Source organism: Camellia sinensis, chromosome 6 (genome assembly GCF_055761805.1).
Source record: "Camellia sinensis isolate YWXY chromosome 6, ASM5576180v1, whole genome shotgun sequence".
NCBI lineage: Eukaryota > Viridiplantae > Streptophyta > Magnoliopsida > Ericales > Theaceae > Camellia > Camellia sinensis.
This window is the reverse complement of record NC_138966.1, coordinates 172,916,781-173,060,959: the sequence shown is the minus strand read 5'-3', so window position 1 is coordinate 173,060,959 and position 144,179 is coordinate 172,916,781. Positions and strand designations below refer to the sequence as shown.

The window sequence follows — 144,179 nt, the reverse complement described above, 5'->3', positions numbered from 1 at the left end:
AATTACTTTGGTACTTGAATGAAGGTTATGTTGATGGATTCTTCTATGCTACAATGATATGATTATTTATGAAATAAAATGTTTTATTTTTATTTGGAATATGTTACAATATTAGCAATTAAAAAACCTACCATGGAAAATGTATTTATAGCATACAAAAAAATGCTATAAAACGTGTACACACTATATTGTAACATTCATTGATAACTTCGTCGGATTGTTATAGAAGATATATTATAGCATGCACAAACTGTAATAGTTATATTTTTTTAAAGAATATTCAACAATTTTGTAGCATTTTAGGAATGTTATAATATATTTTTTATAGCACTCATCCATAGCATTCTATAAATGCTATACAAAGTGATAGACTTTCAATAACATGGGCTAACATAGCATGCCAACAAATGCTATCTTTTACTTAAGATAGCATTCATTGCACGTTATAAAAAGTAATATTTGTTGTAGTGTCATCATCATCATTATCATCATTATGCAATGAATAATACTAAATGCTCCAATTGGTATACCAATTAGTGTAGATGATGTGACATAATTTTAGAGATTTGAATATTTGTCAGTTGTATAATGAGTGGGGTCAGTAATAATGTCATAACATATGTTGGTACACTAATTGGTATACCAATTGATATATGTAGCACCACCGTTATGTAATTCATATATGGTGTTGTTATGCCCAGTATTATCTTCCATCTGTGGTAAGTATAATAAAATTAATTAGATCAAACCAAATGGTAAGTGATATTACAATTAGTTAATGAGACTCCACTTATTATTTTATTAGATTTAACTTATTATTCAATTAAATTGTACTTACTATTTAATGAACTTCCACTTACTATTTCATTAGACTTTACTTACTAGTCAATAATCTTCCACTTAATATTTTATTACACTTCACTTACTATTAAATTAAACCTTATTTTCTATTATAATCAGACTCTACTTACTACTCATTGATACGTTACTTACTAAATGGTAAACTAGTAAGTGGTAAGTTGAGTCGCAAAATGTTGTAAAAATAACTTGGTAAATCATCAACTCAATGATTGGTCAATAATAAATAGAAAAATGAATTTCAAATTACTAACACAAGAAATATGAATTTTAAACAAAATGTGAAAATGTAAAAATTTATTAGACTGAACTTAGTTCTCAGCAAGACACAATTTAATTTGATTTGATTTACTACTCAATTAAATCTCACTACAACTTAATGATTGGGCGACTTACTTGTCATGACCCAAATCCGCTCTTATGGATATTAGAGTCATAACCGGCCAGTAATCACGAGATTACCTGTGGCCTTAGTCAGAAATTGAGTCATATTTAATAATAGGAAGCCAAATTTCAGAAGCAAAATTTACAAAGATTACCCAATGATTTTTTTATTTTTATTTTTTTTAATTAGATGAAATGTTGTTCCAACAAAACCTTAAAAATATCACATTAGTTAAAATAAAACATATAGATAGATTCTTTCATAGAGACTTTCTCGAATTTGTAAAATGGATGGTAAGTGGTAAATTTGTAGACTTCCGTTTATGTTTCAAAATATTGTAGATATTAAATTTGTAAAAACATATTCATAGCCAATTATAGCGATCCCGGTTGTCCCTTTACTGTTCTGTTGTATTCCGGACTCGGTTCCGTGAAATTGGTAGTAGTATCTATCTTGTTGCCATCCTTTAATCCCACTTGATTGAGTTTTAGGATGTTTTGAGCAGGGTTGTTACAGGTTGGTTAGGCCTTGGTTTCAATTCCTTGTTGTCCAATTTTTAGGCGATCCGCTCGAGCGGGTCTTCTTGCGCTCGAGCGGGGATTGCACACTTCCAGTATTTCGTGTTCCTGCAAAACTTCTGCAGATGTGATTTCTACGCTCGAGCGGGTTTGTTTACGCTTGAGCGGTAGCGCTCGAGCGGGTTTGTTGGCGCTCGAGCGGGTAGTACTTTCTGGGTATAAGTTTTGGGAGAGGGAAATCTACGCTCGAGCGGACTGGTTTTCACGCTCGAGCAGAAGTGCTTTATTCTTGTGTCTTGGAGCTCGAGCGGGCCTTATTGCGCTCGAGCGTGTCCAGATTTTTGTTCTTGGCGCTCGAGCGTTGTGTTCTCCGCTCGAGCGGGTCATGCGTATATGAGTTATCCGTTGGGCGATTTTAAATCACTTTTTACTTTCCTTTCTCTCTCCTACTTTTTCTAAAACCCATTTTGAGAGCTTCTCTCTCTAAAACCTTGACTTCTCTCTAGGTATTGATCTAATAGGAGTGATTTCCTCACCTTTGGCTTGTACAAAAAGGTTGTTGATCGTCGAGGGCTATCTTTTGATCCGAGAAACTTGTGGTTTGGAGCAACTTCGTTTTCACCATCTTCTTCTTTGGGTCTCATCTTTGAGGTAGGGGTTCCTACTCACTCTTATGGTCTTTAACCTAGATTTTTAGTTGTTTTGATAAAGTGTTGAATTTGAGAAATTTTGGGACTTAGGGTTTCAAAATGTGTTAAAGAGGGTTTTGTGATTTTGGGCTCATAATATGTATTTTGGGTTTCAAGTGGTGTTATTGATGTTGATTGTTGATATTTAGACCATTGGGTCAATATTGAGAAATGGGGTAGAAAACCCTAATTTGGTTGAATAAATTAATTGGTGTAATTAATTTGGAAAAATTGTGAATTTATGAAATTGAGTTGGAAATAATGAAATTGGCTCATTATGTTGTGAAATAATGGAGTTGGATTTATAAATCGCTCACTTTTGAAAACATTGATATTTTATCTGTTGGAGCTATTATTATCTGTTTAGAAATAATTGCTTAGGCTACCGGTGGAGGGTAGTTTTGATTGTTGTAGACAATGCATGATGATTAGGCAAACTAAAACTAATCAATTGGATATGTCATAGAGTATGACGGTTGACAGAATACATTAACGTTATGTATTGATTGATTGATTGTGTATATGACTTTTGTGTATATATGCATTGCGTGTGTGGGAGGAGATAGAGGATGTACTTCACGGTTTAAGGGAAGATAGTGGATGAACCTCTAAACCGGATGTTGCTTGGGAGGAGATAGGGGATGGACTCCATTGATACAGCTCATATGCTTGTCAGATAATGTGTTGATACAGCTCATATGCTTGTCATTGGAAGTGTTGATACAACTCATATGCTTGTCATTGGAAGTATTGATATAGCTAATATGCATATCTGTTGAAATGTGGGTACAGCTTGTATGCTTACCTGTTGAGATATTGATACAACTTGTATGTTTATCTATTGTGATAATGAGAAATGTTTAATATGAGTCACTGTCTCATATAAGTAGTTGGCCAGGTTCTGAGCCATTGATGTAAATTGTGAAATTGATAAGAAATGGAAACCAAATGAAACATGAACGCAATGGTCATGAGATGGAAATGAGTTATGAATTGGTTTATGAAAATTGAACATTTATCAATTGCTAATGTCTTAGTTATTGCTCATACTGTGTTTAGCATATCTCTACTGGGCGTTGGCTCACCCTTTATGGGACATTATTTTCAGGTACAGGTAGTATGCCACCTCCAAGGACATAGCTTGGGAGGCTAGAGGCGGACAGACTTTTGTTGTCTTATTTCCTTTTGATGTATTACATGTAAATCCAAGCCAAGGGCTTAATGTGAAATTGAGTTAGTACTCTTTTTTGTAACCAAGTGTTAACTTGGAAAACTGTAAGCCCGTAGGGCATTTGCTTTTGTTGTTAACATGTAATACTTTTGTAAAGAAATACTCTGATGAATTGAAGAATGTGGATCTTATATACATAAATGCATGTTTATATTGATGGGTTTAAGGTTATTATTTTGAGGGCGTTACAACTTGGTATCAGAGCGTACCGGGTTCGAATACTTTGGGTACGTGGGAAGTGATTAGGATCACAATGGGTTTGTCTCGCTTGATAGAGACTTAGATGTAGTGTCATATGCTATGTGCTTAATTGATAACATGCTTATGTGACTATGTGGGTATGGGATTTAGTTTCTAGGATGTTGATTGGATCCTTGGGTTTCTGTGAGTCTTGTTGGAAAGGCACTTGATCAATGCTGTTTCTAACCGGAACTCTAGTAACGCCTCGGGATTATCATTATCTGGAAATGAAATTCGTAAGTGCTTATGTGTTTATGTGCTTACGTGGAATGAATTACAGTTGTCCATGCATTAGGACGCGAATGTTATAGCTTCGGCACATTTGTGAATGTGCTAATAGTCTTGGTTACCTTTATTAGAATGTCAGGACGAGGGCGCGGTAGGCGTGGCAGGCATGGTAGGCAGGAGGTACCTCTACCGGATGACGTTCCGGTAGTGCAGGAGGGAGTTGGTCAGGCCAACGTGGCTGAGCCAGCGGGTCAGCAGGCTATGGGCGCCTTGGCCCGAGAGATAGTGGGAGCTTTGGGTATTCTCAGAGTTGAGAATCAGGTTGCTGAGGCAGGGCCTTCTTTCTTGAAGAGGGAATTCTTCTGGTCTAATTCGGACGAGTTTGTTGGGGATCCAAAGGAGCCACTTAAGGCTGACGAGTGGTTGGAACAGATGAAGAAGACGTTCGAGATACTTGGCATCGAGGACGGGGCTTTAAAGGTGACCTTGGCATCCTTCCAACTGAAGGGAGATGCGGGTCAATGGTGGAAGTACGAGAAGGGCAGTGTTGGTGGTGCATGGGAGACGTTTGTGAATGCTTTCCAGGAGAAGTTTTTATCTGCAGCTGCTAGGGAGAAGCTGAGAGAGCAGTTTTGCCAGCTTAGACAGCAGGGTTTGTCAGTGCCCGAGTTTGAGGCTACTTTTACTAGTCTGTCCAGGTTTGCACCTGAACTAGTGGCGTCCGAGGAACGCCGTTGCTTTGAGTTTGAGCGGAAGTTGAGGCGAGGCCTCAAGCTGAGGGTTGGTGGATCTTTCATCCGAGAGTACAGACATTTGGTGGATGCAGCTGCTCATATGGAGATTATGATGTAGGAGGAGGATGAGGGGCAGAGAGGCTCCAAGTGGAGCCATGATGGTTAGGGTGACGGCAGGAGACAGAGGGGTTCTAACCCTCAGCAGTCTCAGGGTGGTGTGGCTAGGTCGACCTTTCCAGTGCCGAGTACAGGCGTTGGGAGAGGTAGTCAGGGAGGTTTGACTTGTTTTGCGTGTGGCCAGCTGGGTCACAAGTCTTCGGTTTGCCCGCAGAAGGGAGGGGGTCAGCGAGCTGCTTCTTCTTTAGCTAGACCTCAGGGCCAGAGTCAGGGCAGGGGCCAGACTTTGTCTTGCTATCAGTGTGGTCAGCCTGGGCACCTGAAGAGGTATTGCCTACAGTTGAGTGCTACTTCAGGAGCGTCTGGTTCTAGGCAGACGCAGAGTTATCAGCCAGCTCAATCTGTGCAGGCCTCGAGGGCCAATCCGGGAGCTTCGTCATCCCAGTCAGTGCAACAGTCTTTTGCTCCTAGAGGTGAGCAGGTGGATCAGGGGCCTATAGGGCGCGTGTATGCTGTTACCGCGCAGGATCTAGTACCGGTTCCATCAGTAGTGAAAGGTACTTTTCTGTTTTGCAACTCGGTTGCTAGAGTGTTAATTGATACGGGTGCATCTCATTCTTTTGTATCTGCTGCATTTGCATCTGTTTTGGAATTGGAGTTAGCACAGTTAGCATTTCCTATACGTGTGGTATCGCCTATTGGTGGTGAGTTGATCTTGAAACACAATGTTAGGGGTTGTGATATAGAGGTCGCCGACCATAGGCTTCCTTTTCCGTTTGTGGTCATGCCCATAAAGGGTTTTGATGTTATTTTGGGGATGGACTGGCTATCGTCATACCGGACTGTTATCAATTGCTACCGCCAGAGGGTCACGTTATGTACCTTGAGCGGGGAGTGGTTCCATTTCTTGGGAGACCGGGTTGGTAGTGTTTTGCCACCGGGGTATGATTCGTGAGGGCGGAGTGAGCTTAGTGGTCTACTTGCTAGCTTTGAGAGTGGTGAATGTGGTGAGACCCAGATTGTTTTACCGAGGGTGGTTTGTGAGTATTCGGATGTTTTTCCCGAGGATCTCGTTAGTTTGCCACCTCACCGAGAGATAGAGTTCTCTATTGATTTAGTGCCCGGCACAGCGCCGATTTCTATGGCACCTTACCGTTTTGCTCCAACAGAGTTGGTTGAGTTGAAAGTTCAGCTCCAGGAATTGCTAGATAAGGGCTTTGTTCGCCCTAGTGTTTCACCGTGGGGAGCACCGGCCCTCTTTGCTAAAAAGAAAGATGGTGCCTTGAGATTGTGTATAGACTACCGGAAGTTGAATCGGGCTACGGTCAAGAATAAGTACCCTATGCCCCGTATAGATGATCTGTTTGACCAGTTGAAGGGTTCCCGTTGTTTCTCTAAGATAGACTTGAGATCGGGTTACCACCAGTTGAGGGTCAGGGAGGAGGATATTCCTAAGACGGCATTCCGTACGCGGTATGGCCATTATGAGTTTTTGGTGATGTCATTCGGGCTTACCAATGCACCGGCAGTCTTTATGGACTTGATGAACCGGATCTTCCGGGAATTCTTAGACCGTTTTGTAGTCGTTTTCGTGGACGACATCCTGATTTACTCATCTTCAGAGGAGGAGCACGAGAAACACTTGAGAGTGATGCTTGAGTTACTTAGAGCCCATAGGCTGTATGCCAAGTTTGGGAAGTGTGAGTTCTGGCAAAGGGAAGTCAAATTCTTAGGCCACGTGGTATCCGAGGAAGGGGTGTTCGTTGATACATCCAAGGTTGAGGCAGTGCAAGATTGGGCACAGCCTAAGAGTGTGTTTGAGATCTGCAGTTTTCTGGGATTAGCTGGGTACTACCGTCGGTTTGTGAAGGATTTCTCTAGGCTAGCTTCGCCGTTGACTAGATTGACGCGGAAAGGGGTCAAGTTCGTATGGAGTGAGACTTGTGAAAAGTCGTTCCAAGAGTTGAAGGTTAGATTGACCACCGCTCTGGTTTTGATTATTCCGGAGAGAGGGTCGGGTTACGCGGTCTATTGTGATGCCTCACAAGAGGGTTTGGGTTGTGTGTTGATGCAAGAAGGGAAAGTGGTAGCTTATGGCTCACGTCAGTTGAAAATTCACGAGAAGAATTACCCTACACACGACCTAGAGTTAGCGGCAGTGATCTTTGCCTTGAAGATTTGGAGGCACTACCTTTATGGTGAGAGGTTCAAGGTGTTCTCGAACCACAAGAGTTTAAAGTATCTGTTTACACAGAGAGATTTGAATTTGAGGCAGGGGAGATGGATGGAGTTTATTGAGGACTATGATTTTGAGTTGCACTATCACCCGGGGAAGGCCAATGTTGTGGCTGATGCCCTTATTAGGAAATCCATTAGTGATGTAGCCTGTATTGCCATCTGGGAATGGGAGATGTTGGGTGCACTTGGTGAGTTTGATTTGCATCTAGGCAAACCTGTTGAGGCTGCGGCCTTGTTTTCTGTTGTTGTGCAGCCTGCACTTGTGACTAGAGTGTTAGAGGCACAGAGAGGTGACCTTGAGATAGAGTCCTTCCGAGAGAAGATCTCCAGTGGGAAAGTTGAGAAGGGTTTGACGGTGTATCCCGACCAAGGTGTGAGATACCGAGACCGTTTGTTTGTGCCGGAGTCTTGCCAAGAGGAAGTACTCCGAGAGTTCCATCATTCATGCCTTGCGGTGCATCCTTGAGGCACTAAGATGTATCGGGATTTGGGTCACCAGTTTTTGTGGCGGGGTATGAAGAGAGATGTGGCAGCTTTCGTGTCTAAGTGCCTTACTTGCCAACAAGTGAAGGCCGAGCATCAGAGGCCAGCGGGTTTGTTGCAACCCTTGCCTATTGTCGAGTGGAAGTGGGAGCATGTCACTATGGACTTCGTTGTAGGTCTTCCGAGGACTCAGCGGGGTAGTGATGCTATTTGGGTGGTTGTAGACCGGTTGACTAAGTCGGCGCACTTCATTCCTATGCGCGTGAAAAATTCGGTAGATCATCTCGCCGACTTGTATATTCGGGACATAGTGAGATTGCACGGGGTCCTAGTGACGATCGTCTCAGATAGAGATCCTTGTTTTACTGCTAGGTTGTGGTAGAGTTTGCAGAGTGCCTTGGGCACTAAGTTGACCTTTAGTACGGCCTGTCTTCCTCAGATTGATGGGCAGTCCAAACGTACTATTCAGATCCTTGAGGATATGCTTCGAGGATGTGTCCTAGACTTCAGTGGGACGTGGGAAAGGCACTTGCCATTGGTAGAGTTTGCCTACAACATTAGCTTTCAGTCTAGTATCGGTATGGCACCGTTTGAGGCCTTGTATGGCCGACCGTGTAGGTCTCCAGTGTGTTGGGCCGAGGTGGGTGATGCACCTTTGTTGGGTCCGAAGTTGGTTAGGGAAACGGCGGAGAAAGTTGAGCTTATCCATAGGAGGCTTGTTACAGCCCAGAGTCGCAAAAAGAGTTATGCCGACTGTAGGAGGAGGCCTTTGGCGTTTGAGGTAGGTGATCATGTCTTCTTGAAAATATCACCTAGGCGAGGTTTGATGAGGTTTGGGAAGAGTGGGAAGTTATCCCCTCGGTTTATTGGTCCTTTTGAGACCCTTGAGAGGATTGGAGAGGTTGCCTATCGTTTAGCCTTGCCGCCGCAGTTGTCCGGAGTGTATGACGTGTTTCATGTGAGTATGCTTCGGAAGTATGAGCTGGATCTGTCCCACGTGTTAGATTGGACCGATTTAGAGGTAGATGAGGATGCCTCGCACGAGGAGAGACCGGTGCGGGTCTTGGATAGACGGGATCAAGTCCTGCGTGGCAAGACCATCCCTTTGGTAAAGGTTTTGTGGAAACATCACGGAGTGGAGGAAGCCACTTCGGAACGTGAGTTGGAGGTCCGCGAGAATTATCCGGACTTGTTTGTTGACGTGTAATCTTGTATTTGAATTTTGCAAGGTTGTTGGACTTAAGAGCTTTATATATGTCTTAAGTAATTGGTAATGTTTTGGTTTAATGGAAGTATGTTGTAAAACTTACCTTGATATGGGAGTTGATTATGATATTGCATATGTTGGCTATATTGTAGAATTGGAGTTGTATCATGTATATTGATTATGATATAAACTGTGAACCATGTATGTTGGAAATGGTTGGAAATGGAAGAAAATTGCATGTTGATAATGCACTTGTAATATATGTTGTGAAATGCCTCTTGAAAAGAGATGGAATTGATCGGTAATGGGTCAAAGTGTTTAATATTATGTCGTAATATTGTTGAGAATGGAGAAAACCTGTTTTTGAAAACTTGTGTTTAATTTCGGGGACGAAATTCTTTAAGGGGGGGAGGTTATAGCGATCCTGGTTGTCCCTTTACTGTTCTGTTGTATTTCGGACTCGATTCCGTGAAGTTGGTAGTAGTATCTATCTTGTTGCCGTCCTTTAATCCCACTTGATTGAGTTTTAGGATGTTTTGAGCAGGGTTGTTACAGGTTGGTTAGGCCTTGGTTTCAATTCCTTGTTGTCCAGTTTTTAGGCGATCCGCTCGAGCGGGTCTTCTTGCACTCGAGCGGGGATTGCACACCTCCAGTATTTCGTGTTCCTGCAAAACTTCTGCAGATGTGATTTCTACGCTCGAGCGGGTTTGTTTACGCTCGAGCGGTAGCGCTCGAGCGGGTTTGTTGGCGCTCGAGCGGGTAGTACTTTTTTGGTATAAGTTTTGGGAGAGGGAAATCTATGCTCGAGCAGACTGGTTTTCACGCTCGAGCGGAAGTGCTTTATTCTTGTGTCTTGGAGCTCGAGCGGGCCTTATTGCGCTCGAGCGTGTCCAGATTTTTGTTCTTGGCGCTCGAGCGTTGTGTTCTCCGCTCGAGCGGGTCATACATTTATGAGTTATTGTAGACACCCCATTTTTGACCGTCCTCAAGACTTGGACGTCACCGTTTGAACACTCGGTGATCATCCATGTTTGTGTTCGTTTGGAGTTCCCGAAGGCCTCGGCTCGCGTGCCTTGCCTCAGGATCCCCGAACTCGACCGTTTAGTGTCTGGTTTTGCACCAAACACTTGTGTTTTGCCTTGGAAGGGCAGGGTAGGGCTTGTGGACCATCCCCACCCACCACCGGCAGTGGCTAGAGGCCACCGGCTGGTTTTTGCTGCCACCGGCAATGTATATTGCCGGCCGGCACTATTTGTTGCCGGTCAGCACTATTTAGTGCCGGCCAGCACTCCTTTTGGCCAAGATGGCATTTTTGGCCGGCCGATTGCTGTTCATCTACTTTTGCAGATATTTTTAGACAGCTGTCTTGCTTTTGCATCCCTCCATACACGTGTATGGAGGGATCTCCCTCTTGTAAAGCTTGTCTTGTAAGCTTTACAAGACATATAGAGAGAGGCTCTCTCTTGAGGCAAAGAAGAGAGGACTTAGGTTAGAGAGTTTAGATATTTTGAGAGCAAAAACAGCCATTGTTGAGCTCTGGTTCTAGGGTTTGAGTTAGATACATTTTCTATCTCTCTTTCCCTCTCATTTTGTGCACTAGGTGTTTTGTGTCTTACTATTGCACACAAACACCTAGTGTTTCACCTTCCTCTTGGAACTGAGGTTCTAAGGGACTGATTTTGAAGTTTTGGCATTGGATTCAAGCTAAAGGAGGCCATTGGAGCACCATTTGCGAAAGGGGTCTTCAAGGGTGAGAACTTAGTCTCATTTTTCCCCATTTTTGCATTGATTTTCTACCTATCTTAGAGCTGTTTTTGTGCTTATTGTATAATACAAAAAAGTTCTGTTTTTAGGCCCTCTTTATTGTTTATTAAGAGTATTTTGTTGTTTGAGGGTGGTTGACCCCCCTTAGGCCTTGAAAGGCCTCATTTTGGGCCATTTTGTGCTAGCTCCGGGATTTTGGTGTTGGGGTCTCTTCACCACTGAAATCTTGAGGGATTTCAGTGGTGAAGATGATGCCTTGAAGTCCCAAGAAGGAGAGGGCCACCCCCTCTCCTTGTTGTCCTTGAAAAGGGCATATTTTGGCCTCTTGAGAGAGCATTATGCTTGAGTGTGTGTTGAGCATGTTTAGGTTGTTTTTCATGCTTATATATCCATAATATAACATGATTTTAAGTTGGTGTTGGTACTCCATGCATGCTTAGCATAGTTGCCTTGTAATGCCTTGTTATGCCTTAACATGTCTTAGGTTGTTAGCCTTTGTTGGAGCATGTTTTAGGCTTAGTCTTGTGAAGATTTTGTGCATGTTTTGCCATGTTCTAGGTCTGTCCTAGGTTGTTTGGGTTGATTTTGGCATGCTTGATATAGCTCCTTTGTATTTGGGCTTGTTGGCCTTGAGTATGTGCATGTGTAGCATGACATCTTTGCATCGATTTGGTGATTTGGGCTCACTTTATATGTTATTTCAGTCCCATTTCCATGCTTGTTTTATTGCCTTGCATGCCTCTTTAATGCTTTGGAAGCTTGTGTAGCAATTCTCCATGTTTTGGTGTTTATGCATGCCTTTGTTTTTGAGTCACTTAGATGCCATCTAAGTAGTCCTTTAGCTTTGTTTTAACATGCTAAACCTCTGATTTTGGTCATTCCTTTCATGCCATGTTTGGTCTTGTTAAGTGTAGTTCAATGCTCCTTTGATTTGCTTTGAACACTTGGACCATTTTGCATGTGAATGTTAGCTTATTTTGTTGCTTGGTTTGACACCGTCCTAACATGCATTTTCAATGCTTATGTTGCATGCTAATTAGTCCATGATTCCCCCTTTCAAGTGTGCTTGAGAGTTGTGCAATTTGTGCTTAAGTGTTGGCCTTTCAACATATGTATGTGTGCATGTGTATTTGGTCCCTCATTGTGGCATTTTGGCTACTGTTTTAGGCCTATTTAGAGCTGCCTAATTCATGCATAAGTCCATCTTTCCATCTATTTGCATTGCCATATGTATGCTTGTATGCTTGCATAAGCTTGCCCCCATGCCATGTTGCATCCTTAGCTTGTATGCTTAGGTTGCATTGCATTTTGCATGCATTCCTTGTCCCTTGATTTGGTGATAGGGATTAGGACTTTGGTTTGATTTGGTTTGCATTGCATTTGAAATCAAAGTTGCATACTTGGTTCTTTGGACCATCATGCATGGAAATGCGTGATTGGTGGTCCGAGAATCGGGGCACATCCTCCTTTGAGTCATTAACATGATAAGGAATGTGATAGGTGCATAAATTGCTTGAATTGCATTGCCATGCAAGATTTTTCCCTCTGCTGCTGTGAGTTGTAGGTTCTGCAGGAATTTATTGCCGGCCGGCAATATTTAGTGCCGACCGGCAGTCAATCGATGGCCGGTGGATCTATTTTGTGCCGGTGACTAAATGCTACTGCCGGTGGAAATTCTGCTCAGCCGATGATATCCCCCAGTGTCCTGAGAGGCATCCCTGAGACTTTGGCAGTTTTCAGAGGAGTAGAGCAGGGAAAACAGAGGCAAACTATGCATGGCAGTGCGATTCCGAGCCAGTCCCGAGCATGTGTTGCATCTGGCCCTCGCCCCGAGGCGGTTTACTGTTTTTCTTTAGTTTAGTTAATTTGTTAATTAAATTAATTAATCTGTAATTATTAATTAGCTCGCGTAGTTAATTAATCTGTAATATTTATTTGGTCCCTCCGAGCGAGGGCAAATCTGTAATAAGTGTGCGTGAGTGTGTGTATGTCTTGCAACCTCACGTCTTTCTTCCCTTTTATTTACCTGCTTATGATGGTAGATTAGGGCACGTTTAATTTAGCATACCTTATGCTATGCATGTGTGCATTCATGCATTTGTATTGCATACATTAGGCTCGGTACATCACGCTAATTGCATTTGTATTTCAAATTCTAAACTGAATATGTGATAGTTGTGCATTTTCACATGCAATGTTTAGGATAGCCGAGCCTATTCTAGCAACATTTTGCATGTGATGCATTAGCCATTTTTAACATGAACTAGGACATGCATGTTTGCTAACTAGTTTACTGTTTAGGCACGGAGTACGATGTAAGTATTTATGCTTTAACATCCTGCATGCGTGTAAGTGTTGCCATGACAGTATGTTTGCCATGTGGCTAGATGCTTATGTGATAAAATGTTTTGAATGCCTGTGGGTGAAGGTTGGATTGTTTGAGTTGGAAAAACTCATTGAAATCCGTGTTTTAGCCTACTTGCGAGTAGCAAATTTCAAAGCATTTTCAAAACGAACGGATATGCAATGTTTCTTTCCAAACCAGGCAATCTAGTCTATACTTGTTTGCTGCACGCATAACATAGTAATTCTAGGCTAATGAACGGGATAAGAACACATAAAGTTTTCAAAAACGGATATCACGGTTAGTAGAGGCCGGTCTTCGGACCGGGCGAAAGGGGGTGCTCATAGCTGACCTTCCCCGATCGTACCCAAGCTCCCGAGCCGAGACAACTCCGGTGATGACGGACATGTGGCCTTCGGCACCGAGTCAGGGTTTCCTAAATTTCCCCATTTTAAAAATATTTAGGTGGCGACTCTGTATCTGGCAAAGCAGTCCATGTTTGGCACTACTTTTTCAAAAATCTGTTTCTCAAAACGATTTGCCAGATTTGGACTCTTTGGTTCAGATTAAGAACCGCGACAAAAATTGAGTCCGAACTGTAGTAGCATGAGGCCCACGCACGGGCGCGCCTACAGTTTCTGGCGACTCTGCTGGGGATTTTAGAGAGCTTGACTCGAACTCATGATATCCTGTTTTGATTTTGCTTATGTGTTTCTTTGCATTGCATGTGCATTGGTGCGCCTAGGAACACAGTGTTTGCCATCTGCCATTCCTGAACGGTTTGCCGGAGGCTTGTCTTGTCAAGACATGTCCATAAGACCAACCGGTTATCGGCTCTGACAGCATGGGAACACAAACCCCGGTTTTATCGGGGCACCCTTTTTGACCATTCGACCTAGTGCATGTTCGGATCCATAGTGACCATTCCAAGAATAGGACAGGTTGCTTACCCGATGTTAGGTTGTTTGAAAAACCGCTGTGTGCGTAGTGAAACCCTAGCTCCTGACGAAATAGGACAGGGAAACCCTACCCCAACATAGGGGTGTTTTGGCTCTCTCTTACTTGCTATGTGCTTTTAGAGTGTATCTCTACAGGGACGCATATACCAGTTTGCGAATTTGAGTATCGGGCCCGAGGGCACCAGAATCAGTATTGTTGAGAATCAGTTATCAGGAATTAGTTATCCGCGGGTATCAGATTCAGTATTTTGGGAACAGAAATTTGGGAACAGTGATCAGCAGTAGGGTACAGTTGTTTGGCTACGCCCGTATTCGATCAGTTTGGACTGAAATGCTGCCTGTTTTTCCTTTCAGTTCAGAGAGTGGCAGAGTTGATACAGAATAGCCAGTGTCTCCCCTTGCTGAGGCAAGATTTATGGCGGCACAAAATTCAGAAGAAGTTGTGGTTATGACGGCTGCATTGGAGCAGGGGACCGCTCCGCAGAGTGAGGCCAGCATCAGTATGTCACACCCACCCAGGTCGCCCGTTGTGCACCCGGTTTGGGCTCCCCAGTTATACTAGGCTCGTGAGCCCACCACCTTTGAATTGATGGGAATGATAGGTGACCTCCAGAGGACCGTGGCCGATCTAGCCTATGAAATGTCGGCTTCACCGCCAGCGGCGCCGTATGCCGGGAATTTCGTACCACAGGAGCCCCCGCTACTGGGGCGGATTGTGATAGAGCTCAGCCAGCCAGAGGTGGCTTCCAGCTACAGCCGCGACATGCCAGCACCGACCCAGACCCTTGATCAGGCTGAGGCCAGAGGAAAAGACAAGGCAAAGGTGGATGCCGATCCTATTGAACAACTGCTGTGGGCAGTCGAGGCTCTGAAAGTCAGAGGGATGAACAAGCAACAAACATCCGCAATCGTGATCAAAGCTGTGGATGATGCTTTCCCCACTCCAATCAAAGGCAGTTCAAGCCAGGTAGAAAATCGGGATGGGCCCCGTCATGCCCAGACAATGCCTGTAGTTCCTAACCCTGCACCGGGAAAGGTTCAAAAAGCCAAGGCAGCGCCAGCCGACCCCTTCGCCAGCGCATCTGGCAAGAATCCTCAAACCTCAAAGTACCTGCCCCAAGGGCGCAGGGTCTTTCACGACCTCCACATGCCTTTGTCTAGGGCATTGCTAATATTGGCGAAGAATGGGCATCTTAAACCTTTGGAGCCCCGGCCACTCCCGAAGAATCTCCCCGCCACTCATGATGCTACCTTGTACTGCGCGTACCACCAACAGTCCGGTCACAGTACCGATGGATGTTCCCGCCTTCGTCATGAAGTGCAGGATTTGATCGACAATAAGGTTATCCTTCCACCCACCCCGGCCAAGTCCGTCACCACCCAGTTGTTGGATTTCGAGGGCTCAGATACCGCGAGTATGTGAAGTGGACCGCCTGCGGGCAACATTTGGTGTATTTTTGAAGCGTCTGGCACGCATTTTTGAGCATCGGTGAAACCGAGTTTTGTAAATCCTGGCTTGGATATCGAGTCAGTCTTTTGTTTTGAGTCTGTCTCTTTGTCTTGAGTCAGTCTTTTTTGCTTAAGGGTCTGTCTGGTTGTATCGAGTCAGTCCCCGTTGTATATAATACCAGGTGATTCTGGGGTCGTTGTCCCGAACGCCATTTTGTTATTATCTGTTTTTGTTTTGAGTCTGTTTCTACCAAGGAGCCAGTTGCACCAACAAAGCCGATTGAAACAGCTGTTGTTATCTCAAACTTCATGCTTGCTTTCAGCATAAATGCCAGAGAATTTGATCGGGCTGACAGTACATCTTGCCTGCTCCCCTGCGTGCCAAACTCATTGCATTAACCTAAGTTTTCCAAAAAACAAACTCTTTTGAACACTGCGGTGATAAAAACGAAGATGAAGGAATTCCTCGGGTTTTGCAAAATTTTGATCATTTTGAGAGAAAGAGAGGCGTGCTAAGCCTTTTAATGAGTGAGATCATGCTTGTCGGCGTGAGTACTGAGAAGGATCCTAGCCTGATCCAGATTGGTTCCACACTATCTTCGGCGCGAGCGATTTGTCGCTTTCTTAAAAACTTTCAAAAGCAAATGTTTTACGCGGCCCTGTGAAGACTTGTGTGGAATCCCTCTTGAGGTCGCGCAGCCTAGGATCGCTCTCAGCCTCAAGATTCAACCTATTTGTTTTCCGACTTTGAACCCGTTCAGAACGTTCAGAAAGTTCAACGGACAAACGCCATGAAAGGCCCGTGTGGCCAGTTTTGAAGTAGCCCTCGAGCAAGAGGCACCAAAAGCCAAATCAGAAGGAGTGGATCTCGCCGGAAGAAGCTCGTGGAGCAACCGTGATGGATTCTTCTGCAAATCAGTGCAATAGCCGTTCTCCTAGACACAGAGAGGCTTCAATTTCAAAAACCATTTGGCATGGACTTGTTACACTTTTACCCTTTGAGAGGCTCGCTGGGCCGAAAACCCGGAAGGGCGGCCCAGGCAAAAGTTAGAGCAAGAAAAAAAAAAGAAAAAAGAAAAAAAAAGAAAAAAAAAAGCAGAAAAAAAGAAAAAGGAACGAAAAAGAAGAAATAGAAAATGAAAAGAAGCTCACAAGGTCGAAAACCCGCATCGGGCACCTTGGCAAAAGTGAGAGCCAAACAAAGTGAAGGTTAAAATACCCGAGTGTACCTTAACCGGAACTACGTAAGGCTTGATTTCCATGTTTGGGATACGTAGGAAACTTCATCATGAAGTCCAGCCCCCAACGCTTTCATAGCGTCTCAGTCCATGCAATGGTTTCGATTTCATCTCAAAGTCCAGTGGCCAACACCCTTCAAGGTGATTGTGTCCATATATGTGTTGTGACCGTCTTCGTCATCGCTGTGTCCAAGAGTTCGACCACCGCCAATGAAGACTGTTTGCAGACTACTGCGGCACCACCCAAACAAGGGGCAACTTTCCGTTGCCACGAGCCGCCGTGAGCCGCCATTCAAACTAGGGGCAACTTTCCGTTGCCTCCCACCCCCCTTCAAACCAGGGGCAATTTTCCATTGCCTCCGATCCAAGGTTGCGCATCTCGAAGAGTAAGTTCCATGCTTGTTGAGCATCAGCTGTTTGAAAAATAGTTTTTGAAAATTTTTCCTGAGGTTGACTATTTTCTCGAAAACTATTTCATTTTCCAAAACTGGACCTTTGTCTTGGACCCCAAAAGGAAAATTTTCAGTGCTTACAGCTTGACTTGCACGGTTTTCAAATCAAAAAATCGAACAAGTACGTTAATCCGACTCTCATTTTGATCAAACTTGTTTTAGAAGAAAACCAAAACGAAAAGAATGGTTAAAATGATGAACTAGGGGCACAGTTGAGCCAGGCGTTCTGTCTTTCCCCCGTCATCGACGTACTTGCCAGAAAAGCGCTCTGCCCGCAAGAAGAAATAGGTGTGAGCTAACGGCATCGGGCGTGAACCCGCAACTTCCTGTTCATTCATCAGTCACCTCGGGGAGGGATGGAAAATGAGAGAATGAAGAATAGAGAGGTGTAAGTTGAGAGAAAAGTGAGGAAAAGGGTTTTTGAGAAAAAAATCCGAGCTCGAGAGCCGAGTGATGTGAGAATCACAAATCAGAAAGGGTGGGAAACAATGCCTAGAGAAACTGGCTCCTCGTGGTCCGTGGTCCCCCGTCTTCGCTAACGCGTCTGTATGTCGTGTCTTTGGTTTTGTTCACCTCAACCTTTGTTTTAAGTCTTTTCCGAGCGTGTCTCGTTGTGTTAGGTCGTGTACCTTTATATTTGAGTCCTCCCCGCTGTGTTCAGTTGTAGGCTCGATATCCCGGTTTGAAAAACCCTCATTCAATTTCAAAAATCATTTATGCTCAGAATGCTGTGCCATTCTCTACATTTGAACGTGCTTCGACTCCAACCGGTTCCATCTTTGAGGGCCGTCTTGTCAGATTGGGCTGTTTTGTTTAGAATTTGCTGTGTGCAGGATGAACCGAATGTTGTGCTAAGGGCTGTATACAGATTAATCCCCAGTAGAGCAAGGGCTGTGTGTCCAGAATCAGGCAGTGGGCTGCTTGGGTTATTTTGCTGTTGGCTGTTTAAGTTATCTGATTATTGCAGTGCAAGTGTTCAATTTTCAGACAGCTAATCAATTTCATTTACATTGAGGTGTAACATGATGAGATGCAATGCAATACATGAGATATGTAAATGTAACACTTTTTAAGCAAAAATCTGTTCATTTCATAGTCTTTTTCAAGTACAAAGTTTCGAAGAAAACGAAATCTGCCTGCGGCAGTACAAGGTAATCTATCTACCAACAAAAAGAAAAGTACAAGAAAGAAGAAAGATAACAAAAATCCGCATCTCTGTCGAGCACTCCAAGGGCTGTCAGTCCGTCCTGGTCCTCTTCCTGGACGAGGGTCCAGGAGCATCATCAGCGTCGTCGTCAGAGCCCGAGCTAGAACCGTCTCCGGTCTCCTCTTCCAATGACTCGGACTCCGCCTCTGCCTCCGCCTCTGCCTCCGCCTTTGACTCCTCGTCGTCGTCATCATCCGGGACTGGAGTTCGCGAGCTGCTCCCGACATGAGTACGCCCTCCCCTGGTACGGGGAAATATCCTGCCCTCCTCATCTCTCCCTCGAACGGGGACAGAAGGTCCAGCCGGAGCACCTCCTGCCATGGGAATCTGGAAAGGAGGCTGAAAAAGTACATAAAAAGGGAAATGCATCAGTATACTGTGAACAGTTTAAAGGTGCAGAATGCAATGCCGAGTATAGTGTATGAATGCCGTGAGCAGTTTAACAGTGCAGAATGCAGTATATGAGCACAGTGTGAGAATGCCGTGAGCAGTTTATCAGTACAGAGTATGGTGCAGAATGCAGTGTTTACAGTGTGTCAGATACTGTGAGATCAGTGGATCAGGTGTCATGCCGTGCATCAGATTATGTGAAGCAGTATATGAATGGTTTGAGGCCAGTGTCAGAAGGACATACCGGTATGCTGTAGAGGGCTAGGAGATCAAATGTCCGCTGAAGCATCCCCATCATCGAGGCATTCATCGCCAACGACTGACGGGTGTACTCAGAAGAAGCCTGCAAAAGTATCAGATGCATCAATATTCTGTGGAATATCAAGTAAACTGAAATGAATAACTGTACAAAAATGCAGTAATACATACCGGAGGTAGATCGGGGACATCGATGAACTCGTGACCAGCCGGTGGAGGGGCGAAGGGGATCTGATAGGTCGACCCACCCTGCCCCTGGAAAGTCAGTACAGCGGGCAGGGCAGGCCAGCCAACTCCCCGACCTCCCTGCACTCCACCCCTGCCACGGACCCGGGCCCTCCTCGCAGCCCCTACTCCAACCCCCGCTCCGGCCCCAGCCGCCAATGCCACAGGCCTGGCCCCCTCTGCTCGACGGCCGCTCAGAGGTCGCATCAGGTACGTCCGCACGTACTCCTGATAGTCGCCGGTACCTCTGAAGCCGGCCTCCTCCCAGCCGATGGTGTAGTCGTCCATCTGCTCAGTCGTGAGCCCCTCGGTCTCCCTCATCTCTGCAGGGGGGTGAACCGGGACTATCTGCTCAGGTAACCCTAGGGTCTGGCGTAGGAAACGCTCCCCCAGGTACCAAGCCCGACAGACCGGGCCCTCAAGCAAGATCCGGAAACGCGAGGTCTCCTCCGTACCAGGGAACCGACCCCGCATCGCCGCCGGCAAGGAAGCCCATGGCCGCCAAGTGATCTGAAAGTGACAGACAGTTTGTTATCTACTGTTATTGAAATATGCAGTGGAAAAGCGAAGCTTAAATGAACCGAAAGTAAAACATACCTCCGCGGGGGTGATGGTGTCGAAGTATCGGCGGAAGAAGCCGAATGTCTCCCGCGGTCGCTGGGTGCACCTCCCGTCGAAGCGACTCGAAAAGGCGACGGCCAGAGGAGTCTCCGCAACTGGCACGGGGGCAAGCCTAGGAAAGTAGGCGTAAAATCACAACTGCAAAACAGATGTCAGTATGACCATCAAATAAAGCAGAATATACAGAATGAAGCAAAAATAGCAGAGCCGTGTGTTGTGCAGTGTATTGTTTGCAGTGTACAGTGTGAGCAGTGTACAGTCAGTGTAAAGCAGAATGTATGTGTGTGCCGTGTGTACAGTATACAGCAAGTGTAAAGCAGACTACAGTGTGTGCAGTGTACAGAGTACAGAAAGTACGAGACAGAAATGAAAAAAGCGGAGAAGAAATGTACCTCCCAAGCCCGCCAGTAACCTCCGAGTAGCTGGCCGCTGCCGCGCGAAGTCGAGCTCATATATCCATAAAGGGTGGCCAGAGCAGCGCCGCCCTAATCATAGTGCAGAATGTCCCGGACGTCCACCAGTGCGCTGAGAAGACAGAGAGGCACGGTGTTCGCCCGATCGGCGAAGATGGTAGTCCCAAACAGGAACATGAGGAAGCCGCGAGCATACCTCTCCACGTCCTCCGGGGTCATCTCCGCCTCCTCCTCCAACGCGGGCTGGACCCGAAACTGGACCTCAAACCAGGAATATCGAACGAAACCTGGGCGAGCTAGGGGTGGCGCCTCCCCCAGTAGATGGACCTGAGCTGCGGTCCACTCATCCATCGCGATGTCGAAAGGGATCGGATCACCCCCCACCCCGATGCCTGTGAGCATCGAGAAATCATGAGGGGTCATCGTCATATCCCCTGCAGCAGAGAAGTGAAAAGAACCGGTGGTGTCCCACCACCTCTCCGCCAGAGCGGCAAGGAGAGGCCTGCAAGTGGAGAGCCTAGAGAGTCCTCGGCAGAAGGCGCCGAAACCCGCTCGATCCACGATACGTCGGACCGCGCTAGGGAGCTCATCATACCACTCCCGAGCACCAGTATTCCCATACCCGCGAATGGTATGGGAACCCTCCTGTAAACAGAAAATAACAATTGCAAGACAACATTCAAAATGCAGTTTTGAAAGAACAGATATAGCATGCGTGCAGGTTTGACAGATTCAGACAAATACTGGTTGCCAGTGCGTATGCAGCGAAATACAGTGAGTGCAGTGTGCTTGAATGATTCAGGGTCAGTGCAGTGTGTGTGCATGTGTTAGTCTCAAGCAGATATCAGTTGTATGTATGTTTACAGTCAACTACAGTCTACAGCATATCAGTTTTCAGCAGTTAAAGAATACAACTAGCTATGACAGTTTTTGTATCCTACATTGCGGAAAGTAAAGCAGAAGACAAAAAGTTACCTCGGAAGTGCCGAATGAAAGGTGGGAGGTAGGCTCACGCAGTAGTAGCTCAGGCGCCACATGCCTCTCGAAGCTCCGGAACTGACACAGGCCGTCGGGGGACAGAACATGGATCGCCGGCCGGTAGGTCGCCGGGTCGAACGGGCGCTCGCTCAACGGTAAGAGCTCGACCCCGGGATCCATCTCGTGGTCCGGGGGAGTCCCGCCACGTGGAATGTCATCCGCCATATCAGAAATGATGAGAAAATGGCCGGAGGAAGGAAAACCGGGCCGGAATACGAAGAGTCAACCGAAAAGTCGACTCCTGAGAAGGTCGGGAATGGCCGGGAAGGCCGGAATGTGAAAAGGCACGGAAATGAAGAGGAAAACAAGGGGAACAAACCTCGAAAAGGCGGGAACGCCAAACGAGGCACCGAAACAAAAATGTGATCGGTTGAAAATGTCCGAAACGCAAAGGAAATCGCGAATCCGACGACGAAACGGGCGTAAAACGCGAAGAAATGGACGAAAAGTGAAAGAAAAACACTCTAGAGAGAGAGGGCAAGAGTTTTCGGCGGTGGAGAAGTGAGGAATAGGGTTTTGAAACCCTATTTTATAATGCCCAGAGTGAAAAGTCAAAACTGCCCCGATTCAGCAACTGTTTGCCGGTCGGCAATGTTTTGTGCCGACCGACACTTTTTTGTGCTGATGTAATTGTTTTTCAGCCGGTGGACAGCCGGTGGCCTCCCCTCCCGGCCGGTGATGTTCCCACAGCCTTGTTAAGGCCATGTGAGGAGTTTTTGGTCTTCATAGCTCAAGAAAGTGCAAGAAAGTGCATTCCTAACAGTCAACCGGCCTCCGTTCTGACTTCGGACTGCATCTGCCGTGCGTAGCACTCCAACCCATGCAAGGTGTATCCTTTTCGTATCCTTTTGACTTTTACAAAGGTCCAAAAGTTGCCCCATGTATATCGCATATCAATCGCACTATTTTGTGCAGTTTATTGCTCGCGCTGTTTTGCGCATCACACTGTTTTATGCATTTCAAATCATCGCACTGTTTTGTGCATTTCAAACAATCGCACTGTTTTGTGCATTTCAAATCGTCGCGCTGTTTTGTGCATTGTATTTCAATCGCGCTGTGTTGCGCATCGCACTGTTTTGTGCATTGTATTTCAGTCGCGCTGTTTTGCGCATCGCACTGTTTTGTGCATTGTATTTCAATCGCGCTGTTTTACGCATCGCACTGTTTTGTGCACGTCAATTGCATCTTGCATACATCCTATCGCGCTATTTTGCGCATCTCACTTGTACTTGTTAGTACATTGCATTGTTTTGAACACAAACCGGCTTCGTGTAGCGTATAAGTCCAATTGTCAAAATCTTCTCGCATATCATTTTTGCATCTTATGAGACGTGCGTGTCTCATTGGTATCACCTTACATTCCGTATGGCACGCGTGCCGCACTTGCATCATGTGCATCTCAAAAAAAAAAAAAAACAACAAAAAACAATCATAGTGCATTGTCATGCATTTCCATTGTAGCTTGCATGCATCCATTGCATTTTCCCCAGTAGGTCGCATTGTACTGCATTGTCATGCATATTTGTAAATATCCACTCCGTTGCATATTTGTAGATATTGCATTGTAGATTGCGTGCATTCATTGCATCACCTTCCGCCTATGGCTTGCGCCTTTCCAGGTTGAGCTTGGTCTGGTATGCGCCCTTACTTTTCATGTTAAAACACAGTTCTGCATGTGTATCGCGCCGATTCCACGCTGATATGTTGGTTGAGGGTTGCGGCACCTTTTCTGTGTTACACATGGCTTGTATGTGTACATGCCTTTCCTAGGCAAGATTTGGTTTGGCTTGCGTGCCATATCCATTGTATCCATATCCATTCCATTGCATATTTGTAGATATCGCATTGTAGATTGCGTGCATTCATTGCATCACCTTCCGCCTATGGCTTGCGCCTTTCCAGGTTGAGCTTGGTCTGGTATGCGCCCTTACTTTTCATGTTAAAACACAGTTCTGCATGTGTATCGCGCCGATTCCACGCTGATATGTTGGTTGAGGGTTGCGGCACCTTTTCTGTGTTACACATGACTCGTATGTGTACATGCCTTTCCTAGGCAAGATTTGGTTTGGCTTGCGTGCCATATCCATTGTATCCATATCCATTCCATTGCATATTTGTAGATATCGCATTGTAGATTGCGTGCATTCATTGCATCACCTTCCACCTATGGCTTGCGCCTTTCCATGTTGAGCTTGGTCTGGTATGTGCCCTTACTTTTCATGTTAAAACACAGTTCTGCATGTGTATCGTGCCGATTCCACGCTGATATGTTGGTTGAGGGTTGCGGCACCTTTTTTGTGTTACACATGGCCTGTATGCGTACATACTTTTCCTAGGCAAGATTTGGTTTGGCCTGCGTGCCATATCCATTGCCATCTTCCTAGCATATCCATACATATTACATTGTAGTGTAATTTTTGCATCCGGCATTAGGATCGTAGTCCTTTTTCCAGTGGGTCGTTTCCCCACTTATGTCGATTCCACCCAATACTTGATCTTGCGTCTGTCTACAATGCTCACAGTTCAGTTGACCGTTCTGTGGTAGACAGACTTGTTATCTCCATCAATCTATTTGACATAGGTGTGGTTTTGAACCGCTCATGATTGGATCATGATTCAAATGCTTTGCATGTAGCTTGCATTGTTTCAATTACATTGCATCTTCATTTGCATTGTTTATACATTGTTTTGTATATATTGCATATCGTTTTGCGTCCATTTTGCATTGTCATGCCTATTGCTAACAATATTGTACCTGTTAAGTTTGTTTTCTTTGCAGGCACGATATTGTATGTACGGTTCATTTGAAGCTGGTGCAACCAGACGAGCCGCACAGGTATTGTATCTCCCGAGTGAGACGTATTGAGAATTGCATAATTCTCTTACATCCTTTCTGCATTGTAGTGTAGTTCGGTGTATGCTAGCTTAAAACTATCGCTTGTATGCTTCATTACAGCTTTCTTTGCATGATCATAAGTTATGTCCGGCTTCGTGCATTGTTTTGCATTTTGCCCCTGCCTTCGGGCGCATATCTTGATTGTCTTGCATGTTTGTCTAAGTCTTCGGCCTTGTCAAAAATGGGTCGTCTCTGGGCTCTGACATTCACTCCCGTCATTGTTATGACTTTCGAGTTCTGTCAAAGAGGGGCAACTGTAGACACCCCATTTTTGACCGTCCTCAAGACTTGGACGTCACCGTTTGAACACTCGGTGATCATCCATGTTTGTGTTCGTTTGGAGTTCCCGGAGGCCTCGGCTCGCGTGCCTTGCCTCAGGATCTCCGAACTCGACCGTTTAGTGTCTGGTTTTGCACCAAACACTTGTGTTTTGCCTTGGAAGGGCAGGGTAGGGCTTGTGGACCATCCCCACCCACCACCGGCAGTGGCTAGAGGCCACCGGCTGGTTTTTGCTGCCACCGGCAATGTATATTGCCGGCCGGCACTCCTTTTGGCCAAGATGGCATTTTTGGCCGGCCGATTGCTGTTCATCTACTTTCGCAGATATTTTTAGACAGCTGTCTTGCTTTTGCATCCCTCCATACACGTGTATGGAGGGATCTCCCTCTTGTAAAGCTTGTCTTGTAAGCTTTACAAGACATATAGAGAGAGGCTCTCTCTTGAGGCAAAGAAGAGAGGACTTAGGTTAGAGAGTTTAGATATTTTGAGAGCAAAAACAGCCATTGTTGAGCTCTGGTTCTAGGGTTTGAGTTAGATACATTTTCTATCTCTCTTTCCCTCTCATTTTGTGCACTAGGTGTTTTGTGTCTTACTATTGCACACAAACACCTAGTGTTTCACCTTCCTCTTGGAACTGAGGTTCTAAGGGACTGATTTTGAAGTTTTGGCATTGGATTCAAGCTAAAGGAGGCCATTGGAGCACCATTTGCGAAAGGGGTCTTCAAGGGTGAGAACCTAGTCTCCTTTTTCCCCATTTTTGCATTGATTTTCTACCTATCTTAGAGCTGTTTTTGTGCTTATTGTATAATACAAAAAAGTTCTGTTTTTAGGCCCTCTTTATTGTTTATTAAGAGTATTTTGTTGTTTGAGGGTGGTTGACCCCCCTTAGGCCTTGAAAGGCCTCATTTTGGGCCATTTTGTGCTAGCTCCGGGATTTTGGTGTTGGGGTCTCTTCACCACTGAAATCTTGAGGGATTTCAGTGGTGAAGATGATGCCTTGAAGTCCCAAGAAGGGGAGGGCCACCCCCTCTCCTTGTTGTCCTTGAAAAGGGCATATTTTGGCCTCTTGAGAGAGCATTATGCTTGAGTGTGTGTTGAGCATGTTTAGGTTGTTTTTCATGCTTATATATCCATAATATAACATGATTTTAAGTTGGTGTTGGTACTCCATGCATGCTTAGCATAGTTGCCTTGTAATGCCTTGTTATGCCTTAACATGTCTTAGGTTGTTAGCCTTTGTTGGAGCATGTTTTAGGCTTAGTCTTGTGAAGATTTTGTGCATGTTTTGCCATGTTCTAGGTCTGTCCTAGGTTGTTTGGGTTGATTTTGGCATACTTGATATAGCTCCTTTGTATTTGGGCTTGTTGGCCTTGAGTATGTGCATGTGTAGCATGACATCTTTGCATCGATTTGGTGATTTGGGGTCACTTTATATGTTATTTCAGTCCCATTTCCATGCTTGTTTGATTGCCTTGCATGCCTCTTTAATGCTTTGGAAGCTTGTGTAGCAATGCTCCATGTTTTGGTGTTTATGCATGCCTTTGTTTTTGAGTCACTTAGATGCCATCTAAGTAGTCCTTTAGCTTTGTTTTAACATGCTAAACCTCTGATTTTGGTCCTTCCTTTCATGCCATGTTTGGTCTTGTTAAGTGTAGTTCAATGCTCCTTTGATTTGCTTTGAACACTTGGACCATTTTGCATGTGAATGTTAGCTTATTTTGTTGCTTGGTTTGACACCGTCCTAACATGCATTTTCAATGCTTATGTTGCATGCTAATTAGTCCATGATTCCCCCTTTCAAGTGTGCTTGAGAGTTGTGCAATTTGTGCTTAAGTGTTGGCCTTTCAACATATGTATGTGTGCATGTGTATTTGGTCCCTCATTGTGGCATTTTGGCTACTGTTTTAGGCCTATTTAGAGCTGTCTAATTCATGCATAAGTCCATCTTTCCATCTATTTGTATTGCCATATGTATGCTTGTATGCTTGCATAAGCTTGCCCCCATGCCATGTTGCATCCTTAGCTTGTATGCTTAGGTTGCATTGCATTTTGCATGCATTCCTTGTCCCTTGATTTGGTGATAGGGATTAGGACTTTGGTTTGATTTGGTTTGCATTGCATTTGAAATCAAAGTTGCATACTTGGTTCTTTGGACCATCATGCATGGAAATGCGTGATTGGTGGTCCGAGAATCGGGGCACATCCTCCTTTGAGTCATTAACATGATAAGGAATGTGATAGGTGCATAAATTGCTTGAATTGCATTGCCATGCAAGATTTTGCCCTCTGCTGCTGTGAGTTGCAGGTTCTGCAGGAATTTATTGCCGGCCGGCAATATTTAGTGCCGACCGGCAGTCAATCGATGGCCGGTGGATCTATTTTGTGCCGATGACTAAATGCTACTGCCGGTGGAAATTCTGCTCAGCCGATGATATCCCCCAGTGTCCTGAGAGGCATCCCTGAGACTTTGGCAGTTTTCAGAGGAGCAGAGCAGGGAAAACAGAGGCAAACTATGCATGGCAGTGCGATTCCGAGCCAGTCCCGAGCATGTGTTGCATCTGGCCCTCGCCCCGAGGCGGTTTACTGTTTTTCTTTAGTTTAGTTAATTTGTTAATTAAATTAATTAATCTGTAATTATTAATTAGCTCGCGTAATTAATTAATCTGTAATATTTATTTGGTCCCTCCGAGCGAGGGCAAATCTGTAATAAGTGTGCGTGAGTGTGTGTATGTCTTGCAACCTCACGTCTTTCTTCCCTTTTATTTACCTGCTTATGATGGTAGATTAGGGCACGTTTAATTTAGCATACCTTATGCTATGCATGTGTGCATTCATGCATTTGTATTGCATACATTAGGCTCGGTACATCACGCTAATTGCATTTGTATTTCAAATTCTAAACTGAATATGTGATAGTTGTGCATTTTCACATGCCATGTTTAGGATAGCCGAGCCTATTCTAGCAACATTTTGCATGTGATGCATTAGCCATTTTTAACATGAACTAGGACATGCATGTTTGCTAACTAGTTTACTGTTTAGGCACGGAGTACGATGTAAGTATTTATGCTTTAACATCCTGCATGCGTGTAAGTGTTGCCATGACAGTATGTTTGCCATGTGGCTAGATGCTTATGTGATAAAATGTTTTGAATGCCTGTGGGTGAAGGTTGGATTGTTTGAGTTGGAAAAACTCATTGAAATCCGTGTTTTAGCCTACTTGCGAGTAGCAAATTCCAAAGCATTTTCAAAACGAACGGATATGCAATGTTTCTTTCCAAACCAGGCAATCTAGTCTATACTTGTTTGCTGCGCGCATAACATAGTAATTCTAGGCTAATGAACGGGATAAGAACACATTAAGTTTTCAAAAACGGATATCACGGTTAGTAGAGGCCGGTCTTCGGACCGGGCGAAAGGGGGTGCTCATAGCTGACCTTCCCCGATCGTACCCAAGCTCCCGAGCCGAGACAACTCCGGTGATGACGGACATGTGGCCTTCGGCACCGAGTCAGGGTTTCCTAAATTTCCCCATTTTAAAAATATTTAGGTGGCGACTCTGTATCTGGCAAAGCAGTCCATGTTTGGCACTACTTTTTCAAAAATCTGTTTCTCAAAACGATTTGCCAAATTTGGACTCTTTGGTTCAGATTAAGAACCGCGAAAAAAATTGAGTCCGAACTGTAGTAGCATGAGGCCCACGCACGGGCGCGCCTACAGTTATCCGCTGGGCGATTTTAAATCACTTTTTACTTTCCTTTCTCTCTCCTACTTTTTCTAAAACCCATTTTGAGAGCTTCTCTCTCTAAAACCTTGACTTCTCTCTAGGTATTGATCTAGTAGGAGTGATTTCCTCACCTTTGGCCTTTACAAAAAGGTTGTTGATCGTCGAGGGCTATCTTTTGATCCGAGAAACTCGTGGTTTGGAGCAACTTCGTTTTCACCATCTTCTTCTTTGGGTCTCATCTTTGAGGTAGGGGTTCCTACTCACTCTTATGGTCTTTAACCTAGATTTTTAGTTGTTTTGATAAAGTGTTGAATTTGAGAGATTTTGGGACTTAGGGTTTCAAAATGTGTTAAAGAGGGTTTTGTGATTTTGGGCTCATAATATGTATTTTGGGTTTCAAGTGGTGTTATTGATGTTGGTTGTTGATATTTAGACCATTGGGTCAATATTGAGAAATGGGGTAGAAAACCCTAATTTGGTTGAATAAATTAATTGGTATAATTAATTTGGGAAAATTGTGAATTTATGAAATTGAGTTGGAAATAATGAAATTGGCTCATTATGTTGTGAAATGATGGAGTTGGATTTATAAATCGCTCACTTTTGAAAACATTGATATTTTATCTGTTGGAGCTATTATTATCTGTTTAGAAATAATTGCTTGGGCTACCGGTGGAGGGTAGTTTTGATTGTTGTAGACAATGCATGATGATTAGGCAAACTAAAACTAATCAATTGGATATGTCATAGAGTATGATGGTTGACAGAATACATTAACGTTATGTATTGATTGATTGATTGTGTATATGACCTTTGTGTATATATGCATTGTGTGTGTGGGAGGAGATATGGGATGTACTCCACGGTTTAGGGGAAGATAAGGGATGAACCTCTAAACCGGATGTTGCTTGGGAGGAGATAGGGGATGGACTCCACTGATACAGCTCATATGCTTGTAAGATAATGTGTTGATACAGCTCATATGCTTGTCATTGGAAGTGTTGATACAGCTCATATGCTTGTCATTGGAAGTATTGATATAGCTAATATGCATATCTGTTGAAATGTGGGTACAGCTTGTATGCTTACCTGTTGAGATGTTGATACAACTTGTATGTTTATCTATTGTGATAATGAGAAATGTTTAATATGAGTCACTGTCTCATATAAGTAGTTGGCCAGGTTCTGAGCCATTGATGTAAATTGTGAAATTGATAAGAAATGAAAACCAAATGAAACATGAACGTAATGGTCATGAGATGGAAATGGGTTATGAATTGGTTTATGAAAATTGAACATTTATCAATTGCTAATGTTTTAGTTATTACTCATACTGTGTTTAGCATATCTCTACTGGGCGTTGGCTCACCCTTTATGGGACATTATTTTCAGGTACAGGTAGTATGCCACCTCCAAGGACATAGCTTGGGAGGCTAGAGGCGGACAGACTTTTGTTGTCTTATTTCCTTTTGATGTATTACATGTAAATCCAAGCCAAGGGCTTAATGTGAAATTGAGTTAGTACTCTTTTTTGTAACCAAGTGTTAACTTGGAAAGCCGTAAGCCCGTAGGACATTTGTTTTTGTTGTTAACATGTAATACTTTTGTAAAGAAATACTCTGATGAATTGAAGAATGTGGATCTTATATATATAAATGCATGTTTATATTGATGGGTTAAGGTTATTATTTTGAGGGCGTTACACCAATCATATGAATTTGTGAAGAAGAAAAAAAAAATCATTTCACTGTGGATTTTAAACTTATGTAAACTACACTTACTGTTCAATAAGATTGTACTTATTACTTTATCAGACTTGACTTACCACTCATTTGAATCACACTTACTACTTAATGAGACTCTACTTACTAGGTGGTAAAATGGATGGTAAGTGGTCAGTTGAGTCACAAAGAGTTGGAAGTAGAATGAGAAGGAATGGAATCCTCAAATCAATTTGAAATTTTCCTATATTTTGTTAATTATATTTCTCATTAATTGCATTTATTGTGGTAGATGAAAAAGATACTAGGTTTCATTTATTGCCATTCATTGCCATTAAGTAGATAAATAAAAAAAATCATATTCCGTAAAATGTAAAAAATTATTATAAAATTTATAAATTTCATATTTATTTTGTACATTTTTTTTTTGTTTACATTCTATTTTATAAATTTTATATTTATTTTAGAGGTTAGGTGCATTTTATTAATGTTTGAATTATATTTATTTTAGAGGTTAAGTGCATTTTATTAATGTTTGAATGGTAAGTGTAGTTATGTGGAATAGTAAAGTACAACTATATCAAGTAGTAAGTGTGTTTAGTTGTTGTAGTAAGTTGGAAACCACTCATTTAAATCGTACTTACTATTTTATCAGACTTACTTACCACTCATTTAAACCACACTTACTACTCAATGTGACTCTATTTGTTGCTTTATCATACTTGACTTACCACTCATTTAAATAACACTTACTACTCAATGAGACTCGACTTACTACTTTATCAAACTTGACTCATCACTTAGACAATACTTACTACTCAGTGAGACTCTACTTATTATTTGAGTAGATTTGATTAATCAATCATTTAAACTAAACTTAAGACTGCATTTACTATTTCATCAAACTTTTTTTTTTCTTACCACTTAAATCTCATAATTTTTCTTTTAACTAGGTGAAATTGTTGTTCCAACAAAACATTAAAATTTATAAATTCAAGATATCATAGAAAGTTAAACTAAAAAATAGAGATAGAGACTATAGAGACATAGATTCTTACCTAAGGAGTTCCACATCAACAACAATCTTATCTTCAAATATTCAAAATTTTTAAAAATAAACATAAAAATTTTGTTCATGAAATCCTGAAATAAATTTTAAATTTTCCTATATTTTAATAATTATATTTCTTCATTAATTGCACTTATTATTTTCAAGTGTGGTAAATGAAAAGAAAACTAGATTTCATTTATTGCCATTAAGTACATAAATAAATAAAAAAATCATATTTCATAAAATGTAATAGATTATAATAAAATGTATAAAATTCACATTTATTTTGTATATTTTTTTCTTAAATTCTATTTTATAAATTTTATATTTATTTTAGAGGTTTTGAAAATTTATTATAACTTAATTTTTTAAGTTTACCTGTTACCTGAATAGCAGGTTAAGTGTATTTTATTAATAATTGAATGGTAAGTATAATTATTAAAAATAGTAAGTGTAATCATATCAAATAGTAAGTGTACTTAGTTATTGTGGTAAGTTGAAAACCACTTTTTGGTTTTAAAACCATTGAAAACTACCTTGTTTTTTTATGAAATTACCTAGATTTCTTAACCTGATTTTAATTATTACCAATCAATGGTTAGATTTATTTTACTTTTAGATCTAATGGTCCAAATTTATTTATGTATGGTACATGAAAACAATCTTCATGTATCATAGAAAAAACTGTTGGGGAATGATCAAATATATGAGATTTTATTTTTGGTTGTGGAGAAGTTTTTGCGACACTTAGTTTAAAATGAAGCAACTTTATTCATGCAGCTTGCATTATGACATTCTTCCACTAGAAGATATACACAACCAGATTATCCTAGAGAAAGGTGTCAAAATAGTTTAATATAGGCATATTTTTGAGTCCTAATTTGAGTGGGCCCAAACTATGTTTGGGGTAGGTCCGAAGAGGTGACGTGTTCCTTACCGCGTGGCAAGTCACACGGTGAAGACGGAACGTCAAAAACCATTTTTGAGTGAATGAGAAGTTGACGTCGTTTTTGGGTTTAACATTAATTTTTTAGATAAAATTCATTTGAATTTTTTAATAAAAAATTATTGTGGGAATTTATTTTAAATTCTAAATTTTGGGTTCCTAAGTGGTTTCCTAAAATTTGTACCTCTTACTTTATTTATTAAACTATTCAATTTGTTTAATATATATATATTCAATAGTTTGAGATATATATATATATATATATATATATATATATTCAAAATAGTTTATATATTAAAGTTGTAACAAGTTGGGACAGTTCCACCAACGGTAAACAATTTGAAAAATTGTTTTATCTATTCAAATAGTTTATTACATTATTTCCCTATAGTTGCTTTGACTTTGTCTCCAACGGATTCTTTTTTGAATAAATTCGAATCAGTTGAATTCAAAACATGTGGCACCTGTTGACCATTGTTTGTACCGATTCGGACTATTCAATCTGTCTCTTTGTTGCCTATATATAGATTATATTCCAGCAATTTTGTAAAGTAAGAGACATCCGAAAATTCAGTCTGTTTATTTTGCATTTGCTGTCCAGAATTTATAACATTTGCATTATTCTTCCTATTAGAGTTAGAATAAATTCAGAGAGTTAGAACACAGGTTTGATTCACCGATCAAATTGTTTGGAGTGCTACTACAATTTGTGAAGATCATTGTATCTTGGGAGATAGACGCTACTCAACTGTAAGCACCGTAGCGGGACGAATCTGTCTTAAGGACAGAGTGTTACACACTCGACTTGGTCTTAATTTTAATTCGGTTCGATAAATAAATCCGGTATGTTATTTATTTATTTTGTTTGAATTTATTTCAATTTATTTTATTTACATAGAAGATTGTTCCAACAATTTGCACATCACAAAAATTTTCAGATCATACCATTTTATCATGCGAATATTGACCTCTAAACAAAATTGTTATGAAGTTGATATTTGAATAATTAAATTTTATTTGAAAATAAATATCGAATAAGAAAATAATGTGAATTGAAAAAAATAAATAAAAATGAAGTGCAAATAGAAGCCCTTTTGAGAAAGCTCTCTTTTACTTTACATTTTGTCCTTCGGTGTCCAAGCATCCTTTCTTTGCTTCCATTTGTGTAGGTTAGTGAGGAGATTTTGTGTTAGGTTAGTGTGGAGATTTTGTTTAGTAAGTATATATGGATTTAAATAATTAAGCAATGAACCAATAGAGTGTTTGCTCACATATCAATCATCAAACCAACAACATTATGATGGTGATTTGGTTGTCGCCTAGAAGAGTGAAGACATGGGGAAGGGGAGAGGAGGAAGGAGACAGTAGAGAGAGGAGGCGGCGGGTGGAAGGGAGAATGGTGGTGGATGGTGGCTAAGTTTAGAATTAGGATTTGAAGGTTAAAAAAAATAGGAGTATTTTTTATGTGTATTGAACAAAATATTAAATTTTAAAATCATTTATCTTTTTAACCTTTCGTAGGTTGAGTTTTTAAAATTTATTTTCTAAAATAAATTTCAAAACTATTTTGGTGAAAAAATAGAAAAAAAAAATCATTATTTTCATATTTTTTATGGGGACAAATTTTTTTTTTTAAATTTTAAAATATTTTTTTAGTTTTATTTTTGTCAATAAATATTTTTTCCCACGTAAATATGAATTTAATTATTTTATAAGAAATTGTGTTTCTAGTAAAGTTATTATTTAAAATATTGGATGGAGAGACGTAACCTTCGCAAAAAGGCCATAACCACAACCACCCCCTCCCCTGGTCTAAAGCAGCTATATACGCCTCAATCATCCACAGAACTCCACTTTTCACTCTCCTCTATTCTTGAACTCTTTATATACAACATGTTCACAAGCTCATAAAGCATTCACTCAGGGTCAATTTTTTTCGCAAAACTAGTTGATACTATAACCAATATACAGTTTTAGAGTCCCATTTGTTATTTTACAAGAAAAGATGTCAAGTGCCCAGTGGAATGCAGGCCAAACCCATGGTCAGGCTCAGGTAATAATTTATCTCAAAATCTTTATATATATTTTTACAACCGTGCTGGGACCCCCAGCACCCCCACTCCACATGGGGCTCTGGTAGATAGAAAATAAAAAAAAAAAAAAAATTCCAGCCAATAAGAAAACACTGAGGGTCACTGGGGGTTTGAAAAACTGGGGGTGCAAATCATTTTTGATATTTTTAATCCGAAATCATGTACAATCATTTCAGATTATCACAAATTGAAATTTTCATATAATTCAATAGTTATAAATGATTTACGATAGAGGGTTAATTTTTTTTTTTTTTGAAATAGAGGATTCTTGACTGTAATGTTCAACATTTAGTGTATTTTACATTCTATTAGGACAGTTTTATCCTTAGGATATTGAAATTATTATAGAATATAAATTTATATGTATTGTGGGCAGGCCAAGACTGAGGAGTGGGTACAATCGGCCCAAGGTGCAGCAAACAAGGCTTGTGACAAGATGGCAGACTCCAAAGAGTCGGCCCAACAAGGGAAGGAGGAGACTGCCGGATTCCTCCAGCAGGTCTGTACCATACAACAATTCAAAATAATATTACAATTACTAGAGGATTAGTCCCTCACAATGGCAACTCCAATCATACCATCAATGACTAAAGCTCTAACATCTTCTGGTGGCTCCTCTAAGATTACTACATATTCATTACGTCCCTGTTTTCCAGCTTATCTGCAACTCTGTACCTAGCACGTTAACTCCAATCTTTCTAGTCAAATCTTTAAATTTATTCGAAGGCCCTATAAAAAAAAATTAATAAATAAAATTCATTTGAAGACTTATGTGACAATTTAGCATATTTAAAAATAGGAGCACCACTCAAAAAGCTAGGTTAATATTTTATTAGATTTGACACTCGCCTAACATATATATTTTAAAAAAAAGGGATTTACCTAATGAAAAAATTAATAAATTTTGACATATATACCAAACTTGATGCCAAGTTAGATTTTGACAATTCAATTTTAAGTGCTTTTGCACTTCAATTATCACTGTTTGAAGTACTATGTGGAATTTGACAATTCAATTAGAAATGTTTTTAGGCTCATTCACATCACAATGGACCAACAACACTAACTTCATCATCCCTTTTTTGGCAATATTGTGTTCATATGTTTGAGTCTATGTTATATTGATTATGCTTTGATTATAAGCTTTACAACACAAGTTGTATGTTTTTTGCAGACTGGTGAGAAAGTAGCCACCATGACTCAGGGTGCTATCGATGGTGTGAAGAACACACTTGGAATGAATGAAAAGAAGTGAAAAAGAAAGTCCATCTCTCTGTCTCTCTATCAACATGTGTGGGACTTAAGGTGTTATAGTAGTTATTTATTTATTTTTAGGTTTTGTTTAATGATTTGAGATTTTCTTTCAAGAAAAACTCTCATCTCAGATGTAATAAAAGCTGTAAATTCAGCAATGATGAAGAATCTTAGATTTGGTTTTTAGGATTTTTAGAGGTTGGATTTCCTTCTACCTAAGTGGTAGATAGTGGAAATTGCTCATTGATTTGGTTCCACATGGAGAGAGAGCACTTAAAATGTGTAATAAAAATGCTACATAATAATGCAAATGTAGTGCAATTCAACTATATGTGTTTCTCTTATATCTTGAATAATATCATATTTATTATCTTTTATTATCGCATTTTATTTATCATTTGATAGGACACATTTACAACTATTAATACAATAAATTTAACTTGAGTTACTAATATTCAACCGTTATGATTATTGCACATCAACTAATAAACAAAAGGATAAATTATATTTTTAACCATCAAAAGTTCATCCGAATTAAACTATGATATAATGAGTATAAATAATTAAAAAAATAAGCAATTCATGATAAGTATTAAATAATAATAAGTGAAAATAAATAGAAATAATTATAGAAAAAATAGAGGCGCAAGTGAGCTCACCTAGTCTATTAGTAGTATTACAATATTTACTTGCACAAGATAATATTTACTTGCACAAGAATGCAAAAATCATTTTCACTTTTATATTTTTACATTTATTTTTATTGATTTCCACTAATTGATATCATTTTTGCTAGTTATTAAAACCCGAGGAAAAAAAAAAAAGAGCTAAAATGGGCAAAGTTACTTCTGTACTCTAAAATAACATGATTAATTTTTTAAAATTAAATGTACATGATCATTATCTAAACACATATAAAAATTAATTTGGTAAAAAAAATAAATAAATGTCTAAAAGATTTATCAATTTTACATAATTTTATTTTTAATTGGTAGTAATAATTTTTAAAAATTCAAAAATATTTGTTTGACATTTATTTTTGTCAAATTGATTTATATTTTATCAAATTGACTATTTTACCCTTGAAAAATCTAATGATATCTTCAATTGTCCTTACTTGAAATAAGATTCAAAATTCAAGGGCAAATATGTCACAATTGAAAAATCAGGAACCAAAATGAAACAAATCTCAAACTATAGGGACTATTAGTATAATCCACCCGAAATAAAAAGAAAAAAAACCCCAAAAACAAAAAGAACAAATGTAGTGAAAATATGCAAATATTAAAAAAATAAAAAATAAAAATGTTAAAGATTTCAAAAATTTTATTAAAAATTCTATTAAATGTCTCACAGGATTATGGGACCACATAGAACTCACATTGTGTGAATCACACACTCATATAACACATTTGGTATAAATTTTAATAGAATTTTTGAATATCTAGCATTACTTAAAAAAAAAAACAAAAAAAAACCCTAATTTCAGACCGTTAAACACTCGGCAGTTCGACGGTTTTCTCGGAGTTTCGTCTTTCACTTACGTGTCCGCACACGATACGATAAGACCAAACCACCATTCATAAAACTCCCTTATCTTCCCCCTATATTTACGCAATCTGCCACTCTACTCTCTCACTCACTCTCATCCATGGCCTCTCTGCAAACTCACCCAAATTATCTTCAATTCTGTCGCTGTTCTAGCTCTGCCTCCAAAATTCCCTATCTTCCGAACCCCAATTCGATTCCACTTTCCCGGAATCTTTTATTTTCCGGGAAAACTAGGGTATTGAGTTCAAGTTTTGGAGGCAAAGATGGATTGTGCTCTGTCTGCTGCTTCTGCAAGAGGAACTCGGAGGTTGAGAATGTTTCAATTCAGGTTCAGGAGAAGACCGAGAGGCCTCCTTTCGACATCAATCTCGCCGTCATTCTTGCGGGTTTCGCTTTTGAAGCCTACACAACCCCACCAGTAAATTAATTTCTTCGATTTTTATTTTTTCCGATTTTATCTGTTTGTTTGGTTGCCTAGAAAATGGAAGGAAAGAAAAAGAAAAGGAAAAGGAGTATATTTGGAAGATATTTTACAAGCATGATACTTGAAATTTTTTTTCCCCCACTAAAATTTAGGGTGAGAGAATGATGTGGCTGCGATATTTTTGTTAATTGTGATGGACAGAATTGTTGTTTGCCTGAAATTCTAGAAAATTCCTGCAACTCCATCATTATATATGCGGATTTCTAGTTGAAAATTCTGTGTTTTTTTAAAAAAAAAAAAAAAATTGTGAAAATTCGAAGACCCAGATGCAAAACTTCTTTACTTTTCAACATTCTGTCGGCAATCAAAATTGTATGACTCTTGGTTTCTGTTATTGTATCCAGAATAAAGTAAAAGCTTATTAACTTCACAATTTTGATTTTTCAAATTTCCTGCATTTTCTTGGCAGCCAAAGAGGAGAGTGAATTCGAGTGTTCTATTCCATTTTGTATTATTCTGACTTTTATTTGGTTTCATTCTGATCAGAAAATCATAGGAAAGCGTGAGGTCGATGCAGCGAATTGCAAGACAGTGTTTCTTTCGCAGTATGTTGATATTTTCATGAGTAATGCCTCTACAGAATAATAAATTCGATAAAAATGATTTTTTTGGCAACAATAGTTATTAGTTTTTTTTGTATATTACATTTCTGTACTTCTTTGTTAAAAAATGGCAGATGTCAGCAACAGTTTGAAACTCTGTTTCCAGTGATTGAAATTAAGTACACAAATTTGAATAAAATATCCTAGTAAAATAACCAAAATTTGATTCACCTAGTAAAATTGCCATTAAGTGACAACAGTCATGATATGGTTCCCAGTATTACTTAAGATTCAGTTGCCCCACAAATCTTCCAGAGGGTGGACTGTATCAAGTGTTAATAATAGCACCAAAACAAACTCCGCGTCGACATCTATAATAACCGGAGAGAGCGAAAGGCAACTAAAATATAGGATCTGTTTGAAGGTCAAAAGTATGTATATGTTGCCATTGTTTTACTACAAGTTGTACATCTAATTTGCACATTGGGTTGTTTTTGCTGATTACACATTCAGTTTATATTAAAGCAATTAATCCACCTTTTATCAGTTAAAAAACTGTGGAATTGCTGCTATAAATTTAAATTCCAAGAAATGAATGAATTATTCCATCACTTGGTTTATATCTTCTAATGCACATGAAATCATGCAACCCATAGTCTTGATGTATTGGGTCATTCTTGAACAAGTTCATTTTCTCAAAAGCAATTTTTCTGTGGAATATACAACCTTCCTTGGAATTGCTGATTACACATTGGGTTTATTTTTGCTGATTACACATATTGGGGTAGTGTGAATACTGATAAGTACTGACTGATCACTAACCACTGGATTGCAGATCCAACTTTGTGGTAAGTTGATGAACAAGTATGTCTAAAATAAAGTTAATTAGTAAACTGGTTGATTTTACACATTCCCTTAGGTGAGTTGAATTAGTAATTTTCAGGTTTTCTAGAAATAGAATACCCCTATCACGCCCTAATATGAAGCATTTGTTGTGTAAGAATCTTCCTGGAGAACTCTTAAAGCTCAAGGAGTTTATAAACTTGTATTTGTCACTGTATGTACACAAATTAGCAAGGCATTCTAAAAGAAAATATTTCCATGTGATTGGGATGTATCTTCATTTAAACTTCAGTTTTCATTTCTGATTTCACATCTACAGGTCATTTCTGAGTGAGATCTATGATGGCCAGTTGTTCATAAAGCTGAAGAAAGGTCTTAATTTGCCTGCCATGGATCCATGGGTAGATTATCTTTCCTATAGTTGAATTTCTATTTGTGTTCCATTGGTAGTTGTAGAATTCTATTGTCCTCATTGCCTAGATTAAAAGTTTTAAAGAAATTTCTATTTCATTTATCAAGACTCAAAACCATTCAGTTTAGTTTAATTATTTGCCTGCTATTTTGACCTTTTGTGTCCTTTCAGGGAACAAGTGATCCTTATGTGGTCTTCCAACTGGATAGTCAGGTTGTCAAAAGCACGGTTAAATGGGGGTAAGTTGCTGGCTGGTATTCTCATTGATGTCTTGGTTCAAGTACTTTAAATGAAAATTTCTTGTGATCCACAGCATATTTTTCTTGCTTGCTTTGTGGACGGTATGAGCTTGGTGCTGTTTGAATTAGATATCTAGAGCGGGATTAACATATTATTCTTTTCGTATAAAAGAGATAGTCAGCAGAAGTCATTATAGCAATGCTCATTAATGTAAGAATCTAAAGAAGCTTAACGATGAGGTTGGCATTTATTCACCTACCTCAAGGGGAAAGAGATGTTAAAGACAAGCTTTCCCCCTATGTCTTTTTATTGGACTTATTACAGTGGGAGCCGGGACCAATTATGAATTAAAAGTGGGACGATGGTTGTTTGGCTTCTAATTCTTCTCTTACTTTTCCAATCTAAAATCACTAGAGATCTTACGTAATGTTTCATGAAAGAGATTAATGAATATTATAGCAGTAGCAACCTTCACATGTTATCTTGCCCCCCCAAAAAAAAACTTCACATATTAGTGTGTTGAAGGAAGACCAGTGTGGGTATATGGATCACCTCTGCTGCATGGAGGGCTCCATAGGCACTGCATCATCTCTCATGAGAGGGTCTTCACCCTCCATGTTGCCGCAGCAATTCATGGGGGTTATCTATAGTAGAGGTACATCAACCACCAAATATGGTATCTTGGCCCACTAATGTGCTTTGCATCTTAGCTGCAGGTCGAAGCAGCAAGGGGACTTACTCAGCCAAGCCGAGCCACCCCTGCCTAGCCATGCCCACTTGACGGTGTCATGGCTTGGCACCCTCCAGCTCAACTAGGATGAGCTGTCACCAGGCCATAGCCCACCCACGCTTCATTTCCATAGGACATTTGAGGAGTGGTTGGGATTACTGCTTAGCCAATCCCACTCGATATCATCATGGTTTGGCTCTTAGCTTGGCCAATCCCACTCAACACACCTCTTTCATCTCTATTGCCACCACTTTGGCATTTTAGGCTAGGAGCATGGCTTAGGTACCCACTACTTGGGATTGCTGGAGGATTGTGGTTAGGCTAGGACCAAGGGCTCGTTAGGGTTGCCTTACTTGCTCCCTGGGAGCAGCCCCTCTTTGACTGGTCTTGGAGGGAGAGACATTGACCCAACTCCTAATACTTCAAGAGAGGTATCATACCTTGCACTTACATCATGCCATGATACACCCTCTGAAGTATCATGTCTAACCCTGCAGTTTCCCTGATACTCTGTTTAGTCGAGCCAAGTTGGTTCTCTTCTTTGCTTCCGGAAACTCTTAGCCACGGAAGTGCCCTTCTTCTTCCTAGAGGTTCACAATCACCTTTACAACCAGAAAATTTGGCAAGTAATATTTAGTGTTGCCAATGCCAACCTTCACATCTAGTTGTCTTGTGATGTTTGATGTGACATACACATGAGAATATTAAAATTAGTGAATGCAAAAAAAAATTATGGGTATAGTTGGTCATAGCTTTTAATTCATGTATCCAATTGCTAATTTAGTTTTTTCCTATATGGTGTGATCGTCTCACTAATTTTAGAAACTTAAAAATTTGATAGTTCTTATGGAAAATTGAATGGTGGTGCAGGAAAAAGGAACCAACCTGGAACGAGGAGTTCACTTTAAATATCAAGCTACCCGCAACAAAAAATCTTCAGGTCATAATTTCAAGAACATATGTTCTGTAGTGGAAGAAGATAATCATATTTGTTGTTGTAATGCTACTCGTGTAGTTGCTACTCAACTTTACACTTAATCCATAATAGTTGATATTAACCTTCAGGTTGCAGCTTGGGATGCAAATCTCGTTACTCCACATAAACGTATGGGGAATGGTAGCATTAGTTTGGAATACCTCTGTGATGGTGAGCATCCAGTGAATCATATGTCATCCTTATTAGTGATTTAGTGGGATGGATTTATGTTATCCCAATCAATTACAATGGTTCTGTTTTTCTCTCCTGATGGAGGAAGATGTTTTGACCAAGGATCAAATTTTCGTTTCGGCCTGTTGCTAATAGAAATTGAATAGACATTTGTGGTACAAAAGGTTTCCAGACATAGTAATAACTAATAGGGAGAATAGCAAATCAGTGGAAAGAAGTGAAAGCAATTGGACAATCACGGAGGTGCGACTTAAGATCATTGTTTTCACTTTTACCAGAGCACAGACCCCCTTGAAGCTCCATGTTTTTACAATTACTGCCACTTCTTCTCACGGGTTTGCAATTTCCCCCAACTAATGTGCCTGCTAACACAATGAAGATTTTGAATGCAGTGAATTCAAATTTTGTCTTACAATGATCAAATATCAAACCTGTTTTGCTAGGAGATTTGCATGAAGTGCTGGTTGAATTGGAAGGAATGGGAGGTGGTGGAAAGATACAGCTAGAGGTATGTTTTCTTGATAAAGCACCAGAAATAAGAAATTCCAGGGGCAAAAAGTGTGCTTCAGTTCCTTTTATATTGTTTATATTGTGTAACTTGATGATGAATTCCTGCATTTCCTGGAGTTCTACATACTTCTTAATAACCAGAAGCCCACATCTTTACACTCTTCTGAGCTTGGAAACATAGAGTTAGGTATTTGGAAATCTATTGAAAGACCATTTTTGTTTATTATTTGACTGGCCATATGAGTTGATGTACTCTCACTGATGCAAACCGTTTTGATTCCATGATTGATTGCAGTTCCAATGTAGGGTTTGTACTCTGGTAGTGGGCACCGTCTGACATACATAGGTAGTCCTAGACGAGGCTTCCACCTTTGCGGGGTCTGGGAAGAGGGTGGTATTTTTGTGGTTGAAACCACGGAAAAAAACCTCTGACATTCATATCTAACGAATAACCAACTGTAGGGATTACTGCAGAAGTTGTTTTTTGATTATGGTTCAAGGTGTTTCGTTGAACTTCTTTGGCTGAAGTGCTTTCTTGACAAGCTGACTTCTTCTAAAGGGGCTATGAGCTTGTATAATATTGTAAAAGGCATCAATAAAGTCAGTTCACCATTCTCTGTGACTTTGCTGATTACCTCAACATTTGCTGTCACTTGGTTCACGAACAGCAGTGTCTATTTGATCCCCTTTTCTCTCTTCTCCTTCCTTCTTCTTACCTTACTATTTCAAATTATTATTTCGAGTTCAGAATCTTGACAGTTTCACATATTGTTGGATGGGAAGTGGGAAAAAGGAGAAATTACAAAAAGTTCATATTTGCAGAGGGATTACTACAATTGGTGAAATCTTTTCATGAGTAAGGAAAATAGTTCTCTGTATGATTCAAAGACTTCTTTGTGACATAAATTCTTGTTGCAACTGCAACAACTTTTTGGGTTGGTGATGATTTTTTTATGTTTCTTACTTTGATTGATTCACTGCATTGTTTCAGGTATTGGAAGAATAAAATTTCTGAAATGGACCATTCTTCATAACATAGTAACTTATTCTTCCTAATGACATTGTCTCAGGTTAAGTATAAGAGTTTTGACGAAATTGATGCTGAGAGTAAGTGGTGGAGGATCCCCATTGTTACAGAATTTCTTCGGAGAAATGGTTTTGAGTCTGCTTTGAAAATGATTGCTGGCTCAGAGACCGTGCAAGCACGCCAGTTTGTGCAATATGCCTTTGGACAGATAAAGTCGCTAAATAATGCTTACCTGCAGAAGGATTGGGTTTTAAAACTTGGTAGGTCTGACACTGAAGACATTGAGGATTCTAGCAATCCTGTTGTTGAGTCAGATATGCCACCACAGGAGGAGTCCAATCCAGAGTGCTCTACAAATGAACCAAACTACGAGGAAGACATCAATCTACTGGAGTCTACCATGGATAATGGTGATACAGGGAATGGACAAACCTCTTCGTCAGTGACACAAGTTGATGATGCCTCACAGTCCGATAAACATTTTTGGAAGAATTTCTCTGATCTTATCAATCAAAATGTTGTTCAGAAACTTGGTCTCTCTCCTCCTGAGAAAATAAAGTGGGATGGATTGGACTTGTTAAACAGAATTGGCTTACAGTCACGAAAGATTGCAGAAGCAGGTTATATTGAAGATGGGCTTGCTACTCCTGAAGGTCAGGAAGCTGCTAACAATGATGGAACAACAACTGAAACATTGACTCTTGGCAATATTCAGTATTCGGTGACAGATATTAAGAAGGTTACCCAAGATTTATTACGGCAAACCGATTCCATTCTGGGAGCACTAATGGTTCTAAATGCTACAGTTTCACAATTAAACAAAGAAGGACGTCTCTTTGGAAAGGGCGAAAGAGCAGAAGATGCCTCCACCGAAATGGTAGATGATGTCTCTCAATCTTTAAGCCCCTCAGATGGATCGGAATTGGATGAAAGGAAAGCTGAGGAGATGAGGGAACTCTTTTCAACTGCAGAGAGTGCCATGGAGGCTTGGTCAATGCTTGCTACTTCTTTGGGCCATTCAAGTTTCATAAAATCAGAATTTGAGAAAATATGTTTCTTAGATAACCCATCCACTGATACACAGGTAAGGTTATTTCTCACGAGCTAGGAGCCAACCTTTTTCTATCATTCCAAAATGAATGTACAAATGGCATCTTAAATTTGACATTTTAATTTAATTAAACATCATTGTTTTATCAATAAAATCATATTTTTATGTATTCTATACTGAGATATCGAAGGCTGCAGGTGGCAATTTGGCGTGATTCAGTGCGGAAAAGATTGGTTGTTGCTTTTAGGGGCACAGAACAAGTAGGTTATTTTATATTCCTCATTAATGAGTGAGTTGAGTAAACTCTTAGCTTTGATTATTGACTTATTGGTTTTTTTCAGACTAGATGGAAGGATTTGCAAACTGATTTAATGCTAGCTCCTTCAGGGTAATATCTTAGTTCTATCTTCAGATAGTATTTGCTTTCTTTCTTTCTTTATTTATTTTTTATTTTTTTATTTTTTTTGTTCCCGTTAAGGATTGCAACAGGAAAATTACTACTTATAATTTGGATTACTTGTTGCTTACAGCAACATACTTATGTTATGACACTTTATTATGTTATGAGCAAAAGAGCTTAATCACTTGGAAAACTAGCTTCAACCTCAAGTGATAAAGAAAGACTTACTTCACAATATCTTCATGAGCAAAAAATATAGTTCTCCTGTAACCCCGTAGTTTGTTAAATGCGGCAGTGCTTTATATATTGTGATTATTCTTTGTCGAATGCCTTATATTGTGATTATTTTTTGTCTGCAATGTATTAGAAATGTATTTCGTGTTCATGCTATATTGGATGAAGGGTTTTCATTATAATTTGCTACCTAACCAGGAACAATTGAAGTCTTTAATATGCATTAATTTTTTGATAAATATAAGTCTCTAATATGCATTATCATTCTCTTTTTATCACTAGTCAATTCCTTTTGGTGCAAAATTTCATAATTTTGAGAGAGGACTTTATGAAAGGGCGGTTTGCCCAATGAAGGCTTGTTAGCGTCCTAGTGGCGCGGGTCTGAGTCACAAAAAATAACCACTCCAGAAATGGGGCAAGGCTCCATACATCTGGCCCTCCCCTGACCCCCTCTTTAACATGAGCCTTGTGCACTGGGTCACCCTTTTGGAGATAGGACTTTATGAGTTACGTACTGCGTTTCCTTGCTATGACTTTTCTTCTATTTTTACAGGCTGAATCCTGAGAGGATAGGTGGCAATTTCAGGCAAGAAGTTCAAGTATGTCCAACATTTTGTGGATCCAAAATTTAATTTTGATAATACTAATGGGATCTGTGGGTTTATTTTGTGATTTATTGACTGAAAATATAATTATTCAGGTTCATAGTGGCTTTTTAAGTGCGTATGATTCAGTCAGGACAAGGATCCTCTCTCTCATTAAACAGGCAGTGGAGTACATGTAAGTTGTGCTACTGTAAGAATCTATTTAACTTTGCCTGACTCTAAGGCCAATGAATTGATGTTGAATGTTGAAATAAGTAGAGCATCTTTCTTAACCTTTGGCAATGATACATTGCTTTAGTGGTTCACATCGTGCAGTCTAATGATTACATCTTGATGATTTAATACTATGCTTGAAGTGAAATGATTGAACTTGACATAAGGGCCATTTTTAGGTATGCTAGTTTCATGCAACCATCTCTTATAGCTTCTTTGAGGCCCAACACACCTTTGTTGACAAAATTTTTGAAACAGTTTCTTTCAAATTAATCTTTATTTTACCACAACACACATTTGGTTGTTTTCTGTAAAGAAACAAAAAAGAAAAAGAAAAAAAATCTTCTACCACCACAGCTATTCTGCTCATGTAATTAATTGAAATGAGATTAAGGTGAATCATCAAGTAGTATTTTCCAGGTAATGTCGTGCACTCTTACACTACGTAGTTTTAATTGGTTAATTGAAGGATGATGATTTGGAGACTTGTGAGTGTAGAGGATACAATAAAACTTATGTAATTTCATGCCATGGTTTCTATATTTGTCTGAGTTTTCTTCTTGTTACAGCTAAGACCTAAAGATATCTTTTAGGCTGCGTTGAACACTTGATTTTGTTCTTGACTTAAATAGATAGCCTCTCATCGGTTGTTTCTATCTTAGAAAACCCTTTGCATGGGCAGTAAACATTGTGTGATAACCATTGCTTGACTATTTTGCTCTATGATATTTAAATACTATTTTAGTGCAATTTAACTATGGAAATAATTAATTTCATCTATATATGGTACAGAATTCATCATATATCTTTTTCAAGCTGTCAAATGTGAAATATATCCTTTACCAAGCAAAAGCTGGATGTGTTTTATGCAGAGATAATGGTGCCGAGCCACAACACAAATGGCATATTTACATCACGGGTCATAGTTTAGGTGGTGCATTAGCAACCCTCCTAGCCCTTGAACTTTCATCAAGCCAATTAGCCAAGTGAGTTCTTTCTCCATTTGTTAACATAACTTACCTAAATAAACCTTTTTCATGTAATGGCACTCATTATATTTTTAGAAATTTTTGAGAACTACAGTGTGCGACCCATAAAACAAAGAAGAATATATGTTTTATACTTCTTTTACTTTTAGGACTGGTATAAAAAGTTCATATATTAACTTATTTTTAAACTTCTTTGTGTGTTTTAGGCGTGGGGCAGTTTCTGTGACCATGTATAACTTCGGATCTCCCAGAGTGGGAAACAAAAAATTTGCAGAAGTTTACAACGAGGTATTTATTTTCTAATTATGGTTTTTAAGATGTCAACTAACCGCTTATTATCGTTTATATGTATCAACTAGACGCTTAAAACTTGATGAAGTATTAGGCAAGGATCCTCCCTTTCTTCCCTATGGTTCATTTTCTTTCTATTGAAGGCATTTCATAACAGAAAACTAATGCTGCTGAAGCCTCCTTGAGAATGCTCAACTTATTAATTCCTCTTTCACAAGAAAAAATATTTGAACAATGTATCATTAAATATTAGTATCTGATTATTATATAAATTCTTTTATAATTTCTAGCCATCTTGTAGTTTTACGTAATCCTTGCTGCTTACATTGCAGAAAGTCAAAGATAGCTGGAGAGTTGTAAATCATAGAGACATTATACCTACGGTTCCACGCTTGATGGGTTATTGTCATGTAGCTCAACCTGTTTATCTAGCTACTGGAGATTTAAAAATTGCCATGGTGGGTTGTTGGTTATGGAATTCATATCTTTATTTATTTCCTTTTCGTCTCCTGTCTTTCCTATGATATAGATTGAAGGAAATTCATAATGCATGCCACTCCATATTAAACTTCTATTGAACATGCACAGTAAGTGGAAGGGTTCAGAGTTTGTTACGGATACAGTGTCCGATCTAATAGGAGGCTCATAGGGTTTAGAGACCATCTAATGAATTATTACTTTTTAAAAAAATTATTTGTTGGTCCAAACAGTTGAATCCAATATCCTATCATAAAGAGAGCAAATTGTGTTTGATTAGTTGATTGTTAGACGATTGCGTATATTTGGTTCAAATTTGGATGGAGGGACAGAGCTTCTTATGTGCTGAATACAAACTATTTCAGGAAAATATGGAGCTTTTGGGAGATGGCTACCAAGGTGATGTTCTTGGGGAGTCTACACCTGATGTTCTTGTCAGTGAATTTGTATGTTCCATATCCTTTACTCTCTTTTTTATTTTTTAAATTTTTTATTTATATCTCTAGCGCTCTGTTATCAGAATCTTACGATTCGCGATTCGATTCGCGATTCGATTCGCAATTTTTGTAAAATCGATACGACTTTATGGGTGAATCTATTTTAGAAGTGAATCTCTAGTGAATTGCATGATTCACAATCGATAATCGATTCACGATTCGATTCACTTTTTTCGATTCATGCAATTTTTAAAATTATTGTGTTCGACATATTTTCGATTCTTTTTTTGTCAATCTTTTTGGTGAAAATTACATAATACAACTTCTAGGAGCATTTAGTACCCAAAAAACTAACGTATATACATGATTTGTTGTTATTTTAGTAATTATGGAGTTTTTAATAGGATTCAATCAGATTCAGTCAGACCCAACATATTTGTAACATTTCTTCTCATTTTTTTTCCTTTAAAAAATCATAATATATCTTCTAAATATGTTTAAAATTAAAGTTACACTATGAATTATTTATTACTACTTTATTAAATTGAAAATAACATGTGTGAGATCAGTTATACCTTTTAAAATGTTTTAGGTTTAAAATAAAAGATTCCAAATAATTCTGTTTTATTATTTGCTCATTGTTACTTAGAAAAGTATGTGTACTTATTGTCTAAATATCAATATCGTTGTTAATTATTGTTACTTTAGAAATTGATAATTTGTCTATTTGGTTATTATCTTTATTAAGAATGGTTGATAAGCAATATCTAAAAAAGAAAAAAAGGTAAGATGGTGATCTTACATAGGAATCTTTGTTAACTTCTTACCTATTAAACTGCGTGATTATCATTTAAAATAACATTTTCATAGATTTAAGTCTAAATATTTTATATTCATAAGATATATTTAACATCTAAATGTGTAGATATATATTTTTAAGTAATTTAGAAAAAATGACCGAATCTTTATGATTCACGATACGCGATTCAGTACGAGATCATTTCGATTCACGATACGAATCTCGATTTGACAACTATGCTCTAGCGATATATACAATATCTATATGTGCCTCATAGTAAAATAGAATAGGTGGAATTCAGCTTAACTAATGCATGAATATAATTTGATTGATTACTGAAAGGCATTGTGAATGAGTTCAGCATAAAAGAACTAAAATGTGTACCAAAAATAAAAAAATAAAATAAAAAAAGAACTAAAAATGTGTACCTAAAAAAAGGAATAAAATGGAAAATATACAAATGCAAAATGAAATACATCCTTTTGGTAAATTTTTGGGACTAAAAATTTGGCCATAGTTGTCTGATGTTTCTTTAAATAAGCTTACCAGGTTCATATCAGTGATTGTTGGTGCAGCATCATATAGCAATGATATTTGTTTCCTTGAAGAGACACTGTGCCTTTGATGTCCACCAGCCAAAGCTAACAACATTTTGTACTGTTGTACCTTCAAAAGTGATATCCAAACATTTTCCCCATGTCGCTTGGTCAAGATCCACTCTATCAGTCGCGCGTTTTTCTTCCGCTCTAATGACATTCTTTTTTCTAATTATGCACGTATAAATGTCACTATTCTAATTGCTGAACTTGTTTTTGGTGGACATGCTTTACAGATGAAAGGTGAGAAAGAACTCATCGAAAAAATATTAAATACAGAGATAAACATTTTTCTTTCAATCCGAGATGGGAGTGGCCTTATGCAGCATATGGAGGATTTTTATTACATTTCACTGCTTGAGGTACTCGCTGTACATAATTTTTGTATGCCACATAAGTAGACAAATGCGTCATCTAATTGTGTACCTTTGGAATGTCTTTTTCCTTTTTCAGTATGTGAGATCAAATTATCAAATTGTCGCAAGGGCACCAACAAAATGAAGAAGGTAGCCTATGACTATGACAGCACAGCCAAGGTTAAATTTTATTTTTCTTCTATAAATACTGAAAATATTCTTTTTTTTGTAAACTTGTGATATGACCACAATAGACAATAGTTCCTAAAGAGTTCCATTTCCTCAAATTTAATGTCCCACCGCCTGAGGTTCTCACTACATATGCTTCAATACAGCTTTCATAGGCTAAAAAATGTTTCAGTCCCATTAATTTTTCGAATTGCAAAATTATGTACAGTTTGTGATTGTAAAATTAACGTTCATAATTGCATGAACTTACACGATTGTCATGATCTGTTCTATACTTTTTTTGTTCTTGTTTCTGTTATTGTTGTCTTGTAGCTGCTCTGTATTGGGGCCAACTTATAATATAGTGGGTGTTTGGGAAGTGGGTTTTTTTGTAGGTTTTTTTAGTTGTAGGATATTATTGGAGAAGAAATTTTTTGTGTTTGGGAAGATAGTTGGGTTTTTTTTGTGGTTGGATGTGATGTTTGTGAAAGAAAAAGTGAAATGATTATGGGGTTTGATGTGATATTTTGTTTGTATTTGTTTTTTTTGGTTTTGCAATCAATTTGTCTTTTAGTAAAAAACAACAAAAAAAAAAAAACCAAAAAACCTTCTTCCCAAACAGCCCATAATCCTAAATAGCTGATCATCCCCAACACAATCATTGTTACTGTTATTATTTTTGTTTTTTTGATCCTCAACACAATATATTGACTTGACTATTTCTAAGACCTAGCCATCTTGGATAACTAAGTAAAATTTTACTTTTACAGAAATTTTATACGGAGTTTTTCACCAAAATGATGTGCATTGACATTTTTGAAATTCTGTCTTGTTGATGACTTTATGTTTTAAAGTAACAAGACCAACATCAGCCATATGATTTTATGTAGTTTTTTTTTTCGAAAAATATTACTCAATTAATGAACGTATGAAATAGCTTTGCTAGTAAAATCTTTCTTAGTAATTGTACAAAGGTAAATATATAGTTTGAATAGTAAAAATGCTTTGGTAATAAAATTCTCTGTGCTACTAGCCTGTACAAATAAAATAGAAAACAAAATCACTTGGAATTTATAGGATGATGGTTACTTTTCATGGAAAAACAATAGTAGTAGGATGGTTATGTTCTTATTCTTGAACAAAATTGACAAGTTTAAAAAGAAATCCTGTAGGATGTTGGTTAGTTAGGCAGGACTAATGGCAATGAATGCTGAACCATATCATACTGCAGCTGAAAATGGATAAATATGTCCAAAAAAAATTCATTGTTTGTTCATTAGCCTATCAAAAAGATTAATTTTTCTGTTAAAGAACTTTGATATCTGCAATCTCCTTTAACTGTCCAAATCATTATAATTGCATATCAATTTCTTATCAAAGTACCATTGTCAAAATGTGATTACCATTTTGAAAAACTACACCACAGGACACCATTTCAGAACTACCAAATGCCTTTTCTTGGCCTCCACCAAGAGATTTTTTCTTTATTTGTTTTTCTGTCTCAATACATATTTATCTGATTAGATTATGTAAGAATCTCAAGAAACATAAAATCTCAAAAACTGAAGTATGATTCAATGGTTAGAAGTGTACTAAAAAAGAGAACAATAAAATTTGGAGACACAGAATCCCGTGCATAATTTATCCAATAAAATTAAATTGACAAGAATATATCATTTAAAGGCGCTGCACATGCCGCAACTGCAGAGCAAGTAAAATGGGATCTGGGTATGCTGCTGTGAGCCCGTGGAAGCTTTTTCCGAATTTTTTATGATAATCTGAACCGTTCATATTGTAGGGTTTGTTGCATAGATCATCTATGCAAAAAATCAAATTGATTGGAAATCTATAGCTTTATAACAAGCACATTTGTTTTCAAAAAAATAAACGGTTGACATTATCTTGAAAATTTTTGTAAAACAATTTAAATCTGATCATAGGATTACGAATTTTTGATTAACTTAATTTTTTGTATGGATAATCTATTTAACAAACCTTACAATATGAACGGTTTAAATCATTGAAAAAGACTCAGAAAAAGTCTTCACAAACTCGCAGGAAATTACTGCTGTGATCCCCAGGTCCTACTTGGGATTTCTGATAATAGGGAGGCTGGTCAATGGCCATTCTTCAGCAACAGTCTCAACAAACTCTTCCAATGTCATGTGACCACATGTTTGTCAAACCCACTTCTCTCTCATTTGCTAAAACATTGACCCATCATTTTGTATTCCATTAGTATATAATTTCAGTTATTTCAGTTATTAAGTTAGTTGCATTTTACAATATATCAAAGATAGTACATTCATGTTTGATAATTGATATATATACATTGGCACACATGGGTATAGAATCTAAATTGTACCATTAATGACATTTGAGGACTGAGTTTGAGCTACACTTAGCTTTTATTTATTTTAATTTTTTTATAATCAGTAGATGGGAAATAAAGAAAATAATAGCTATATTGTGTAACAATGAGACTCAAATCTGGATATAGAGGTGTAATTTAGGCGGCCCGAACTGAACAACTTTTTCAAAACTTTAAGACTTATAATTTCAAATTTAATTAGGGTTTATAAGTTAAAATTGTCAAATCCGAATTAAATTTAGGTAGAGATCTCACAACCTAAGTAATTCAAATGCAATACATTGATTCAAGACAACTAATAGGTTAATTAAGGTAAATTTCAAAATGCAATATATTTACTCTGACCTAATTATTTATTATATATATTTATTGCCATGCACTTTCAAGTTTAAACAATGTGAAATGTACTCAAAGTTGGTAAATTTGTACATGAGTCAACACATGCTCTCTTCTCTCTCTGTCCCCTTCCTTTGGCCATGTCAGGTGCAATTCCCTACCATGGTATTTGGATGAATAATAGAAATGGTCTGCATTCATTCATTCAAACATTGGCCACCGACTTCATTAATTGAATCTTGTTATTGGAAGAAGTGTATACTTAAATTCAAATATAAATGTGGGAATGAATTTTGAGTCATGTTCAATGATTTCAACTTCCTAATAATCATCACTTTCTTGTTTCTCTCAGTGGTTAGATTCTTTGTTCCATCTCTTGCAGTTGAAATTCTTTCAAACCGTTTGTATTTGATTTGATTTTTGGTTAGCACACATGCAATTGATCGAGGTAGTTCATGGCCAATTGTTGACTGAAAATATGGTTTCAATATATTTTTTAAAAAAATTTCAATTGTATTGAGAATTAGCTTAGAAACTTTACAGAACACACATTAAGAAAATGTAAGTAAAACTTATTGGGAAGTGTGATCTAAGTAAAATACTAGCCACTCGATTGCAGAGTAAATGTATTTTTTATTTTTGTATTTGTAGCACATTGCCTCAATTATATATATATATATTATACATACTTGGTGGATGGCTATAGAGAAACCACATTAATTATGGATGTAATCCTAATTTTAAAGTGAATCACATATATCTAGTATTCTTGTGTATACATGTAATTTACAATTCGTATTTACTGTTCTTTTTTGTTCTTATGTCTCACTAATCATGTTTAGATATTCTACAATTTTGAACAAAACTTTGAATCTATTTTATTAGAGTGAAAAATATATTGAAAAGTGAAATTTATAGAAAGTGAAGTGAAAGAATTTTTTTGTGAGAATTTTGTAAGAAAAATGAGAAATGAATAACTAATTACTTTCACGAGAAAAGAATCAGTATTTTTTTGTGAAAAATTGAAAGTTACTTTGTGTTGAAATGGGTTGTAGATGAAATTAATTAATTTTTATTTTTATTTTTTTATTCTTTACTTTCCATGACTCTCATGTTAAACAAATGCAGAAAAAGTTTTTTTTTTTTTTATCCCCTCTCTTTCACTTTTCACCTCTTTAATCCAAACATATTAACCTTCCCCAAAGAGTAAAAAAAGGAAATTAATCCACCAAATACAAATGCATGTATGTAAACCATTTCCAAGGTTAAACCACTTGTTTTTTATCCTCAAAGGATGTTATCAAAACACATGGAGTTCGATAAAATAAAAATTTAATATGATGAGCCAATGCACTTCACACAAACATCCCTCTTCACAATAATATGGTTACATGATTGTATCATTGACTACCCCAAAAAAGAATTGTTTGTAACATGTAAACAAACTGACCCATTTTGAAACCATACTAAATACATTATTATTTGGAATTTTTTGAATTATTTATTGAGAATTAATGGAGGATTTAGTAGATCAACAAAGTCAAATGGTAAATCACAAGGTATGTGAAGAGAAAACATTTTTCTAAAGTTGTTATTGAATTCGTTAGCGCAAATAATGCCACATAATCTTGTGGAGAGTGGGTTCTTTTTTTAAATTTATTTTTTATTTTTCATGTTTCCATGTGATCTCTCTTTCAAATTGAAGAAATATCTTATATTCCTCCCAACAACAATAAAAATTAGAGATTAGCTAGGCTAAGTGTTTTTTCTTTTTTTGATAAGTAGGAGATTAATTTTCCATATAAGAAATATTACATCAAATTGGACAATTAAAATCCGATAATAGTTAAAAAGTCAATAGTTCAAAAATAACCCATAATGGAGGATAAATAAATATATTTTTTCCTAAAACAATTGAACTTGCAATCTCATATCACAAAGTGGTGATAACCACACTAGACTAAAAGCCCTAATTCAATTAGACTAGTTCGGTTGGTCATTCTTACACATTGAGATGTCAATGGGTCAATCATTAATGAAGGTAAAAATCGTTTATTTCTTTTCAACTATGAAACACTTTCTTAAGACGTTTGTTTTTTCTCCATTATGAAATTTTTACTTGAATTCATGTTGTTATTATTAGTGTTGAATTTGTGAGTGGCATGTATTCAACGCTTTTCTCTTGATTTTTATAAATAAGGGTAAATTATTAATAAATCTCATTTAGAAGTGTTTTAATCTAAGAAGTCTATGAAAGAATTTTTTAACCCATTTAGTCTCATATATGTATAGTTTTATTCCATAAAGTCCTTTTTCTTGGTTTACACTATTTTCTTGGACACTTATGCCCTTATATTTAATTTTGTACCCTTATAAATATTTTTTGAACGATTAGCAATTTTATGATGTGAACATTTATATTTTAAAATTCACATTAGTAGGAATGTAAAATTGGCCCGTGAGCGGCCCAATACCCGCCCGCGAGCCGGGACGGGCCCGGCTCGTTGACAATGTGAATATTCACATTGACATGTTAACATTCACATCAATAGAAGTATAAAATTGGCCCGCGTCCCGTGGTGGCGCGAAACCAGCTCGCGACCCATGGGCGGCCCGGGGCGGGTCCGGTCCGGCCCGTTGACAATATGAATATTCACATTGACATGTTAACATTCATATTGATAAGAGTATAAAATTGGCCCGCAATCCATGGTGGCCAAAAGCCCGCATGCTGCCTGGGGCGGGCCCGGCCCGGCCCGTTGACAATGCGAATATTCACATTGACATGTTAACATTCACATTGATAGGAGTGTAAAATTGGCCCGCGCCTCGTGGCTGCCCGAAACCCGCCCACGGCCTATGGGCAGCCCAGGACAAGCCCGGCCTGGCCTGTTGACAATGTGAATATTCACATTGACATGTTAACATTTACATTGATAAGAGTATAAAATTGGCCAGCGGCCCAGGGCGGGCCCGACTTGGCAAGTTGACAATGTGAATATTCACATTGACATGTTAACATAAACATTGATAAGAGTATAAAATTGGTCAGCGGCCCAGGGCGGGCCCTACCCGGCCCGTTAACAATGTGAATATTCACATTGACATGTTAACATTCACATTGATAGGAATGTAAAATTAGCCCGCGCCTCGTGGCTGCCCGAAACCCGCCTACGGTCCAAGGGCGGCCCGGGGCGGGGCCGGCCCGGCCTGTTAACAATGCGAATATTCACATTGACATGTTAACATTCACATTGATAAGAGTATAAAATTGGCCCGCAACCCATGGGCGGCCAAAAGCTCACCCGCCTCCCGGGGCGGGCCCGGCCCGGCTCGTTGTCAATGTGAATATTCACATTGACATGTTAACATTCACATTAATAGGAGTGTAAAATTAGCCCGCGCCTCGTTGCTGCCCGAAACTCGCCCACGGCCCATGGGCGGCTCAGGGCGGGCCCGGCCCGGCCTGTTGTCAATGTGAATATTTACATTGACATGTTAACATTCACATTGATAAGAGTTTAACATTGGCCAGCGGCCTAGGGCGGGCCCGACCCGGCCCGTTGACAATGTGAATATTCATATTGGCATGCTAACATTCACATTGATAAGAGTGTAAAATTGACTCGCAGCCTGTGGGCGGCTCGAAGCCTGACCGCAGCCTGAGGCGGGCTTGGCCCGACCCGTAACAATATGAATATTCACATTGACATGTTAACATTAACATTGATAGGAGTGTAAAATTTGCCCGCTGCCTGAAGTTTGCTCGCGGCCCGGGGTAGGCCCGGCCCGGCCCGTTGACAATGTGAATATTCATATTGGCATGTTAAAATGCACATTGATAGGAATGTAGAATTGGCCCGCGGCCCGTGGGCTGCTCGAAGCTCGCCCACGGCCCGGGGCAGGCTTGTTTCGGTCCGGGCCCGAGCATGTCCGAGACCCTAGGTTAGCACCTCGGTCATCACTTTGAAGCTCGGCCCATCGGCCCGCTTAAGGCCCATTCAAGGCTTGGTCTGAGGCCCAGCCCGCCCGAGGCGCAATGTATTTTTTTGTGAAAAATAATAAAATTTTGGTAGAAAAAATTAAAAAGAATTAAAAAAAATAGCCAGGCCCGCCCAAGCCCGATCTAAGCTTGAGGCTAGGCCCAGGCCCACCGGCCCGACCCGAGGCTCGATCCATCGGCCCGTCCAAAGCCCGAATACCCTTGTGCCAGGGCTAAGGCCTGGGCCTAATTTTTTGGCCCGTGGGCCGGCCCGACTCGGCCCGGGAAAGACTCATTTGAGCCTAGGCTCAAGCCTAGTCCGAGACCCTAGGCTAGGGCCTGGGCCATCACTTGAAAGCCCAGCCTGGCCCATCGACCCTGTTAAGGCCCATTCAAGGCTCAGTCCGAGGCCCGGCCCGCGCCGAGGCCTAGTGTCTTTTTTTGTGAAAAATAATAAAATTTTGGTAAAAAAAATTAAAAAGAATTAAAAAAAAAAGGCCAGGCCCGCCCCGGGCCGTGGGCGGGTTTCGGGCAGTCACGAAATATGGGTTAATTTTACACTCATATCAATGTGAATGTTAACATGTCAATGTGAATATTCACATTGTCAACGAGCCGGGCCGGGCCTGCCCTAGGCCGCTGGCCAATTTTATACTCTTATCAATGTGAATGCTAACATTTCAATGTAAATATTCACATTGTCAACAGGCCGGGCCTGGCCCGTCCCGGGCCGCCCGTGGGCCGTGGGCGGGTTTCGGGCAGGCACGAGGTGCGGGCTAATTTTACACTCCTATCAATGTGAATGTTAACATGTCAATGTGAATATTCACATTGTCAACGGACTGGGCCGGGCCGTCCATGGGCCGCGGGCTGGTTTCGCGCCGTCACGGGACGCAGGCCAATTTTACACTCCTATTAATGTGAATGTTGACATGTCAATGTGAATATTCATATTGTCAATGGGTCGGGCCCGTCCCGACTCGACTCGACTCGAATTTTTCTAGGCACCCACGAGGATCGACATGGGCTGGGCCCTTACACATTGACGATATGAACATTCACATTGACGGTGTGAACATTCACATTAGGGGTATTTTGGTAATTATGTCACCCATAGGACTTATTGAAACATAAGAAAATAATATAAACTAAATGGAACATAAGTAGATGAAAAGGCTATTTTGGTCTTTTTATCTCAAATAGGACCTAATAGAATAGTAAAAACGAATATGAGTTGAATGGAATAAAACTCTTAAAAAGTGAATTTATCAAAAAAATTCCCTATAAATAATTTTCTCATTATTGAAAAAAAAAAACAAAAAAACTAGGTCGCTAACTCTCTCTCTTCTCTATGTCTCTCGTCAAACTTTTGGAAGTTGTGGATGCAATGAGTGTGCCTATATAACTAAAATGATTAAAAGAAATAAAGATTGCTCAAAGATGAAATATACCTTAGACAATCTTATGGGCCCTCTTCTAATCATGAATAGAGAGCCCAACAAAATACTATTTTGATTCTGTCCCAACATTATTTTAAGACTTATTCCCTAAGTTCTTGATTGACCAAGAGCTAGGAATCTACTAATTATGGAAACTCCATGTTTTTGAAAATAAAAAGAATTCATGTGAAAAGAAGAAGAAAAAAAAGAAGCAGCAGAAAGTGAAATCCATCAATACTACTCATGTTTTGATTTTTTATAAACAACAATACTTGTACGTGTGCGATATAGATATATAGAAGCAAAGGCACCTTCATAATTTTGAGGGAGTTGAATTTTTATCTTTTGATATGATGTATATAATTTTTGGAGAAAGATTTTTTTAACAGCATTGATAGAGACCCCCTCCAATCACCACTCCACACACACGTGGCGGGTGGTGGTTGGAGGAGGAGGAGGAGAAAAAAAAAAAAAAAAAACTGGCCAATGGGAGGGAAAGGAGGTCAAAAGGGGTGGGAGGGAAAGGGGGTGGGAGGGAAAGGGGGTTTGAAACATTTTTCTTTTTTTAATGCCCTTGATATTAAGATTTTATAAGACAAATGACAAATAATATTTTTATAGTAGTTAAGATCCTTTAATATTTCTATAGAAAAAATTCGATTCAAAGAAATTTTTCCTGACTTAGAAAAATTTCGCCCCAACCAGAGAAATTACAAAATTTCTTTGTGATCATATCAGATAAATTTCAAAATTTCTCTGAGTCGGGTGAAATTTCTCTGAGTTGGACAAAATTTTTATATGGCAAATTTTCTCTGTAAAAATGTTAAAAGACCTTAGCTAATAAAAAAAAAAATCTTGAATCTCACTTATTATACAAAATTATAGAGAGATATTTTGCTAATCTTTCCTAACTTATATTAAGGAAAAAATCTATTTTTTTACTACTAGGCACAGAGGGTGAGTCACCCATGTATTTGTTATTGTAGGCCCATTACTATTTTATCTAATGGTAAAGAAAAATTTAATGAATTTTTTTTTATGTATAACATTACAAGATTATAAAATTACATTTTGCAGTAATAATTCTCCATCATGATTTTTGTATTATAGATGGTGGGGAGAAAGCATATAGCATCAATAATTGCCCCGTGGAGGGAGTTGGAAGTTCATGATTATGGAATGTAATATTTATATTGCACCAATATAGCAACATACAATATAAGTAATCTTTCGGTGTGCAATGCAATTTTATAATAAAATTATATAAGTAATTTCATAAAAATTAATAATTTTGTAATAGAATATACGGTGCGCATAACATAACAGAGAATTTTTCATATTTTATTTATTATTCTCTTTAATATTTCAATAGAATTGATTAATTTTATGGTACTTTTCACTTTGGTAAGTAATAATTTTGGGTCCGTTTGGGAAGATCACTTAGGCTAAAATAGTCATATAAGACAAAATAGATTATTTTAGCCTAATAAGATAAAATGTCACAGCCTATAATCATTTTATTTTTTCTCTTCACAAAAGTAAAAAAAATCAAAAAATTTATCCCAAACGAGATTTTTTAACTCCAGGCTAAAATAGTTAAAAAGTCAAAAAATCAAAAAAGTCAATTCACATCCCAAATGAAGGCTTTAAGGGTTCGTCTGGGATGTGAGTTGGCTTTTTAGCTATTTTAGTCTAGGGCTAAAAAGTTTCGTTTGTGATAAATTTTTTTATTTTTGTGAAAAAAAATGAAATAATTATGATTTGAATGTGATGTATTATTTTATTGAATTAAAAAATTTATTTTATCTTTTTATAATTAAAAAATAAAAAAACCTGACCCACCATACGAAAGCTAAGTGAAAAAGTGGATTGGAATGGGAGTTGTTGAAGTTATAATTCACGTGACACTAATTTTAAATTTATGGCACACATTTTAAATTTTGATTTTTTTTTTTGGACTCACTAACTATTTCTGGACATAATTGAATTCATAAAAAAAAAGTAACTTTACACCAATTTTGGACCAAAACACATTCAAGTGATCTTGAGATTAGGCACAAGAAGTACAACAAACTGCTTCAATTTATTTGAAATCTATATATATATATATATATATACCAGAAAGGACCAGCAGAAAGAAAAGTTTGAGAGATCCCAACTCATATTTATTAAAACATTTCTCATTTCTTGTTTTGTTTTTTTGTGCTTTTCGTTTTTGTATTTTTGTTTTCGTTTTGTTCATCTTTTTTCTTTCTTTTCTTTGGGGATGGGAAAATAGGATTGGGATCAATGCTGACAGGACCTGCAAGGAGGTTGAGATGGGACGGTGTGTGGACGGTCCTAGATTTTTTATTTTATTTTATGAAAACAAAAGTGACTATTACCCTATTTTTAGTTATGGAATCTAGGGGTAAGCATGATTCGCATTGAGATAAAATCAAAAAAAAATTAAAATCAATCTAATCCATTTAAATTATGCAATAAATCCGAACCAATTCATTTAAATATTGATTGGATCGGTTTAGGATCACGAATTCACGTAATTAAATAACAAAAATATATATATAACACTTTATTTTTATAAAAATATAAACATAGCGCTATATTAGTTCCACAATAGCAACATATTTTTCTATAATAGTGACATACTGTTCTAAAATTTAAACAACCATAAGAAAATTGGTTTCGCTATAAGTATTTAAACCATTACAAATTAAAACTAAAAATCAACAAACAAAAGTAATAAAAGAAGATATTATACGGTTTTAGGTTTGAGTTTAGATTTTATATAGAATTAAGAGAAGATACTATGGGAGAGGATGTATAATAAAAATATAGACTATTTGTATACGGTCCGGATCGGTTACAATCTAGAACCGTGGGGTTCAATCCGGAACCAATCCGTAGATTACGGATTTTTAATTCTTCAATCTGGAACCAAACCGCGAATTCAAAAAACTAATCCAAACCTATCGCATTGGACTGGACTGAATCGAATTACGAATTTCACAGATTACTTGCTCAGCCCTAATAAAATCAATGAGAACACAAACACTTAGGGCATGCCCTCATAAATGTAAACAAAGGCCAAACTGTGCCAAATATATATATATATATATATATATATGTCATTATTATTAGGATAAAATATAATTATCATTTTTAAAATATGCATTTCGTGTTATTTTAATCTTTTAAATTTTAATTTTCACACTTTTGACTCTAAATTTTCAATTTGAGTCAAATTTGTCAATTTTATTAAAGATTTAGACTACCATTTGAAATTGAATTATTTTGACTAAAATTGAAAATTTTAGAAATGATTTGGCAAAATTAAAATTTTAGAATACTGAGGTAAAGCAAAATACTTTAAGCATCATATGAGGCATTGTTTGGGAACTTAAGTTTTTAGTTAAACAGTTATTTTTACTTTTTTATACGTTTTGTTATAAAAAATTAAAATTATTAACAACAAATTACACTAACACCCTCTGAGATCTAGTCTAATTACATCTTATCCCCTAATGTTTTGAAAGTTACATTCCTACCATTGTGGTTAATAGTCTCATTTCACAAAACTCCTTACTTATATAAAAGACAACAACTCCTCATAGAGAAATAGAAAAAATTACATTGGAAAAAAAAAGTAAAGCAAAGGAAATGGAAAAAAAATCAAAGAAGTAAAGCAAATCAAGAAAAGAGATAGTGCATGAGTTCAATGTCTTCATTCAGTCTAAATAATTACAATGACAAGGAGGTTAGTGTAATTTTTCAAATGTCAGGGAGTGATATGTATTAAACCCAAACTTTAGAGGGGTGTAAGCGTAATTTACCCAATTATTAAAAAAATCAAATCCTAAAGGGGCCTATAATTTACCATTATCTTTGTTGTTATGATGAAGGGATATAATAAAGGTTCAATACTATGAAATGAGTATTGAGTATTAAACTTCTAGGAAGCTTAGCTTGGGTATGCAATATGTATCCCTAATGAATTCCAACTTTACATACAACTTTATGTAACGCGTGACTATATATAACTATTTAGATATTATGATTGATTTCAAAAGTATTTTGCTTCATAAGTTAATGTATAATATAATAGTAATTGTAAGAAAAATCCATCGCAGAAAGTACAATACTAGAAAACTTTACAAAAAGAGAAGAGAGAGAGAGTGTGAAGTAAACTAAAAAGCAGCAATGAGAAGAGAAGATTGTGATCCCATCTTCACTTGTCCTCAGTGGCTTAGGAAAATGAATGAATGAATGAATGGCAACATGGCCCTCCCTAGTAGGCCTTCTCACAACCTGGCTATGGGATAATAAAAGCTCACTTCCCCATTTCATTATGAATGAATGGACCTTTTCTCTCTCTTTCTCTCTAGATATATATTAATTATGAGTGTATATCAAATTCAATCCAAATTATGTTTATTTCTTGTTAGCAACTCATGCTTATTTTGAGAAATAAGTTATAAAAGTCATTTCTCATCTTTTAACACACTTTCTCTCTCACAAAAAAAAGTTAAAATGTTAAAAAAAAAAATTAAAAAATTAACTTTTAACTATCTTCTCAAAACACCCCTCACATTGCTAGGTTCAACCAGACACTTCTATTTGAATATGTTTTTATCCGTTTTGGTTTATTGATAGATAAAATATATTGGGTTGTTTTGAACTTTAGAGTTTGATGGTTTTAAGCAACTTGTAGCATTGTACTCTCTACATTCACTGGGGGGAGTGCTCCTGCAACGCGCGTGCCAAGATCTGGAATTTATGAATGAAGGAGATGAATAAAAACTATCCATATTTCTATAGTTTTAAATATCTAAATTAGTTTGATTTTTCATGCTGTTTATTTTTGAAAAATCAAAAAATCGTAATAAAGAAAGTATTCACACTAACAGATATATGTATACTTTATATAATAGTATAGATAATCAATTTTTTTTTGTTATTTCTTCGCTCATGAACGTAAATTTGTAGTTGAATTAGGTAAATCCTAATGTGTTTATTATTTTATTTATTAATTCTGAATTTCTTGTTCTATCATAATAATATATAGAGTAGTGATTAAGAGTTCTAAAACTAGAGATTTAATTTGAACTCTAATGATGTGGCATAAACACAAACACACAAGCAAGTATAAACATCACATCACATGGTGAGTCTCACCATTAGAGCTCCTCCTAAAATTTCAAAATTAGAACTTTCAAACATTTTTGTAATATATATACACATACATATATATATATATATATATATGTTGCATTAGGAAGCTATGTTACTTTTATAAATTATCTTAAAGGATGTCTAAGACAATTTTGGAATGATGATTCTTCCCATTCCAAAGCAGTTGGAAAAATATCTCAAGAACCAAAAAACCCCCTTTCTCATTCTTGCCTGAAAAGAAGAGACTCTCTAGCAATCCAACAAGCCTCCATGCACATGCACCTCTTCCACCTCATGACTCATTTCCCTCTTATTTTTCTATACAAAAATGTTATGTACTCAAATATATATATATATATATATATATATATATATATATATATATATATTCAAATAATATTAAGCACTTAAATTTATGGTATTGATTTAAAGTTAGTGCGGTGTGAATCATTTTAAAATGAATCTGATCTGTATTGGATATATACATTAGTATTAGTGGGACTCAAACAAGTAAAATGATAAATAGAATATTATATAGAAATATGATAAATATAATTAGGGGTGTATGCGGTGCAGTTCGAACGATTTGAGAGTAAAATTACAAACCGAATAACGGATTGGAAAATTAGCAGATTTGCAAATCGCGGTTTGGACGGTTTTGAACGGATTGGCGGATTGAAAAATATTCTAACCAATTATCAAGTATTTGCACATAACATTTTTTTATATATATAACACAAATTAATGTTACATAATATGTTTCATATATATAACTACTAATTTGTAAGAAATTTCACATTTTAAATTTCTTTCACACTTATTTTTACTTTGATATTTCATTGGAGGTTGAAAAATATATATGTATTAACTATAGCGGAACGGAACGGTTAGAAAGACGGATTATAAATTTTTAAAGTTCAATCCGCGGTTAGCGGATAGAGCAATGCAGATTGATGCAAATCATTGCGATTTTAATGAATTGAGCGATATTTTACAGAACCCTAAATACAATATTATTGGTTGATTACGTGCAAATGCAACTCTAGGGTCAATATATCTTTGTTAAACTTTGAATCATATATTACAAATTAAGAATGAATGTGGAAAATGGTTGGCATGAAAGGGATTTAAGTGGGCCAAAACAGCATGCTTTCACAATCTCAATGTTAGAAGAACAAAGGGCATGTAGACGGTGGTGTGGTTGCAAATTGCAATCTCAATGTGATAACAAATTTTAGGTGGTGCTGGGTGTTGCTCCAAATTCCAACGGAGGGGATGTGAAAGTGAACCCCCCCAGGTGCAACTAGTACTCCAAGATAACCAACTCCACGTGGTCGCCCTGCACGTTATCCTCATCAGAACCTTGATTTATGCTTGTGCTTTTCAAGAAACCACCCTAAATTAACACTCTTTAGGCTCTAAAATCTTGTTTTGCAACATGAGCAGAGTTTTCAAAAAACCGCTCTCGGAGAGCAAATGAATCCCACTATCCTTGTTTCTTTGCCTCTAAACCTTTACAATAATTTTCTTGATTTTTTAAAATAAAGTTTATGGTTTGTTTTGTAATTGATTTTAACATGACAATGGAAATGAAATCTTTAGGTTTTTCATAATAACTAGTTTTCACAGTTGTTTATTATGGTTTTCAGGTTAGTTTTTCATTTCATGCTTCTCATAATTTTCACACTTCACTATTCTATTTATTGTATATGTTATTACATGTTTTCTTTGGTAATCTATTTATTCTGGGTATAACTCACACCATACTAAATTTAATTTTAGGTGTCAATATACCTAGGTTATAACTATATCTATTTCTACTCCAAAATAACTAAGTTCTATTTATGCTCATTTTTCTTTTTCTTTAAAATATTTAATCCTCCAAACGTTATGTGTAATTCAGAATTCTCGCTTAGTTCAATTCAAAGATCATAAATTTTGTACGTGACATTTGTGTACCTTACCATTATGAACATGAACTCTTCACAAATGGATTAAACAAAAACAAGATCTGTAGTGGAGAAGATGTTCCCTTCAAAACAAGAAATCAAATTGAAACTATAAATTGAAGAACAATTATAACAACCATTATATAATCATTAGAGAAGCAACAACTTAAAACAAGTTTAACTTTTTTAATGCATATTCAATAACTGCATTTGCGCAAATCTGTTGAATAAGAAGCCACTTGTTTCGGAGAGGAACTACCAACTTTGTCGGTAATTGATAAAGTTTGAGGAATATTTCTCACTTTGGAGCACAATTATCAATCTCCATGCAACTAGATTAATTATTGTTAATTGTGATAAAAGTTTCACACACCTAGATGTTGTCAAGGACTAGGGGCTCATCAAGGAAATGCGATAAATTTCAAGAAGTCATACAAAAAAGGTTATGCCGACAATGGTTCATCATTATTTTCTCTCGATTTTAAATAGTTTGATTATTATTATCCATCACACTAACTTCAAAACAATAACATATGGTTCAAGATTTCACATGGGTAAAGAAATGTACATATCATCAAATGTTTAAAACCTTGTTTGTGAATACATAAATATATCAAATAACATATTTTATATGCTTCAAACAAAAGGGGGCTTATCATTTGAGAAAGACCCCAAAACAATAATTTTCAATCCCAATCGCAGGCTCCTTATATTTGAACCCCTCCCATCCCTCTAACCCCCTCCACACATTACTTCAAGACAAACTACTACACATTCTACTCTCTCTTCTTTGTCCCATATTCAATCTCTCTCAACATATAGATATAAATCTATTTTCTACCTTTAGAAAGAAAAAAAAAATGGTATTTTTATCACCCCTTCTCTTCTCTATCTGATCTTTCAATACTACTTGGTCTAAAACTTGCCTAATTCTCCTTTGTAATCCCCAAAAAACATACTTCTTGATGTATTACACTACTGATCATCTTCAAACACCAACAATGATTCACACACTAGACCGTGAAAACTTCTTTTCAGGGAGGTGTATATTGGTGAATGGACCTGTCATTGTTGGAGCCGGTCCATCGGGACTAGCAGTTGGTGCTGGCCTAAAACAACAAGGTGTGCCCTTTGTCATCCTTGAAAGGTCAAATTGCATTGCCTCACTTTGGCAAAACCACACTTACGACCGCCTCAAACTTCACCTCCCTAAGCAATTCTGTCAACTACCCTACTTCCCATTTCCAAACAACCTCCCAGAGTACCCCACAAAGTACCAATTCATCAACTATCTTGAATCATATGCTAAGCACTTTGAAATTAAGCCACGATTCAATGAAACAGTCCAATCAGCGAAATATGATGAGACTTGTGGGTTGTGGAGGGTCAAGACCATTGGAAGTGCTAATGGGTCCACGAGAGGGGAGGTTGAGTACATTTGCCGGTGGCTCGTGGTGGCCACCGGTGAAAATGCAGAGAAGGTGGTGCCGGAATTCGAAGGCTTGCAAGAGTTTGGTGGCCAAGTTATGCATGTTTGTGACTATAAAACCGGTGAAGACTATAGAGGAAAGCGCGTTTTAGTAATCGGTTGTGGAAATTCAGGCATGGAAGTCTCTCTTGATCTTTGCCACCACAATGCAATTCCATCAATGGTGGTACGGAGCTCGGTGAGTATAATTTCACCATTTACTGATCTTCTGGTACCATGTTCAGTAGCAGCTCAACATTTTTTGAAACCTTAGGCAAAACATTGAAGTGAAATATTGTCTTATTGTGCCGTGAAAAAATTAGAGCCTTCAACAATGAAATTTTTTTGAATTTTTCTTGTGGGCCTTAGGCGAGAGACCAAATGGCCCACCTCTGTAATTTTAAATTATAACTCTGGTTTCTGTTTTTAATCAACAGGTTCATGTTTTGCCAAGAGAAATTCTTGGGAAATCGACGTTTGATCTAGCAGTTTTGATGATGAAATGTCTGCCAATTGGGCTAGTTGACAAAATATTGCTAGTGACAGCAAGGTTGGTTCTTGGAAACATAGAGAAGTATGGTCTGAAAAGGCCAAGTATAGGTCCTTTACAGCTCAAGAATACTGAAGGAAAGACACCTGTGTTGGACATTGGTACAATACAAAAAATTAGATCTGGTGAGATCAAAGTAGTCCCTGGAATCAAGAGGTTCTCGCCCGGTAGAGTCGAGCTTGTCAATGGTGAAAGTCTTGAGATTGATTCAGTTATTTTGGCAACTGGGTATTGCAGCAATGTACCTTCTTGGTTAAAGGTGAGAACTTAATAATATTATAGTATATGGGTTTTTAGGTTCTTTGTATGTATGGATTCATGTGACGGTCATGGAAGTTGAGTTTCTTTTAGATTCTCTGTTCCTATCCTGTGACAGGGTATGGATTCTCTGTTCATGTGACAGATATTTTTCAGGTTGTTAGGTTCTGTTGGTGGTTTTTTATTGTCATAATTGTTTTTCAATTATTCTAAAATATGTTTCAGAAGTTTCTTGTACTGTGTTTTTCTGAAATTAGAATTGTCTTTCCAAGAGAATACTGATTAGAGGATAAATGGACAGAGTTGTCTTGTGTTTCTTTGTCTCAATGGATTGTGACCTGAGAATTCCAAGACATAAAAAAATTTCAGATATAATAGCATAACTGAGAGCGCATGGGGACACAAGACATGGGATTTGGGGATAAATGGTCCTGTTATATTTTTTACTATTTTGCCCTTTTTTATTTTACTGATGTTAATGTAAAATAAACCGTCGTTTCTTTAATGCATATAGTGCATATTCTCCTAGAGAAGAGTCTAACCCTTGTTTGGGTTGTTTTGTGTCTGTTTTTCCAGGAAAGTGAATTCTTTTCCAGAAATGGGTTTCCAAAATCTCCATTTCCAAATGGGTGGAAAGGGAAAGCTGGACTGTATGCCGTTGGATTCACAAGGAGAGGTCTCTCTGGGGCATCAATAGATGCATTTAGAGTAGCAAATGACATTGGCAAAATCTGGAAAGAAGAAACAGAGCACAAGAAGCATTCTGTCACTGTTGCTTGTCATCGGCGATGCAAATCCCATTGCTAAATTTGCCAGAACTTTGCTAACGAGAGTGTTCTTTTTTCCCTTTCTTTTTCTAGTTTTTAGAAGGTAACTTATTGACCAAACTCAGATCAAGTCATGTATAAAAGAATAAGTTTAACATAAAAGTATCAACACTATATATGATAGCACGAAGATGGACCCTATTGTGCTAACAATTACATTTTTGATACTTTAAAAAAAAAAAAAATTTAATTCTGCATATGTACATTTTCTCATGTACAAAATAAGGTGATAAGAAAAGAAACACATAAAAACAGAGAGTCGCCCTCTCCGGGAAAATCCCAAGTCTTGGAATCGTTTGGGCATTTTTGTAAAAAGGAAGATGAGGCTTTTTTTTCTTTTCTTTTTGTTTTTTTTTTTTTTTTGTTCTCTAGTTTTTAGCAAGCCTTTTTTTTGTATACAATTCAATAATCCAAGTGAAATGAAAAGGACTCTCTCTCTCTCCATCCAATTGAATTTAATATAGGGTAATGCTAAAGACACCAAATTTTCTACCAAACAAATGACCAAATGTCTCACATGGGTGTGGGGTCAGCAATTTTGTGGACCCCACACCTATGTGAGACATTTAGTCATTTATTTGATAGAAAATTTAGAACCTCTAGCATTTTCCTTTAATATATCTCTATCTCTCTCTTCACAATTTGTTCCAGCTAGTCATAAATATAACTAATGGGCTCTATATCCACAATCTGGCCAACCAAGGACCCATTAAATATATGGCGGCCGTATGTCCACTACATCCCAAATATCTAGCGCTGGCCCACCAAGGACCCATTAAATATATGTCGGCCCTATGTCCAATATATCCCAAATATTTGGACTGAGCAAGAAATTAGTAAAATTCGTAATCCGATCCGGCCCAGTTCAATTCGATAGGTTTGGATTGATTTTTTTAATCTGTGAATCGATTCCGGATTAGAAATTTCAAAATTCGTAGACCACAGATCGGTTTCAGATTGAATCCCAAGGTTCTTGATTGAAACCGATCCAAACCGTCTAAAAATAATCTATATTTATACTATATACCGTGTATGTTTTTTCTTTTGATTCTGATATAGTGTTATTCATTGTGTTAAGGAAGTAAGACAAAAGATAGAAAACTTAGTTTGCATGTTACCAATTAAGGTGCATCCATAAAGATTGAAAGCTGGGCTCATTCTTGAAGTAACTTGAGAAAAATAAATATAAATATATTACAATAAGTTAACCATATACTATGTATATATGTATTTTATATTGACAAAAGCATTCATCACACTAAAACCATCCATTGATGAGCCATCTAGCTTATTCGGTAGCAAACTGATTTATCAACAATGTTAGCTAATTTGGTAGAAAACAAATACATCGCCAAAAAATTATGCATGATCTTATCAATTCCTAACATAAGAATGGTGGTTCAGTTATTTCTTGACAGTATCACACAAATAGGCCCACACAAAGGATGTTGTTTGTTTTAAATGCTCTATATTTTTTTTGTTATTTAATTATGTGAATTCGTGGTCCTAAACCGATCAAATCCGTGTTTAAACGAATTGGTTCGGATTGTTTCTACAATTTAAACGGATTGAATTGATTCTAATTTTTTAGGAATCGTAGATAACGGATTGGTCTTGGTTTTCTCCCAATCCAAATCAATCTGAACCATGCTCACCCCCTGCAAATATCTCTATTCCCTTTATGCCATGTTCGGTTGGGGATTTAGAGAGGGATTTGAAAATAAAAAGAAAAAAAATTTATGAAATTAGGTGAAATGTACGTATATTTATTCCTATATTACCTACCTTTCTCCTTTTATTTTTTTTAAGGAAAATGTGTTGGACCCCCTCAAGGAGGCACCCCCTTTGACCCCCTCTCTCTCTTATTGGCCGGTTTTTCTTTTTTCTTTTTCTTTTTTTACTTCTCCTCCAATCACCACCCGCCACGTGTATATGGAGGGTGGTGGGTGTAGTGATTGGAGAGGGTGTCAATCACTTCCCTTTTTTTAAATCTCTTCTCAAATTTTTCAACAAAACAGTGTTCCTGTGAAACAGACTCTTGACTTGGGGAAGTATGCACAATGTTGGCATGCACATGGATGCTATTTGGCTCCATTCACAGTGATTACCCACCCTTGAGTCTTGAGCAACTAGTGTACACAAAGTACACCAAGTCTCCATGCTACCACCCACATGGATATAGAGCCCACAGAGGGAAGATTAAACAGATCTCATTCTTCAACGAGTCTAGTTGAAGATTTCTCATGTCTAGGGCATAAAAATGAGTAATTATTCAATAGTTTGGAACATCAATTCAGCATGTAATTGATTTGGTCAATGCTGAAGAAAGATTAAGCAGTGCATTCAATCCTTCGGTGTTGTTGGTTTTGTTGGCTGCAGGAATAGTCATTTTATTCCGATCTACAAGGCTCGTCCATACCCGCTCAAATTGAGTGGATTTTATCTGACCAGACAGTCACGTGGGACGAGGGTAATTTATATTTTGATCACCCGCAACGAGAGTGGGGCGGGACAGGTATTTGCAAGTGGAGACAAGGACAAGGGACGACAAACTCGCTCTGTGACCATCCCTAGTTCATTGAGAACCTAAATTGACCACATGTTATGGTTCAATTTTATAGTTTCGTGTGGGGCAGGATTCATGCAAGACTTTTGAGATGTTATAAAAGCCTATAAAATTTCACATCCGAAAGAAATGAAGAGCGAGGGTGGCGTTCAAGTAATTTATTAGTATTTTCTTCTACTTGAAGAATAAAAATATAAAAGTAATTAAATATAATATTTTGGTCCTTGTACTTTAAAAAATCAATAAAAAACAATATTCAATTGCTATATCCATTAATGGGTGTTTGGGAGGAGTTATATTAAGTACATATTTAACATTTTACATAAATGCATAAAGTGACCGTCCTCATATTTGAATCCGTAAATTCAAGGTTTCTAAGAAAAATCAATAAAAAATCAAATTACCAATCAGTCTCAAACGATCGGTTCAACTTCTCTAATTTTTCTGACTACACTATGTGACATGATATTTTCAGAAGTTGAACTAATTAGAACAATAGTTAGACGATTAGTGATGCGGAGCCAATATGATTCATCTATCGGTTCAATTCCATAGATTTATTTCCTTACAACGTTATATGACATGATATTCTCACAATTTAAACCAATATAAACAATAATTATAGAATTAATAAAGCCATCTAATTCACCTTAGTCCCCTTCATTCCTCCCCTTTTTCAGATCTCATCGTTTAATACATGTCACCATTGCACTCCAAAATGTCCAAAAAATTGAAATGACAATGCCATGAAATGTTTTGACTAGTCTAAAACTTTGTTCCAACATCTTGCATGTATGCCACTTCCCACATGTATCTAGCCAGTCAACACCTCCTCTAGCTTATAAATGACTTCAATTCCAAGGGAAAAATTGAATGGATGAACCACCTCTATTCCTCAAACCTCCCATAGAATTCCCACACTCATTCCATCCACAAATTCCTTTCCTCAAAGTCAAAATATATTAGTATAACATTCACTCTCAGTTTTGCTCAACAACCCAATATCTAAACTTATTAAATGGTTTAACAAAAAAAATCATTTTCAACTCACAAACAGTACAATTATCAAGCGACTTATTTTTAGACGAATTAAGTTTAATTCTTTTTGGTATTGCATTCAAGTTTAATTGATACACGCTATTTATAGTCCAATGTGACCCTATCTTAACAATGCTCCTCATCACCACAAAAAATAATAATTAAAAAAAAAAAAAAAAATCATTTCTCATCCTTCTCCCATTTTCCCTCTAAACTATTTTTCTTAAAACACAAAGGTGGTCTAATATGACCTTAGTTTGGAGAGGTTCCTAACAGCATTTAACAAAAAAAAAAAAAAAATCATTTCCCATCCATGTCCCCTTTTTTAATCTCTAAACTATTTTCTCTTAAAAGCCATTAAACTAAAATCTGCAAGGGTCAATTGATTTGTATTTTTTTTAAGAAGTTCCAATTTTCTTTTCTATTTAAGTAAAACAAATCAGATCACGAGAAGGTTCCAACTTTAGCCTGCATTGACATACAACCAAATATAACCAGGAAATATCTTATTTTACTTGTGTCATTTATTTCCTTAGCCCCCCCTGATCCCACATGAATTAATTTCCCATTTCACATTGCACAAGAAATGAGATGAATAATATTTCATCTAGAAAAACAAAAGTAGATGTAAAGACATCCCACATGAGTCTCCATGATGTTGATTTTTTTATTTTATTTTTTATATTTTTTAAAAGATAAAACAAAACATTATAATAAATCCAAGAAAATTAGAAAAGTTGAGACTTGAAACTCACTTGGTCTATGTAGAAAACCTTTCATCCCAACGGTCCATCTAGAAGTCTTTTGTTACCACACACTAAAAATCTTAGCAGTTGTGTTTGCATTTTGAATTTCTGGAGATAAAAGAGGGCGGGGAAAAAAAATTTAACTTCTTCTTCATTTCTCTTTTCCATCCACAATTCACTCTACAAATTCAAGATCCAAATGCAGAATAAAAATAATATTATTAATAGGCAATTTCTCTTTGTTTCAACTTGTTTCACACACAGATTTGAGTGTGTGAGTTTGGCACTATAGCTTCCAGGTTGTAACATGGGATCTACAGTTGTGTCTCTGTCCTTTTCAATTGGAACTTCTTAAGGTTCTTTGTGCCTTTCACTTTTAGACATCACTGTCACCAATAGAGAGAAAACACATGGGGGTGACCATCACTTGCATTCCTCTGTTTCTCACCTGAAAAAGCCCATTCCTTCTTGTTGTGATTGTATGTATGTATGTATGTATGTATGTATGTATGTATGTCTTAAGCCCTATATCTATCTTCTGGTGTATACTACATTTGGAGGTTTTGGACACTCTGTCACTTGCATTCTAGTTGTCACAATAAATACGACAACTACAAAACAAAACAAATCCATTTTACAGTCTCATATTTGATTGTACCAAAATCATTCTCTCTCCTCTCCCGTGATTTTCTCTTTTTCACGTGTAATAAATATGACAACTACAAAACAAAACAAATTCAATTCATTTTACAGTCTCATATTTGATTGTACCAAATTCATTCTCTCTCCTCTCTCCGGTGATTCTCTCTTTTTCACGTGTAATAAATGTCTCACTAAAATTTTATAGACCCAAGTAACTAGTAAAAGCAACAAGGGGCCATCTTTATTTTCAGATCTGATGCGAGATGAAAATTGCATCTTCCAATTGGTTGAAAAGCCTCTCAAAAACAACTCATTTTCTTCTATCAAAAAGAATAGACTCAATAATTAGTAATTACAGACTCTGAGTGACCTTCACTGTACCACCAAAATAAGGGTGGAATCTACGAATAAGCTTTCATTGAAGAGCTGTCATTACTCACAAATCACAGAAGCTTGCTGGTTTGCCGCCTTGATGGCCCACCTGGAAAGAGCTTCATTATCCAACCCAATACCCTTTCCACCACCTAATCAAAGGAAAGGAGAAGTGAAATATCTTTTATGAAGCATTACCATTGAAGAAAACTAAATATTAAAAAAAAAAAATGCAACTTGCTTTACTTACTGTATGAGATTTTTTCAGTAAATTATATGATTGGGGAGTTGTGACAATTACAAATTAATACAAAGCTTAGAGAGAATGGAGGCGACAGCAGTGATCAGATCCACTGCTGAAAGACCTACGGCGAGGGTTTGGTCAATCAAGAGAGAGTGTGCAGACAAGGGGAGAGATGTCAGTGGTGGGTTGTGGTGTAGAGAGGGATAGTAACTAAATTTAGATTGCGAGGGCAACAAGGTAATATTACCTTTTTTGTTACCACTCCTAACAGAGAAAAACACCGACATGGGAGGTCAATGCAATTTTCAGAACATTTGGAGGAAATTGGTATTGAACACAAACCTCAGGCGAGGTAGATGGTATTTACTCTATTTATTTATCAATATAATATATAACATAAATTATATTTACAATATTTTTACAGTTACAATATAAAATTAATAATAATAAAAAAAGAACCAAAAACAACCATCAATTATTTTAAGGATCCCATGACATCAAATACTAACCCTCATCTACATAGTACGAAGACATGACATGTTTCCAAACCTTTGGAGTAAAAAATGGTTACTACTCTAAACAATTGATAATAATAATATACCTCATCGCCTTCATCTGCGTATGGAGTGTTGTCTTGCATGCTGCAAGGATCTAGTGGTCTTGTTGAAATATTTTCATTTGCCATACTTTGAGCAGTCAAAAGCTCTAATCTTTGTGTTTGAGTTTCAAGTTTTCGGGATAAGTCCTTGTTTAATTCCTTCATTTATAAATAAGAAATAATTTATGTATTATTGATTGATGTCTTGATTGATTGATTACAAGATTCATTATTCCTATATATAGAAGAGGGTGAGTGTGTAGTAGGTAAGGAGTAGGTGAAGTGGAGGTGGTAGTGGTGTAGTGGGTTAGGTTTAGTGGAGTAGGTGAAGTGGTAGTGGTGTAGTGGGTTAGGTTTAGTGGAGTAGGTGAGGTGGTAGTGGTGTAGTGGGTTAGGTTTAGTGGAGTAGGTTTAAGTGGGTGAAGTAGGTGGAGAGTAGGTGGATTTTAACAGCCCCCGCAAACTCAAGGGGGATAGGAACTAACCAACTTGAGTTTGGAGAGAGTAATAAAACAAGAAAATACATAAAAATAAAAAAGGATAGGAGACACTGTATGGTCGTGTCAGACCGTTGGTGAAGACACTGTATGGGGTGTCATAACGTTGTAGAGGACACTGTATGGTGGTGTCAGACCGATGTAGAAGACAGTTTATGGGGTCATGTCGGACCGTTGTAGAAGACAGTTTATGGGGTCATGTCGGACCGTTGTAGAAGACAGTTTATGGGGTCATGTCGGACCGTTGTAGAAGACAATGTTGTGACAGTTTACGGAGTCTTGCTGGACCCTTGTAGAAACTAACCGGAATCAATGTCGGGACAGTTTACAGAGTCTTGTCGGACCCATAAAGGAGCTAACCGGAATCAATGTCGGGACAGTTTACAGAGTCTTGTCGGACCCATAAAGGAGCTAACCGGAATCAATGTCGGGACAGTTTACAGAGTCTTGTCGGACACTTGTAAAAACTAACCGGAATCAATGTCGGGACAGTTTACAGAGTCTTGTCGGACTCTTAAAAAGTTGCACCCTCAAAAGGTGTGCCCAATTTTGTCAAAAGGCGTGCCATCAAAAGGCGTGCCCAATCCATCAAAAGGCGTGCCATCAAAAGGCGTGCCATCAAAAGGCGCGCCCACTTCATCAAAAGACGTGCCCGACAGAAAGCGTCGAGCCATCAAAAGGGGCGCCTGACACGCGGCGATGCACGTGATTGACAGAGCGCGTGTCGGCCTCGTCGTCTCTGTCTTTATAAACCAAAGCGAAGTCTGAGGCTTGGAAGCATAACATTCTGAAACCTCTGAAACCAACCCTTCACTGAAAAAACTCTGCCTCTGCGGAGAGAGAAACTGTGGAACACTTTGTTGCCATTCTGTCACCAACCCTTCCGAACATTACCAGTCTGAAATTGCTATTTTGCTGAAACACTTAGCAACCCAAAAACATGGCCTCTTCTTCCCGTCCAGCTACCCAGAACCTGCTCACGCTCTTTCCAGAACTGAACGAGCCCACAAGAGAAATAACTGGTGCGGTGGCCAGTGAACCTCAACCAAACACCTCTGGTTTTGCTCCATTGAACTTTCCGATGCGGTCGGTGGAGCAAAAAATGGCGGTGCAAACTGATATTGAGGCTAATCAGTATACTCTGAAGTCATGCGTGGAAACCATGACGGCGGTCACAAATTTGTCGAACCGGCTGCAGAGTAGGACAAATGAGGTGCAGCATTTAAATTCCCAGCTGGCTCTGCTCCAACGCATGTATAAGGATGCGCGAGCAGAGATAAGTGTGCTGAAAGCAGAAAATAAGGAGCTGAAGCGGAAGGCCACTGTGATGTTCCGATTTGGAGGTCCGCCGTATGCTGCAGTGGAGGAGTATGGAGGAGTGAACGTGCTCGGCGGCGTAGGAAACACGGAGGCAGCACCGTCAAGGGCCGCCCAGGACGGAGGAAAGAAGAAGAGATCTGCAGCAGAGTAGAGAAGAAAAATCCCACTGTGGGTGTTGGGTGTGTTATGGTGGTTTTTTTTTTTTTTTTTTTTTTTTTTTTTTTTTTTTCGTGTAAAATTATGATCGGGGTTGATCCTGACATGAATAAAATAAGTGTGTTTGGCAAACTCGAATGGTAGGTGTGGTAAGGCAGAAAAATCAACTGGAATGAATTTTTTTTTTTTTTTTTTTTTTTTTTTGTGAAAATAATAATAATAATAATAATAATAATAATAATAATAATAATAATATTAATATGGAAATCATGGAGTGGGCGGTGGTACAAAAATATTGTGTAGAAAAAGAGGGAGATGGTGGAAAAGAGAGGCCACTCATGTTATTAAAATAAATTAAGGAATTAAAAAAAAGTGATATTGGTTTTGTTTTCAAAAAGATGGATTAAAATAAATATAAAAAAAGAAAAAGAAAGTGGAGACCATGATGAAAGGTGGGAACAAGTGTGCTGGTGCTGTGTTGTAATGGTCAGAAAGAGAGATAAGAAAATAAAATAAAATAAATTTCAAGGTGCTGTGTTGTAATGGCATTGAAATATCCACCATCATAAAGAGTATCAGTGGTGCTGCATATGTTTATGAGCATTATTTGAGGCCTTTCTTTCTTAACCCACAGCAGACTGTTAACGTCTAGTATGTCCCAAGGAAGAAGGACATCTTCAGTAAGCCAGATGACATTCTAACTGCTGCTGAGAAGTACATAGAAGAACATGGCCCGGAAGCATTTGAGAAGCTTGTTAGCAAGGATAGGGAAACCAAGTTCAGGAGTAGCAATTACACGTATTTTGATGAGGACCACAGCTATTGAGCCTTGTTTGGCTGAGGGAAACACCTTTTTTCCGCTGCTGTTAGGAGTATCTTTCCGGTGGAGAAGCTGCTATGGACTATTTGGGGAGAGTGATGTCGAAAGCCGGAGCCTTGGATCTCGCCACCGGCGTCGGCGGAAAGATCGAGAAAGACGATGTTCTCTCCGCTGTCCAGAAGTATGAGCAGTATCACGGCTACTATGATGCCGAGAGAGAATGAGATGTTATGAAGATATGATGAGGAGGTAGGTATGTAGTAGACAATTCTAGCGGACTAGGTTGAGGTCCGGCGGGCGGCCAAGGCGAGGTTGCCGCCCGCCGGTGAAGCGAAAAAATATTAAATTCTTAACCTTGCTCTGATACCATGTAATAATTTATGTATTATTGATTGATGTCTTGATTGATTGATTACAAGATTCATTATTCCTATATATAGAAGAGGGTGAGTGTGTAGTAGGTAAGGAGTAGGTGAAGTGGAGGTGGTAGTGGTGTAGTGGGTTAGGTTTAGTGGAGTAGGTGAAGTGGTAGTGGTGTAGTGGGTTAGGTTTAGTGGAGTAGGTGAGGTGGTAGTGGTGTAGTGGGTTAGGTTTAGTGGAGTAGGTTTAAGTGGGTGAAGTAGGTGGAGAGTAGGTGGATTTTAACAAAAAGAAATAAGATTAAATTAATAGACAAGGACACAACAGTCTGAGATGAGTAATTGTGAGCCAAGGAAACAATTTAGAGGCAAATATTGAAAGATACTTATTTTCAAGAATTAAAACAATTTATCATTCCAATCAAATTTCAAAATATAATTCCTAACTAAAGATATTAGAGTAATATTATTGGCTTTAATGTGCATGTGAGACAAATACCAGCAACCTGAACTTGAATAGCTTTAAACATCATCTCAGGCTTGTGACAGAGACACAGCACTAGATAAAGTACTGTACAGACCAAAAGTACCTTTAGATTGGAGCTTTCATGTGATTCAGCCAACAATGCTTGCATCAACTCTTCTTTCTCCAATGATAACTGCAAATACATAAAGTCGACCACTTTGTGATTCTAAAAGTATACTCAGTCACATTACTTCAATTAATTCATCAGTTAATAGAAATGTGAAAAGAAAAAAATGTATATGATGAACGACCAGGACCATACAAAAATAAAAGAGAAAGAGTCAGTCCTGATAGAAACAACTGAAACTGAAATATAATGATGGAACAGATGATACCTCAGAAATTAAGGCGTTAATGCTTAGAATCATTCTCATCTGATCAGGCGGAATATTTAAAGATGCAACTTGAATATTTAACTGTCCATCATCAGGAAGCAAGGAGGAACTGGAGGCATCACTTCCAGCAGTACTATGCATTTCCAAGTTTGAGGTGTCCGCTGTAGTATCCGCATTGTTCAAGTGGACTGAGTTAACAATATCAACACCCAAAATACTGATAAAATGTGTAAAAGAAAAAAAACAACTTTAAAAACCATAAGTATATTTTCAGTAATTCGCATTCCAAAATTACCAAAAGCAGAGAACTATATAAGCACTAAAGCCCGGAGCTATCAGAATTAGTTACCTAAATCCTCTGTAGAAGTTGACACATCTTTTTTGTTAGTGGGATTCTTGCTAACATCAACAAACTTTCCATTTACAGAAGCTTTCATTAGCTTAACTTGCAACAACTTTTTCTCTGAGTGAAGGGAATGATGATGAAAAGGATCAAAACAGAGCCAGTGTAATAAAATTTACTGAGTAATTTTAAGATTAATCCACCTTGTAAACAAATAACTAAAATAAAAAAAATTATTTTCTTGAGATAGCACTATGGCACCCTAACAAAGATCTAAATAGTTAAGCAGAAATTAACAATTATACACAATAATGAACAAACAATAAGTTTACTCGTTGATCTAACTGCAACAGCAATAGTTAAGCATAACAAGCATGCTAACCTTCTTGCAGAGCATCAATAGTCAATTGTAAATCTTGCCGCTCTTTTTCAAGGCTCGACATTTTCTTTCTGCCAAATTCGACATGAAAAAGCTACTGTTAAATATTTAATCATGCTGAGCACAACTTGCCAAGAAAAATCACAAACTGGAAACTTGCTCATCCTCTTGTAGGATGTTGTAGAAGCCAAGGTGAATCATATGAATTGTCAAAAACATAATAAGTGAACATGGCAAGCACCAAGTCCCACTTCCCCACTTCATCACAAAATATACAAAATTGTATCTATAAAATAAGACCAGGAAAATTTTAATCCACTTTGTGCAAGTTTTGAATGAGCAAACATACGTGAGGCACCAATCTGCATTGTTATGAACTCCCTTTTCATCCATCATTCATCATTATTACGCTTATTGTCAAGCAAAAGTGTATCAAAAAATGAAAAGAAGGCAAGAATTTTCATTGATGGTTACTTCAGAAATAATCAATACCAAACAAGTTCCACTATCTTGTAAATGAATTTAGAAATCTCAATTATTCAAGCATATCCTTCTAGCTTCTGATGCCACGAACAGTTGAGTTGACAACTCCACATAATATGTCTTTCTTTTTTCCTATTCTTTTATCAGTAGGTAGTAAAAAAAATATTATCATATATTTTACATATAGAAATTAAAACATTATATCATTGTACATAACCAACAGCATTTGCAAGCAAGATAGCTTATAAACTATGATAAGATCAATTTTTTTTTCTCCTTTAATACACTACAAATATTACTAACAATTAATAAAACACATTATTGTGTATAATTCAGCCATTTGTGAACTATTGAAGGCTACAATTGTCACAAACTTCATACATAGTTTCTAAATTACTTGCAATTACCAAAATAATTTCACAATACTGCAGAATGAAAATAAATGTTTATTCATGCACAGTTTTAGATGATGTCAACTCCACCTAAGAAACAGCTAACACTGAAAACAGATAAGAGAAACAAAAATAAGTAGCGAAACTAAAGACATATCACAAAACTAATCCTTTACTTTCAAAAAAGGTAAGGCATACTTGAAGGAAGAAATTTCAGCTTGTGAGTTCTCCAATTGCCTCTCCAATTTTAACTCACTAGACCTCAGTCTAAGTGCCTGCAAAAATATATTAGATAACTCATTAATAAAAGTTGTAGGGGAGAGAGAGAGAGAGAGAGAGAGAGCTGCCAACTAAAAATTTGGTGCAACTGAATCACTAAGTCAAGCATCTAAGATCCAGGGAAAATGCAGAATGAAATATCATAAAAGGATTTTGTTAATGAGTGCCCTAAGGGCACTAGTTACGAAGCTCAAAATGGATGTACATTTATTATAAAAGTGCGATCCATAAAGAATGTACAACCACTATAATCTGATAATTGCTTCACAATTTCTTCTCCATTAGAAGGAAGTTCAATACAAAAGAGTGGAATCATATTTGAACAGATAGTTAGAAAGCAAAATTATATTTACCACAGAAAAAATCTACCTTCTCTTCCAAGCCAATAACTTCAGAAGCCAACAACTTTGCATGTTCATCAGATGCATTACATTCTAGCTGAACATTAGCATATTCCCTTTTTAGAGACTCAAGGTCCTCCTGCAAACATCAAAGAAGACCCCTGATCAACAATGAGAATGCAAAACTCCAGAAATAAGTGTAAAATTTAAAACATATTCATTATGCTTGGTACAACACACGCTTTCAAACATCATGAAAGAAAAATATAAGAAAATGAAATAGTCGTTAGGCAACAATTGATTGCTATAAATTCACAAGTTAACTGAGTGACAAACCCTTGAAACTTCTTGGTGTATAGCAGCAATTTATTTCTCCAAAAAATTACATTAAACCTACATGGATTGGTCATAAGGTGGGGAACTGAAAAAGGGCTAGGATAGGATTTCTGATGCAGATCATGCAAACAAGAAAAACAATAAATAGAAAGTTCATAAGAAGCACACTTCAAACCTTTTGTAACCAAGTTTTGGGTTGAGTCAATTTTGAGTTCACATTCTGTTTAGGTTAATCTGTTTGATCAAGTTCATGCAATTTTGTGCAAAATATGCCAAAGGTTAGGTCCACACCCAATCTATCCCCTCTCAAAACCCAATCAAATGGGAACTAAACTGGAAGTAGTTTATCAAGTTCACAGGCCAAGGGTGTTTATTTGGCCTTTATATGTGGTCTTCCTTTGTTCAAGCATGATTTTGTAAGCTAAAGTTTTAAAGTATCCAATTTCGAATTCCTAGACCTAGAAGAATTAAAAGATATCTAGCATAAGCATCTATGTAATCTTCCCATTTTTCAACATAGTTGTGATTTGAGCATTTGGCAGAAACTTTTGAAGCTTTGAGTAATGAGTGATGAGAGGCTAATCTCACGACTCGGTTTTTCAGATTATCATTTTCTGTTAGAATTTACCATCACCTACCACCACTACCACCTCACCTACTCCACTAAACCTAACCCACTACACCACTACCACCTCACCTACTCCACTAAACCTAACCCACTACACCACTACCACCATCCACTACACCTACATCTATATAAGGAACCATTTGTAATAAACAGAAAATCAAGATACATCAATCAATAATACAATTCTCTATTTCTCTTTATACATTAAATTTCTACATGGTATCAGAGCGAGGTTAACAACCTAGTCATTCTGTTTCACCGGCGGGCGGCAGTCTCGCCTTGGCCGCCCGCCGAACCTCTACACATACCTTGATCACTCTGCATGTGCTTCCTCCCCAAGCTCCGAATACTAGAAAGTTCTTCTTAAATTCCTCACTGACAATCAAAGCTGCTAGAACATCCATAAGTGATTCTTTATCCACCCCATCAGACGAATCCCTGATACGCTGCTTGTAGGTTCCATCTGCTTCATCTGAATCAAATAACTCATCATCCGAAGCGTCTGTATCCAAAGATTCTGCTTCAGTCCTTTCATCTTCTTCGTCCTCAACATATGCTTTATATGTCAAACGATCGCACCCTTGGGAATAGTGTAAGTCTCCGTCAGCTTGAATTCCTCGCCGACGACGTGAGGTACGAGAGTCGCCGGAGCACGTATTCTCACGACCTCACGCGTCACAGCCTCGGTGTATTTCATTTCCCTCAATTGTTCGGAGGAGATCTGAGTGTTCGATTCCGGAGACCAGATCGCCGCCACCTCACGGCGGACCTTGGCGAGGACCTCCGGGTGAGTGTCGAGGAAACCCACCGCCCACAGCAGCGAGGAAGTCGAGGCGTCCTACGCCGCGAAGAGGAAATCGAAGATGTGGCCGCCGCTCTCGATCGACGAAGTGTGCGGCGGCGGCGCCTTGCCTTCTGCCGCAGCCTCCGCCTCCTCCCTCAGAACCTCCTGCATCCAGAAATCAATCCAACAAGTAGGATCTTGACCTTCCTTCATTTTCTTCTTACTCTCTTCAGAACGAGATTTCAACCCATAAGGCTTTGCTGGTGGCTTAAATCCATTCAGGCTCTGGGAGGTCACAGCCATGTGCAGATTAGTATCTGCTTCTGAAGCCCTCGAAGCAGCTGAAAGGTGGAGACGATAATTGACTAGGGCCGACCCAAAGGGCTTGCTCTTTTCTAGCTCGGGTTTCGACCAGTCTCTTCACTCCTATTCTCTGTTTCTTTTATGATGATGGTGGCGACAAAAACAGACAAAAGAGAACACATCTTTCTCTATACCCAATGCCCTTCGTGTTGTTTACAGCTGTGTTTTTCTTTGGTCATCATTTTCTTTTATTTTATTTTACCCCATCATCCCCCACCTTTTGCATATACCCATACTTCTTTTTATTTTTAAACAAAAAAAAAAAAAAAAAAAAAGGTGGAGTGATTAAAAAAATGGTGGGTTGGACAGTGGAAAGATGAGAGAGAGAAGGCATGTGGGTGGTTGTCCATTGTGGAGGACAAACATCAGATAGAGAGTGGGTTATATTATATTCAGAAAGTGGGCGGTGAGAGTCATGCCCATGTGGGGCAATGGCTTTAGCAGATGTCTGTTCCAACATTAATTGTCTCATCTTTATAGAAGTGGAGTGCTGGCAGTGGTAGACTCGTATTAATTGTCTCATCTTTTTTTATTATATTATATTAAAAAAAAAAAAAAAAAAAAACATCATCATCTCTCCTCCGTCTGCTTTCCAACTCCATTATTTTTTATTTATTTTCTCCAAACCATTTTCCTTATTTTCCCATCTTTCATTTTTTATTTCAATTATATTTTTATTATTTCTTTCTTTATTTTTCTTTCACATTATTTTTAATCTTTTTCCACTTCCATTCATACCATATAGCTTTGCACACCACACCATATTTTATTCATCTCAGGGATCCACCCCGATCACAATTTTACACACACAAAAAAAAAAAAAAAAAAAAAAAAAAAAACCACAACAACAGCTTTGTTTTCTTTTCTGCAGCCGGCCACCAATCGACCTCACTTCTTTGCCTATTCCGCCGGTCTCTTCTTCTTGCCTCCGTCCTGGGCGGCCCTTGATGGTGTTGCCTCCGTGTTTCCTTGTCCACCGAGCACGTTCACTCCCCCATACTCTTCCACTGCAGCATATGGCGGCCCTCCGAATCGGAACATCACGGTGGCCTTCCGCTTCAGCTCCTTGTTTTCTGTCTTTAGCACACTTATCTCTGCTCGCGCATCCTTATACATGCGTTGGAGCAGAGCCAGCTGGGAGTTTAACTGTTGCACCTCATTTGTCCTGCTCTGCAGCCGGTGCGACAAGTTTGTGACCGCAGTCATGGTTTCCACACATGACTTCAGAGTATACTGATTGGCCTCAATATCAGTTTGCACCGCCATTTTTTGCTCCACCGACCGCATCGGAAAGTTCAACGGAGCAAACACAGAGGTGTTTGGTTGAGGTTCACTGGCCACCGCACCAGTTCTCTCTCTTGTTGACTCATTGAGGTCGGGAAAGAGAGTGAGCAGCCCATGGGAAGACGAAGTCATTTTCTGGGCAACAGAGTGTTACAACGTATTACAGCGTTTCTCTCTCAGCAAAGGAAGAGTTTTTTCAGAGGTTTCTCTCAGTTTTTTTTTTTGTCTCAGCTTCTGCCTCAGCCTCAGCCTTCGTCCTGATTAAATAGCCGAGGCAGCCACGCGCATCGCGCGCCTCTTGCCACCAGACGACAAAACGGGCGCGCAAGCCAAGGCGCCCACATGCCTCGCCATCATGTCCGGCACGCCTTTTTATGGATCGGGCACGCTTTTTGATGGCACGCCTTTTGATAGATTGGGCACACCTTTTGAGGGTGCGACTTTTTAAGGGTCCGACAAGACTCTGTAAACTGTCCCGACATTGATTCCGGTTAGCTCCCTTATAGGTCCGACAAGACTCTGTAAACTGTCCCGACACTAATTCCGGTTAGCTCCTTTATGGGTCCGACAAGACTCTGTAAACTGTCCCGACATTAATTTCGGTTAGTTCCTTTATGGGTCCGACAAGACTCTGTAAACTGTCCCGACATTGATTCCGGTTAGTTTCTGCAAGGGTCCAGCAAGACTCTGTAAACTGTCACAACATTGTCTGCTACAACGGTCCGACATGACCCCATAAACTGTCTTCTACATCGGTCTGACACCACCATACAGTGTCCTCTACAACGTTATGACACCCCCATACAGTGTCCTCTACAACATTATGACACCACCATTCAGTGTCTTCACCAATGGTCTGACACGACCATACAGTGTCTCCTATCCTTTTTTTATTTTTATGTATTTTCTTGTTTTGTTCCTCTCTTCAAACTCAAGTTGGTTAGTTTCTATCCTCCTTGAGTTTGCGGGGGGCTGTTAGAATTTACCATCACCTACCACCACTACCACCTCACCTACTCCACTAAACCTAACCCACTACACCACTACCACCTCACCTACTCCACTAAACCTAACCCACTACACCACTACCACCATCCACTACACCTACATCTATATAAGGAACCATTTGTAATAAACAGAAAATCAAGATACATCAATCAATAATACAATTCTCTATTTCTCTTTATACATTAAATTTCTACATTTTCCTTGAAAAGGGATTCGAAGCACTAATGACAATCCAAGGTGGCAACTTTTTGTAAGGTATCATTGGAAGATACTTATGATTGGTCAATTAATGAAAATGCTTCAGATTCTTCTCTTCATTATAAAGGGATTCTAAGCACTAAATACATCCAAGGTGACAAAATCATCTCTTATTCGACTTGGCACTTACCAAAGAAAATCTCATCTCTTATCAAAAGAAAAATTACGAGTACAAACAAAAACAAATACAAAAACAGGAAAAAAAATTAAACCTTTAAGGTCAACCTTATAAAGTTGTTGCCCTACATTTGCAAGATTTCAAAAATTCATTGATGCAAAATAAATAAAAGAAACTCACTTTTCCCCGTAAGTTGGGACATAATTGACACTAACCAGTTGGGCCTTAATTTCTTCCTGTAACTTTTCCATCTCAGATTTTAGTTGGTTGACAACACTTCCCTGAAAAGGAAAGAAATTCATCAACTGAAAGCATGATACCATCAAGTGATTAAGAGACTGTTTGAAAATTTAAGCACACTTATTAGCCTTGGGCCAGATAGAACCAAGTAGAATACAATGTAATTAGCGATAAATAATAGTTATAGAGATGTTCCCAGACCTCAACGCAATTTTCCAAACTGGTTGAAAAGCCACCCACCAACTTTAACCCACATTCAAACAAGCTGGACCAGGTTTTGGGTTCCCAAACACTTTCAAACACATTTGATTTTCTTTGAGATATATTACGTCAACACAAAAAAATAAATCCTTGAGACACAACAGTGTTGAACCCTTAACTCATTCAAAAAATTCTTATCATGTTTGTCATGAATCATGATACTAAAAATCAATAACATTTAAAATTAATCAAGCTTGCTTTCCTCGATGAAAGCCCACAGAAGGGCCAAGGCACAACAAGCCTACCCATCATCAAAGCAAGCCCAAGCCCATGCATGAATGACCTCATTGTCATGGAAGCCCTTTCCTTACATCAACACAAAAAAATAAATCCTTGAGACACAACAGTGTTGAACCCTTGACTCATTCAAAAAATTCTTATCATGTTTGTCATGAATCATGATATTAAAGATCAATAACATTTAAAATTAACACCAGGGATACATATTACATACCATGGTCATAAGAAAATAAATCCTTATTTGGTATTCCCTAAAAGCAAATATAACCTTTTTTGTTCTTTTTCCCATTATAACACTGTTGATAAAAAATGTAAACACTGTTAATTCATGGTAAATCTGTTGATATGTATGCCATTTTACATTGCTAAATACATATATGCATGAATTGTGCATACAGTGTGCATTTCTGTTTATATGACACAGCTTGGAACAGTATGGTCTAACAAGCTGTCAAATATCACTTACAGATCCAAGAATCATCAATGCAAGCCAACCTGTTGATTATAACTATCTGTCAGTGCCGAATTTTCAGAAGCTAAAGACTCTGCTAACGTTTGTGAAGCCTCCAGAGCTCGCTGCAAAGAGAATTTTTCTTGTGTCAAATCTTCAATGTGCTGCAAAAGAAAGGAAAAGAAAATAGATGTAAGAAGAAGTATAGGAAATGTTAGTTTCTCTCAAGAACAAGAAAGAGGAACGAGAGGAGGCAAAAAAAATTCTACTCAATAAATAAATAGTTTGCATTACTAGGAAAAACAGGAATAGGAAACAATTTACAAATGGAAAGTTAGAATGACATCAACTGAAGATAAAATAAGAAAAAATCAATTGAGATGGTTTGCCTATGTGCAACATTAGCCAACTAATATGGTGATATAAAGGAGTGATTTGATCTGGAGTTAAAGGTGCTAAAAGGACAAGAGGCACGCTGAGATGTGGGTTTAGACCCAAAACAGTAAACGATTGCTTTGAACTTAACAGATAATATGGCTTTGCATAAAGTTGCAGATAATGGATTCCTGTAGCCAACCCAAGTGACGGAGTCGGCCAGACCAACCTTCTCCTATTGGTCACGGAAGCTATCTCCTTGACACTTAAGCTTGCAATAATCTAATATGAGATCTTATAAAACCATAAATAGAACTCCCAAGTACAAGGCCTCTATAGTCATTATCTGCACTTGCAAGGCCACATAAGCTCAAGAAGGTGCTCATGGGTAAGATAGAAAGTGTCTAATAAACCTTCCTTCTTTGCACACTATTGAATTGAAGCCACCCTCTTTCCCAACCTACTCAACCCAAGGCAGACAAAGAATATTTGATGCACAACACTATTGAACATTTTCTGGTCCTTTTACATTGCTTGGACAGTATTTTGAAAATCAAAGTCCATTGATTACAAACAAACACTAGCATCAGGAACTTAAATCTGACAGGCCCCTTACAACAGATTCACTTACTGTTAGCATTAGCATCAGGAAGCCACCACTGAGCAACATAACTATCTTAAGACAAACTTTATTTTTTAGGTTTAATTTTAATAGAGCAATATGAGACAACGTAATTAAACTTCCAGAAATACCAGAAATATGAACCTGTTCCAAAGCCGCAAAGTCTTCATCCTGTTTTCGGGAATAAGAATCGTGTCTCCTATCCATGTTTTCATTGAAAGTATGACCATACATGTCATCCCCATTTCTAGCAGAAACTGTAGAGGTCATGGAATGCTCAAATGCACTAGCTACATTAGGATCCCTGAACTTTGAGAAAGGATGAATTGTTTCAGTCTCGGCAAATGACGTCTCAAAAGCAGATGATGCCACAGCATGCCTGTCACTGAATTTTGAACTCTCAACCCTCCCAGGTTCAGTAAGCGGAATTTTTGGCATATTAATAGAATCAAGGAAAGATGGACGAGATCTCCTAGTGCTAATTTCAGCTACAGCTGGATACAGTGGTACATGACTAGATGAACTTCTGCCATCAAAACTGAAAGCAGTAGATGGAGATTCAGATGGCCACGATGGTGTGCTGTTTCCACTATGAAAGTGACTAAGTGAGTTTTTTTCCCCCATATCAGAAATCACAGTATTAGTAGACTCCGTAACAGCATGTATGTTTTGCCCAACTTGAAAATAAGACTCTGTAATCTTGGTGGAAGGTTGAATGGAATCTACCACAAAAAATAAATGAATAAATAAATAAATACGGTAGTCAGTTTTTTCTTAAAAAAATTAGACAATGAAGCAAAAAGAAAAAGATAAGAAAAAGAAAAGCCAACAACAATGTTACCTTCATATGAGGATAATGTCAGGCCAGTGGCCAGTGGCCTGCTATAACCATTGTTGTATTGCAGTAAGACACTACCAGAATTTTCAAGAGAGACATTTGTAACAGTAACATGAGAAGTAGGACTTCCAAATGTAAAATCCGTCAAATGACTATCATTATCTTTTAAATGGGTTTCCTCCAACCCATACTGACTAGGTTGACTGGAATTGCCATTGGTTTCTGCTTGAGGATGGAAAGCAACAGATTGATCTGTAATAATCCTATACGCAGTTCTTCCTGTGGCTCCAGTAGAAATGGCAAAGTCATCATTATTCTCTTGTGTCTGGGCGCTATAATTCACATTTACTGTTCCATCAGAATGTGATGCATTGTACCTATCAAACTCTTGATTCTTCACAGGAGCCTGCACTGTTTCTGTAGATAATGCGTTATAATATTTTGTTTGCAAGGGAGGATTAGCATGTGTGTTATAAGAAGCTAGCTCATTATTCTCGACGAACTCAATCACATTATTTTCATCAACTACTACAAGTGATGGTTCAACAACCGCTTCACTAACTCCATCAGATGTACCAGCTCCATTTGAATCTAAAGGTTGCTTGTCATGCCTCGCAACAGTAGCAGTACAAACGTGACTTGCGGATACAACCTTTTTCGCTCGGTCTGCTGCTTTCTTCTTACGGAACTCTTCCAGCTGCAAGGTAAGATAAAAGCAACCAAAAATAAAAGCACAATTTACTCAAGGAAAAATTGATAAAAAACAGCTAAAAGGAGGAATACTTGAACCAGAAAGATTTTGAGACATTTATCCAAAGCACCTTGAGTGAAAGGCAAACACAGACAGAGATGAGTATAAAATGTATAATAAACAATCACTGACTCTAGTATTCATTTTGTAATGGGAAAGAAAAAATTTTACTAACTGTGAATAATCATTATGGATAGAGTTGGCATTATGGATTTCATTTCTATAAGGCATTGGTGTTAATTGGGCTCAACTAATTGTTATATTAAGGTCGGTTGACGGTGAAGTTACTAAGGGGAGAAGAAATTATTAAATTAGAATGATTAGAAAAGCCTTGGTCGTCTCAAACCATGTTGCTTGCAAGAAATTTAACTAACCAAAGAACCACTTGAACTTTGTTGAATTTTGGATGGTGGTGGCTCATCTAACTTTGGCTTTGAATTCTGGACAAGATGGGTTGTTGGCTCGGGGACTTCATATACTTTGGGTTCCTCCAGCTCCTTAAGGTCGGAGAGAATCATGATTATTTTCCCATTGTCCTTGTGGTGTGGCAATGGGTCTTTGAGGACGTCTGCTCAACTTTCATCACCTTCCAGACTAGACTTCTGAGTTGGGTCTTTGAGGTCCCAAGTGGCGTAGGAGCTCTAACGAAGACCAGGAAATCAGCTAAAGGGAAGGGTAGAGGTCACAAGTGGAGTAGGAGCTCTAACGTGGTGGTTCCCATTTGTGGTAGTAAGGTTCACTTCAGAGCCATCTTGCTAAAGTGGTTGACCATCTGAGTTGGTTGTGGGAGAGATTGTTAGTTAAGGCAATGACAATGAGACATTGAGGCCTCTTTGTCACATTAGTAAGGCCTCTATCAAGAACTATCGGGTCTGTTGCACAGAGGCCAAGTTATCAGCCACTGAGCATAACTAATCCAGGATGATGGGCTGAAAAGATTGCTCCGTCAACTGGGCATCAAATGGATGTGCTTGCTCTCAGACTTCGGTTATCTCTTAACTACCATAGGAGATAATGACACCTCCTCCCTGGGTGCTATTCCTTAGAGCCATACAAAGTGAGGGATGGAAGATGGTGACGTGACCACGTGGGACCCTTCTGCAAAAATGGAGGCCAGAAGCCAACAAGGAGATGATGTGGCTATGCCTCATGGGGAGGCCATATAGCCATACCTACAACAACAAATTGATTTTTGATTGAATCTAGGTCGTCGTTCAAACAAGGAACGGAAAATTCTAATTAAGCTTCCTGCAAAGCTCCTAGGTTTTGAACACAATCTTCATAGTATGAGCTAAGATCTTTTGTCCAGGATTAAGATTTCCAGTCATTTTTTCTAAGCATCATGTGTATTCTGTCAATCTAATGTTGTCTTTGTAAATTGGACGGTATAGTTAGCAAAATGTACTCAATGGTGAAAGTACTAACAATAGTAAGTTCTCAAAGGCCGACAAAGCATAAATACCTAACCAACCATATGGGTTCTCCAGTTGTCCAACAATACATTACAAACATATATGCACAAATCCGCACAAATCACTTTTTGAAGCATTCACCCAATTTTGATTTCAAAAAATGCCCATAGAATTGCTAATTTAATGAATAAACATGCCACATCCAGTAAATAATTGCTAAGAAATAAACCAACCCATATTTCTCATTCAGCAAACAGCACACACATTTAGATAACAGTTGTTACCCACTTTCGTCACAAAAAACAAAACTTTGACAATCTAAACCAACAACCCATTTGAACAATTTCAGTATATAAATGGAACGATCAAATTTGGAGAACAAGCCATACCCGTCGCTTTCCAGCTTCCAAATGCTCTTGCTTCTTAGCCAAATTAGGCAAAACCAGAGCCGACGCCATTAATGCAAACGAATCACAACCTCAAAGCTCCTAGGGCTGGCTCTACAAACTCAATTGAAACGTTCACGAATGCAATTCAGGTCAAGAGATTTACAGAAAAAATTAACGTATTATATGAAAATTTGATCAATGGGTTTAGCGGCAACAAAAATATTTGAATTGGACGAGACAAAACCCTAATTTGGAGACAAAATGGTCCGATCAGGTCGGAGAGAAGAACTGGGTGAGACGAGTGCTGTCTGATTTGATTTGTTCGAACAGATCTCCGGCTCCCCCCATTGTTATTTTCCTTATTTTTAGGGTGACGATAGACAAAGAACTTTGGTTTGAGTTTTTTTTTAATTAAGTTTTTTAAAATTTGATTTTTTAAATTTTTTTTTAGTGAATATATTTTTTTTATTTTTTTAGACGCATCTTATTTAGATGTATTTAGAAAGTAAAAAATTTATAAAAAAATATTTTAAAAAAATTAATAAATATATAAAAATATAAAAAATATATATATTAAATTTTTTTTTTTTTTTTGTATTTTTGGTATTTAGTGAATTTTTAAAATATTTTTTTTATAATTTTTTTACTTTTTAGGTGTATTTATATTAGGTGTGTCTAAAAAGTAAAAAATATTACTTAAAATATTTTAAAAATTCAATAAAAACAAAAAAATACGAAAAATAAAAAGTATAATTTTTTAAAAAGTATTTTTTTAAAAATGGAAACAAGCAAGGTTAATAGTGTCAACCAAATATTAAAAAATAAAAAACAAAAAATAAAAAAAGAAAGAAAGAAAAACAAGTTAAAATATCACATCATCATAGGGTCATTTTATTTACACACCACTTTCCTTCTCAAGATAAATCATTAATTAATTTATTTTTTATTACAATTTTAACCTTAAATTAAATGACTATAAATGGCAAGTTATGATACACCCATTTGTGTATTTACCATAAAGGACAAGAATCAATATAATATAAATTATAAATTTCAAACTTGTTCCTTACGTATCTTCTCTGTTAATAATCAAAAACCCTAAAACCAAAATCAAAAACCTTTCAATAATAATAAAAAATATGGTATTATTGAAGATTTTGATTGGATTCAATGAAGGATGCATCTGACAATTCTCATTCGGAACAATGGAGCAATAAAAAGTTTTTTTTTTTTTTTCGTCTTCGTCTTCGTCTTCGTCTTCGTCTTCGTCTTCGTTTTTGTTTATGAGTGGTAAATCGTTGTTCGGCTAACCAGAGGTGAATGATATATCATTGTTCGACAAACTACAATTGAACAAATTACATCTGTTCAACAAATTACAATCGAACAAATTACATATGTTCAACAGACTATAATTGAACAACTTACATCTGTCCAACAGACTACAATCGAACAAGTGCAATTTGTTCAGATTACTAAGGTCAAACTTTTTCATTTAATTCAACTCTGTACTGCTGAACAGTTATAAATTTTTTTTTTTATTTTTTTTTTTTCAGAACTATGCATCCGTGGAATGCAGTAATGTTGGATCTGGGGGTCTTGTTGACTACACGAGTCAATTTATTACTAATGAGGTAGTCTTATGTCGAAAATTAATATTTTTTTCTTTTTGTTTTCGAATGTTTAATGACTTTGTTGAATTTGACTTCTAGGTTTTCGAGAGCAAAGAAGAATTGCTTGGCTGGGTACGAGACGTTGGAAGGAAAAATAGGTTTGTGATTGTCATCAAGACATCGGACTATACTGGTGACCATAGGACAGCAATGATATTTTATTGCCTGTGAGAGAAGTAGTCAATACAGAGCTCATAAGAAATTAAAATGAGATGATTCAAGCAAAAAAATTGTGAAGATAATGGGTACGAAGAAATGCGGGTGTCCCTTTGAGTTAAGGGCTCGTAAGTTGATGGTTGATGATGATTGGATGGTAGATGTAGCATGTGGAATGCATAACCATGCTCCTACAAAACATTTTGAAGGACATTCATTTGCAGGGAGATTATCTAAGGAGGAAAAATCATTATTAGTGGATATGTCCAAAAGCATGGTCAGACCGAAAGAGATTTTGGATACATTGAAACGAAAGGATACTTTGAATGTAACCACTATGAAAACCATTTACAATGTATGTCATAAGAATAATATTATTGAGAAAGTTGGGAGATCACAAATGTAACATTTGTTGGGTGAGCTAGAAAAGCATAATTACATTGAGCGACATAGGTGTGACAACAACACGTTGACTGTCACAGACTTGTTTTGGGCACATCTTGTCAGTTTAGATTTGCTCTGTTCATTTCCAAAGGTGTTGATCATGGACTTCACATATAAGACAAATCAATATCGTTTTCCTTTTCTTGAGATAGTTGGTGTGACATCCACTGATATGTCATTCTCCGTAGCCTTTGCATATCTCCAATTTGAGCGGATTGATAATTACGTTTGGATGTTAACTACATTGCGTAGTCTCTTGGATGACATTGCTATTCTTGAGGTGATTGTCACGGACAGGGAGCTTGCTTTGATGAATGCTATTGACAGGGTATTTTCTACATCTCGACATTTATTATGCCGATGGCATATTAGTAGAAATATACTGGCGAAATGCAAGAAAATGTTTAAGAGAAAGGACGAATGGGACAAGTTTATCTCTTTATGGAATTTCTTAGTACTCTCCTCAACTGAGCTTAAATACAATGAACACCTTGCTAGGCTACTTGCAGATTTTGATACATATCCTGAGGCACTGCAATATGTGTCACAAAGTTGGTTAATTCCATATAAGGATAAGTTTGTTGCCATATGGACAGATAGTTGTATGCACTTCGAGAATGTTACAACCAACAGATAATACATATTTGTCTACCTTACACTATTAGGCATTATGATTTTGATTATTTAAACTTAATTATGTTAATTGTTTCTAGTGTACACAGGGCTGAAAGTGCACATGCAAAACTAAAACGGCAACTTGGTTTTAACCAAGTAAATTTTGAGTGTTCTTGGACCAAGATCCATAGTTTGCTTGAGTTGCAACATATTGATATTAAGGCATCGTTTGAGAAGAGTTTAACCGTTGTACAACACCAGTTCAAACCATCCCATTTTAGAGAGCTCCGAGACAATATCTCTATTACTGCATTAAATCATGTCTTAGCGGAGAGTAAGCGAGCGAATGATGTTGGCATTGATGGTTCAGCATGTGGATGTGTTGTTCGACGAATACACGGGTTACCGTGTGCCCATGAGATTGCGGATTACATCCGGCAGGATCGTCCAATACCATTTGATAGCATTAACCCACACTGGAGGACTCTTGAGGTAGTACAAAAGTTGAAGAATGATAAAGTGGAATTGAGTTGTGAACCAAAGTTTGATCTCATACTTAAGCGATTCAATACATCTTATTACACTACGCAGTTGGAAATTCTGCATAAGTTAGGAGAGATTGCAGATCCGCAAAGTAGTTTTCTCATTGAGCCGAATGTGAAGCCCAATCCTCGAGGTAAGGGACATAAGAAGATAGATGTATCTACGCATCGAAACCCATGTGCATTTGAGCTAGTTCAGTCCAGACATGATAGCCACTTACCTATGGGCACCCAGATCCCCACAGAAGATTATGTCAAAGTACATAAAAAAGGGCCTGCCAAAGAGAAGGTACATGTAATCATTTTTTATTTACATTTTTTATTATGGTCAATTACGTGTTTTGTTGATCATGTGTTGATGCCTTCCCTGTTGAATAGGTATATCGGACTCGCACAAATACAACCTATTCATATGTTGATGCCCTCCCAGTTGGATTAAAGTCGTGCATACATCTTATTAAGGATGTAGATGCCGATGGCAATTGTGGGTTTAGAGCTATTGCTGGGTTGATGGGGTTTATAGAGGCTGAATGGGGTCAAGTCAGGCGTGATCTTCTACAGGAATTGCACATACACATAGGCCATTACACTCATCTATATGGTTCACATGACAGGATTGAAGGATTGACCTATATTTTATCATACTTTGAGCCAAATCCAGGGTATCACCGTTGGATGACTATGCCTGACATGGGTCATCTTATTGCATCTTGTTATAATGTGGTATTGCACCACTTATCTGCACAACAATGCCTTACATTCCTCCCCCTACGATCAGTGCCAATATCACAAGTTCAACAGCGTGAGATTGCTATTGGGTTTGTTAATGGGAATCATTTTGTCCAGGTATAGCATTATAGTTTGTGTAATACATTTATCATTTTATACTGCATTGCTCTCATACTTAAAGCTTTGTCATGTAGGTGTTCATGTTACCGGGTCATCCAGTTCCATCGATAGCTACCAATTGCTGCAAGTTTCATCATTCTTGTGCGGCTGGATGGGATACTGCATATAGTTGCCGAATTGAGCATTTTAAACAAGTTGTTCATTCAGGGGTAGCTACTAGAGAGACATTTGATTGTATTAACCTTGATGAGTAATGATGTATGTGAGTTGAGTTGAATTGTAGTTATGCAATTTAAATAGTTACCGATACATTTTTGTGGATTAGCATTTAAATAGTTGAGTTGGATTAAGCTTTGAGTTAATTTAATGCACATGGTAGTACTTGTTCATTACGGTGTAGCAAATGCATTGGCATAATACTTCCTGTTGATTACCAAAAATACAAACCACGAATACTTGTTCATTCCAAAATATTGGTAGAGTAATTATTGTTCATCACAAAACAACAAAAACATCAAAAGAGTACTTTTATTCTGTTACGTAATAACAAAACAAGATTACCAGAAAACCAACTACCTATCATGTACTCGTCTCCTACGATTGCATGTTCGAAATGGAATAGAACTAGGTCCAACCTCATTGATTTGTTGACCCTGAAGAACACGTGACATCCTTTCAATGGCCTCATATAACCTATCTGGCTCACGAACACTAGCATTATGGCCCGTTTCAATGATAGGATGCGCAATCCGTAGTGCATGATCAATACGCTGTATTAAGAACAAATAAAATTGTAATTAGCACATGTCATCCTTAAAAAAAAATGTAAACGATGCGTGCGCAATATTGTCATACCTCAGCGTCCTGCACATCAGATCTACTATTTTGTACACGTGGGTCAAAACCAGACCGATGTGTGGGGTTCTGGATATATAGTGTGTGATGTTTGCATACCACTGTATGTAACCATCAATACAATCAGCCGGACGTCTGACTGGGGTACTCCTCCTCCGAGTAGATAAAACATGATTATTTCAACTTTCCCATATCTGATCAAGATACTGATTCATCACTCTATATCGGCCTGCTATGACATCTTTAACAGCACGAACAGGGTTGAGTGGCGCAGGTGGGATGGTCTGTACCCTACCAAACTGTCTAAGAACCCTTTCAGGATGATAGGGTTCAACTACATCCAAACATTTCAAACAACCGCTGTAGAATGTGATCTCATGACATGGGTGATGTTGACGGCAATCTTGATATGGATCCCAAGTAACCTAAGAGAGAAACACAAATGAAATCTTGATGAGTGACATGGAATGAGAACACTTAATTGAACTAATATTAATTGTTATACCTCATCAAATGCCAATCTGTCAAGCTCATCTCGTAGCGCCTGTAGGTGTGATATCGTTGAACCAACTTCCCGACGAGGAGTCCATCGATGCACATGAGGCAATTGTATAGTATATTCCATGTTTTGGTGAGGTCTAAATGGCCATAAATGCTTATAAATCCATGCCTCCAACAATGTCATGTAACCAGCCATCTATCAAACAGCTGATCTCGTGGCAAATCCCAACTGTCTATATAAATCTGTCAATGCAGCTGCACCCTAAGCATATGTATGAACACCAGTCACATCCATCAACAACTGCAAGTACACAATAGGAACTCTCGTCCCACTCTTGTCGCTGAACAGTGTACATCCCAATAGGAATAGCAAATACGCTCTGGCGGTACAAACTATGGACTCCTCGGTGCCTGAATCTTTGCAATCACTGAATTTGCTCCGTAGTGTGATGAGCAAAATATATATTTACTAAATTATTAAAGGTGTGCTTTTAGTAGTGGTTTGCCTTGAGCTAATTTATGGTGTGTAAATAGAGGCTCCCATAATCATATGGGATTCATTATTGGAGTTTTATTAGAGCTCTTAAATTAGAACTACCAAACATTATTGTTATTTTTATTGGAGATATTAAGAGTGTTCAACGGTATCCGTCTAAATTGATCAAATCAAAGTTATTTATTGTATTTTGAACGAATGTGTAGTGACAAGTGAACGGTTGTAAATTTTTTTTTTTTTTAATTTGTCTAGTTTTGAACTGATAGTGAATTTGAGATTTTATTGGTCACAATTGAATCGTTAAATCGCGAGTATTTCTAGTAATTTGTAAGTTTTGTATTTTTAATTTGTTTAAATATTCAGTTTTTGTTTCAATTGAAAAAGAGTTTAAATATTTTGTTGTGTTTTTAATTTGTTTTCAATTTGGAAATTCTTTTATATGACTAGAGTTGATATTTAATATTTTTGTGTGAAAAATATAAAGCTTAATTTTGTTATTTTTAAAAAAATCAAATTAAATAGTTTTTAAATAAAAAAATAGTAATGAAATAGTTTTGATAATACATGATCTTCTTATATATATATATATTTATTATTGGTATTTGAAACATTACTTAATAATTTTTTAATTATGTTGAGTTAGATTGTTATTAAAAAAAATATTGACAAATTGTTATGTTATGTTTAAAATTTATAAAAGTTTAAACTATCAAATCAATTCGCATCTATCTACTAATCCGCACAATTTGCATTTATCAATCCGGCGAATAGATGTGGATTGATTTTTTTTAATCCGTCAATCTGACAGATAAATAAAAAATAAAGGCTCCGTTTGGTTAGGGTTTCAAATTATAGTTTCACCCATTGATTTGAGTGTATTGTTTGTTTTAAACTTTCAAATCATAATTCTACACTCATTTCTCAAAACTCAATTCAAAACATAATCATTACTTTTCAAAACTCATAACCAAACACATAATTCAAAACTCTTTTCAAAACTCAATTCAAATCAATATTTTAATTTTTTAAATATTTTAATTTTTTTTTAATTTTTTGAATATTTTTAAATATTTTAATTTCAAAATATTACGATTTTAATCTTTTAAATTTTAAAATATTTTATAAAAATAAATTCAAACTCTATTTTATAAAAATATTTTTAAATATTTTAATTTTTTTGTTATGTATTTGGTTACAATTTGAGTGTAAAGTTGTGAATGTAGTATGGAGTTTCGAATTATGTATTTGGTTATGAGTTTTAAAAATAATTTCTTAAGTTGAGTTTTGTTTTATGTGTTTGGTTACAATTTGAGTGTAGAGTTGTTTTTAAATTTAAAATATTAACATTTTAAATTATTTAAATTTTTTGAATATTTAAATTATTTAAATTTTTACGATTTAAATTTTTTGAATATTTTATTTTAATTTTTTACTTATTAAATTTTTTAGATTATTTAAATTATTTAAATATTTATGATTTAAAATTTTTGAATATTTATTTTGGAAAAAAAAATTATTTCCTTTGTAGTATTTTCAATTAAAAAATTGATTAATGTTATTTTCTGTTAATAATAAAAAAAAATTAATTGAATTTTAAAGAGAGTTTGGTTATGAGTGTTGATCAGAATTTTCAATAGTGTGAAAGTAGTGTGTTTTGTTATGAGTTATAACAATTTGAATTAAACTTTGAAAACTTTTTTCAAAACTTATAACCAAACAAATTTTCTTATTTCACATGTCAAATCAAACTTTCAAAACTCAATTTCACACTCAATTCAAAACTCAATTCAACACTCTCTTAAAAAGCCATAACCAAACAAATTTTCTACGCTCAAATTATAATTCTACAAGTCTCAAACTCAAAATACAATTCACACTCTCAAATCATATTTATAAAACTCTACCAAACGCAACCTAAAAATTCTCCGATCACAATCGAACTGCAAACACATATAGAGAGCTCTAGAGGTGAGCCTTATTTTATAATTTGATGTTTTGACTTGTGATGTTACATTTTGTTTATTATATATTGTCACATCACTAGAGTTGACATTAAAATTCTAACTCTAATAATCTCAATCATCACTCTAATATTTAAATCGACGTTACCATTACAACTCTTACGCTAGGATGTATGGGGTTGTATCAATACCCTAGTTTTAATTTTTTATTCGTAATGTTGCTGTTATAATTTTTTTTTTTTTTTTTCTTTTCAAATCATTTCTATCTTTTTTTTTTTTTTTTTTTTTTTGGCATGTCTAAGTGAGATAACGGGCCATTCCCTTTTCTTTTTTTCTTGATAAGTAACACAAATAGAGTTTTGAAAACTATATAAGAATCTGGAAAATTTGGCTAAAAGTCCATTTTTGAGTGCTTTTATAGCGTTTAAGGTTTGTTCTTTATAGGTCATACAATCTTATATTATTTGTTTGGTGTTGGATTCTATCATTAGGTGGCAAGCATAATTCATGATATTTTTAGGAGAAATAATAATACAGTACACAGTCAAACAAAATTTATAAATTAATGAAAAAATATATACACTATACTAATTAAAATGTTATATTTTTTTTATGATTTTGTAATTTTTTTTTACCGTCACTACTGCAAAGTTATTCTCTCATATTTTTATCCTTTAGGCGTATGTTGTGTTAAATTTTTTTAAATGTTATAACTTTAATTATATAAATTGATTATTTTTTTTAATTTGACAGATAGATATATCTATTTTCATTTTATGATTTAAAAATGCACAATTAGATCTACATGTCCTCATCTTTAATTTGAATGTGGATACATATAATTTTTATTTTTAATTCAAAAATGACATATAAATATTTGTATCCATTTTTCTAATTTGAAAGTGGATATAGGGGGTTCCATTTTTTTTCTGCAAATTTTCGTATTCAATATAATTTTTATTTTAATATCTCATAAAGATGAATCGAAAATATAACTTTATTTGAAAAATGAAAACAATTTTACAGAATTGAAATTATGAAATTTTAGAATTTTAATACAAAACACTTATATGCAAAGTTTCTATAAGGTTGATTATGCTTGAAATTGAGTGGTATTTAAATCTTATTAATGTGCTCATGATCCTATAAGATTAGAGTTTGATTTGATTGCCCACAAATTTTCATAATTAAAAATATGACTAGAATATCTTTATTTTTATTTATTATTATTATTATTATTATTTATAAATAACACGAATTTCTACAAATTTCGAAAGTTATATAAAATTTGTCATAAAATTTTCAAGAATGGCAGTAATGGCACAGAATTATTTGAAGCAATCATCAATTCAAAATTAATCCACACAAAAAAACAATTACTCAACTATTCAAGTCAAAAGTAAATAATTTTTGCTACAACCAACTTTCAAAATAAGATGAAACAAAAGCAATTCGTATGTAAACAAACCGTCTTTGTAACTCTAATCAACTACATGATCATAATTTCTTATACCATTATCTTTCATGTACAAACCCGAGACCTCTACACATCATAAGTTCAAAAGACGACTCAAGACACCAGCAAATCATATGAAAAACAAGTAAAATACTACTCATTGAACAAATCCACATAATTTTTTTTTATTTTAATTTTTAATTTAACTTAGCTTATAACCTTTGACATAGCAAAATATTGGAAATACTACTCATCGTGGCCTGCAACAATGATGTCTCTGACGCGTTTGAGACGAGCTGACAATTTCTCGCGATTGGGCAGGTTTTCTTTGATCACAGGAACTCCTTTCAAATTCTGAACCCAAGCATACAAGCGAGGCAAAGTGGTTGGGTCTAACAATGTAGGATTACTAGTGCCTAATATTACTTCTTCCATGACTTCAAACCACTGAACAAGCCATCCAAATGATAAGTCTACTAGTCCCAGAGTGTTGTCCCAGTAAGATTTAATGTATAAAATTGATTGTATTATTGATTTATTGATAGATTGATGTGTATTGATTTGTATGTTACAAGCTATTATATAGGAGAGGTGTGAGGTAAGTGAGTGGTGGTAGTGGATGGTAGTGGAGGTGGTGGGTGGTAGTGGAGCTGGTGAGTGTGTTAGGTTTAGTGGGGTGGATGTAGTGGGTTAGGTTAGTGGGTTAGGTTTAGTGTACATTAACAGCCCCCCTCAAACTCAAGGAGGATAGGAACTAACCAACTTGAGTTTGAAGAGAGTAACAAAACAGAAAAGTAAACTGATAAATAAAAAACGAAACAGGATAGGAGACACGGTATGGTCGTGTCGGACCGTTGTAGCAGACAGTTTACGGGGTCATGTCGGACCGTTGTAGCAGACAGTTTACGGGGTCATGTCGGACCGTTGTAGCAGACACTGTGTGGTCGTGTCAGACCGATGTAGAAGACAGTTTACGGGGTCATGTCGGACCGTTGTAGAAGACAGTTTACGGGGTCATGTTGGACCGATGTAGAAGACAGTTTATGGGGTCATGTCGGACCGTTGTAGCAGGACAGTTTACGAGGTCATGTCGGACCGATGTAGCAGACACTGTGTGGTCGTGTCAGACCGATGTAGAAGACAGTTTACGGGGTCATGTCGGACCGTTGTAGAAGACAGTTTATGGGGTCATGTCGGACCGTTGTAGCAGACAGTTTACGGGGTCATGTCGGACCGTTATAGCAGGACAGTTTACGGGGTCATGTCGGACCGATGTAGCAGGACAGTTTACGGGGTCATGTCGGACCGTTGTAGAAGACAGTTTACGGGGTCATGTCGGACCGTTGTAGAAGCTGTGGTGGTGCACCGAGGAGGCGACTTAGGGAGTGCGCCATGGGCGACTTATACATGATACTGTGTATAACCCCCCCTCAAACTCAAATAGGTGTAAAGATAGAAACCTATTTGAGGTTGAAACAAAGGGATTGATAAAGCTGACCGGTGTAGAAGACACTGTATGAGTGGGTAGATAGGCTGCCCAAAAAATATACATGCAGATATATATCGAGCCCTCAAAAGTCGTGCCCTCAAAAGGTGTGCCCGCACCCTCAAAAGGCGTGCCATCAAAAGGCGTGCCCGAATGCATCAAAAGGCGTGCCATGAAAAGGCGTGCCAGTTTGTCGGCGAGAAGAGGCGCGCGATGCGCGTGGCTGCCTCGGCTATTTAACCAAGACAGAGCGGAGGCAGAGGCGAAGACAAACAATTGGCGAAAATCCTCTGAAAAACTCTTCGTTTTGCTGAGAAGGTTTTGCTGAGAAGATACTCTGTAACACTCTCTATAACACTCTGTTGCCCAGAAAAAATGGCTTCGTCTTCCCGCGGGCTGCTTACCCTCTTTCCCGACCTCAACGAGTCCACAGGAGAGAGAACTGGGGCGGTGGCCAGTGAACCTCAACCAAACACCGCTGGGTTTGCTCCTCTGAACTTTCCGATGCGGTCTGTGGAGCAAAAAATGGCAGTGCAAACGGATGTGAAGGCGAATCAGTATACTTTGAAGGCATGTGTGGAGTCCATGACGGCGGTCACAAACCTGTCGCACCGGCTGCAGAGTAGGACAAATGAGGTGCAGCAATTAAACTCCCAGCTGGCTCTGCTCCAACGCATGTATAAGGATGCGCGAGCAGAGATAAGCGTGCTAAGGGCAGAAAACAAGGAGCTGAAGCGGAAGGCCACCGTGATGTTCCGATTTGGAGGTCCGCCATATGCTGCAGTGGAGGAGCAGGGGGGAGTGATCATGCCCAGTGGAGTGGGAAATACAGAGGCAACACCGGCAAGGGCCGCCCAGGACGGAGGCAAGAAGAAAAGACCGGCGGCAGAGTAGAGAAGAAAAACCTGCCTGTGGATTTGTTGCTGTTGTTGGTGGTTTTTTTTTTTTTTTTTTTTTTTTTTTTTTTTTTTTGGTGATGTAAAATTGTGATCGGGGTGAGCCCTTGATATGAATAAAAAGAGTGTGATATGCAGTTCGTTTTCTTCGTCTGGCCCGGTTGTTTTTGTTTGTTTGGTTTTTTTTTTTTTTTTTTTTTTGTTAATATAATATAATAAAATATATATATATATAGATAATAAAGAAAGTGGGGTGGGAAACAAGATAAAGGAGGCTCGTGGATGAGAAGAAAAAGAGGAAGTGGAGGATATAAAAAAAAAAGAAAAGAAAAAAAAAAGTGGAATATGGATGATGAAAAGTGGGAACAACCCATGTAAGTGGAGTGTGTGATAGTGGAGAATATTGTAAAAGGAAAAAGTGGATATAATAATAATAATAAAAAGGTAGTGGGTGCTGTGTGTTTCAAGGAGTTTCACGCTTGCGGTTGATTAAAAAACGGATTTGTGGGTTTAAAGTGGAAAGATGAGAGAGAGAAGAGTGGTTGTATTTTTAATGGGAGTGAGAGAGAACTGTGGGGTCTTCATTTTGAGAGAGCTGTGTGTGTTCTTGCAGTGTGAGAGAACTGGGTTTGGGTAGAGAGCAACACCCCAAAACCGAGAGAGAGGAGGTGAGTTTGTTGCAGCGAGAGAGATCCAACAGAGAAAATTGCAGAGGAGCCCGCAAGAAACTCCCGGCTATTGGGTTGGTTCCGGGGCTAGGTTTATTGAAAAATTTGGCACCCACATTATTGTTGGTGTGAAAATGGGAGGGAAGGATGTAATATATGTGAAGCAACAGCATTCATCGGCTCTTCAACCTGCTGATGTGCAGAAAAGGTTAAAGGCTATGGCAGATAAGAGATTTTTGGATTCAAATGGACAATATGGCATGGATTCTGAACAGGCTTATCAGAATGACAAGTATGAAATCAGAGAGCAGCGCCTGAGATTTGCGGATACTAGTCCATCGAGTTCTTACTCGCAAAAGGAGGATATTGTGAGCATTTGCAGAGAGAGAGAGATGGTGTCCATATCCCTCCCCATGTGTGTCATGGTATGGTCTCTAGAGAGAGAAATCTTGAAAACCCAGTAAGTCCATGAAACCCGAATGAGCTTCTTTCAGCTTCACGTGAGAAATCCAACATGCTTGATAATGGTGTACTCGCTGGATAGTAATCGGAAAATGGAATGTGTTGGATCGAGTCCTCAATCTTCACAACTTGTTTCCTCTCCATGGATATTCAGAAGTAAAAATTGTATATCAAAATTTTCTGTCTATCAGCGAGAGAAAAAAAAAGAGTGTTCGAGAGAGAGAGACCACGGTTTGGTGGGGTGGATGGGTTTAAGGTTCGGCCTGAGAAGATTGTGGAGGCAACATGAAGCAACCTCGGTGAGGGAGGCTGTAGGGGAAGGTGGCCCGGTTGTGGAGTTGGAGCGGTGGTGGCTCGGCAGTGATTAGTCACGGCTGGAAGCAGTGGCGAGGCTTCCGGGGACAGACATGAGGTGCGCAGACAAGTGAAGGTAAGTGTAGAGGTCCGGCGGGCGGCCAAGGCGAGGCTGCCGCCCGCCGGTGAAGCAGAATTACTAGCTTCTCAACCTTGCTCTGATACCAAGTAAGATTTAATGTATAAAATTGATTGTATTATTGATTTATTGATAGATTGATGTGTATTGATTTGTATGTTACAAGCTATTATATAGGAGAGGTGTGAGGTAAGTGAGTGGTGGTAGTGGATGGTAGTGGAGGTGGTGGGTGGTAGTGGAGCTGGTGAGTGTGTTAGGTTTAGTGGGGTGGATGTAGTGGGTTAGGTTAGTGGGTTAGGTTTAGTGTACATTAACAGTCCCCAAAGAACTTTTTGTCCCCAAGGCCTTGCTCTTCTATGGTCTTCAAAACTTCAAGCACTTGTTTTGTTGCTTTCTCTTGTGTCTCTCTGGTGGATCGGATGAAATCATAGAAAATAAGACCCTAGTTGGCCACAAATTATTATGTTGATGTCAGGAGCGGAATCAAGAAAGTTTATTAGAGGCCGAAGTGGATAAAAGTGTGGACCAAATAAGGTGAAAACTATTTGATAGCTAAATGCAAAATTCGGGGAAAAGATTCTAAGCAAACTGATCCTACCCAGAGTAATATAACAAAAAAGAAGAAGAAAATTGTAAATGTTTTCAGAACTTCTTCATTTATTCTTGCACTCTTACCAAACAGTACTATGTAGCAATTGAACTATATATGAACAAAAAATTCAGATGTTTGCTTGAACACAAGAGAGCTGTTGTTATTTAGCAAAAATATTAATGAAGACGGTGCATTTTCAATATTCTTCAATTAATTTGGCATCTGTTTATGATCTATTTAGGAACTTTTGAAATGAAAATATTGGATCATGCATAAATTAGTCATGCAGAAGCCAAAATATCTCTCTCTTTTTTTTTTTTTTTTTCAAAAGGTTTTTTGGAACGGACCAATTAATTGACCATAACTGCAAACCTTTAAAAAGTCTACTTAACAAAACATAAAAGGTCATCAAGGGGCCAACCATGAGCATTCTCATCAATATCGACTAGAATAGGATAATTCAACACAATACCAAGAGAAAACTCATAAAAGTATATCTTTATCAAAGGAAATAGACCCCACCTAACTTTATTACATTGAATTAAGAAGATGTGCAGACTAAAGTAAGTCATTTTATGGCCTAAAAAGGCCCAACAATCGGGGTAGTGCAAAACGGGAATTCACAGGTGCCCACTCAATAAGGACTCGAGCCATAACTTGACTCTAATCTTTGATAAGGAGTCGATGAGTCAAAAATTAAGATTTAACAACTGAAAGTAAGATAAAAATAACAGCATGATGATGTACTTACCTTCTGTTCTCCAAAATTGATCCAAAACCTAGCCATGGCTCTCTCATAAACATCCTCCGGCAGCAACGGATTCTCTGGCCATGTTTCTTCGATGTATTCAAGGATTACAGATGACTCAGCGATCGGTTTTCCACCATGAACAAGCACTGGAATCTTCTTGTGAACTGGATTATACTGTAACAGCAATTCACTCTTGTTGAGAGGTCTTCTTCTATGTACTCGTACTTGACACCCTTTAGTTTCAGAGCCCATATCACTTTGCAACTGTAAGGACTAGCCCAACATCCATGAAGCTTCACTTCTTCCATGGTTTGATGAGCTCTCTGAGTCTTCTTTCTTGGAAGAGACCCCCCTTTATTTTAAAGGTTGTTTTGCGACCATTTAGGCAGTATTAGCATGTTTGATTGGAAGAATTAAAGTATGAGATTGTGATTATTAATCTGCGGGTTCAATTATTCTATATTTGTTTTGACATTTTATTTTAGGATTATCAATCCAATGGATAATTAATTTAATAAATTTGTAGGATTATTAATAATGGGGTAGGAGTGAGATTGTGAATACCACACTAATTTAATTGGATTATTAATATTTCACTATTAATCTTGTGGAATTAAACATGACGTATGTGTTTTCTTCCTTGTGTTTGCCCCTTGGGCTATTCTATCCATGAAGTCAACAAGAGGACAATATATTAATTGGGCTATTTTGAAAAGTTGGTTTTTAGTCACTTTTTAAGTTTGTAGTAAAAGTTAAAGGTTGATTTTTTTATATTTTTTTATTTGAAAACTTGGTTTTTAGTTATTGGTGAAATTACAATTCTATCCCCATGGGTCAAAATGTGCTGCAAGGATGAAGTTATAAATATTTTAAATTGAATAGGGGTAGTTTGGTTATTTTATTGTGATTTGACATCATAAATAAGTATTAATCAAAAAATTCAAAAGTAATTTTTTACCAACTTCACAAATCATTTGTCTAAAAAAGCCAAAAACTTGGTTAAAAGCTAAAAAGTTATTTTTTACCATCTTTTCAAAATAGGCTATAGTAAACAAGTATAGTAACTAAAAAATAATGAAAACTATATTTAATGTCATATTTGATTCACAAAATTAATAATAAAGAAATTAATAATCTCATCAAATTAGTGTGATATACATTATCCAATTAGATTAGTAGGATAAATTAAACCCTTGTCCATTGTTTGATTTGCATTGAATAAGAAAATATATAAATGTAATATTATAACTATATTTATCTTCTTTTCCAATCTTACCCTCTATCAATATTTCTTTAAAATCTTTACTTTATCAAAATTTCTTCATAAATGTGATTTTGAAAAAAATTATAAATAAATAAATAAAAGTAAAATAAAAATACAAAATACAAAGGCCATGTTTGGTTTGTTTTTTAATTTTTTCATAAATATAAACTAATTTGATAAAATAAATATCAAAAAATATTTTTAGCCTTCTAAAATATAAAATTATATAAAAATAATAAGTGTTTTATTTTTTAGTCAAGGGTAAAAGAGTCTTTTTATTTTATTTCCCAACTCAAAATATATAATCTCATCCCTACCCCATTATTAATAATCTTACAAATTTGTTGAATTAATTATCCATCAAATTAATAATCTTGAAACAAAATTTCAAAACAAATACAAAATTATTGAGTCCACAAATTAATAATCTCAATCTCATACTATAATCCTATCAATCAAACATATTCAAAAGTCACAAATTTTTAAAAACACAATTAACTATTATTTAGATATTATGTGCTCAATAGTCCCGGGCAATACACCCACCAGGCACCAAGCACTAAAGCCCTTCACCAAACTGAAACACAGGCCATTGACCAAACAGAGAAATTTAACATAGATCAAAAACCAACATCACACTGCTACAACTGTCATAGAGATACCAGTAACATCTTCCACTCACTGATGCTTGAAAAACACAGAAATTTAACATAGACCAAAAACCAACATCACACTACTACAACTGTCATAGAGATACCCGTAACATCTTCCACTGATGCTTGAAAAACACGAACATCTTGTTGAACGTAGGAAGTTTTTCTTTCATAGAGATGTCAGTATGACAGTAACATCTCCCTCAGATGCTTGAACAACACAATCATCTTGTCTCGATCAGGAAGGTTTTCTTTGATCTCAGACACTTCCTTGAAATTTTTTTTCCATGAATGCAAGCGAGGGAATGACTCTGCTTCTAGCAACTTCACACCTATTATCTCTTCCATGACTTCCAACCAGTAAGCAATCCATCCCAAGGCTATGTCCACCATTCCAACATTCTCTCCGCCGAAGAACTTCTTGTCGCCAAGGGCATGTTCTTCTATGGTTCTCAGCATTTCCAAGCTACCCTGCCTGGCCTTTTCATGTTCTTCCCCGGAGGTTCGAAACATTGTCCAAATTATTATACCCTATAGTACCATAGTAAACAAAAATCATCAAAGATGAAAACAAAGGCATGTTCAATCTTAACCCTCAACTATGCTACATAGGACATTTTTCATAACCCTTAGATTATTTAATCTTTACCCTCAACTATGTCGCATAAATAAGACACTTTTCAAAAAGATTTGTTTTATTACATAGATTAATAGAGAGTTAATGATTCAATATAAAGTTTTTTCAAACGATTTTTTTCTTAAAAATACTGAAACAAATAAAAAAGGTGAAAATATTTACCTTATCTTCAACAAATTTAGCCCAAAATCGAGCGCTAGCCCTATCGTATGGGTTGTTTGGCAGCAAGGGGTTGTGTGGCCATGTCTCTTCTATGTATTCAAGGATAACCATAGACTCACAAATTGGTTTTCCACCATGGACAAACACTGGGATCTTCTTGTGAACTGGGTTGTACTGTAGAAGCAGAGGACTTTTGTTGGAAAGATCTTCTTCTACATATTGGTAAGGTATGCCTTTTAGTTTCAGAGCCCATATGACTCTGCAACTAAATGGACTTGACCATGATCCCAATAGCTTCACTTCCTCCATCTTTGAGGTGTCAATGTGAGAGCCCCTTTGTTCTTGGGTCAACTTATAGTGGTTGTTGGACAACCATTCTTGGGCACCAAGCTAACAATGTCAAAGAATTAATTGTTTATATAAATTATATTAATATATATTGATAGTTGGACGGCTACTAACTACATATACACCTGTGTAAGAATTTTAATGCTGGAGGGAGATTAAGAGTTTTGTGATTCTTAAATTTTTATTTTTATATATAATACGACTAATCTAAAACCTATTAAATTTTCATTTTTATATATAATACCACTAATCTTGATATTCAATTAACTTCAATTTTGACAAGTATACAAGACTAGTGTATAAAATCCAATAGAGAGATTTACAAAAAGATGAAACATATTAAAGAATATACATACACCAAAGAACTTTTCTCCGTCAATAGAGTTGAGATGCTCACACACAACAGGCAAATCAGATTGCAAACCAGATATGGGGGTTCATATCAAAACTACAAACTAATCAAAACAGAAATAGAAGGGGGAACTAGATTGATGACTCTCTTCTCCATGGTTTTTTTTTTTTTTCATATATCAAAGATCAAATTTTTTTTTTGTAAGATGATACAAATTTATGTCTTGCAAATTGTTTGCTCGAGTTTGTGTGGTTTTTGATATTTAATTTTGTAATGCAAGGGTAAATTCAGTATTTTAATTTAAAATTTTGATGACATTATCAATTTTTATCTAATAATAATTGGTGATTAACAAGGAGGGTTGTGTAACTATAAAATTGCCTAAGTGGTATTTATATGAGAAGGGGGTGAGTTTTTAGATTCAAGTAATTTGGCGTTGCAATTTAAAAAAAAAAAAAAAATATATATATATATATATAAATAGTTATTTATAAAAAAAACACACAGTTTTTTAAAATAAAAAAAAATAAACACATTATTAAGTTTTATAAATCTAACATAATTATATACAGTTTTTTTTATTATAAAAAAAATTAATTTACACCATATTTAGCCTTTTTTTTTTTTAGTAATTCCATAGTGATATTACTAAAAAAAAAGATCTTTTAATACTAAAATATTTATTATTTTTTGTGTCGCATTCGATTTTTTAACATTGTTAAAAAAAAAATCAATGTAATCATACTAAATTTATAAGATTTATTATATTTTAATAAGAAAAATGTTAAAAAAGTATACAAGACTGTTATTAATGTTAAAAAATTATTTAAAAAGCATATTGAAATATATAAAAATGTGTGAAGTGTTTTGGTATATGTAAAGAATATATTAATATTATAAATATTTTGTATTTTTTTATGGTCAATGGAACTCTTTTTTATAAGGGTTGTGATTCCTTCCAATCAAATGTGTGAAGTGTTTTGGTATATGTAAAGAATATATTAATATTATAAATATTTTGTATTTTTTTCTGGTCAATAGAACTCTTTTTTATAAGGGTTGTGATTCCTTCCAATCTGTTTGGTCTGTGAGTTTCACCATAAGTGTCAGTTTGATGATTTGAGCTCTATAACTTTTTTATGGAATTTAATTTATCACTTTTTTTTCTTCTTCTGTGTTAAACAAAATGAATTGAATATCTTATGATTATTATATAGATTTAAATTTTTTATATAAATTATATAAATAAATAATTATATAAAATAAATAATTTAAATTATTAAAATAGAACCTAAGCTAAATCACACTAGTTTGAACAATTCATTATAGTCCAAATCTCAACGGTAGGGATCTGACATTTTTAGAACATATCTAACGCTTGCTCTTTTCTTTTTCTTTTTTTTCTTTTCATCAAATTTAAGTTAAAATTTTTATCTGATACTCGGTGTTGTAACGTTAAATTTTCAATTTTTATCAAATAATCGGTTGTTTGGAAGGATGACTGAAAGGATGTTCGGGTGGTCATCCGGTCTAGTGTAAATTTTGTTCAAATTTTTCTCAATTTGATTGTCTACTCGGTTGTCAGGCCGATCGTCCACCCGATTGACCAGTTGGTTATCTATCTAATTGTCTATCGATGGTCATTTGTAAAATTTGACAAAAAGTTAAAAATTTATTTAATTTGATGATCAAATATGACTTTCTTTATTTAATACTAATTTGATAAAACAATTAAAATTGTATTTTTATTAAATTTAAATTTAATAAAAGTTTGAGTAATGATAAGAGATGGTCTTATAACACCTTAATTAAGGATAATGCTAGAGACACCAAATTTTCTACCAAACAAATGACTAAATGTCTCACATGGATATGGGGTCCGCAATTTTGTGAGTCCCACATCCATGTGAGACATTTGATCACTTATTTGATAGAAAATTTAGGACCTCTAACATTTTCTCCTTAATTAATTTTGCAATGCCGCCACGTCAAACCCACCTCCCAACTTAGCCCATACTGATTTAGACACGCCATCAAAATTGGAATGCGCAGAATTTCATAAATTTATATGCATCAATTAATATATTAATATTAATTATGATATTATTATTAATTCTATTAATTATAAAAAATAATATTATATGTATTAATTAATGTATACATTAATATATTAATAAATGATGTGACATCATTCATATAATTGTAGATATTTATATCTTGTATAATAAATGTGATCAATAATAATATCATAACACTAATTGATACATATAATACAAACGAATTATAAATATTAAAAATATCTTAAATTATACTATATAATTAATTAATACATTAATTAATACAATAATTGATGCATATAGTTTTATTTTCCAAAATAATATCAACTGATTATCTGATGAATGTGTACAGGAACTTCACTTCACACTACTCACTCTCACTCTCCATTAACGGAACAAACAACATCACCAATCTGTCTCTACTCATATACAGACAGACACGCATAGTGTACATATATGTCGCTTTCGTATTTGGTGAGGTGCTTCGCTGCAATGGCTGAACCTCCTAATAATAGAGCATTCGAACAAGGGAACTCGAAGAAGAAGAACCCAGTTGTGGAGATTGAAGTGTCGAGTGATGATGGAGATGATGTTGATAGGAGAGGGGAAGTGATGGAGACGACGGGGAAGAAGAGAAAGAAGAGGAAAAGAGAGCCTTCCGGAGAACTGAAAACAGAGGAGGCTCTGCTTCAGGACCCTCTGACCGTGTTTGGCTCAGATATCATGACCATGATTCTACGCCATCTCAACGCACCACGCGTGGCACTATCACTCCTTACCTCGCGAACATGTTACGGAGTTGCTTCCAGCGATAGGCTCTGGAAAAGAAAGGTTTGCCTTCATTTGGGTTTCGCTTAACAATGCCAATTTTGGTTTCTGATGATTTTAAAGTGATTTTTATTGTATTTTACTTTTTTAACAGTGGGGTTTTGTACTTTAATTTATAAGGCTCAATGTATTTTCGACTATGTTTGAAATTTAGGAGAGAAAAGAAAAGAAATGATTATTTAAGTTATAAAAAAAAAAATGAAATAAAATGATTGTGATTTATTTTTTTCTTGTTTGGATAAATAAGAAATAAAAGAAAAGAAATGATTGTGATTTCTCTCTTTCTTATTTAGGCCAAGTTTGGGAACTTGTAAAAAAGTCAAAAAGTTACTCAAAAAGTTAAAAAGTTAATATTATTTACCAAAAGTTAACAATTACGGCTGCACAACTCCCAATTCGAATTTTTCCCTACAAATCAATTTTTACAATTTTTTATTACATATTTTTTTTTATAAAAAGTCAAAAAGTTAACCCAAACATTCATATTTTCAACCTCAAATTTTTAGTCCAAAAAGATAAAAAGTACACTTATTTATGACACCCCAAACAACCCCTTAGTTAGATTTCATAAGAGAAAAAGACAGAAATTATTTTATGTTATATTACCAAAATAATCTTTTTATATTTTGCAATCATTTTATTTCTTTTATTTTTACAGGGACAAAATTGGTATTATGAAAATATAAGAATCTATTGGTTTCTTTTCTCCCAATCTCTCCACTTTTGGAAAAATTGAAAATGAGGGTTATAAGAGAAATGAGTTTCTCTCTGTTTCTCTTCATTTCTCCTCATTTCTCTCCACTTAAGTTATCCAAACAAATAAAAGAAATACATATCTCTCAATTTCTTTTCTTTTTTCTCCAAATCACTCAATCCAAACAGAGTTAGAGAGGATTTGACAATTGGGTTTTCGTGTGGTGTGTGCCTAATTTAGGGGTCACTTTTGTTCTAGAGAGTTATTGGGTTTTAATTTGGGGCTTTATGTCAGTTTAGCCCTAGAGAATTGAATGTTGGGTTTTAATTTGCTATTGCATGCATATCCATTTAGGGTTTTGCTGATTTTTGTTGCTGTGCTTCATTTGGTTTTCCACAGAGCTTACAATTATGCAAGATATTGTTAATACCTAGTTGGGGATTATTTTCGGGAATTGAATTTTTTATTTTATTTTTTGGCTTGGTTTATAGCTGGTGGAGTTTTTTTTTTTTTTTTTTTGAACGATGGGTATATATATAGAATCAACGAAGAGAATGTGGTACATCAGCATTAATAAAAGCAGCAAGAGCTGTATGTGGGTTAGCCACCCAATCCAAAGGCAAAAGATTACAAGCATGGGTCTTTGCTACCTAATTAGCAACATGGTTGTTGTTTCTGGTAGTCCATTTCAAAAGCAAATTCTCCACTCTGACCAGGTGGCGAATATCAAGCAAAATTGCCAACCTTTCCCACGGAGGCACTGTTTCACCCACTCCCAGTTGGATAACTTCTTTACAGTCACTTTTAACAATGGTAGACTTCAAATCGCAAGCTTGGGCCATTGTAGCCGCCATTTTCACCGCATGTGCTTCAGTTACGAAGGCAGATGAAACTGGAAATAAGGAGACTAAGCCATCAATAACGCGGCCTACAGAGTCTCTCATAATAGCAGCAGCAGTTGCTATGGTTCTGTGTTTGTTAAAACTCACATCACAGTTGATTTTACACTCCCCAGAAGGTGCGGGTTCCTAGCCTTCGGCCTCCACCAGCGCTAGTGCTGGTGTATCAGTATGAGAGTAGCCTATCTAACAGTGTGTTTGCTATTCATTCCACCCCTGGGTTATTTTCACAATGGTATCCATGGGGTTAATAGGGATGTGATTAAATAAAAAAGCGTTTCTCGCTTTCCAAATGTACCACCCAATAAATACACCATTGCTAAAGACCAAATCCTCTTCATCATTCTGTCACTTGGGTTTCATCCACTAAGTTGTCCATTCTGCCACATTCACCACAGACCCTTTTTCAATTCTAATATTCAACAGACTTTCGAACTACACAGCTTGAGTCCATGGGCATACCTTAGATGGTGAGCATCGCCGTCGATGGAAATTAACCTTAGAAACAAAAAGATTCTTACAAGCTCGCCACCAAAAGTGCTTGAGTTTGGGAAGGGCCTTAATGGACCACAAACTCTTCCAGAACCCTTTAGAAAATTGAAAAGAGCTTGATGGTTGGGACGGGGAGCTCGATTGCATGGATGTCTTAGCTGCATAGTAACCGGATTTGACCGAGTACTGCCCCAGACTTGGTATGATGCCAAACCAACCGATCTTCGCTGTCCCCCATCGAAATGGGGATGAGCTAAATTACTTGACAATCACCACTAGAAAAACAGTGTTGAAGCACCTCCATGTTCCACTGTTTCCTAATTGGATCAATAGCATCCGAAACTATCATAATGTCACAAAATGGAGGTTTTGGGGATGAAATATGAAAATTAGGCATTATTGGTATCCATTTGTCATCCCAGAACTAAATGGACTCCCCATTTTGGACCTACCATCGCATCCCTTTTTTCAATAAATCCCCCCCTTAAGATAACTGGTCCAAGCCCACGAAGCTCGAGCTCCAATAGTAGCAGTAAGGAAATTGGTGTTTGGGAAGTACAGTCCTTTGAAAAGTTGTGCCCAGTAAGATTGTGGATTAGTGATAAGTCTCCACTCTTGTTTAGCTAACATGGCCTGATTAAGGGCTGAGAAATCTCGAAAACCCAAACCCTCGTGGAGTTTTGAGACACTCATTGACTCCTAATTGGCCCAAGGGATTCATTTATTCATTAGATCTCCTTTACACCAAAAATTCCGAATGGCTCTGTTAACCTTAACACCAAAAGATTTAGGAAACGCAAAACATGCCATAGCATATGAAGGTATGGCTTGGACCGCCGCTTTTAACAAAACCTCTCTTCTGGCATGGGAAAAAAGTTTATTTTTCCAACCTTGCATTTTGGAAACCATCCTGTCCACCAAAAAACCGTAAGCTTCAGCTTTGGATCGGCCCCACTATGATGGAAGCCCCAAATCTTTCGTGTTTGGTTGTGCAAGAGGAGTACCAAGCAACTCTCAGATTTGTCTATTTAATTCCGGAGAAGCATTGGTTGAAAAGAAAACTTCCGATTTAACAAAATTGAGGCGTTGACCAGAAGCAGAGCTATATATACCTAGAGAGTCTAGGCCAACTCCATGGTCTTCGAAAGAGTGGCCTTGAAAAAAAGATGGACATTATCTGCAAATAAAAGGTGGGACACCACTGGACAAGTCCTTCTCATTTTTATGCCTGTAATTTTGTTGTCCTAGACTTTCATCTCGATCAATTTGGACAAGGTCTTAGCCACCAGGACAAACAGATATGGGGATAGCGGATCTCCCTGTTTAAGGCCACAAAAGGATGTAAAGGAGGCCCTCTTTTTCCCATTTGCAAAGATTGAAAACTTGACTGTAGTAACACACTCCATTACCCAACAAATCCAACAATCATGAAAACCCATTTTCTGAAGTACAGCTTTGAGGTAATCCCATTGAATACGATCATACGCCTTGTTGAAGTCTAGTTTTAAAGCTAAATCCACTTGTCTCTCCCCTTTTTTCTGCTTCAAGAAGTGAAACCCTTCACGTGCCACCAGAATACCATCTTGAATGAGTCTTCCCGGAATGAAAGCCACCTGATTAGGGAATATAAGATAGTGAAGGAAGTGCTTGAGTCTGTTGGCTATGATCTTTGTGATAATCTTCATTTTGAAATTACACAAGCTGATCGGTCTATATTGTGCCAGTTTCTCTAGTGTCGCTACCTTGGGAATTAAGACCAGATTAGTGTTGTTCCATTCCGGAGGAACAGACCCCGTATTAAAGAAATCCTGAACCGCTAAGCACACTTCAGAACCCACAATTTCCCAATGATTTTGATAGAAAATGCCTTGAAACCCATCTAGTCCAAGGGATTTTAGAGAGCCAAGTTGAAAGGTTGCACTTTTAATCTCCTTATTTGTAACAGGTTTAATTAGCTCAGCATTTACCTCCTCTGAAACTTCCCGTGTGACTACTGATAGAGCCTCCGTAAAATCCCTGTCATCCACTGCTTGGAAAAGAGTTTGAAAATAACAAAGCAAGTGCTCGTTGTAGACACCCCATTTTTGACCGACCTTAAGACTCAGACGTCATCGATTGAGCGCTCGGTGATTGCGCATGTTGTGCTCGTTTCGAGGTTTCAGAGTTTTTGGCTGAGAGCCTTGCCTTTAGGCCTCTAAACTCTTTGTACTTTGGCTTGGTTTGCAGACTAAGTCTTGTTTTCCTTGCCTAAGGGAGGGAGAGGTCTTGTAGACCACTCTTTTGTGGTCGTAAACCACTTTTCCCGTTTGGAGACTAGTTTCTGATTTTCGAAGCCTTCGGCTGCGCGTCTTGTCTCAGGACCACTTAACGTTCTCCGTTTGGCATGATTTTTGAACCACACCTTGTTTCCTTGGCCTAGAGGGCCACTGTAGTTTGGGAGACCACTTTGTGGTCGTAAACCACTTTTGGTGTTTGTCAGCTAGTTTTTGAGGCTCCCGGCTACACGCTTTGCCTCCCGAACTTTCGTCTTGTATCCGTTTTGGTTTGTTTTTGGTACAAACCTCGTTTTCCTTGTTTGGAAGGTGGTCCAAGGGTGGGAGACCAGTTTCTCTCCCCGCAAACCACTTTTCTTCCTGCCAGCCAATTTTCTGGTCTGACAACTGGTCTCCTTGGTCTTTGGGCCATATTTTCTGGTCGGCCACCACACCATTGCATTGTTTTCATGCTACTGACCATCTCCCACCACGGCCGACCAGTTGTCTTTTTGGGAGACCACTTAAAGTGGTTGGCTAACCACTTAAAGTAGTTGGCCGACCACTTCAAGTGGTCGGCCACTTTTTGAAGATATTTTCCTCCAGCTGTGCCAGCTGGAGGGCACCAGAACCATCCTCCATATGAAGGGATGGCCTTGAACCTTAGCTTCTTCAAGAAGCTTTGCTTTTGGTTCTTTATAAGAGAGAACCACCTCCTCCCTCTTCTAGGTTTAGAAAAATTGCCTTGAGGGTTATACATATAGCTTTGTCTCTGTATTGCTCTTGTTCTTGATTTTGTGCCTTAAAAGTGTAGTTTTACCACACTTTAACACACAAACACACACTCAAACACCATACTCTTGGAGATGAGGTCCCGTGAGGTTGTTTTTGAAGCTTTTGGACTGGTTTTGGTTGGAAAAAGCTGCTGGAGTTTTGGTTTTGAAGAAGGTCTTCAAGGGTGAGTTTTTAACCTTTTAAACCCCCATTCTTGCTTAAGCTTTTGGACCCTTTTGCATGCTGTTTTAAGTTTAACTCTTAACTACAAAAAGTTCTAATTTTTGGTGCTTAAGATCTTTGTTTAAGGTCACTTTTGTGTTTGGGGTTGTTTACCCCCTCTTAGGCCTTGTTTGGCCTTGCTTTTGTGCCTTTTTTTTAAGCTTTGGGATCACCTTGTTTTGGCCTTCTCACCACTGAAATCCAGGATTTCAGTGGTGGGGATGGTGTTTTAAGGTCCCAAAAAGGAGAGGGTCATCCCCTCTCCTCGTGTCTTCAATACATGTCTTGAATGCCTCATGTGTGAGCATGTTTGTTAAGCTTGTGTTAGCTTGTATCTTAGCATGTATTTGTGGTTATTTTGCTGAGGCTTACCACTGTTTTTGCTTGGTTTGGTCATTCCATGCATGCCTAATACACTTGTAGTGTAAATCACACAAACTAGTCTTTGTATGCTTCATCAAGTAGCATGTCATTCTAGCTTGATTTGAGTCCATTTCAACATGTTCTTGGTGTTTTTTTACCATGTCATACCTCTGTTGGGGTTTGGTTTGGTTGGCCTTTGCATGCTCCATGCACTTGTAGTGCATTTCCATGAAATAGCCTAACATGCATCATGCTTTGACATGTCATTCTAGCATGCTTTTGGCTTAACTTCAGGAAGCTTTTGTCCAAATTTTAGCATGCTTTAGCTCTAATTTTGGTTGTTTTGGCCATGCATGACTTGCTTTGTATGGCCATGCATGACTTGCTTTGTATGGCCATGGTTCAATCTAGCTTGTTAGCTTTGTGCACCAAGTTCATTAGCATGCGTTGCTTGACCTATTTCAATGATTTGGCATCATTTCTTATGTTATTTCAGTCCATGTTTCATGCTCATGCACTTGCATTTATCACTCATTCAATGCGTTGGAGGGTTTGCCCCTTTATGCCTTAACATGAATCATTGCGTATGCCTTCATGCCTTAGCTTGCGAGCCATCATTTCAATGTGTTTTTGGGGTTATTTGGTCATGATATAACTCTGATTTTTGTTCGTTAAGTCATCCCATGCTTGGTCTTAATAGGTGTAGTGTAATCCACCTTATTTGCCTTGTATGCATTATGCCTTATGCCCTTCATTCTAGCTTGTTTTGGCTTCCTTCTATGCATGTTTTAGTATCATTTTGACATGTTCTAGGACTGTTTTGGGTTGCCTTTGCTATATCCTTCATGCTTTGTATAGCTGTAGTGCAATTGGCCTTGCTAGCTTTGTGTTTTGTTGACTCATGCATGCTATCTTTGAGCTATTTAGATGATTTGGCATCATTTAATATTTCATTTCAGAGCTTATAGCATTTTCATGTTCCCACTTCTTTCATGCTTTGAATGCCTTTAAGTGTTGTGCATTGTTGCCTTACTTATGGCCTAGCATGTTGTAGACACCCCATTTTTGACCGTCCTTAAGACTTGGACGTCATCGTTTGAACACTCGATGATCACCCATGCTCGTGTTCATTTTGAGTTCCCGAAGGTCTCGGCTGCGAGCCTTGCCTTAGGATCTCTCAACTTGTTTGTTTTGTGCTTGGTTATGGACCAAGGACTTGTGGTTTTGCTTCTAAGGGAAGATGGTGGCTTGTTGGCCATCCCCTCAACCTATCGGCTAAGGCATGATGCCATCGGCCATGTTTTCTTGCCATCGGCCAAAAGTGATAGTCGATCGGCACTTGGTTTGGTCGATCGGCACTTTGTTAGGTCGATCGGCTATATTTTTGAGCCGAGACCTTTCCATCTGCTTTTTACAGATATTTTCTGCCAGCTGTGACAGCTGGTGGGCACAATTCGCATCCTCCATACATGTGTATGGAGGGATTTGCACCTTGTTCTTGCTTCTCCAAGAAGCTTTGGAATTGAATTCCTATAAGAAGGGAGCTCCTCCTCCCTTCTCAGAGGGTCTGGAAAATTGATATAGAGTTCATATATATATATATATATATATCTATATATATTTGCCTCTCTCTTTACATTTGTGTGTGTGTTTGTGCCTTAAAGTGTAATATCTTCACACTATTGCACACAAACACCTAGCAATACACCATCCTTGGTTGCTGAGGTCCTTAGGAGTTGGTTTTAGTGTTCTTGGATTGGTTTTGATTAGAAAAAGGTGCTGGAGTAGTGTTCTTGAAGGTGTTCTTCAAGGGTGAGCTTCTACCTTTTAATACCCCATTTTAGCTTAAGCTTTTAGACCCTTTTGCATATTGTTTTAAGCTTAACTCTAAAATAAAATAAGTTTTGATTTTTCATACTTAAGATGATTGTTTAAGGTAACTTTTGGTTGGGGGTAGTCTACCCCCTCTTAGGCCTTGTTTGGCCTTATTTTGTGCCTTTCTTTTTGGGCCTTGGAACTATCTTTTTTTGACCTTCTCACCACTGAAATCTAGAGGATTTTTAGTGGTGGAGAAGTGGTTTTGGAGTCTTGAATAGGAGAGGGACACCCCCCTCTCCTTGTGTCTCATATGCTTGCATTATTGGCTCATAATGGTAGCATGTTTGCTTAGCATGTTTTGGCTTCATTTCAGCATGTATTAGGCCTTATTTTTCCATGTTATACCTCTGTCCAAAGTTGGTTTAATAGCATCTTGCATGCATCATGCACTTGCCTTGCAATCTTCTCATGCCTCATATATTTAGACCATCATTCTTGTATGTTTTGGCTCAACTAAAAGAAGCTTCTAGTCATGTTTTACCATGCTTGAGATCTGTTTTGTATTGTTTTGTTCATATAGGCCATGCTTTGTATAGCTACAATGCATTCTAGCTTGTTGGCTTTGAGTGTCCAAGTCATTAACGTGCATTACTTGGACCATTCTCATGATTTGGTATCATTTGAAATGATATTTCAGTCCATGAAGTGTGACCATGCATTCACATTTGTCACATTTTCCATGCATTGGGAGGTTGGTGTTTTATGCCTTAAGAGTGGGTCATTGTGCATGTCTCTATACTTAGGTCTATGGGATGCAATCTCAGTGGGTTTTTGGGCTTATTTTGACATGCCATAACTCTATTTTTCATTGGTTAAGTCATGCCATGTTTGGTTGTAATAGGTGTAGTGTAACACCTCTTTGTTAGCCTTGCATGCTTCATGTTTTGTGCTCACCTTTCTAGCATGTTTAAGCCTCATTCCATGCATGTTCTAGCCTTGTTTTGGCCTGCCTTGGGACTGTTTTGGGTCACCTAGGGCTTGGTTGATATGGCCTTAGTACAAGCACCTTGGCTAGCCTTAAGCCTTGAGCTTCCTTGCATGTTATGCTTGACTTGTTTGAGTGGTTTGGCACCACTCCTTGCATGATTTCAGAGCTTACCTTATTGTCACATTATCATGTTTGTCACTTCTTGCTAATGTTTGAGGATTGTACATTGTTGCCTAGTTTTTAGGCCAATTGGCACGCATGCTCATTTTGCATTTCATTCCATCATTTCTTGGCATGTTTGGCCACTATTTTGGTACGGCTGAGGTCTGTCCATTTGCAATATAAGTCCATAAGTCATGCGGTTTGTGTGTTGTCGCATGCTTATCGCATTGCATGTTGTTGCATGCCTATTGCGTTATATGTTTGCATGTTTAGGTTGCATATCTATTGCATGTTAGTTGTATTGCATGACATGGATGCATATTTGTTACATGCTTGAGTTATTTGCATTGTTGCTTGCATACTCATATTGCATTGGGTTTATTTGCATGCCATTAGCTTTGATGCTTTGCATAACTTTTCCATGCTTACATGTATTGCATTGTGTTTGGTTTGGGGTGTCAAACCAAACATGAGGACTAAGGGACGTTTCGTACTTGAAGTGACGAAACGTATCTCAATCCTCAGTCGTCGACACTCTTGATTATGCATGATAGAGTTTTGGGCAGTCACGTGTTTTTATGTATTCATTATACATTGAATTGCACACTTGACTTCTTTGGCCATCATGCATCGAAATACGTGATTGATGGCCCGAGGGTCAAGCACTACACTCCTTTGAGTCTTAAACATGATAAGGGGTGTTGTTGCAAACATTATCTTGCAAATGTATTGCCATGCCCTTGTTTGTCCTCTGCTGCAGCATGAGGAGCAGTTTGCAGGAAGATATTGTCGATCGGCTATTTTTAGTGCTGATCGACTAACCTTTTTTGGCCAATGGGCTCACAAATGGTCGATGACCTATTTCTCTTGGCCGATGGCCTTTCAACATGTCCATGGAGTGGTTCATAGGCATCACAGAAGTTGGAACAGTTTTCAGAGGTGCAGAACAGTGCAAACAGAGACAACTTGAGGCATGGCAACGGGTTTCCGAGCGAGGCGATCGGGCATGCATCATTTAATCATTCCGAGGAAAAGCTGTGGCAGCCTCTTTGGTTTCATACTTAATCTGTTTTGTAACTTAATTAATTTGCTTAATTAGGTAATGTAGACACCCCATTTTTGACCGTCCTCAAGACTTGGACGTCACCATTTGAACACTTGGTGATCATCCTTGTTTGTGTTCGTCTTGAGTTCCCGGAGGTCTCGGCTACACGCCCTGCCTCAGGATCTTTCGACTCGACTGTTTTGTGTCTGGTTTTGCACCGAACACTTGTTGTTTTGCTTCCGAGGGTGGGAAATAGCTTGTACGCCATCCCCACACCTCACCGGCCATGGCTTGAGGCCACCGGCCTTGTTTCCTTGCCACCGGCCATTGTTGATGGCCAGTCGGCACTATTGATAGCCGGTTGGCATTGTGTTTGGTCGGCCGGCCACTTTTTTGATCAATCGGCTACTTTTCCTAGCCGAGGCCTTTTCTTGAGGGAGCTTGACCCTTTTGGACCTTTTTTTAGCTTCTCCAAGAAGCTTGAACCTTTTGACCCTTTTTTTAGCTTCTCCAAGAAGCTTGACCTTTTTTTAGCTTCTCCAAGAAGCTTGAACCTTTTGACCCTTTTTTAGCTTCTCCAAGAAGCTTGACCTTTTTTAGCTTCTCCAAGAAGCTTGACCCCTTTTTTAAAGCTTCTTGAAGAAGCTTGAACCTCTTGCCCCTTTGCCTAGCTTCTCTAAGAAGCTTGGCCCTTTTGATCCAAGCTTCTAAAAAGCTTGGCCCTTTTGCTCAAAGCTTCCAAGAGAAGCTTGAACCCTTTGCTCCAAGCTTCTAAGAGAAGCTTGAACCCTTGTCTAGCTTCTCCAAGAAGCTTGACCCCTTTGCCTAGCTTCTCCAAGAAGCTTGGCCCTTTTGCTCCAAGCTTCTAAGAGAAGCTTGACCCCCTTGACCCTTTTTTGCTTAGCTTCTCTTAGAAGCTTTAAGCCTCCATCTTCTCTATAAATAGAGAGCCTATCTTTCCGTTTAAAGGGTTGAAGGAATTTGTCTAAGACAAAAACCATACACTTCCCTCCATATCTTTACATCTCAAGCTCCAAACTCCATTGTTCTTACTCCATTACACACCACCTCCTATCCTAACACCTCCACCACCACTCTAAGGATCTTGGAGGCCATTTTCAAAGGCTAAAGGAGCTGGTTGTGGTCCAGAAAAGGGACTGTTTTGCTAAGCTACAAGGGTGAGCACACTTTACCCTCTTTTATTCCCCATTTTTGCACAAGTTTTTAGCCTATCTTGCTTGCTGTTTTGAGCTTTGTGTATAACATAAAAAAGTTCTGTTTTTTTGTGTTTAAGATACTTCATTGAGGACACTTTTGTGTTTGGGGTCGTTTACCCCCTCTTAGGCCTTGTTTGGCCCCATTTTGTGCTATTTTTGGTGAGTTTCGGGACCACCTTGTTTGGGCCTCCTCACCACTGAAATCTTGAGGGATTTCAGTGGTGAGGATGGTGGTTTAAGGTCCTAAGAAGGAGAGGGCCATCCCCTCTCCTTGTTGTCTTGTTTGATGCCCTTTTTGGCCTTACAAAGGGGCCTATATTTGCACACTTCTTGAGCTCGGTTCAGGCATTTTTCAGTGGATTTTAGGACCCCCATAAGCCATTTCCAGAGTTGTTTTGGTCATATTGGATGTCTATCTTGCATGTGCTTAATAACTCCTTGCATGGCCCTCTAAAGTAACTCATCATTTTTGCATACCATGGTTGCGTATCAGTGGTTATTTGGGCCTATTTTCACATGTTTTATTCACTAATTTTTGATGGTTTGGTGAGATTCCATGTGCATCATACACTTGCTTTGTATTCCTCTATTTTGCCTAGAAATGCATCTTGCCTTTGGACTACCATGCTTGCATATTTTGGCTTAGCTTTGTGAAGTTTTTGGTCATGTTTTAATATGCTTAAGGTCTGTCTTGGGTCTTTAGATTCACATTTTCCATGCTTAGGATAGCCCCTTTGCATTTTGGCTTGTTGGCCTTAAGTGCGTGAGTATGTAGCATGCTTTATTTGCTTTGTTTTATTGGTTTGGCACCATTTGTAGCATCATTTCAGTCCCTTTGACATGCTTGTATGCTTGCCTTGGACACCTCTTTAATGCTTTCAAAGTTTGTGTAGCATGCTCCATGTTTTGGCATTTGTGCATGCCTTTGAATTTAGGTCATTTGGATGCCATCTAAATGATCTTTAGGCCTTGTTTTAATATGCTAAAATTCTGTTTTTAGTCATTTAATTCATGCCATGTGTGGTTGCACTAAGTGTAGTTCAATATTTCTTTGGTGGGCCTTAGGAATTGGACCATATTTGCGTGCATGTTTGCATGTCATTTAGCCCTTATTTCATAGCATTATGGCCACTGTTTTGGGCCTAATTAGAGTTGCCCAAATCATGTTTAAGTCCATCTCTTTGTTTGTTGCATGCTCTCCTTGTATTTTGTAGCATATTGGTGAGTTGTTGCATGTTTGAAATCACATGATTGAATGAAGTCACATGTTGGCTTACATGCTTGAATGCCTACATTAGCCTTGCACACTTGTTAGTCACATTGCTCTATGCCTTGCATTTCTTGCATGCTCATTTGCATCGCCGTATTGCATGCCTAGTTAACATGCTTAGGTTGCATTGCATTGGCATGCATGCTTGGCCTCTTGACTATCCATGATAGAGGTTAAGTCCCCATTGGTTTGATTGTTTGCATTGCATTTGACATGGAAATGCATAACTTGGTCTCTTGGACCATCACGCATTGAAATGCGCGATTGATGGTCCGAGAGCCAAGGAGCATGTCCCTTTGAGTCACTAACATGATAAGGGATATGATTGGTGCATATATGCCTTGAATTGTATTGCCATGCTCTGCCTTGCCCTCTGTTGCTGTCAATTGCAAATTCTGTAGGAGCTTTCTGTCGACCGGCAGTTCTAAGTGCCGACCGGCAATCCTCCCTCTGCCGATAGCTTCACCAATGGCCGGTGATTACATTCCACTGCTGGTGGGCATTCTACCCAGCCGATGGCATTCCCCAGTATCCAGAGAAGCAATCCTGAGGTTTTGGCAGCCTCCAGAGGAGTAAAGAAAGGAAAACAGAGGCAGCCTATGCATGGCGGTGCACTTCCGAGCAAGACCCGAGCACACATTGCATCTAGCTCTCTTCCCGAGGCGGTTTATTATTATTTTTTTAGCTTAGTTAGTTTGTCAGCTAATTAGGCAATTTGTAATAATTAATTAGCTTGTAGGTTAATTATCTGTATTATTCTTTTGGTCCCTCCGAGTGAGGGTAAATTTGTAATAAGTGTGGGTGAGTGTGTGAATGTCTTCCAACCCCCACTTCTTTCTTCCCTTTTATTTACCTTCTTATAATGGTAGATTAGGGCATGTTTAAATTAGCATACCTTATGTTATGCATGCGTGCATCCATACATTTGTCTTGCATGCACCGGGTTCGGCGCATCATGCTAACTGCATTTATATTTCAATTCCAAATTGAATACGTGCATTAATTGGTTGCATTTCACATGCCATGTTTAGGTTAGCCGAGCCTACTCTAATTGCATCTTGCATGTGTTGCATTAGTCAACTTGACATGAACTAGGATCATGCATGTTTGCTAACTAGTTTATTGTTTTGGCTTGGAGTACAATGTAAGTATTTATGCTTTAGCATCTCGCATGCGTGTGAATGCTATCATGACAGTATGCTTACCATGTGGCTAGATGCTTATGTGATAAACTGTTTGAATGCCTGTGGGTGAAGGTTGGATTGTTTGAGTTGGAAAAACTCGTTGAAATCCGTATTTTAGCCTACTTGCGAGTAGCAAATTTCAAAACATTTTTCCAAAACAAATGGATATGCAATGCTTATTTCCAAATTAGGCAATCTAGTCTATACTTGTTTGCTGTGCGCATAACATAGTAATTCTAGGCTAATAAATGGTTTAAGAACACATAATGTTTTCAAAAACGGATATCACGGTTAGTAGAGGCCGATCTTCAGATCGGGCGAGAGGGGGTGCTCATAGCTGACCTTCCCCAATCGTACCCTAGCTCCCGAGCCGAGACAACTCCGGTGATGACGGACATGTGGCCTTCGGCACCGAGTCAGGATTTCCTAAATTCCCCCATAAAAAATATTTAGGTGGCGACTCTGTATCTGGCAAAGCAGTTCATGTTTGGCACTTCTTTTCAAAATCTGTTTCTCAAAACGATTTGCCGGATTTGGACTCTTTGGTTCAGATTAAGGACCGTGAAACAAAATCGAGTCCGAACTGTAGCGGGGCCCCATGCGGGCGCGTCTACAGGTAAGAGTTTTGTAATAATTAATTAGCTTGATTAGTTAGTCAATTAGTTGGTTTGTATTATTTATTCGGACTCTTCGTCGAGATGGCGAATTTTGTAATAAGTGTGCGTGCGTGTGTGAATGTCTTCCAACCCCACGTCTTTCTCCCTTTTACTTAACTGCTTATGATGGTTAGTTCTAGGTCATGTTTCAATTAGCATCCTTATGCTTGCATGTTTGCATCCATTCATCTGTATTGCATGCACCGGGCTCGGCACATCATACTAACCATATTGTATTTCAATTCCGATTTGAATACATGATTATCAAGTTGCATCTCATATGCCATTTTAGAATAGCCGAGCCTATTTCTAGTTATATTTTGCATGTGTTGCATTAGCCATCTTAACATAGCCAGGATCATGCATTGGTTACTAACTAGCTATTGTTTTGGCTCGGAGTATTAGGTAAACTTTTATGCTTTAGCATCTTGCATGAGTGTGAGTGTTGCCATGATAGCATGCTTGTTATGAGGCTAACTGCTTATATGATATAACTGCTTGAATTCCTATGGGTGAAGGTTGGATTACTTGAATTGGAACAATTCATCAAAATGTACATTTTAAGCCCACTTTGCAGAATGGCAAAATCATGTTTTCTTAAAGCCCACTTGAGGGTGGCAAATCCACGTCTTAGCCTACTTGCGGGTAGCAATTTCAAACCGTTTTCAAACAAACAAACATGAGATGTTTTGTTCCAACTTAGGCGATCTAGTCTATACTTGTGTGTTGTGCGTATCACATAGTAATTCTAGCTAATAACTGGAATAAGAATGCATGTGTTTTCAAAAATAAGATATCATGCTTAGTACAGGCTGATCTTTGATCGGGCGAGCGGGGGTGCTCATTGCATGACCTTCCCCTCTCGTACCCAAGTTCCCGAGCCGAGACAACTTTGGTGATGACGGACACGTGGCCTTAGGCACGAGTTAGGGTTTCCTAAATTCTCCAAAAATAAAATATTTAGGTGGCGACTCTGTATCTAGCAAAGCAGTCCATGTTTGGCACTTCTTTCTTAAAAATCAGTTTTCCAAAACGATTTGCCGGATTTGGACTCTTTGGTGATTTATCAGTCTTGCATCGCACTTTGCGAGATTAGATTCAGAACCGTGACATCGAGTCCGAACTGTAGTAGCTAGAGAACAAAACGAGATTTTCTCGGGAGTTCTCCGGGCACGTCTACAGTTTCTGGCGACTTTGCTGGGGAGTTAGAGAACTTGACTCAAACTCACGATATCTTGTTTTAACTACACTTATGTGTTTCTTTGCATTGCATTTGCATTGGTGTGCCTAGGACACCGTGTTTACCGTATGCTATTTCTGAACGGTTTGTCGGAGGCTTGCTTTGAGAAGCGTGCCATAAGGCTGACCGGTTGCGGGCTTTACCACGACGGGAACACAAACCCCGGTTGTTACCGGGGCACCCTTTGACCATTCGACCTAGTGCATATCAGAATCCATAGTGACTATTCCAAGCTAGGACAGGTTGCTTACCCGATCATAGGTTGTTTGAAGCCGCTGCATGCGTAGTGAAACCCTAGCTCCTGACAAAATAGGACAGGGAAACCCCACCTCAACATAGGGGTGTTTTGGCTCTCACTTACTTGTTATGTGCTTTTAGAGTGCGTCTCTACAGGAAAACATGTATCAGTTTGCAAGTTTGGGTATCAGGCCTGAGGGCATCAGCATCTGGGAATCGGTTTTACCTGCAGGTATCAGATTTAGATTTGGGGCAGTGATTTGGGAACATTGATCAGTGGTTGAGAACGGTCCTTTCAACTTGTGTTTGCCAACTGCATGTTGTCTTTATTTAAGCTGTTATACTGTTCGTTTTTCTGTTCATTATTTCCTTATTATGCTTTATTCATCTTTTTGCAAGGTAGTTTAGCACCATTGCATCCGACCAGGTAGATATCCCTCGAGCACTCTGGGTTAGAGGTCGTAGGCTTAATCGATCCAAGGATTTGATAGATGAACAAGCAGTGTTCCTTTCTTTACCTCTGGTTACCAGACGGAGGTCAAAAAGGCGTAGTGTATCGGTACAGCGGTCGCCAGATCAGTGGTCTGCCCCACCAGTGAACAATCAGGCTGAGGTCTCAGTGTCTATTGCAGGGACAGGTATACCGGTTGTTTAGCTAGATCAGCATAGTATGGCAGGAATAGAGGAGATGATGCATCAGCTATAGGAAAGTATGAAAGCCATGCAGCAGGATGCTGCCCGTCAAGCAGAATTTGCCACACGCCAGGCCGGGGTTGTGGCCTAACAAGCGGAGTTGATTGCTAGACTTCAGCAACAACAACCACCACAGCAAGCCGGAGCATCCGCTTCGTACCAGGTTCCTCCCCCACTAAGAGTTCCAATACTCAGGGAGACAACAAATGTCTAGGAAGATACGAACATCCCAATAGGGCCGGCTCTGCCCCCAATCCTACCCCAGCTATCCAAAACACTTACCAACCTACCGGATTCCCCCTTTGAGTTCGAGGTGAACCCCACAGTACTAAAAGTGAGCAAGCTTGAAAAGCTGTTCAAGAAGTCCCAGGGCGTGAAATCAATTTCGGATATTAAGGATGGGTACACCGACTCGGCCGTGACTTTGCCAGACCGGTTTAAAATGCCGCACATAGATCGTTTCGATGGGTCTGGAGATCTTATGGTGCATTTGCGGCTATTCTCGGACATACTAAGGCCGATGGGCCTCTCTAGATTGCAGAAGCTTTCTTTTTTTGGCCGGACCCTATCGGGTGTAGCGGCCATTTGATATGCAAAACTAGAGGACTCCGTTAAGAGAAGTTGGGAGGAGATGGTTGAGGCCTTCATGGCTTAATACTCCTATAATACACAGATTGAGTTCACAACTCGTGATCTCGACGTAACCAGGCAAGAGCCGAAAGAGAGCTTCTCCGATTTTGTGACCCGGTGGAGGGCCAAGGCCTCGATGATGACCATCAGGCCTATTGACAAAGATCAGATTCGGATGGTTATGCGCAACCTCCAGCCCAAGATCATGCAGAAGATGATCGTTCTCCCCCTCTCCACATTTGCAGATCTACATGAGATAAGGGTGCAGATCGAGGACGCTATGAAAGAGGGCATTCAATCGCATTGATCATGAGAGAGAGCAGCCCAAGAGGGCATTCAATCGCAGTACGAATGTAGGCACAAACAGTGCTGCAGTTGCCAGATCTTCAGATGTGGGAATGGTCACCACCACCACCTCTCCCCGAACCCTCTCAGCTACGCCATTCACCGGTCCGTCCAAAAGTGGCTCGCAAATAACCAAATTCGCACCCCGAGGCCAAAGAACCTTTACGCCGCTATACATGTCTCCATCCAAAGCGTTGGGGGGTTTTGATCAAGAAAGGGCACCTGAAGCCCCTAGAGCCGCGACCCTTACCAAGTAATCTCCCACCAACCTATAACCCGGCGAAGTATTGCGCCTTTCACCAACAGCCTGGTCATGACACCAACCAGTGCTTTAGATTGCGTCACGAGATTCAGGATCTCATTGACAATAGGGTGATCGTGCCTCCGGAGAAACCGAATGTCATAGCCAACCCTCTCCCACCACATAACCAAGCTCCACCACCCAAGTACATCAATCTAATCCAAACTGGGGTTGTGTCATACGATCCTAGCATATATATCACCCCGTCCCACCTACTCAAGCCGTAGGTGTTCATTCCTGACAGCACTGACCTGTGCATGTTGGACATTTTCCAAACCCAACCTGAAACGGTGGTGGTGGCTATCGAAGATAGAAGTGGGTCAACTGTGGGAGCAGATGAGAATCATTGTACAGAGCTTGAGGGGTCTACGAGCTTCATGTACAACCCGAGCGGTTACATTACATCAGCAAGCTAGGCTAGGCCGATGGTGGAATTGCCACTGGGGGTAGAGATTTGTGTAGTACGGGAGGATGGACCTAATCAGGGGCTAGATGTCCTGACAGATCTGGAAGAGGACATTACTAACCTTCAGTTTTTCAATGAACAAGATTCGGGAGACGTGATAGTCAACTAGTTTGATTTGGATGGGGCATCAGAGTCTACAGGGTGGCTTGGCGACCAGCCGGATGTTGTTGAACAACCTCAGCTAGAGCAGAGTCCGCCAGGGACAAGGACATCAACTATGGCTGGAAGGGCCGGGAATCAGAGTGCACCGCCAGAGAGCACCGTTGCTAAGAATTTTGCTCAGAACACAGGTAGTTTGGGTACAGAGGATACTGAACATCAGACTGCACTGAAGCAGTCTAAGCGGGAAAGGATCGAGGATTCTGAGAGAGCCAGAAAGGCCAAGGCCCCTGCAGGGACAGAACGTGCTGTGTGCATAAGAACGGAACATGCTGTGGGCACAGGAACAAAAGGTGTTGCGGGCACAGGAACAGTTGTAACGGAGCTGGACAGGTGTCTGTAGGCTGCCGATGGCATGTGGTGGGAAGATGACGACCTATGTCTTGCTCACACAGATGAAGACTGGGGACAAAGCCAGCCGAATGATACCTGGTATATTAGCGAGGTAGACCACATGACTAGGAACGGACGTTACTTCAAACCCCCGCACTTAGACCAACCAGAGGCGTCCGGAAAGGACAAGGAGGCAGAGAAGCAAAAAGACAAGCTACTCGAGAAAGAGGCTGTACTGAAACAGCTGAAGAAAATACAAGTAGACATCTCCGTCTGGGGACTGCTTATGGCTTCAAGAGTTCATCGACAGGCCGTCCTTTTTGCAATGGACAAGGCTAAACTTTCAATAGACACCACGCCTGAGCAGCTGGTAGGATTGGTTTTTTCGGGAGGAGCTTCCCCGACGTTGACCTTTTTTGACAAGGAACTGCTACCTGAGGGCGCAAATCATAACAAACCACTCTACATCTCTGTGGAGTGTAGAGACAAATGGATACCAGTGGTTCTTGTCGACACAGGATCCGCCATTAACGTGTGTCTGTCGAGGATGACATATGCAATTGGGTTGAAACCCGCGGACTTTGTGCCAACTGCCCAGGTGATAAGGGCCTACGACAATACAAGCAGAGAGGTGATGGGGACCGTGTAGATTCAAATTCAGGTTGGTCCAAGACAGTAGGAGATTGACTTTTATGTCTTGGATGTTCCCGCAACCTTCAACTTACTCTTAGGGCGGCTATGGCTGCACCAGGTGAAGGCGATCTCTTCCACCCTGCATCAGATGTTGAAATACCCCCACGAGAAGGGGGTGACTATAGTTTTTGGGAATTCGTCAATCTATCTGCCGCTAGAGGTGTCTACACCGATTTTGGAAATCGAGCATGGCACGAAGGATATGTTCCTATCAGGATTTACCCTAGCCGAGGCCCGGGTCATTCAGAACATTTTGGCTGTTGATGAGGGGTTGTATGTCAGCGCACAGTCTGTGTATCTCATGAACAAACTCTAGCATATCCCTGGGATGGGACTAGGAAAAAGTGGCCAGAAAGGCATTGCAGTATCGGCCGAAGTGCTGCACAACCCGCATACCTTTGGCTTGGGTTATCTGCCCACCAAAGAGGACTGGGTGAGAAAGGGCAAAGAGATGGCTGGAAGAGCCAGGGCCAAGTAGACTGGGAAGCATTTTGAGCTGATGCATCGGCCTATCCAAGGCACCCTGAACGGACGCTTTGTCCGGGAGGGGGAAGACTTGCCATTCTGTGGCTTCCCGGAGCCATGGCTGAATACCAAGAAGAGGCACCGGTCGGGATTTGAGATCTTCTTCGACTTGCAATTGTCCGGGGATGATGTTGTTGGGGAGCATACAGACCCATCAATTGAGGTTAAGCAGTGTAAGGAAGTGGATTCCGAGAGCACCGAGATTGAAATTGGGGTAGCACTGGCTTGTCTACTATCAGATCCTCCGATCGTACATGAGTGCTTGGGGGATGATCTCTCAGTGTCTATGATCGGGAATGAAACGGTTGCGAGCCCATCTGCAAACATTTTGGATGCGTCCATCGCACCCTTCCTTATCTGGCAGTACGAGGAGGGATTCTTATCGAGCAGCACGGGGTTAGGTAGTGAGCCGGAGTTTGATTCCACCGAGTCTGTAAAGTCGGAATCAGGTTCCAGCTCGTCTGAGTCTGAGTTCGGTATTCCTAGGGGTGACAACCCGGATGCCATAGTCCTTTCTAGGTCGTATTTTTCTTTTTCCTTTGAGTCTGTTGTAACAAAGGAATCAAGCGACTTGAAAGTGATTAATGAGAATGAAGTGGCTGTGGCTTTTGAGTATTTTTCTGTGCCTTTGATTTATTGTATTAATTAGGACTTTCAAAATTTCGATGAAAACGACAAGGAAGAAATTCCTTCGATTTTGCAATATTTGCTAGATCAAGAGCAGGAGAGGTTTGTAAAACCATTGGTTGATGAAATCACCCAAATTAATGTTGGTACTGAGAAGGACCTGCGGCTGGTCCAGATCGGGTCCACGTTGTCTTTGGAGGAGCGCGAGCGCTTAGTCGCTTTATTAAAAGATTTCAAAGATGTTTTTGCGTGGTCCTACGAAGACATGCTTGAAATCGATCCTGAGATTGTACAGCACCGGATTCCTCTTGACCCCGAGGTCCGACCTGTTAAGCAGAAACTCAAAAGAATCCACCTGGACTGGGCTATCAAGATCAAAGAAGAGGTCACCAAGCAAATTGACGCAGGGTTCCTGCTGGTATCTGAATACCCAACTTGGTTGGCCAATGTTGTTCTAGTGCCGAAGAAAGACGATAGAATTTGGATATGTGTGGATTTCAGGGATTTGAATAAAGCTAGTCCGAAGGACGACTTTCCTCTGTTGCATATTGATGAGTTAGTGGATTTTATTGCTGGGCATGCGTTGCTCTCGTTCATGGATGGATTTTCAAGCTACAATAAGATATTGATGGCACTCGAAGACCAGGAGAAGACTGCTTTTACCACCCCGTGGGGAATCTATTGTTATAGGGTGATGCCGTTTGGGTTGAAGAATGTTGGAACTGCATATCAACGGGCCGCGACCACGATTTTGCATGATATGATCCACAAAGAGGTTGAGGTGTACGTGGACGACATGATTGTCAAGTCCAAAGAAAGAGAGGGCCACTACACCGCATTGTAAAAATTCTTTCAATGGATCAGAGAGTATAGGCTACGGCTGAATCCTCAGAAGTGTACGTTCGGTGTTACAGCAGGGAAAATGCTGGGGTTCTTGATTACACAAAGGGGTATCGAAGTCAACCCTTCCAAAATAAAGGCCATCTTAGAAATACCACCACCGATGACTGAAAAGGAAGTGCGAGGCTTTCTGGGTAAAGTGTAATTCATAAGACGGTTTATTTCAAAATTAACCTTGACTTGTGAACCACTCTTTGGTCTCCTGAAGATAGAAAAGAAGTTCCAATGGGACGGCCAATGCCAAGCTGCTTTTGAACAGATCAAGTAATATTTACAGAACCCACCCGTGTTGTCACCGCCTGAGGCGGGGGAACCGTTGATTTTGTATCTTTCAGTGACTGAAACTACGATGGGCTGCATGCTTGCACAGGAGTCTGAGGACAAGGTGGAGAGAGCTATCTACTACCTGAGTAAGAAAATGCTGGATTACGAGACCCGCTACACTCCGCTGGAGAAGGCTTGTCTGGCCTTGGTATGGGCTACCAGGAAGCTGCGGCACTACCTGTTAGCTTACTCTATAATACTTGTTTCGAGATTAGATCCCATCAAATATCTCTTCGAGAAACCAGCACTTACGGGTAGGCTAGCCCGTTGGTTGCTTCTGCTTTCTGAATTCGATCTAAAGTATGTGGCGCGCAAGTCAGTAAAGGGCAGAGCGGTAGCGGAGTTCCTACCCAGTGGAAGGGGATGATGCAGTTGAGTACTTGTTCCCAGATGAGGCCATTATGCATGTCGAAAAAGAGTTTTGGACGATGTACTTTGACGGAGTGTCAAACCAATACAGGTATAGGATAGGGGTGTTACTGATAGCACCCAACAATTCCCGTATCCCTCTAGCATTCAAGCTCCGGTTCAAAGTCTCGAACAACGAAGCAGAGTATGAGGCATGTATTGCTGGACTAGAAACAACTCTAGAACTAGGGGTAAAGCGGTTGGACGTCATTGGGGACTCGAACCTTGTTGTATCTCAAGCTAAAGGAGATTGGAAAGTCAAAGAAGAAAAGATGAGAATCTACCACCAGACCTTGGACATGCTGATTCCTCGATTTGAGAAGTTAAATTTCGCTCATCTGTTAAGAGAGAACAACAGGTTCGCTGATTCACTAGCAACTCTATCTTCTATGATAGACATCACTTTTGGAGTATGGATGCGTCCGATCATCATCAAATAGAAATTTGCACCGGCCTACGAGCTGATTGCTGCCATAGATGAGGTACAAGATGGGAACCCCTGGTATTACGATGTCTGGAACTTCTTGGAAAAAGAGACATATCCACCAGGGGTAAATGCCAAGGATAAGAGGGTAATTCAAAGAATGACTGCTCAATTCATCGTCTACGGGGGAAAACTGTACAAGAGAGGTCATCTCGGGATGCATAAACTGTGTGTTGATGTTGAAGAATCGAAGCGCCTGATAGAGGCCATCCATGGAGGAGAGTGCAGAGCGTACATGAATGGGTTGATGCTCGCCCGAAAAATTCTCAGACAGGGTTACTACTGGTCCACCATGGAGGAGGATTGTATTGGCTTTGTCCAGCGATGCCACAAATACTAGATCCATGCAAACCGCATGAACAGTCCGCCGTTGAAGCTGTACAACATGACTTCGCCATGGTCATTTTCAGTCTGGGGGATTGATGTGATTGGGGCTGTCACTCCGAAGGGATCTAATGGGCATGAGTTCATTTTGGTCGCAATAGACTACTTTACAAAGTGGGTCGAGGCCCAATCATATGAGGTGTTAAAGGCATCGCACGTTGCCAAGTTCATCAGGAACAACATCATCTGTCGGTACGGGGTCCCGAACGAGATCATTTCAGATAATGGTTCCCACTTCAAGAAGGAAGTGATCGACTTGTTGGAGAAATACAATGTGGCTTTTCACAAGTCATCTACATATCGGCCGCAAACCAACGGACCTGTTGAGGCCGCAAACAAGAACATCAAGCGTATTTTGCAGAAGATGGTGGAAACCTACCAGGATTGGCCAGATAAGCTGCCATTTGCTCTGTGGGGCTACCGGACTTCAATTCGAACTTCCACTGGGGCAACTCCGTATTCCTTGGTTTACGGGATGGAGGCTGTTCTGCCTATCGAAGTTGAGGTTTCGTCATTACGAGTACTGGCTAAGTGTCAGATAGCCGAGGTAGATTAGCAGCAAAGCAGGTTCGAAGAACTCATGCTCTTTGATGAAAGAAGGCTGAAAGCACTGTACCATGTTCAAGGTTATCAACGACGAATTACCAGGGCTTTTAACAAGAAGGTTAAGTCCAGAAATTTGAAGGAAGGAGATCTTGTGCTCATGGACAACCGAGCTTCCATCGACGACCCTAGGGGCAAGTTCAGACCTAATTGAACTGGTCCTTACATCATCAAGTCTATTTGGTTGGGTGGAGTTATCGTTCTGATGGACCTAGATGGCCTAGAGTTCTCCAGACCGATCAACATGGACAAGTTGAAGAAATATTTCCCCTAAGTGGCTCGCTAGGCCGAAAACCCGAAAGGGCGACCTAGGCAAAAGTTGGAGCACATAAAATTTGAAATTATAAAAACTAAGCTCGCAAGGTTGAAAACCCAGAAAAGGCGGCCTTGGCAAAAGTTAGAGCCCAAAAGGAAAGAGTTAATACACGAGTGAACCCAAGCCGAACTACGTAAGGCTTGATTCCCATCTTTGGGATACGTAGGCAACTTCATTTTGAAGTCCAACCATAAACACTTTCCCGATCAACTTTGTCCATGTGATCATGTTTGGTCATCTTTGTCTATTTTGCATTCAAGGGCTCGGTTGTGATCTCCAGATGCAGTGCTATTCAGACTAGGGGCAACTTTCCAGTTGCTGGGATCCGAGGTTGTACATCTCAGTGATGGATCTCAGGCGTGTCCAGTTATGATCCATATCGAAAATGGTTTCGAAAAATTTTAATAAAAATTGATTTTGCTCAAATTAATCTTTTTACAACTTAGACCATTTTTGGACCAAACGGAAAATTTTCAGTACCCACAACCTTTAATTATATTGATTTCAATACAGAGTTCTCCTACTCTTGAACAAATTGAAGTTGCTTTTCATTACATTCATAAAGAAAACTTGAAAGTCCTGATTAAAGCAAATAAGTCCGGGGCATAGTCAGGTGTTCCTGCGTCCCCTCCCCGAGCTGGTAGAAGCCTCTGATGTCAAAGTGGGCCCTACCCGTGCCTCTTCATTGAGCCAATCTGTGCACTCATCAGAGAGGGTGCAACTGAAAGTGAGAGCGGGGGCCAGAAGCTTTCTCGTCCTCCATGCTGCGGAATATTAAGCTAGTTGTGCGCCTTGGACCGGAAATGTAGCAGGGTACTCTATCCCCTTCTCTGGACAAGTCTGATCATGTCCAAACTGGCACCGGATCCGAAACGGAAAGTAAAAGACACAGTGTGTCAGGCCAATCAACTGAATCCCGGGCTAGCGGGTCATGCTGTAGCTCATCATCGGCAGATTGAACCAAGGGCAGCGCCAAGCAATGTGGTCCGCGGACAAACTGCACATCCAGTTGTACCACCATCCCTCATCTGGGGCATCGACCAAGCGTCGTCGGAAGAAATAGTTGCGAGCTGAATATGCTGGGCATGAGTCCACCACTCTCAATTTATCCATCAACCACACTTGGGGAGGGATGAAAAATGAGAGATTAAAGAATAGAGAAGTGTACGTTGAGAGAAAAGTAAGAAAAGGGTTTTGAGAGAAAAACCGAGCCTGAGGGCCGAGTGATGTGAGCAATATATGTGAGATGGGGCATGAAACATTACCTGTAGTAGTAGTGGACTCCCCGTAAACCTAGCCGTCTCTCGGCAATGAAAAGCGTCCAATCCCATCAACGTCTTAGCTAGTGTCATGGCGATTTAACTTTTTCCCACTTACAAGCCCTCGACGACTTCAATCAAACGAGTGCTAAATCCTCCAGAGCTTGGGGCAAGTAAGAAATGAGACAACATGCACAAGTAAACCGCATGTCACCGATAACCCTGCCAATGATGGTCGTCGCGGTCACCTGCATCAGAAAACCGAAAAATCAAGCTCGGAATGTCCAGCTCTCTGTCGTGAATTAATGACCGAGCGTCATGCAAAGTAAGGCCGCACATTTGCCCTAATACTTGGACGTGGCCGAACCGGAGTTGAGGCAAGATTTCTTCATCGCGCTCGAATTCCATTAAAGCTTGGAAATCCTCAAAAGTAGGACACATCTCTTGTCCTCCAAAGCTAAAGACGTGTGTCACCAGGTTCCAAAACCTTGCTGCGGCATAGAGGAACGGAAAATGCAACGGGGTGCGACTTAAAGTGAATAGTGCATTTATGCCGAAGCCTCGGAAATTCAACTTTTCTGAGCCATCCAAGTTGGCAATCCAAGTTGTGAGATTTTGGATAAGAAATTCTTCCATTTGGTGCAAATCAGAGCTGAAGTGAGGAAAACTATGAAGCTGAGGCTTTTGTAGAAGATAAGGTGGTGAGTGGAAGACAGGTGTCAACATTCTGGAGGCTCTTGCCATTTTTGTCCGATTGGCCAAAAATAGTGCCGATCGACCATCCTTTTGGCCGATCGGCTAATAATGTTGGCCGATGGCCATTTCTTGTGGCCGATGGCCTCTCTCTTTGGACGATGGCCCTTCCTCTTGTTCTCTGAGCTGTCTATGTGTTGAATATGTTGAGAACTTGTGATTGGTTCCACTTCCAATGCTTTTCGGTGATGATTTTGCGAAATCGTGCCTGTGTTACTACAATTTGTTTATCGAGTTATTGTACGTTTACTTATCGAGTTGTATTTTGCATCCTTTAAGTCTTTGTTTTGCTTATCGAGTTGTTTTGTCGTTAGTTGGTTCACTACCTGATTGATGCAATTTGAGCATTTGGTTTTCAAAACAAAGTTCAATCTCATTCACATTGTTATGAAATGCGATACGATACAATGCGATGCATAGAATGTATAAATGTAATGCTTTCTGAACAAAATAGCTGTTTCATGTCATCATATGTCTCTTGCAAAGTACATAGCTTTGAAGAAAGTAAAACCTGCCTGAGGCAGTACAATGTGCTTTAAACTACTAGCAAAAAGAAAAGTAAAGCAAAAAAAGGAGAAAAACAACAAAATGTTTGAACAAAGCAGAAAAGAAAAGTAGCAAATGTCTGGGTCAACATCAATGGTCTCAAGTGCAGGAGTCGGTCCTGGTCCTCTTCCTAGACGAGGGTCCAGGATCACCACCGCCAGCTCCGTAGTCCGAATCTGAACCGTCCCCGGCCTCGCCCTTAGACGACGCTGCCTCATCGTCAGAATCATTGGGGGAGGACTCTCGTGAACTACCCTCAGCACGGGTGCACCTGTGTTTGCCTCAGCTACGGATTGTCACCCCCCGCCTGACTCCCCTTCCTCCTCGAGCAGGTACAGAAGGCCCTGCTGGAGTACCTCCCGTAGCCGGAATCTAGAACGGGGCCTGAAAAGAACAGTGAGCAAATGCATCAATTATGCTATGCAAAGCGGAGTATGAATACTGAATGCAGTGTATGTGTACAATATACGAATGCCGTGAGCAATGTTGTGAGCAGTGTGTGAGTTACAGTGTATCAGTGCCGTGAGTGGTATGTCAATACAGTGTATCAGTGCCGTGAGTGGTATGTCAATACAGTGTATTGGGTGCCGTATTGGTAATGTGATGTATTAGATCAGCATGGAACAGAATATGCAAAGTTTCGGGACTAAGTTTGAAAGAACTCACAGGGATCCCGTAGATGGTGAACAAGTCTATGCTCCGCTGCAGCATCCCCATCACTGAGGCTGTCAGCTCCAAAGACTGTCTAGTATACTCGATGGAAGCCTGCAAAAGTGAAATCATTAGTATTCTGCGGGATATCAAATGAAATGAAATGACTCTACAGAATGCAAAGTATAGCAGTACATACTGGGGTCGAGCCGCCAACCCCAATAAGCTCATGATCAGCCGGAGGATAAGCGATGGGTATCTGGTACATCTCCCTACCCTGCCCTCGGCATGTCATGGTGGTGGGCAGCTCTGGCCACCCGACTCCCTATCCTCTCCAGGACCCACTCCTGTTACGGGCCTGAGCCGCCCTCAATGCTCCTGCTCTTACTGTGGGCGCTGCAGGCCTCTCTCTCTCGACTCGGCGGGCACCGGTCAGAGGCCGCATCAGATAAGTCTGGATGAACTCAGCATAGTCGCCCTCATCTCTGAAGGGGTCTGAGTCTTAGCCAATCGTGTAGTCCATCGTCTCTTCAAAGGTGTACCGCTTGGTATGTCTCATATGGGAAGGAGGTGGCCCCGGAACTATCTGCTCCGCTAAGCCAAGGGTCTGGCACAAGAAGCACTCACCCAAGTATCAAGCTCGGCAGACTGGACCCTCCAGTAGAACCCTGAACCGGGCAGTCTCTTGAGCACCCGCATACTGCTCCCTCACTGCGTCAGGCAACGGAGCCCAGGGCTGCCAAGTGATCTGCAAATGATATACAGTTTGTTATCTACTATTGAAAGTACAATGTAAAGCGAAGCTTAAATAAACTGCAAAGTTTCACATACATCTGCGGCGGTGATGGTGTCGAAATATCGGCGGAAGAACAGGAAAGACTCCCGTGGTCTCCGCTCGCACCTTACATCGAAGCGGTGAGAGAATGGAACGCCGAGGGGGATCTCCTCATCCAGCACCGGGGCAAGCCTAGGAAAGTAGGCATACACCCACAATTGTAGAGTGTAACAGGACAAATATCGGTATGCTTATCAGTAAGGTAGTATGCAGATAAAGCAGAAATTAGAGAATGGTGTGTAATGTATTGTGCAGCGTGTGCAGTGTATTGTGCAATATGTGCAGTGTACAACCAGTGTAAAACAGATTGCGTGTGCGCAGTGTGTGTGGTGTACAGATAGTATAAAGTAGAATTGAAAAGCAGAAAGGGAAAATGTACCTCCCAGGCTCGCCAATAGCCTCCAAGCAAGTGTTCGCTGCGGCGGGAACATGAACTAATATATCCATAAAGTGTGGCCAGGCTTGCGCCACCCCAGTCATAGCGGCAGATCCTGGTCACGTCCACCAGTGCGCTCACCAAGTAAAGGGCGACAGTGTTTGCCCGGTCGGTGAAGCATGTGGTCCTCAGCAGGAACATGATGAAGCCGCGGGCGTACTGCTCCTCCTCCTCGTGAGTCGTGGGCGACTGAATCCTGAAGTGGTTCTCGAACCAAGAGTACCTCATAAATTCTAGCCAGGAGAGAGGAGGCTGATCGCCGAGCAGGTACATTTGGTCGGCGTCCCACTCATCCATATCAGTATCAAAAGGGATTGGATCACCCCTACCCCAATGCCGGTGAGCATCGAGAAGTTGAAGGGAGTCATCGTCATCTCCCCTGTAGCAGAAAGGTGGAAGGAATCAGTGGTATCAAACCACCTCTCCACCAAAGCAGCTAGAAGGGGCCTACTCGCAGTGAGGCGTGAGAGTCCCATATAAAAAGTGCCGATGTCGGCATGGTTGACGATGTGGCGGACCGCATCGGGCAGCTCCATGTACCAACCACAGGCAACGGTGTTCCCATACCCTTGGAAGGCATGGGAATCTCCTTGTGTTCAAAACAAGCAGTTGTGAAGCAATGTTAGAAATACAGTTTTTCAATGCATTCAATTGAAAATGCAGTGTGTGTGCATGTGTTCGAGTCTACACAGACATTAGGTGCAGGTGTGCTCACAGTGAACTACGGCATGTGATGTATCAGTGTGTTCAGGTTATTCAGTTGAAAATGCAGTGTGTGTGCATGTGTTCGAGTCTACACAAATATTGGGTGCGGGTGTGCTCACAGTGAACTACGACATATGATGTATCAGTGTGTTCGGGTAATTCAGTTGAATATGCAGTGTGTGTGCATGTGTTCAAGATTACACAGATATTGGGTGTGGGTGTGCTCAAGTTGAACTAAGCATATGACATATCAGTGTATCTAGGTTAAGCAGTTAAAGAACAGAATTGACTATCGCAGTCAGATATTCTATATTGTAGAAAATGAAACAGAGAAGGAGTACACCTCAGCGGCGCCGTAAGATAGATGTGACTCTGGCTCGCGCAGTAAAAGCTCCAGTGGCGCACCCCGCGTATAACTCCTGAAGTGGCGGATGCCATCGGGAGGCAACACGTGTATCGCCGGCCTATAGGTCGCAGGGTCGAATGGTCGAATGCGAAGAGGCAAGAGCTCAACCTCAGGATCCACGCCCATCTCTGGGGGAGTCCCACCCCGTGGAATGTCGTCTGTCATCTCAAGAAGAGTGCGAAAATGGCCGAGGATGCAAAAAATGAGCAAGAATGCAAAAAGTCAACCCAAAAGTCAACCCCGAGAGGATGAAAAATGGGAGAAAAGGTCAGAGTGTGGAAAAGGCACAAAGATCAAGGTAAACTCGGGGGAAACAAACCCCAAGTGGTAAAAATCAAGAAAGGGACACCGAAATTGAGTTTTGTTCGGTTCAAAGTATGTGAATAGATGCATTGTCGTGCATCTTTTCACTCGCATTATATATACTTGCGTTTATCTCACATTGAAATGTTATCTTGATCTAACGCTGGACATGTGTTGCTACCATATTGTACCTGTTGAGTTTCTTCCTTATGTAGGCCACGATATTGTATGTATGGTTCATTTGAGGCTGGTGCAACCAGACGGTACTGTGTGTGCGGTTCATTCAGAGGAATTCCAGGTGAGACCTTTCCCGTCCTTTGAGTTCGTTTTATTTCAGCTACGAACACCCGGGTGCGCTCGGTGTTTACACTGTACCCTTGTTGGAAGCATTGGGACTCAGTCCGATGTTTGCCTTTCCTTCTCTTGCGTGTGATACGCTGAGAATTGCTCTTTCATTCTCTTGCGTGTGATACGCTGAGAGTGAGATACGCTAAGAATTGCTCTTTCCTTCTCTTGCGTGAGATACACTAAGAATTGTTACTCCTTCCTTCCTTTGCGTGAGATACGCTGAGAATTGCTTCCCTTCTCTTGCGTGAGATACGATGAGAATTGTTACTCCTTCCTTCTCTTGCGTGAGATACGCTGAGAATTGCTCTTTTCTTCTCTTGCGTGAGATACGCTGAGAATTGCTTCCCTTCTCTTGCGTGAGATATGTTGAGAATTGTTACTCCTTCATTCTCTTGCGTGAGATATGCTGAGAATTGCTTTCCTTCTCTTGCGTGAGATACGCTGAGAATTGCTTTTCCTTTCTCTTACGTGTGATACGCTGAGAATTGCTCTTCCCTTCTCTTGCGTGAGATACACTGAGAATTGTTCTTCTCTTCTCTTGCGTGTGATACGCTGAGAATTGCTCTTCCATTCTCTTGCATGTGATATGCTGAGAATTGCTCTTTCCTTCTCTTGCATGAGATATGCTGAGAATTGCTTCCCTTCTCTTGCGTGAGATACGCTGAGAATTGCTCTTCCCTTCTCTTGCGTGTGATACGCTGAGAATTTCTCTTCCCTTCTCTTGCGTGTGATACGCTGAGAATTTCTCTTCCCTTCTCTTGAGTGTAATACGCTGAGAATTGCTCTTTCCTTCTCTTGCGTGAGATACGCTAAGAATTGCTCTTTCCTTCTCTTGCGTGTGATATGCTGAGAATTGCTCTTCCCTTTTCTTGCGTGTGATACGCTGAGAATTGCTCTTTCCTTCTCTTGTGTGAGAAACGCTAACAATTACTTTCCTTCTCTTGCGTGAGATACGCTGAGAATTGTTACCCTTTCCTTCTCTTGTGTGAGATATGCTGAGAATTACTTCCCTTCTCTTGCGTGAGACACGCTGAGAATTATTACTCATTCCTTTTCTTGCGTGAGATACGCTGAGAATTGCTTTTCCCTTCTCTTGCGTGTGATACGCTGAGAATTTCTCTTTCTTTCTCTTGCGTGAGATACACTGAGAATTGCTCTTTTTTTCTCTTGCGTGAGATACGCCGAGAATTGCTCTTTCCTTCTCTTGCGTGTGATATGCTGAGAATTGTTCTTTCCTTCTCTTGCGTGAGATACGCTGAGAATTGCTCTTCTCTTCTCTTGTGTGTGATACGCTGAGAATTGCTCTTTCTTTCTCTTGCGTAAGATATGCTGAGAATTGCTCTTCCCTTCTCTTGCGTGTGATACACTGAGAATTGCTTCCCTTCTCTTGCGTGAGATGCGCTGAGAATTGTTACTCCTTCCTTCTCTTGCGTGAGATACGCTGAGAATTGCTTTTTCCTTCTCTTGCGTGAGATACGTCGAGAATTGCTCTTTCCTTCTCTTGCATGAGATACGCTGAGAATTGCTTCCTTTCTCTTACATGAGATACGCTGAGAATTATTTCTCCTCCCCTTTCTTGCACGTGCTACGTTGAGAGATGTTGTGTTTGAGACTCCGGGTTTCCTCGGTAGTCGTTTTTAGACTTCTCCGCGTGAGACGTAGTGAGAATTGCATAATTTTCTTACATCCTTTCTGCTGGAATGTATAGGACTGTTCTTTCTTATTTCGCTTGCTTAAACTGTTGCATGTTATGCTTCATTATTGCTCTCTTTGCATGATCATAAGTTATGTTCGGCATTGTGCATGTCATTTGCATCTTGCCCCTACTTGCGGGCGCATATCTTTGTCATCTTGTATGCTTGTCTAAGTCTTCAGCCTTGTTGAAAACTCAAAGAAGCTTCTAGTCATGTTTTACCATGCTTGAGATCTGTTTTGTATTGTTTTGTTCATATAGGCCATGCTTTGTATAGCTACAATGCATTCTAGCTTGTTGGCTTTGAGTGTCCAAGTCATTAACGTGCATTACTTGGACCATTCTCATGATTTGGCATCATTTGAAATGATATTTCAGTCCATGAAGTGTGACCATGCATTCACATTTGTCACCTTTTCCATGCATTGGGAGGTTGGTGTTTTATGCCTTAAGAGTGGGTCCTTGTGCATGCCTCTATACTTAGGTCTATGGGATGCCATCTCAGTGGGTTTTTGGGCTTATTTTGACATGCCATAACTCTATTTTTCATTGGTTAAGTCATGCCATGTTTGGTTGTAATAGGTGTAGTGTAACACCTCTTTGTTAGCCTTGCATGCTTCATGTTTTGTGCTCACCTTTCTAGCATGTTTAAGCCTCATTCCATGCATGTTCTAGCCTTGTTTTGGCCTGCCTTGGGACTGTTTTGGGTCACCTGGGGCTTGGTTGATATGGCCTTAGTACAAGCACCTTGGCTAGCCTTAAGCCCTGAGCTTCCTTGCATGCTATGCTTGACTTGTTTGAGTGGTTTGGCACCACTCCTTGCATGATTTCAGAGCTTACCTTATTGCCACATTATCATGTTTGTCACTTCTTGCTAATGT

At 38.8% G+C, this 144,179-nt stretch overlaps 6 protein-coding genes and 1 pseudogene across 19 annotated transcripts; 4 read left to right on the top strand and 3 right to left on the bottom strand.

The window, feature by feature from the left end:
- The first annotated feature begins 33,811 nt into the window (after positions 1-33,811).
- UNE15 (Late embryogenesis abundant protein (LEA) family protein) lies at positions 33,812-35,582 on the top strand. The gene is made up of 3 exons (XM_028202795.2): positions 33,812-33,959; positions 34,376-34,498; positions 35,174-35,582. The coding sequence occupies exons 1-3, from the start codon at positions 33,912-33,914 to the stop codon at positions 35,252-35,254; spliced, it is 252 nt and encodes an 83-aa protein (XP_028058596.1). The 5' UTR covers positions 33,812-33,911; the 3' UTR covers positions 35,255-35,582.
- Positions 35,583-36,782: 1,200 nt separating this feature from the next.
- LOC114262528 (putative triglyceride lipase) lies at positions 36,783-49,662 on the top strand. 5 transcript variants are annotated; one of them, XR_014333538.1, is made up of 19 exons: positions 36,783-37,222; positions 37,775-37,833; positions 38,993-39,074; positions 39,257-39,324; positions 40,926-40,995; positions 41,121-41,202; positions 41,667-41,731; positions 42,804-43,844; positions 44,009-44,071; positions 44,153-44,199; positions 44,999-45,044; positions 45,146-45,225; positions 46,136-46,249; positions 46,459-46,540; positions 46,876-47,001; positions 47,386-47,466; positions 48,832-48,962; positions 49,089-49,214; positions 49,306-49,662. XR_014333538.1 is itself a non-coding variant. In XM_028202898.2 (18 exons), the coding sequence occupies exons 1-18, from the start codon at positions 36,905-36,907 to the stop codon at positions 49,351-49,353; spliced, it is 2,598 nt and encodes an 865-aa protein (XP_028058699.2). In that variant the 5' UTR covers positions 36,783-36,904; the 3' UTR covers positions 49,354-49,662. The 5 variants fall into 5 exon arrangements, 3 of the variants coding, with proteins under 3 accessions (XP_028058699.2, XP_082731463.1, XP_082731464.1); XR_014333539.1 differs by having other exon boundaries at positions 48,806-48,962; XM_028202898.2 differs by lacking the exon at positions 48,832-48,962.
- Positions 49,663-65,371: 15,709 nt separating this feature from the next.
- On the top strand, positions 65,372-67,828 carry LOC114299495 (putative indole-3-pyruvate monooxygenase YUCCA7). The gene is made up of 3 exons (XM_028244258.2): positions 65,372-66,292; positions 66,531-66,902; positions 67,478-67,828. The coding sequence occupies exons 1-3, from the start codon at positions 65,591-65,593 to the stop codon at positions 67,706-67,708; spliced, it is 1,305 nt and encodes a 434-aa protein (XP_028100059.2). The 5' UTR covers positions 65,372-65,590; the 3' UTR covers positions 67,709-67,828.
- Positions 67,829-71,823: 3,995 nt separating this feature from the next.
- Positions 71,824-90,930, bottom strand: LOC114299488 (protein BLISTER). 9 transcript variants are annotated; one of them, XM_028244250.2, is made up of 14 exons: positions 90,523-90,914; positions 87,974-88,667; positions 87,277-87,854; positions 86,180-86,299; positions 85,159-85,224; positions 80,193-80,303; positions 79,743-79,819; positions 78,673-78,740; positions 78,297-78,410; positions 77,948-78,135; positions 77,677-77,745; positions 73,938-74,093; positions 73,161-73,244; positions 71,824-72,186 (listed from the first exon to the last, which is right to left on the bottom strand). In XM_028244250.2, exons 1-13 carry the CDS (start codon positions 90,589-90,591, stop codon positions 73,164-73,166), a joined length of 2,391 nt encoding a protein of 796 aa, XP_028100051.2. In that variant the 5' UTR covers positions 90,592-90,914; the 3' UTR covers positions 71,824-72,186; positions 73,161-73,163. The 9 variants fall into 9 exon arrangements, 8 of the variants coding, with proteins under 8 accessions (XP_028100051.2, XP_082731462.1, XP_028100049.2 ...); XM_082875336.1 differs by having other exon boundaries at positions 77,948-78,108; XM_028244248.2 differs by lacking the exon at positions 71,824-72,186 and adding an exon at positions 72,208-72,526.
- Positions 90,931-92,436: 1,506 nt separating this feature from the next.
- On the top strand, positions 92,437-95,055 carry LOC114299497 (uncharacterized). Its single transcript, XM_082876694.1, has 5 exons — positions 92,437-92,706; positions 92,887-93,371; positions 93,509-94,241; positions 94,331-94,798; positions 94,876-95,055. The coding sequence occupies exons 1-5, from the start codon at positions 92,437-92,439 to the stop codon at positions 95,053-95,055; spliced, it is 2,136 nt and encodes a 711-aa protein (XP_082732820.1).
- Positions 95,056-100,203: 5,148 nt separating this feature from the next.
- On the bottom strand, positions 100,204-105,744 carry LOC114299491 (glutathione transferase GST 23-like; annotated as a pseudogene). Its single transcript, XR_014333536.1, has 3 exons — positions 105,359-105,744; positions 104,334-104,457; positions 100,204-100,567 (listed from the first exon to the last, which is right to left on the bottom strand). The product of XR_014333536.1 is annotated as a glutathione transferase GST 23-like (transcript).
- Positions 105,745-107,101: 1,357 nt separating this feature from the next.
- On the bottom strand, positions 107,102-108,510 carry LOC114299492 (putative glutathione S-transferase). The gene is made up of 2 exons (XM_028244256.2): positions 108,075-108,510; positions 107,102-107,806 (listed from the first exon to the last, which is right to left on the bottom strand). Exons 1-2 carry the CDS (start codon positions 108,381-108,383, stop codon positions 107,456-107,458), a joined length of 660 nt encoding a protein of 219 aa, XP_028100057.1. The 5' UTR covers positions 108,384-108,510; the 3' UTR covers positions 107,102-107,455.
- Between the last annotated feature and the right edge of the window lie 35,669 nt (positions 108,511-144,179).

What these genes read in the sequence shown, in the direction of transcription:
- UNE15 (XM_028202795.2), top strand. Translation starts at nt 33,912, where the DNA reads ATGTCAAGTGCCCAGTGGAATGCAGGCCAAACCCATGGTCAGGCTCAG. An exon ending in AAACCCATGGTCAGGCTCAG is followed by an intron (nt 33,960 to 34,375) that starts GTAATAATTTAT and finishes TATTGTGGGCAG; the next exon opens with GCCAAGACTGAGGAGTGGGT. An exon ending in CTGCCGGATTCCTCCAGCAG is followed by an intron (nt 34,499 to 35,173) that starts GTCTGTACCATA and finishes TGTTTTTTGCAG; the next exon opens with ACTGGTGAGAAAGTAGCCAC.
- LOC114262528 (XM_082875337.1), top strand. Translation starts at nt 36,905, where the DNA reads ATGGCCTCTCTGCAAACTCACCCAAATTATCTTCAATTCTGTCGCTGT. An exon ending in TTTGGAATACCTCTGTGATG is followed by an intron (nt 41,203 to 41,666) that starts GTGAGCATCCAG and finishes CTGTTTTGCTAG; the next exon opens with GAGATTTGCATGAAGTGCTG. An exon ending in ACCCATCCACTGATACACAG is followed by an intron (nt 43,845 to 44,008) that starts GTAAGGTTATTT and finishes CGAAGGCTGCAG; the next exon opens with GTGGCAATTTGGCGTGATTC.
- LOC114299495 (XM_028244258.2), top strand. Translation starts at nt 65,591, where the DNA reads ATGTATTACACTACTGATCATCTTCAAACACCAACAATGATTCACACA. An exon ending in CAATGGTGGTACGGAGCTCG is followed by an intron (nt 66,293 to 66,530) that starts GTGAGTATAATT and finishes TTTAATCAACAG; the next exon opens with GTTCATGTTTTGCCAAGAGA. An exon ending in ATGTACCTTCTTGGTTAAAG is followed by an intron (nt 66,903 to 67,477) that starts GTGAGAACTTAA and finishes CTGTTTTTCCAG; the next exon opens with GAAAGTGAATTCTTTTCCAG.
- LOC114299488 (XM_028244250.2), bottom strand. Translation starts at nt 90,591, where the DNA reads ATGGCGTCGGCTCTGGTTTTGCCTAATTTGGCTAAGAAGCAAGAGCAT. An exon ending in TTATTGGCTTGGAAGAGAAG is followed by an intron (nt 79,820 to 80,192) that starts GTAGATTTTTTC and finishes ATATTTTTGCAG; the next exon opens with GCACTTAGACTGAGGTCTAG. An exon ending in ACGCAGATGAAGGCGATGAG is followed by an intron (nt 73,245 to 73,937) that starts GTATATTATTAT and finishes TCCTTTGATTAG; the next exon opens with GTGGTGGAAAGGGTATTGGG.
- LOC114299497 (XM_082876694.1), top strand. Translation starts at nt 92,437, where the DNA reads ATGGGTACGAAGAAATGCGGGTGTCCCTTTGAGTTAAGGGCTCGTAAG. An exon ending in TTAATTCCATATAAGGATAA is followed by an intron (nt 93,372 to 93,508) that starts GTTTGTTGCCAT and finishes AATTGTTTCTAG; the next exon opens with TGTACACAGGGCTGAAAGTG. An exon ending in ATGGGAATCATTTTGTCCAG is followed by an intron (nt 94,799 to 94,875) that starts GTATAGCATTAT and finishes TTTGTCATGTAG; the next exon opens with GTGTTCATGTTACCGGGTCA.
- LOC114299492 (XM_028244256.2), bottom strand. Translation starts at nt 108,383, where the DNA reads ATGGAGGAAGTGAAGCTATTGGGATCATGGTCAAGTCCATTTAGTTGC. An exon ending in CTAAATTTGTTGAAGATAAG is followed by an intron (nt 107,807 to 108,074) that starts GTAAATATTTTC and finishes ATGGTACTATAG; the next exon opens with GGTATAATAATTTGGACAAT.